At 44.6% G+C, this 135,174-nt stretch overlaps 9 protein-coding genes across 12 annotated transcripts; 5 read left to right on the forward strand and 4 right to left on the reverse strand.

The window, feature by feature from the left end:
- The first annotated feature begins 292 nt into the window (after window positions 1-292).
- LOC104580614 (uncharacterized) lies at window positions 293-9,389 on the forward strand. The gene is made up of 5 exons (XM_088526161.1): window positions 293-350; window positions 7,109-7,567; window positions 8,021-8,338; window positions 8,489-8,655; window positions 9,200-9,389. The coding sequence occupies exons 1-5, from the start codon at window positions 293-295 to the stop codon at window positions 9,242-9,244; spliced, it is 1,047 nt and encodes a 348-aa protein (XP_088382287.1). The 3' UTR covers window positions 9,245-9,389.
- A 7,044-nt stretch (window positions 9,390-16,433) lies between these two features.
- Window positions 16,434-24,609, reverse strand: LOC104580615 (uncharacterized). Its single transcript, XM_088526145.1, has 9 exons — window positions 24,232-24,609; window positions 23,496-23,577; window positions 22,869-23,046; window positions 22,713-22,783; window positions 22,203-22,279; window positions 21,126-21,226; window positions 18,584-18,675; window positions 17,968-18,102; window positions 16,434-16,645 (listed from the first exon to the last, which is right to left on the reverse strand). The coding sequence occupies exons 1-9, from the start codon at window positions 24,415-24,417 to the stop codon at window positions 16,503-16,505; spliced, it is 1,065 nt and encodes a 354-aa protein (XP_088382271.1). The 5' UTR covers window positions 24,418-24,609; the 3' UTR covers window positions 16,434-16,502.
- Window positions 24,610-25,348: 739 nt separating this feature from the next.
- Window positions 25,349-29,506, forward strand: MMACHC (metabolism of cobalamin associated C). The gene is made up of 4 exons (XM_088526146.1): window positions 25,349-25,459; window positions 27,864-28,058; window positions 28,435-28,587; window positions 29,139-29,506. Exons 1-4 carry the CDS (start codon window positions 25,388-25,390, stop codon window positions 29,448-29,450), a joined length of 732 nt encoding a protein of 243 aa, XP_088382272.1. The 5' UTR covers window positions 25,349-25,387; the 3' UTR covers window positions 29,451-29,506.
- Window positions 29,507-39,298: 9,792 nt separating this feature from the next.
- On the reverse strand, window positions 39,299-43,438 carry PRDX1 (peroxiredoxin 1). The gene is made up of 5 exons (XM_010228122.2): window positions 43,288-43,438; window positions 42,217-42,370; window positions 41,801-41,923; window positions 40,859-40,989; window positions 39,299-39,680 (listed from the first exon to the last, which is right to left on the reverse strand). Exons 1-5 carry the CDS (start codon window positions 43,391-43,393, stop codon window positions 39,595-39,597), a joined length of 600 nt encoding a protein of 199 aa, XP_010226424.2. The 5' UTR covers window positions 43,394-43,438; the 3' UTR covers window positions 39,299-39,594.
- Window positions 43,439-52,207: 8,769 nt separating this feature from the next.
- On the forward strand, window positions 52,208-67,507 carry AKR1A1 (aldo-keto reductase family 1 member A1). Its single transcript, XM_010228123.2, has 8 exons — window positions 52,208-52,322; window positions 58,005-58,124; window positions 58,782-58,933; window positions 60,996-61,191; window positions 61,694-61,893; window positions 62,367-62,439; window positions 63,914-64,000; window positions 67,213-67,507. The coding sequence occupies exons 1-8, from the start codon at window positions 52,233-52,235 to the stop codon at window positions 67,276-67,278; spliced, it is 984 nt and encodes a 327-aa protein (XP_010226425.2). The 5' UTR covers window positions 52,208-52,232; the 3' UTR covers window positions 67,279-67,507.
- Window positions 67,508-70,149: 2,642 nt separating this feature from the next.
- NASP (nuclear autoantigenic sperm protein) lies at window positions 70,150-82,005 on the forward strand. 3 transcript variants are annotated; one of them, XM_088526147.1, is made up of 15 exons: window positions 70,152-70,304; window positions 70,945-70,995; window positions 71,479-71,589; window positions 72,128-72,208; window positions 72,712-72,809; window positions 73,528-74,424; window positions 76,895-76,971; window positions 77,887-77,963; window positions 78,093-78,166; window positions 79,252-79,440; window positions 79,699-79,865; window positions 80,101-80,154; window positions 80,244-80,315; window positions 81,262-81,393; window positions 81,839-82,005. In XM_088526147.1, exons 1-15 carry the CDS (start codon window positions 70,240-70,242, stop codon window positions 81,890-81,892), a joined length of 2,199 nt encoding a protein of 732 aa, XP_088382273.1. In that variant the 5' UTR covers window positions 70,152-70,239; the 3' UTR covers window positions 81,893-82,005. The 3 variants fall into 3 exon arrangements, with proteins under 3 accessions (XP_088382275.1, XP_088382273.1, XP_088382274.1); XM_088526148.1 differs by having other exon boundaries at window positions 76,898-76,971; XM_088526149.1 differs by lacking the exon at window positions 81,262-81,393 and having other exon boundaries at window positions 70,150-70,304.
- Window positions 82,006-87,869: 5,864 nt separating this feature from the next.
- Window positions 87,870-120,619, reverse strand: GPBP1L1 (GC-rich promoter binding protein 1 like 1). 2 transcript variants are annotated; one of them, XM_088526160.1, is made up of 12 exons: window positions 120,535-120,619; window positions 104,243-105,128; window positions 103,381-103,495; window positions 102,278-102,407; window positions 101,679-101,962; window positions 98,943-99,015; window positions 97,611-97,804; window positions 95,004-95,144; window positions 91,110-91,268; window positions 89,971-90,095; window positions 89,017-89,119; window positions 87,870-88,785 (listed from the first exon to the last, which is right to left on the reverse strand). In XM_088526160.1, the coding sequence occupies exons 3-12, from the start codon at window positions 103,438-103,440 to the stop codon at window positions 88,639-88,641; spliced, it is 1,416 nt and encodes a 471-aa protein (XP_088382286.1). In that variant the 5' UTR covers window positions 103,441-103,495; window positions 104,243-105,128; window positions 120,535-120,619; the 3' UTR covers window positions 87,870-88,638. The 2 variants fall into 2 exon arrangements, with proteins under 2 accessions (XP_088382286.1, XP_088382285.1); XM_088526159.1 differs by lacking the exon at window positions 120,535-120,619 and having other exon boundaries at window positions 104,243-105,277.
- Window positions 120,620-120,926: 307 nt separating this feature from the next.
- Window positions 120,927-123,155, forward strand: TMEM69 (transmembrane protein 69). The gene is made up of 3 exons (XM_088526150.1): window positions 120,927-120,958; window positions 121,723-121,785; window positions 122,415-123,155. Exons 2-3 carry the CDS (start codon window positions 121,741-121,743, stop codon window positions 123,153-123,155), a joined length of 786 nt encoding a protein of 261 aa, XP_088382276.1. The 5' UTR covers window positions 120,927-120,958; window positions 121,723-121,740.
- Window positions 123,156-126,800: 3,645 nt separating this feature from the next.
- IPP (intracisternal A particle-promoted polypeptide) lies at window positions 126,801-132,621 on the reverse strand. Its single transcript, XM_010225344.2, has 8 exons — window positions 132,319-132,621; window positions 131,747-132,178; window positions 131,252-131,407; window positions 130,023-130,190; window positions 129,450-129,587; window positions 128,968-129,090; window positions 128,067-128,287; window positions 126,801-127,026 (listed from the first exon to the last, which is right to left on the reverse strand). Exons 1-8 carry the CDS (start codon window positions 132,608-132,610, stop codon window positions 126,802-126,804), a joined length of 1,755 nt encoding a protein of 584 aa, XP_010223646.2. The 5' UTR covers window positions 132,611-132,621; the 3' UTR covers window position 126,801.
- Window positions 132,622-135,174: the final 2,553 nt, after the last annotated feature.

Genomic DNA, 135,174 nt, shown 5'->3' on the forward strand with positions numbered 1-135,174 from the left:
GAGAGGAGGTGCCCGCGCTGGGCCGGGGGGTGCCAGGACAGCCAAGAAGCAGCCCACGGGGGTCCGGAGCGGAGCAGCCCCGGAGCGCGGGGCCAGCATCGAACCGCGGGGGCCGGGGACGGAGGTGCCGAGGGGGGAAGCGGAGCGGGGGGTCGGGCTGGGGGGGAGGGCAGGTCCGCCCCGCGCCTCCCCGCCCGGGGCCGGAGCACGCGGCGGCCGCCCCGCCCCGCCCGCCGTCCCGCCCCGCTCCCGCCCCGGCCCCGCCGGCGGAGCCAGCGCGGATCGGCCCAGCATGGAGGGGACCCTGCTCCGCCTCGCCGCCGCCTGCTGCCTGCTCTGCGCCCTGCCAGGTACCGGGGGGCCGGGGAGGGCTGCGGGGCGCCAGGCCGGGCCGGGCCGTCGGGGCCGGCCGCTCCTCCGCTTCTCGCCGCCGAAGCCCCGCGCGCCGGAGCGGGGCGGCTGCCCGGGACCCCCCAAACCCCCAAGCCCCCGGCTCGGCAGCCCGCGGCGGGCCCGGCGGCAAACGCGCCGCGGGCACCGGGGCGCCCCGTGCGCGCCCCGGAACGCGGCGGGGCCGGCGGCGGCCGCCGCGCGCTGCAGGCGGGAGATGCCCCGGGGATGCGCGCGGCCCCCGAGCACCGCGCCCCGCCGCGGCCTTGCCCGTGCGAGGCGCCCTGGGCTCCGCTCGTCCCCTCGGAGAGCCCTTTCCGTCGGAGAGCGGCTCCGGCCCCTTTCCGGTGGGCGGCATCACCGTCGCCTGCTCGAAGGGACGAGTTGGCGCCTGCTTTGCCCCCCGCCTCGTTCTTGCACCCTTGGATACCCGCGAATCCTCCGCGCTCCTGCTCTGAAGCTCCTCGTGCTTACGGGCACCCCCCAGGGCAAAGCACGGGTTGCGCATCCCACCTGCATCACCCAAAACTGCAGGAGAGGAGGCCCCGCTGGAGCCCGGCCCCTGGGACGAGCAGGGCCCCGACCCCAAGCCCCCGCAGTGGCCCCCAGTCTGTGTTTTGGCAGGTCCAGCAGGACTCTGCGAGTTCCCACGCAGGGGGACTCAGGCTGCACCACGGTGCTGACGGCCCATCCGCTGCCATCTCGCCTGCCCCAGGCACAGCGTAGGGCCCGAGCGCATGGTGATCACTGCCCTCCATCCCCCCAGGAGGCATGAGCTCGCATTTAGGGGTTTGGGAAGCAAAGGTGCTTGGCAGCTGAGAACCCCACCGCGGGAGATCACAGCAGCACCCATGGCAGTAAGGAACAGAGGGGTGACGCACGGAAACTGTCCCTCCTAACTAGCTGGGCTGCCAAAACCCCGGTGTAGACACCTCTGTGCTGGCACGCAGCACCAAGCGCCCCCCGGGAGCAGCCACGGGCTGAGATTTGAGGGAAGCAGCCACGGGAGAGCCCCTGTTACGTGGGCAAAGCCCCGTGTAGCGCCCGTGCCGGCGGCGCTCTCCTGGGTTGTTCCTGCTGCTGGCGGAGGACATTTACAGTGGGGTTTCCCTCAGACGAGGGGGAGTTGGCTGCTGCTGCTGGCCAAGGAGCACAACCCTTAAGCAGACACTGGAGAATCCAGGCAGGGCAATGCCACTGTGTAGGGAAGGCTTCAAGATAGGGCCCAAAGTCAACAGTCCCCAGCCAAACCAGGCTACTCACTAGCAGCTCCCAGCACCGCTCACATGGACATGGGCTCTCATGGACCCCTGGGGGACACCAGTGTCCCTCGGGGATGTGGCATTTCTTGCTTCTCCGTTGGCTGAAGCCAACTGGCTGACTTGGCTGACACAAGGCAAGAGTCCGAGCAGTTTTGGAGGGCTGTACACACACCTCCTTTCTTCAGGAGAGGAGCAAATTTTCCTACCAATCCCTTGGGCCCTGGTTTTGGTTGTCAGACCAGCTCTTGCCCCAAAGCTGCATCTTCCGGGAGGTCCCGTAGCTGATAAAGCTCAGAGCTGATGCGGTGGGTGCTGCAGGGAAGCCGAGGCTGCTGCCCAGGGTGCCAGTGAGGCAGGAACAGCTCTTCCAGGTGACTAGGAGGTGGATTTTGCAGGGATTAGACCCTCGTTTTGGTCAGGGAGTGCTGGGTCCCTGATCACTCAGGCTGCCACAGACCAGCCAGGAGGAGGCTAAACCACTTGCTCAAGCACATCCCATGTGCGAGTCATTTCTGAGGGCCTGGAGACCCCATAGCACCCCACGAGGTCCCGTGCGGGGCCCAGCATGCGCCTGCTGGAGAGCCGGGTGCTGTCCCGGTGCCGGGAGCTGCTTTGTGCTCGGCCGGCCCCGGCGCCGATCCCCCGCGCTCAGCCCGCCCCGACCTCTCAATGCAGCCTTTCTTCACCGCCGCGGAAATCCACTTCCTCCAGCGGCGCTAGCCTTAAAAATAAAACCCTGGAGTAATTTTGGGCTGGGCGTTTCGGTGTCTGCCGCCTCCCCGAGCGCCGGGGACGGCCCGGCGAGGGGCTGGGAGCGGCGTGGGCGCATAAAGCCCCATCTGTGGCGCCCGGGGCCACGCGCACAGGCGAGCAGTGTGCGCCGCGGCCGCGGGGACAGGCGCCGTCTCGCCCCCGCGGCGGCCGTCACTCGCGGTTCTGCCCTGCCGCCTACGTCCCTGGTGAGCCTGGGGCGCCCCTGCTCCGGCTGCCCTGTTTCGGTCTCCCAAACCTGCTCTCCACGTGGCATGTGAGTCCAGTCTTGATTTTGCTCCGTGTTGTGCAGGGAGGGATGTCACCTCCCTCTCAATAGGGGCGCAATGGGGACATCATGGGCACAGCCAGGCCCGCCTCCCAGCTGCAATGAACCACTTACCTCCTTCTGCCCCATCCATCTAGGCAAAGGGAGATCTAGGGGATGCAATGGAAGGAACTCCTCAGGTCTGGAGCTGCATCTCCAGCCCCATAGTCTGAGGGTCACCGGTGTCTGTGGCCACAAGGCTTGGCACAGAGACACTCACAATATACAGTCTCCCCCAGGCCACTCCATGCTGGAGGTGGCATAGGCACAGAGCTGCTATGAAGGCAACTGGCTAATTAATTTCCTCCTAACGAGGTGAGTGCTTCCTCTGTGGCAGCTGTGACTGCTGAGGTGTTTGAGGCAGGGCTGGCTGCTCCGCCATACGTGGCTTGTTGCTGTGTTTGCTGGGGTTGCAAAGCCCTGGTGAAGGATCGGCCTCCCGGGCCACCGGTGCTCCTGATAGCCTGGTACAAGAGCTCAGTCCCTCCATCGAGGCACAAAGCAGGCAGCGCTGGCCCTGTGTCACGCTCCAGGCTTCCCTTTTCCGCCCCTGCGGCATCAGGCCTGAGCCCTGGCACCTGCAGGTGCCCCAGGGCGGCCCCCCCACCAGCCCAGGCAGGCCGGGCACGGGCCTGTCCCTCCACGAGCCCTGTATCTAATCTGAGCCGAGTCCCGTGCTCGGCTCGTGGCCTGCGGGGCTGGAAAGGGCGCCCGGGTCAGGAGAGCTGCTTTGTCCTGCGGCCGCAGCCAGGGTGCTCGGCATGTGCAAGGGAGCGGGACGGGGGTGAGGGCAGCGCTGGCTGCGGCATCTGGAGACTGCTGCAGACATGGATGTCTCTTGCTAACGCTGCCTGGCTCATTAGGGCTTCGCCCGCCTCGCCGGCCTGCTCTTAATCGCCTTAAGCCCTTGCTGGCACGCAGATGCGACGCAGGGGCCGGCTGCCAGCCCCGGCCCTGCAGCTGCCGGGTGTCCCCCCACGCTGCGTTGACGGCCTCTTGCTGCACAGCTTGGGAGCCTCCGCTGGGCTCCCACGCGGGCGGTGGCGACCTGGCTGTCCCCGTGCCCCACGCGGGCGCTGCTGGGGATGGGGGCGGTGGTGGCAGCAAAGCTCAGCCCAGTGGAGTCCTGCCTGCAGCCGGGTGTCCCCCTGGTGCTGGGTCACACCGGGTCTGCGTCTCTGCATCCCACTTGGGCACTGGGATCTTCGTCTGCCCTTTGGGGCTCCTCACTCCCAAGTGCGTGAGACAAGGGCAGGCAGGGCTAGCAAGGAGTCGGCAGCTGCTCCGGGCTGTTTTCAAGGGAAACTGAGAGCCTGGGTTTGAAATCCCTCTGCACGGTGGTATTTGCATTTATACTTAAGCTCTTTTTCCTTGAAGAGGTTGTTTTAATTACTGTTGGTTGGTAACCATAATAACTGGCAACAAAAGATAATTTCTGCAGTTAATGGAGTACTTTGCTAAGGAAGAGGATATAATTGCTTGAATGCATACAGGTTACAGCTTATGCTCTTGCTCTTGAAACATTGTTGAATTTTGCATTTGCCTGGATTGATCATGACTTTTTTTTTTACACTTAAAAAGAAATGGGGTTCAATAAGTACACAAAAATAGCATTTAAGAGGGTTTTTCTTGCTTTTCTGAATGCATCAGTCCTGTGTGAAGCCGATTTAAATGAAGGGCTAACTAGAGACAGGGGCAGCCTGCAAGGGAGGACCTGCTAGCATGGGCTGATCTGCTCTCATGGGTCACTTCTTCTGAAATCCCAGCCCGTCTTTCCCACTTCCCCGCACTGGGCTCTCGCGGTCTCCGTGCTCCTCCTTGAGCGGTGCCTGCAACCTCCGGCTCGACAACCTGCTCTCCCTGGAGCCGGCCGCTCCGATGGGGCCCCGCTCCCTCTCACTGCCCTGTTCTCGTCAAGGAAACACCTGGACCGCGGGGTGTCTGCTGTGGCGGAGGGTGAGACCAGGCTGCGTGGAGGAGACCCCCCAGCTGCAGAGTCTTTGCACCCGGCCAAGCTGCTTGGAGAGGGTGGCCAGGGACGCGGCGTGCAGGCTGCAGGGAGATGGACACCAAAGCAGAGTGCTGGGCAGCATCTTTCCCCAGCTGAACATGCCCTGGCTTTGCCTCCATTCATGCAAAACTTCCTCATCTTCTTGCTTGGCTCCAGCTTATCCATTTGGACTATATTCATGTTGCTTTTGTACGGCGTGAGGGCAACGGGCGCCATCCTGCATCTTTCCTGCCTTGTGGAGGATGCCAGGGAGGGTGGCAGTGGAGGGGCTGCCCCAGCCCCTTCCCTCCCCGCTATTCCCATCGGAGCGGTGTGTGCCAGGGCGATGCCCGGGGCGGCACAGCCGCAGCCTCGCTGCCCCTGGCGCTGGGAGCAGAGCTCTTCCAGGAAACGCAACAGGCTCCGACCTGCGTCTATCGCAGTACCCGGCAAACAGCTGAAAACAGCAGTGCGCGGTGGTTGGAGCAGCCGGGACAGCACCGGCAGCTGGGGATTTTCCCACCTCTTGGACACTAAGGAGCCAGCACCGACCCCAGTGGCTGGATGCTGGGAGCCTCCCACGTCACGGGGTTTGTCTGGTCTCATCCTGCAGTGAGCCGTCCCACCGTGGTGCTGCAGGGTTTGCATGAGGTGGTGTGGGAGCGGGATGTAGTAGGTGCCTTGTTTGGTGATAAAGCTGTCAAAAATAACAACAGTGTAATCATAATTCAAAGCAAATCTCAGTCAAAGAGCTTGGGAGGGCAGTGTCTTTATTTTAACACCAAACTGAAGCTCCTGGGCGCTCCTGCTCTTGGCCCATGTGCTCCCAAGCTCCAAGGTGCTTGAAGTGAGTGTTTGCCCTGAGCCTGGCGTGGTGGCTGTGCTGGGACAGCAGGGTCTCAGGGGATGGTGATCTTTGGAGCCATCACTGTCCTTTGTCTCCTGCTCCAGTGCAGGCTCCTGCCTTGTTCTCTATCTTCCCACCATCACCTCTTAATGGCCGCAGTCTTTGTCTTGGCCTTTGGGCTCCCCTTTGTTCCCTGGGCTGAGATGTGCTGGGCTCGAGGACCCGCTAATGCAGGTGCCACCCTGCCCTGCTCAGAGGCTCCAACCTGCCCATGTCAACATGGCCCTGGCAGCTCTCTGCAGTGCCACCTCCCTGCATCCCTGCCCGGCCCAGGGCACCACAGCACGAGCCTTTCCGAAACGCTGCCATTACGTTGTTTCAGGATGCGGGACAACAGCAGGAAGAGATACGGAGCGGGAATATCGCTCCCCTCAGCAGGGCTTCTCGTGGGCTGGGCTGGCCATGCTGCAGGGACTCTCTGGAAAGCTTTTAAAAGCTGCTGAGATTTTCTCAACCCCCCCCGTCTGCTCTGTCAGCCAGTGAATGTTCCTCTTTCAGCATCTGCCTTGGATGCTTCTCCAGGACGGAGAGAGTGGCCATGCAGACGGATTTTCCTTCAGTACCTTTATTTTTTCCTGCAGTTGGTTTGTCATGCTTCAGTGGCTTGGGTAGCAACTTAGACAGAAATAGTAAAAATATTGACCATGTGATGTTTTTAAGTTGCATAAAGAGTCCATGCTGATGTAGCCACGCTGCTTTGTTTTTTTTCCTGTTTACACCTTCCAAAAGTCTCCGTTTCAAGCTCCGTGTTTGCTCCTGGCAGCGCAGGCGCCCTGTGGGTTCCCAGCTCCGGCCCAGGGGATCCCTGTGCCCGGCGCAGGGGCTGGAGGCTGCTGGAGGCCGAGTCGCTCCCCATTTCTGTGGCTCAGGAAAGCGGCTCCTGGCGGACAACGGCCGAGCGGCCGCTCCACAGGCTCCCTTAGCCCCAGGACTCCCTTACCACCCATTTCACCTTGCCCTCCAGCATCAAGGCTGTGCTGTGCAAGGTGGCCAGCAGTATCTGCTTTGCCCTTGCCAGCCCTGGACTTGTTAAACATCATTTTTCTAAAATTCATTGAGACCAGGGAGATAGAGGAACTACTTCCACTTTTTCCCCACTTTTTTGTTCATCCCCTGCCCCTTTTGCACCGCTTATGCCTCTTCTTCCCTTTCTCCATGAACCAAGGCAGACTAACCTACGTTTCCTGCAGAATCAGGTCTCAGGCAGTACTTAAAATGAAATCCTCTAAAATGTGCCCCTGGATAGAGTGTGTAGAGACATGGGCCATGGCGGGGCCTTGATGGGGAGGAGGGTAAAGCCCTTGCCCCGGTGGCTGGGAGGGCAGGGGCTGCCCGTGCCCCTTCCCCATGTTCTGCTTCCCGGCTGGGCCTGTGCTGTGTTTGGAGGAACAGGGATTGAGAGTCCTGGGCTTTCCCTCTGCCTCTCCCCACAGTGTGGGACCTCGGACAGTTTTACAGCCTTTCTTATCTCCCTTCCCTAGGAGAGGGGCAGAAGACAGGAGAAACATTGATGACGGTGTCACCTTTTCTCAGCACAATGCCAACCTCGCAGCCGCCCAGCGAAGCTGTCAGCCTCAGTCCAGAGACTGCCACCGCTTCCGAGATGAGCTCAGAGGAAAACGTGACTGCTGCGATGACCAACGGCACCGGCGCCAACGCCACAGAGAGGGACACCTCCGTCCCCAGCACCCCCTTTGCGGCCACCGAGGCAGAGAGACTGCAGGTTTCCCCCACCGCCAGCCCTGGGGACGGCACGGTCACACAGCGCGAGCAGCACAACACGAGCGGGGCGGCTAACAGCAGCACTGAAGCCCCTTCGCCTTCCCCGGCCGCCAGCACTCAGGCAGGAAACCCCCCTGGGGGCACAGCGGCCTCGAGCACAACGGCAGGAGCGGGGGCAGGCGGTGCTGCCTCGACGCCGCCGCCGAGCCGCGCGCCAGGTGAGCGCTGCCTCCCCGAGCGCGCAGAGCCGCGGCGCAGGGACGCGCGAGCTGAACGCGCGGCGCTTTGTGGCCTTGTGGTGGCCTGAGCGCCGCAGGGAAGGGCAGCTCGGACACCCCTCCTGTGAGGCGCGCACCGAGTGACCAGGGATGTGCACGAACACTGCACATCACTGCACTGCGTCCTTTACCCTGGCTGCTGTTGCAGGGTCCTGCTGCTCTGTGACACTCAGGCACAACCTTGGGGGATGCCAGTGCCTGGTCCTTGTGCTGCCATCCACAAGGAGACAGGAGACATCTCCCGGTCTTTCGCTCTGGGGTGGTCCCTAGCTCCCCATGTAGCTGTGTGGGGCTTCCCTGCTCGTCCTTCATCCCAGAGTGGGACACGATTTTTGGGCCCCATGCCATGCTTCGGGTTGATCCTTTGAAGTAACTTGTTGTCCCTATTTACAGCAATGGTCAACAGCTCTCAGCCAGGACCTTCTGACAGCCAGACCACGGGGTCTGTGACGATGAGATCTGGGACCACGGCAGGGACGAGTCCTGGGAGTGCCATAGAGGGCAACACGGAGCCACAAACTGCCTCTGCCCCCTTCACCAAAGGGAGCACATCCTCCACTACTGCCTCCAATGCTGCGACAGGGACAGTGACCCCAGTCGTGACCACCTCCACCACTGCCAGCACAGCTGCTGTCACCAGCAGCACATCTGCAGCAGAGCCTGTGCATGAGAAAGCTTCTGTGCTGGATATTGGGGATGATGAAAATCCAGGTAAATACTCTGCTTTTATCCCACTACCCCAGAGTTTAAGGTGTACCTCACATTCCTCTGGTGTGCTAAAGAAAGTCCAGAAGAGACAGGGCTCTGCTGCTCCAGCTCCATTTACTTTGGCCTCATTCCCTTGGTCTCTGTTCCTTGCAGAGCTGCCCAGCTCTCCTCTGGCTGAGACAACGAGGGCTGATCCCTTGGTCATCGCGGTGATTTCTGTCTTCATTGTCATGGTGGGCATCCTAGGCCTGGTGGGCTTCCTGAGGTACCGCCAGCACAACAGCCGCATGGAGTTTCGGCGCCTGCAGGACCTGCCTATGGTGAGTAGCTCCTTCGGGCCAGCCTGGCATGGCCTGACTTGCTACAGGCTCTTGACCGCTTTGCAGTTCCCATCCTGCTGCACTGGCAACATCTGGGGTAGCTGTAGCCGTGAAAACACTGATCAAAATCCCTGGTCCCTCTCCTTCCATCCAGTGTTTGCGTCAAGGCAGCATGTCTCAAGGTTGACTACCAAAATGGCTCCCCTCTGCAGGGGAGCACTAAAAGGTTAAATGCAGGGAAGAAGGGGAACATACTCCAAACTTCCCCTAAAATACCCCCTTCCTGTCTCCTCCTACGCTCAGCTTGCTGGGTGACTGCTACAAAGCAGATCCAGTGCTCTGTTCTATGGGGGTTTCCCCCAGCCGAGCTTCTCTGCATCCCTGTGGCAGGCAGGTTCTCCCTGCACAGGGCTCTCCTTCCCAAGAGCTGCAGCGGGAGGGCAGAGCAGCTGCCCAGAGACCCAGGAATTGCGCAGGGGGAGCGTTGGGGTGGCGGCTGGGCCAGGCGGGACAGCCCCTCACAGCGCGTCCCCTCTGCTTCCAGGACGACATGATGGAGGACACCCCCCTCTCGCTCTACAGCTACTAGGCAGCCTGGCTGCCTCCCGCCCGGCACGCTGAACTTCCCAGAGAAAAAGGCCTCGAGGACTTGGTTCCAGACGAGCTGCTGAGGAACGAGTGGCTGTGATTTGCACACGACTGAAAGATCTTTTTTTTTTTATCCGATGACTTTTGGTTTTAGATTTTTTAATATAGTTCAGTGTTGAGGTTTTTATGCTGGGAATCAGAGCCCAGGTCTGGCCTTTTCTCCAGGCTCTCCTCGAAACGGTGCCCCTGAGGCGCTCTCTCCTCCTCGCTCCGCGAGCTCTCGCGGGGCCCTCGACCCATCTTGGCAGCTGCTGCTTTCCAAGGAGGTGGGCAAGTGATCCCCACAAGAGCAAAGGAGACTCCTCAGGGACCTGAGGATGGGGAGATCAGTTCTCTTGGGCTCCCTCTTGTTTTGTATTTTTTTTCTTGCACTTTTTTTTTGTTGTTGTTGTTGTTCCTGTTTCAGCTTCAGTGCTGGTTTTGGCGCTGCCCATCCTAACAGGCCTGCCGGGAGGATGGCAGGTGCTCTGCTTCCTTCCTCCACACATACCTTTGCTCTTCAACTAGGGAGTTGTTTTGTGACCACTGGAGAAGTGCCCTTGCTACCTAATGTTGCTTTTAAGTTGCCAGGAGGGAATGAACATAATTTTAGCTTAACAGGGTTTGATAGACTCGGTCTGTTGCCAGTTAGACACAGTAATTTGGTCTTACCAGGATCAGGAGACCCTGTCTCTCATAGTTGATGCTTTCAGCCTATGCATAAACCCCTTACCCAACCTCGGTAAATGTTTTAGCCCATTTCCCTCTCTGGATTGACACCCACCTTTCCTCAGGTACCTCCCATTTTGCTGCTGGCATCTCCTTGCTAAAGTTGTTGTACAAAACCGGTACTGTACTGCCCCTCCTGTGAGTGCAAGATCAGAGTCCCTTTACTTTCTCATGTTAGTCTTTAAGGCCAGTCGGTGTCTTGTCACGAGGACAAATCCTAGATGCAGGTGCCTTCCTCCCCCTCCCTTTCTAGGTGTTAGGATGATTTAGATTCTGCCCTTTTTGCCTCAAAACATCACTGCTGTAAACTGCATCCAAGATGTTGCACCAAGGCTCCTGAGCTCCCTCAAGGAAAACCACGGGCCAGAGCCTCTGAGTGCAAATCTGAGGATCTTCATGTGTCTTGGCTCAGAAAGCCCAGAATTGTGCATGGCAGGATTCCAAGTGTTGTACAGAAGTTTAATGTAAGTAATATCTGTTCCTGTTTTCTAATTCACATTTTACAGTTTGTGAAGAGAAACACATGCTCATCTCCCCTTCTCTAGACGGATTTTTGATGAAGCCAGTTGCTCCCTCAGGATACAGCAAGGGCTAGAGATCTTCTATCACGTTGCTCTTACACACTGCAGTCCCTCCTCTCCCTTCCGTGGCAGCACTCGCTGACCCCCAGCCAAGGATGGAGACCAGGCACTTGCCTCACTAGCAAAAGTACCTTTTTTCCCCCCCAGTGCTGTTATTTATTGCTCGTATTAGCGCAGAGGGAAGGGAAAGGGGGATTTCCCCAAGGCTCAACTTAGTAACCTTTACAAACCCCAAAGATGAGTCTGCCTGTAGAGCAGAACTGGTCTGGGTCAAATAGATGAACTGGACAAGGCTTTAGTTCTCCCTTCCTGCATTACTACTCCCCAAGTGGCTGACAAATGACCAGAGGGCAGTTCTGGTTCAGCGTTGGCTTTGGGTTTGTGTGTTTACTGTAAGAATACCCGGCACAATAAGGAAGAAGGGTTGGTTCCCTCCTCCTGTTATTGCATGAAACTAAAGGGCAATTGTCACAGCTCCAAAGCTTTTGTATCAAGCCTTGTCTGCACAGAGCAATCTCCCTAGCTACAGACTTGTTTCCCCTGCCGCCGGGCAGGGTGCTGCTGGGTTTTGGCACAAAAGGAGGCAAGTTAGTGGTAGAAATTAGAACTCCATCCCGACTGAAACTGGTGTAGGCCGGTGTAGCTGGAAGGAGTCTCTGCGCAGAACCCAGAAGGCAGGGGCTGGTTGTTCTGGTTTCCCATGCGTCGCTGTCCAGGAAGGGGTGAGGACGAAAACTAGCCAAACACCAAAGTGCAACTTTCTTTGTAAAATATGTTAATAGTGGATTTTTTTTTTCTGCAATAAAGTTACAAATGCCAAAGGTTTCCCTGCTCCTTATATTTTCATTGCAGACGTCTAACCAAAGAGCTTCCAGAGACCATAGTGAATTTTTTGATAAACAGCAGTAGTTTGGGGTATGAAGACTCACTGTGAAAATGCCAGACAGCTTCAAACCACAGCTCTCGAGGGCTCAGGACACCAGCTTCCACCTGTGTTGCTTCTTGCCTCAGTCATTCCCTCTATCTCTGGATTTGATTGAGATTCATTCCTCTGCAGTCCAATTAGACAGAATCTCTCTTAAAGAATAGAGAGACTAGACCCAAAATTCCAAAATACACACCTTGAGATGCTCCTGCTTTGTTTCTGATTCAAGATTACTTTATTATTCTCATCTGTTGTCAACCATAACCCCAAATTCTATTTACAGAAACATCCTCAAAGCCAGCCTAATCCAAGCTTAAGTAACATCTGTCATGTTTCTTTCTACAGTACAGGGGAAAAAAAAAAAAGAAAGAAAAAAAAAAGCAGCTAACTGAAATAACACATTTTTACTTGGATTTAGAGCTGGCTTGAAGTGTTCCTCTTGGAGCTCACACCTACAGGGAGACAAACACTCACAGCTGGTTCTGAAGCTCACCTCTTACTATAGAGTTCCTTACATCTCTCCTAAACCAACAGTCTGTTAGAGTGATGTTAGAGCCCAATCATATTACGGACTCCGTGGTGTTACAAGACTTTCTCCTGCAAAAGCAAAACTACTTGGGCATTGGACTTACGCTTACTGAAAGCCTGAGTTGCTGAAAGAGTTTCCATGAGGACTCTAGAAAGGCAAATCCTTGGAGATCTACGGCACGGGCTGAGCCAGAAGACTTCTTTGCCAAGCAAAGTGCTTGCTGAGTAATCCAAACCGTTTCAGGAGTGAACTCTCAAACAGAGAGAGGTTTCCATCCTGCCCCAGAGATAGAGCCAAACAGAACAGTGAACTAAGAGAGGGAACAGGCGCACTACAGCTAAGCCAGGCTTCTCAGGTCCGAAGTCAGCATCATACTGGTTTATGGTGAGGTTTCCTCTTTCCTGCCCTGTCCTCTATTCCATCATGAATCCCCCTCAGAGCTGTTTTTTGCCGAGCTGTGGTGCTGAAGCTGACACCGAGCAGATCAGCGTTTGCAGGGGCAGCAGCCAGACAGGCTCCTGCAGCAGCCACCTTGGGGACACACAAGGCTGCTGCCCCTGCCCAGCCAAGCCCTGGCCTCCCAGCCTGGCTCCGCAATCCCTGAGGGTGCCAGGTTGGAAGGAGCATGGGACAGTGTGGCGAAAAGCAAACTTAGCCAGAAAGTAAAGTTTTGGCAGAGAGATGCAGTCTGAGAAGCACCTGCCTTGTCCACTCTCCTCCTCCCCTCTCCAGCTCGTTTGGAGCAGCTGAAGAGCAATGGTGCCGCGTGGTGCCGTACCAGGGCCCGAATACCCGCGCCATGCTCGGCTCTCTGCCACTCGAGCCACCTTCCGTGACTCCGCGTGTAGTTCAGCTTGGACCTTGAGCACCTTCTCTATCACATCACGCTGCAGGTCTGCACATGAGGCTGCAGGCTCATCACCTCCTAGGGCAGAAAGCAAGCGGCACTGCACCAACCAAGAGCAGGACTACAGAAGCCAGGGAGGCAGAGCAATAAAGTCAGTAATAAAGGCTATGAAATGAGGCATAACATGGGAAGCTTCTAGCCAGAAGCCAAGCAGAGTTCTTCTCATTCCCAGAGGAGAAGAGAAAATGCCTCCTGTCATTTCCCAGGAAGGAAACAGGAGGCTGCACGCCTACACATTATTTATACTTAATTTTCTATGACAATTTTCAATTTAGTATAAACGTGGATTTGTCACGGGGGCTAGGGGAGGGGTGCTCCTAAGTGCACCTCCTTAAGCCCTGCCAGAGATGCTGCCATCTAACCGCTACCTCTGCTTTGCTGCAGCAGCAGAAAGTGAGGGGGAACTTCTCTCGCATGCTCTGTTCCATCCCCTCCAAAGAAGAGAAGAACCATGTGCTTCCTGTCCATAGGACAGCCAAATCTGCAGCCATACTGACGTGTTAGTGAGCAATAAGCAAAGACCATGACTGCTTAACATCCATTGTGTCCATCAGTGCAAGCTGCATTCTGAACAAAACAGGTCTTCAGTACCAGCTGCTTGTGGCCTCTGAAGCCTGCCATCAAGCACTGCTTTCTAAACCTCTATAACACCACAAGAGCACCATGGCATTCAAAATTCCCATTCTATTACAATGAAATGAAGACTCTTTCCCAGTCTAGTGCTGCCAGGGACAAAAATCAACCTTTACCCAAGGCAAAACTTCAAGAGTCTCAGAGAGTAAAACCCTTAGACCTCCCCACAAGAAGATCTTTCAGCTGTGGCCAGGGTGGATCTTGCAAACCAGACCTCCTGCCACAGCTTCTCTTGCAACATTAATTAATTTTTACAAGCAATCAATAACTACTATAGGAAGGAAGTGCATCGCTGACCCAAGCCCAGATAGGGTGCCAGACCCTATGTAACTTGCTGGATCTGTGCGTGTTACAGACAAAAGGGATTAACACACTCATCTGCACGACAGCCTGCACGGCCTTCCCTGTGCTTGTTCCCGCTTCCTGCCTAATAAATACACTTGAAAGACACACTTAGCCCAGGTCTGCTTCATGTGCACCAGCAGCTTAACGATGGTTAGCCTCAGTTCCTCTGTAATCATTTTTCTTTTGAAAGACCCATCAGCCAAATAACTCCCTGAACCACAAAACCAGCATGATCTTGATCAGACAGGCAGGAGTCACAGCTGCAAGAAAGTGTGTGTTCATTCCTACTGTTCACCTCCCTCTCTATTTACAGGTAGACCCAATCCCCCCCTCGCAGTTCAAATAAAGAAAGAGCTAAGTTACCAAAAGCATCCTCCCAGTCATAAAACAGGTCTCCCTGTGATGAACTGCCCAGAATTAATATATCCCTGCAGCAGAAGCCTTTTGCCAATGCTCTTTGAACTATAATGGAACATCTGTTGACAATCTCCCGCAGGGTAACTTCTCCCCTCTCCTGTTTTAATCCTCTCTCCTTTAGAAGCACTTTTGTTCTGAAATTAGGCACATCAGTTGCCACAGGACGGCTCTCAGGCTTGAGAGTTGTTTCCTTTCACACTGATCTTTTGGGGGGCTGTAGAGAGGGATAACAGTCAGCTCCTTTTTTGTTGTTTTTTTGGTTGCTTGTTTTTGAAAGCTTGTTCTTATGTCAGAATCACAGAAGTTCTGGATTCTAAATTACAGCTTCTGCTTGGAACAAGACAAGGCTCATGGGTTCTCAAGCACGTCTTTCAGCCTTATTTAAACCATTCATCTGATTCTAAGAAGGACAATTTACTAGGGATAATTGCAGAATTAGCAAAGTTTTGTTCTGTGTGAATCCTGGCTACCATTTTCTATTCACAGAGGAAGAAGATCAAGCCACTAACCTGACCAGTGCTTACATTTTGCTACTGATAAGAGCGGGGGAAGTATAAGAATTGTCACCTACTCTAGACCCAAAGGTGGCAGGCAATCATGTAAAGTGCTCTTTGTGGCTGGCTGTTAGAAAGGAGACCTGTCTTTTCAAAAAGGGCTGTAGGAAGCACGGGGGAAACAGCCCCCTTTGTTTTACAGGACCAAACGATAAGAAAATCCTGGTGGCCCCCACTGAGCTACAGAGATTTCTTCACTCCCATCCTGCTCGTCTGCTTCTCGGATGCATCAAGTGACATTCCAGCCACCTTCCGTTAGGCTCCTCTCTGGGAAGCAGAGCTGAACCCTGCGGAACAGCTGGTCCTCCGAGAGGGGAAACTAACTGACCTCAGACTGATCTTCAAACAAAAGCTGCAGCTCATGCAGCTGGGCGAGATGCAGCTCACAGAACAGCCCCTGCCAATGCAGAGGCTTCATCTGTGCTCCGGCCCTGTTTGATGGCCCTGCTGCTACTCTCAGACGAGTTGCCCAGGCAATCTCTGCTTGCTTTACAAACCAGCCCTAGGCCAGCGCTTCCCTGCCCAGCCTGGGCCACATCCCAGGGTCCTTTATATGGACTGAGAAGCAGGCGAAGAAGGGAATGCCAGGGACTTATCTCCTGCACCATCCCATCTAATGGTACTGAAATCAGCACCATTCACTCACCTCTTCCTTCATCAGCCATGACTATAAAATGAAGTTGCTGTCAGAGAAAAGTGTTTAAGAAAAAGTCCAAACCATATCACAAAATTTCAAAAGTTTTTTTTTCTTTTTTTTCCCTGTACTATGGCCATTTTCTTCTTATACAAGAAATCACAAACCTGATAACCCTCCCCTTTATGGTGAACATGGGAGTCTCTGTTCAAAGAACAATACTTCTTAGCCTATTTTGTGTCCCAGAAAAGGGTATGAATTTATGAACACCTAGCAAGGCAGCTGCCTCATAGTGAGGGCAGACTTACGCATCACAGAGTTTTAGCTAATCAAGAATTTAAACAAGACCAACATAACTTCAAACTCCCAGTAGATTTTGAGAAAAAGAAAATCTGAAGTAATCCATAGACACAACAGACAACATTTGATCCGGTCCAGCGAGTGAGAGCTCATAAGCCAGGATCATTCATCCCACTGCAGCCCACGACAGGGTAGAGGGCTGAAGCAAAAGGCTGCAGCCAGGACGTCTGTGACCCTGGGGAACGCCCAGCTGCAGACAAGCTCCCCAGCACCCCTCGCTCTGCAAGCTGGCAGCAACTGCAAACGCTGATCAGGGCTGCACAAACCAGGCCCTGCACCAGCACCTATCATCTGGGATGGAGGAAGAGGATGCACAGAGCTGGGCTGTAAATGTGAAGGGTGGTAGCCTAAGCAAGACAGCAGAGGGTGGTAACCAACAGTTCAAGTCTTGGGCAGAGTGTGGGAGACTGAACAACTGATACCAAAAGGGATATTTCCCTTCCTGGAGTTGCCTCCCTCAGGCCAGCCCCACACCTTATAGCTCCCTGTTCTGGTGAGTCCAGGTAGCCAACCAAGTCCAGAAGAATTTGCCCGTGCAGTGAAATCAACATCCTTTCCACCGTTTATCTACTCCCTATGGTAAAGTGGGCTTCCTCTGGCTGAGCATTAAAGGTCACTCAGCTGGAGTTCAGGCAGACAGTCAGACAGGTCACTGCTGAGGTCATCGTCTACATCCAGCACATTGGCAGCCTCCTCTCCAGCATCGTTCTCCTCCAGCTCAAAGCACACTGCGGAGATATCTTTAGAATCTGCAGCAACAGAAAAAGGAATTAGGCATCTCCAGGCTCCTTACTCCATGTACTGGTCCAGAGAATGAACGGCAGCTTATGTGCAGCCCCTCCAGGACTGCTGATCCAGTGTGGACTGCAGTCCATGCCAGACTCCAAGAGCAAACACCCTCATTCATCTCCTGCTGAAGCAGACACACAGCAATGTCCTCACACACTGCAAATGCTCAAGTAGAAACAGGTGCCAGTATAAATGAACCATGGTTCCCACTGTCCTAGTAAACTGCCAAAGCAGCTCCTGGGTGTCCCTGTTCTAGTATCAGTCAGGGTTTCTGATGCTATTGTGGTATAAATATTTACTATTAACACTAACTAAAAGGTTACTAGGCTACTCTTATTAAACAAGGGATACTGCTTGATATAGAGCTTTGCCAAACAAGTGATAAGAGTCCATACCTGCCATATGCCTCAGAATAAATATGAAAGAGGAGAACTTAACCCCTTCGGGGATACAGAGGCTGCTTAGGCAATGTCCTGACAACAACTTGACATGTTACAACTGCATCCAGAAAGCAGTTAATTGTAGCAAGTTTGCTAGTAAAATCTGAATCAGCAGGATTAACAAACTGTAAAAACAGAATACAAGGCAGTCTAATATGCCTTACAGCCCCCATTCACAAGAATCTTAAGCATCTTACTAAAGTAGGACATGATTTCTTTTAAAGGAACATTAACTCCTCTGTTTCTGATTTTCCCCTTTGTTAATACCTACACAAGGGGATTTTATATCCTAAAAGCAGGGCACAAATCCAAAAGCATAGAGGCTGGGAGATGAACCTTCCTAAAGCCAGCAGTTTTCACCTTCCTAATCTCACTGGCTGTGTATCAGCTTCAAAACAGAAATGGATCCACATTAAAAAACGCTATCTTGCCACTGGCAGGGGAAGTGATAAGCATCATAATTGGCCCTTGCTTGCAGCTTTATATTACCCTGACACAAGATGGGGAGGGAGGATGAAAGACCAGACAGGCGAACACACGTTGCTCCCGTCCTTGGCATAGCAATAGTACTCTCATAGCAAAGTTTTAGCCACGGCCCAAGTGTTAGGCCATGACTCCAAATTGTTCTGCTTTCCCCACTCTAGATGTCTAGTATTCACCTCTCCTAGTAAACTGGGCATAAGAAGTACCTCTCGTCAGGTTTTCAGCATGATCTCCAGAGTGTCCTAAATGGTTCAAGTAAACAGGTTCCTTAGACCTCTATTATAATCTGCATTCCTGTGGAAAATCCAGCAAGGCTCTTCAGATCTTGAGGGCACAGGAAGCAGCCACACTCCACTCACCTTCAGGCACCTTGCTCTCTAGAGTGCTGGAAAGCTCATCAGAGCTCAAGTCTTTGAGGCTGAGCTCTGAGGTGGAATCTTCACCCGAGGATGGAGAAAAACCCTCTGCTTCTCTCAGCAAGTCCTTGCTTCTCTCTAGAACAGACGAAGCAAGCATTAGGGTAGGTTGAAGGGTCACAGATGAAGGTGCTGAACCTAAGCCTTCACTGTCTATGTTTTGTGATGCCTCTTACCACTTGGGGAAACTACTGCTATTCTGATTTAATGGCATTTTACTCTTTCCTGTGTGAGTATAAGCGACGGCAGAAAGCAGCAGACAACAGGTCCCAGGATAGGCAAACCTAGGCAGGAGAACACATTGGCAAAAAATGTTCAGGCACTGGATTTCACCTGTCCTTGGCACCAACTGCTCTACAGTCTACTCCAAATCAGCAGGATTATAACAGAGGCTGGACCAGCACATTTCTGCTCAAAGCCAGTCACCCTCAAGCCTTCTAAACAGAAGACAGTCTATTCTGGAAGGGAAAACAGGACACTGGACCAGATCGTGAGATCTCTAAAGCAGAGGGAGGCCAGCAGACCCTATCCAAAGCATTAGGAACATAGGAGCACTTACTCCAATGAACTCTGTCCTTCTCTACCAGTTCAGATGGCATCTCCTTCAACAACAGACTTTTCACTTGATCTTTTAGGTCAGCAACTGTAGATCTGATTGAAGCAAAAAGAGAACACTGACAGTTCTGTAATCTTAGCAGTGTGTGCTAGAACAGCCACAGTTAATGGGGAGAGGGGAGGGGGAATGAGGTGGGAACAACTTTGACAAGATTTCTGACAAATTCTTGCCACACAGCAACAGAAGGCAGCTCTGCTGAGTAACTCAGCTCTCTGTTCAGGATATGAAGTGTCTGGCAGCAGAATCTCTGCCTCCCCACCTCACCCTGCTCAAGTTGTTATCTCTGTTGTGCCAGCACAAGTCTTTTTACAGCAGAACTGTGAAACTCACCAGGGCTCTGATCCCACTTAAACAAAAAAACACAATAAAGTACTTGTTAGAACCAGCTCGGCTCCCTGATCAGATTTACAGCATAGTCACACGAACATCCGTGGTGGCAGAAGCTCTGAAGGCCGCGCACTGCGGGGCCAGTGCAGGACAGAACGGAGGGGAGGGAGTATTTTAAGCTGTTATTGACAGCACAGACCCATCTAATGAAATCACAGTTTGACAGCAGGTAGAGGAGTGATATAATAGGAGAAGGCCTGAGGCTTTTACAGAAAGGAATAGGGAATCGATATTTAATTACAGAATTGCAACAGTGTTCCATTATTGGAAATGTCTCACCTAGCTGATACAACAACCTTTATCAAACAAAACTTAATAACAGAGCTATGCTGTCCTCCACACTCAGCTTCCATCAATACTTACCCACTAATAAACAGAGACATTAATATGCTCATGGGCAAGAGGGAGAGGGAGATCAGAAGAGCAGACAGAAATAATTGAGATACTCTCTAACTCTGTTAATCTGTTTCAGACACTGATTGTCACAAGATTTCAAACAATTTGTGCGACCATTTCTATTACAGTCCTGCCTAATGTAAAGCAATAATCCCTTAAGATGACTTAACATGACCAGAGAAAAAAAAAAAAAAAAAGAGTTTTGGGCAGGAAGTAGAAGGAGAACCATTGTGCTATATTCAGAAGAACAGTGCCTTGGTGACACTCACTGTTCCGGAGAACACAGGGAATGAAAGGCCCTTTCTGTGCATGTACTTTAGGAACAGACCAAACCATGTCGTGGCACATGCGACAAACAGCAAGCACTAGCCTGAGGGAGGTGAAGGGGAGCGCTGTGGTTTTCCTAAAAGAAATACCTGGAACTCCACAAAGACTCATCTCTGCCTTCATCCAGAGGACTGACGCATATTCTTTGAATACTGCTTTACTGCAGCACAAGGTTGTATGGGAAAGAGCTGGGGACAGAGACATGAAACCCCAGCTAAGCCTATGACAGTTAGGGCATCTGGCAGCTATCCCAGGGCAACTGGGGTTGGATAGAAAATGATACAATCAAAACAGAGCCAAAAGTTCTAAAGCTCCTCAACAAGGAAGCTCAGACGTCACTCTCTCCTCTCCAGGGAATATGTCAGAGTCCTCAGTGGGGAAGCAAGGGCCAAACTCAGCAGAGGTTACGGGCACAAATGAAGATAGTTCCCACCAGCTGAGTGTGGTGAGAAAGAGAAGATAAGGGGGCTGGTCAAGCTGTAAAAAATTAGGAGTCCAGGCAATTCAAATGAGCGCCTCTTCTTTTGGAGAAGCCACAGGCAGAAATAAATCTCTGTTATTATTTCCTTCATTTCAGCAAGGAGAAAGCAAGCTGGTGCCCAACTAGCAAACAGGAGAGCACACAGAGTCTGCCAGTGCCCTGACAGAGGGCTTGGGAAGGAGACAGCAGCATTAATTAAACAAGGTAGATGAGAAGGCTCGGGGAAAGAGTGATGTAAGCGCAATCCTTCCAGCCTGGCTCCAAGGACAGCCCAGGGAGGAACAGCAGGTTCTCACTCCCAACGCCCACACGCAGTCAGCCCAAGGTGATAACTGCCAGGACACAAACAGCTCCATCAGTAACAGCTGCTGCCGTTTCACCCCTCCTGCAGCTGCCTTAGAGGACTTTGCCTGCACTTAGCAAGCAGTTCTCTCCAGAACAGGGTGAACACTTGAGCCCTACCTGCTTCAAGCTTTGCCAGTTCAGGCTTTAAACAGAAGACCTGACCTCACAAAACTGACATTCGACTGCCTTTGGCATTAGGAAAAACAACACCATCCTAGCCAAAATGAATTGCGCTCCACAACACTCCCAAAATATTCCATATTCAGGCAGGTACGAAGGGCAGCATATGGAAAGCTGGCAAACAAGAATGGTAAGATGAGACACGAGTGTCTAGCACCGCCGAGCTTGCCAATATGAGCACTGTGAGAGTTGGCTGCAAAAGTGACAGCCGTCCCCCTGGGGCCCTGCAAAGCAATCAGCCAGGGGCACCCTTCTGTGACCAACTATCCCCTGGGGGCCCATGAGTTGCATTTGCCCCTGCAGCAGCTCTCATGTGGTACATGTGAAACTAGGCACCCCCAAAAACTATCCAGAGGGGCTTCCCTCTACCTGAGGTGGCTGAGCTCCTGCTGGGTGCTCTGCAGGTCCATCCTGGGTTGGTCCAAACTGCAAGATTGTTTTTTGTGGTTGTTCAACAGATCTTCCAACACCTGTGAGAAAGAAGGGATGGTCACTTCCACAAATTCCCCAGAGGTGGCTTCTAATTGAACACAACACCATTAGACCCTGTAGAAAAGCCGTCTGGAAGAGGCTGGAACAACTAAGGAAAGTAGCAATATATACGTCCTCACTGCTGAACATACTTTTCCAGCAGCAAGGTTGTAGTCCTGTTTCTTTACAATCTTCTCGGTTTGGATCATGATGGCTACTTAGCAGCATCTATAATCTCTTCTTCAGCCTAGCCCCTCTCAACAGGAATTCAAGTTTTGCTGAAGATAGAGTGGCAGTGTTTTGCCCACAGTGCTCCTCTTACTCTACAGAGAATTTGAGAGCGTGTCTCCACCTTCCCTTGGGAAGCAGATTACAAGCTCTGGCTGTGCAAGTATGCTTGTGTAGCATGAGGTTTCCAAAAAGACCGTAACGTGCTGTTCATTGCAAAGAATCCAATCCAACTGTTAGCTCTGCTCTCATTTTAACCCCTACCTTGCAGTTCTATTCATTCTATACTTCTTTTTTCAAGTCTTTTCTGTCTCCCTTTTGCTAAAGATCATCCACTTCTGCAAAGACTGAAAAAAAAAATCTACTTAATTCCACGTACAGTAAACCTGTCATTATCAGCCTATATACACACTCTTATTTTCTTCTTATTTATACAAGCTTTAAAGATACCTTTCTAATTGCTCTCCATCACATGGCACTAGAACTGAAAAGCCTCTTCTTGCTCTTTCAGCAAGCCTGGGAAACACGCTGCTTCTGTCAGTCAAGGCCTTACGGTGATATTACCCTTTTACAGGCTGCAATAGCATTTTCAGCCTGGCTACTCTGCATAGGGAACTTTCCACACAGCAGCTTTAACACTCCCTTCCCCTCGGCTAGCAAGGCCTGCTCATTCTGATACCAGGTCTGCCACAGGCCACTGAACCCCCCAACACCAGGCAGAAGAGCTGCAGCGATAAAGCAGCCTACCGTGCAGTACCAACTCTGAGCTCTCTTGATTTCATCAGCTGCAGACATCTGGTTCAATAGCTCTTCCTCTTGTTGATCTATAGAGTAAAACAACTGGATGTCACAGAAAGAGAAAAACGGCTAAACTACATCCTACATCTGATTTTCCATCTCTATTACCAAGCAAAACCTTTCAGAAATATGTGCACGCACAGCTCTCCCAAAGCAAAGGATGGATTCAAGGTTGCAGGCAAGCCCATTGCATGCGCTCCTCCCACAGCAATCCCATGGCACAGCATGGAGTCACTGCTAGCCAGCCCTTTGTACCCATCTTTATTTCTGCTCCAGCACAACCCATTCACCAGTATCCCCAGTTTCATACTCCTGAACAGAGATCCTCAACTATAGCAAACGTCACAGTGCTTCCCACTGGGGTTGTTTCTGCTAGACCACGTGGGCAGTAACTTGCTGAGTAACTTGCTCAGAGGAGCATTCAGACCACTGCCAGGAGCAGAACACAACAACACTCACTGACTTTATGCTTCAGCTGCTCCAACTCTTTCTTCACGCAGACATAATCTTGCCACAGTAGTTTTTCACCGCTTAAAGAAAGGAAAAAAGTTAAAACTTCTTCCTGCTGTACTTCCCCTACCCCAGCCCTGAGCTTGCAAAGATCCTCACACTGACTTCTCTTTCATTTCTCCAGGTCTGTCAACACGGGGGTTTAGAGGAGCTCCACAGTCACCACGAGGCTGGTGAAACTCTTGCTGTTGCTGTTTATGGTGGTCACTTTTGAGCTCGTCTATCCTCCTTAGCAAGGTCTCCAAGTTACTGTAAGAACTGTTCTGCAGCCGTTGAACATCCGCTATGACAGCAAATGAGAAAAGGAGGTGAAAAGGTCTGAACTTCCAGTTGCTGGGACAGAAGTGGTAAGAATAGGATCAGATAACAACAGTTACAGCAAAGGACTTCTCACAAGGGTATCTTAATCTAGACCAAGCTTGGTCATGTCTTTCCAAGAACTCACTTCATTTCCTCCCTGTCCCTTTTCTTTCCTGTGAAGCAAACTAATTCTCAGATTTTTAATCTCTAAAGAAAAGGCAAAAGAATAAATGACAAATTCAAAAAGCTCTTTCTGACTTGTATCAAACAGCCTGTGTTCTCATTCAACAGGGAGGTGGAACTACACCATGTTTGATGGCTGCACTCACAACCTTTTGTTTCTTCAATAGGACCTAGACACAAGTGATCTGTGTAACAGGTTTCTGTGATCATCCCACAGGGCTTTAATTCTAGTCCTTTTATCTTCACTACCTTCCAGGTTATTGATCCGCTGCTGCTGGAATTCTTTCTCCTGCTTTAGTCGATGTACAGACTGAGTGAGAGATTCTATGATCTGAGGGGAAGGACAAGAATAGATTTTGTATGAGAATAATTTAGACCAGGTGAAAAAACACAGATAACAAGTCAACTGAACTTCAGAACCTGGAAGCATAGGAAAGCCTGGAAAGTAAAACAAAATCTGAATATGATAGATGGGATCCTTCTCTCCTCCTCTTATAGAGGCGATGGACACAGTAAAAAACAAGTCTTCCTGTTCTGATTCTAGAAGACAGGGGGGAAAACTCCTCAAAGAAGAGAGTAGGCATATATGAAGTAGTTCTGTCGTCAGGAGACGTGGTGTCAGCACTTCATAAAGCTGAGAACCAACAGTGGAGACAGATGCACAAAAAGTAGCTATAAAGATTATGCTAAGCAGATCCAAATCTGAGTCTCTATCACAGCAACTGTGCAGGCAGGGAGCAGGGAAGCTACCAAGAACACAAACTTTCAGTCTGGGAGGGAGAAAGGATCATCCACACAGAGGCCTTTCTAACTACTTTTGTGAGCTGTGTCCACCCACGCAGGAAGGTGTGGCTTTCCAACAATACACGATGAAAGAAAAATATGCACAATATAAAGTATTATAGGATGGATGGGCACATGACACAACTGTGCTAGGAAAATTCACTCCTATCTGAGAGGCAATCTTACCAAAAGCTTAAATTACCTTGGTTTGGGAGTGTAGCTGACTGGCGATGGCTGCTACCTTCTCTGCCGCCGCGTTGCAGCGCGGGAGACCCGCGCAGGTGGGACACCGCTGCTGGCCTCCAAGCAGACAATCATCAAACACAGCCTTCTCGGTGCTTATTCTGTCAAGCTGAAAATCCACTAAGAGATCAAAAGTAACAGACATTACCAGGGGCTGCAAAGAAAGAAGCCCACCTGGGCCAGCCACATGGTTAAACTTGCCTCAGCTAGCATATGAGGCAGGGAACTTGGAAAAAGGCCAAAGTGCAGGTTAAAAAGCAGAAGTGAGATTCTTCCATATCGCTCTTGAATGATACAATCACGCAGTCATTAGATAAAGCAGCTCTCTACATAGACTATTAATCTAATTACCAATAAGAACAGTTTGAAAGCACCATCAATATGCCACATGGGAACACTAGTAGCTTAGATGTCAAATCCTGGGCATCAACAGCTCTTGGAAATTACGAACAGAAAATTACCCACGCTAAGCAACCACATAAGGTTGTCTACGATCAAGAAAGGAGATTTGCCTTTATTCGTGAAACACTCCGCCTAAGAAAGCTGAACGTGCTGTTACCTTTAGAGGGAATATTGGCCATGCTGAGACGCTGCTGTAAGAAAAAGGAAAATAATTACTCGTTTGCTGAGAGATGGCAACCCAGCAAGGAGGAGCGGGCAGCTCATGTGGCTTTGAACTTGGGCCCACACGGCCACTAGGCTCAGTGACCCGGCGTGCACTCGCCTTGGCCCGCGCCACGCCGGAGTCGGTCTGGGCCAGCAGGGAGCTGAGCCGCCCTTCCCAGCTCATGGCGCCGGCGGGCCGAGCCCCGAGGCGGCAGCGCGGGGGCCCGCGGACGGCGGCCGTGTCGCAGACCCCGCGCGGTCCCGCTCTCCCCTGCGCGCGGGGCCCGCTGGGACACGGAGTCCTGGCTAGGCCGGCGCGCGCGGCCGCGGGAGAGGCGCGGACTACAAGTCCCATGGTGCCGCGCGCACCGCGCCGTCTCCTAGGAGACGCGGCGGGACGGCCGGCGTGTTGCCGGAGGGAAAGGGGGTCTCTCGCGCCTCCCGTGGTGCCCCGCGCGCGGGCGGGCGAGCAGAACTACGCGTCCCGTGAGGCCCCGCGCGGCAGCAGCATGGAGGCGCGCGTGGCGGAGCAACTCCGCGGCGCCCTGGGCCAGCTCGGCTTCGAGGTGCACGCCTTCAAGGTACTGACGTCACGCGGGGGCCGCCGTGACGTCGGCCGCCGTGACGTGACGTCACGTCACGCCGAGGCGGCGGCCGCGGGCGGCAGCCGTTACGGGGCGCGGCCCCTCCGCTCCGCCGCGCGCCCGTCTCCCGCCCTGCCCGCCGGAGGCCCCGTCTCCCGCGCTGCCCGGTGACCGCCGGAGCGGCACGTGGCGCCCGCGGCCGCGCCGGGCTCGTGGCGGCGGCAGGTGGCGCTGCCGCCCCGGGGACACGGGCAGCGGCAGCCCCTGAGGGCGCGCGGCGGGGGCCGCCTCCCCGCTCGGCCGTTCAGCCCTTTTATTGCCCGCACTCGCACAGACGCTCTAATCAAATAACCCTTTCCTTGATGCTTAACGGCCCTTCGAACCCCTTCCGTTATTCAACCAAACACCAGCTACCTCAGTCAGTCACGACAAGGATAGTTACAGGTCCCTGCATTGCTGTTGCCCTGAGAGGGAATGGCAGTAGTCAGATCTCCAGAATTTGCCTTCCCAAAACGTGGCAACAGAATCTGGTTTCCGTCTCTCTATTTTTTTTCTAATATCTCAATTTAGCATCTTAAACAAAAGCCACAAAACTGATTTAACTCTGGGGTTGATCTAAGAAGGTATGTTTGTAGATATGTAGATACATATATCAGTTATTTTTAACTCTGTTTCCATATGTTCAGGTCTGGCTGCTACTGCCTACTGTAAAGTCACTTTCAGATTTATTTTGCTGTTAGAGCCACCTGATACTTTGCAGTTTCAGGCTATTAGAGGCACATTACCTGACATATTTCCAAATATTAGACCTAATCTCTATGACATTTCAGGAGAGCAGAAGTTGTCAAGATCTTTTAAGACTGCTAATATTATGTAATATATTAGTAGTGGAGTGCCGGGGTTCTCAGACATTACTCCTGTTCTTCGTACTGCCCTGGCTTGGTCCCTCATTTCTGGCTGGTGTTAGGATACGTTCAGTCTTGAAAGGAAATTCTGAAATGTGGCTGTGGCCCAATCCAGCTGATGTTCTGCTGCAGGAGTCTGTCACTGCTGGGAACTTCAAATCCCTCTTTTTCACATGTAAACATTTACTGCTGTAGAAATAAGCCATGCAGTTCGTCATATGAGCAAAACAGAAGTTCCAGTTTCTTTCTGGCTGAAGCAGAACAACCTTGTCTTATTTAAGCAAAAAGAAAGAAAGAAAGAAAAAAACACAAAATGACTTTTCTTCTTCTTTTTTTTTTCTTTCAGCTAAAGAGGGGCATCATAAGAACATAAGGATCAATTACAGAGGAGGGGGGAAAAAAGGCAGAACGGGATTAGGGCTGAGGTTATTGGGGCTAAAAGTTCAGTTGCAGAACTCCAGAGAGCAGCACTGTGCCAGGAATGACTTGAGAGTCATGGGGTCTCCTAGAAAGTCTTTACGGAAGAAAAATTTCAGCTTTCTGCAGTGTTAGCAAGGCTGGGCATTGGATGCTCTTCTTGTACCTGACAAATCTGATTTTGACTTGTACCACTTCACTATAATAAACTAGTTTTAGGGAGAAAAGGACTTTGGATGTTTCAGCTCTCAACTTGAATTGATAATAAGCCATTCTCCTATGGTTCATTTTCTATGTGGAGTCCTGTAGTTAGAAGCTCTTTTGGAAAGTTGGCTATTCAGAGAGAAGTCTGCTTTTCTGGGCTATAGCTTCTGTGAGTTTTTTTTACCTTTTTCTTTTCCTTTTTCTTTTCCTTTTTCTTTTCCTTTTTCTTTTCCTTTTTCTTTTCCTTTTTCTTTTCCTTTTTCTTTTCCTTTTTCTTTTCCTTTTTCTTTTCCTTTTTCTTTTCCTTTTTCTTTTCCTTTTTCTTTTCCTTTTTCTTTTCTTTATAGGCAAGGGCATTTGTGTGCAAGATTTTAATTTGTAATGAGTGAGTTTGCATCTGCTGGTACAGGTATTTGCTGAGGAAGTAAGTTAAGTTAGAAATAGGGGATGGAGCCTTCAAGGGAAGAAGAAAGGGCTGCCTAAATCCTACTAAGACAAGCAGTAGGTGCCTTGTCTAAATAACAATCCAAGTGCGAATCAGGCACTCTAAACCAAAACATCTGATTTGCATTGGCAAGACTGGTTGCTGATATTTCCGTCTAAGGCTTCTGAACAGAGCTGGCTAAAGGGCAGTCTTCATCTGAATGCAGTTGATCACCCTTATCTCCCATATCAAGGTACAGCTTCCAGAAACTGTAAATCTCAGTATGCAAAGCTGCTCGGTTTGAATGGAATGAACTAGGTAGATTGCATATCTGGGTTGCAAATGAAGGTAGCTGCACTGCTTTCTACTTTCCTTTTTAAAGTCACTGCATCCCTGCTGGCAGAAGAGTGGCGAGCCTGTTTTAATGGAGATTTGTTTGTCTCTGCCAAAGGTCGGATGGTACAACGCTGTTCTCCAGCCTGCCTTCCACCTCCCTTACCCAGATGACACGCTGGCCTTCGTTGTCCTGAGCACGCCTTCAATGTTTGACAAAGCCCTTAAGCCTTTTGTGAACAAAGAACGGTTAAAAATAATCAGGGATCCCGTGGACCAGTGTGTTTCTCATCATTTATCATTTGTGAAGGAGGTAAGAGCCTTGAAATACTGTCTCCTTTTTCTATTGTGAAATATATCCAGGTGGTTTGAGCAGGAGACAGAGCCCTCCCAGTTCCTGCTCTTGCTCTTCAAAAGAGTAAAAACATTATTCATGGTGCTAAATTCTTACTAAGAGCATCAACAGGCTGCTGACCTGCATATTCTATCCCTTTGTCATTATAGCCTATATGTGTGTAAGGCACTTTACAGTCAGAGTTTGAAAAACCAAGGCCACAGGATTACTGGTAAAAGATTGTGGGAGCAGGATGTGGAAATCTGCAGGCTTACAGATAGCTAATATTCAGCACTTCTGTGGTGGCAAATCTTTTTTCCCTAAATCTGAGCTGATGTTTTTCTCCCCACTCCAGAAATTCCCTGACCAGAAGGTGGATATTATATATGATTACGAGATTCTGCCAAACCGAAAGCCCAAGTTTTTGGCACAGACAGCTGCCCATGTTGCGGGAGCAGCATATTACTACCAGAGGAAGGACGTGAAGCTTGATCCTTGGGGGAAAAAGGTGAGATGAAAACACAACCTGTGAATCATTGAAGAGCCATCAAATTGTAATCACTGAATTATGCAAATGTTGTTTATTCACTAGTCCTTCCTTCAGGGAAGTAAGAAGTCTCCATCACAAATAGCTATATAAAAGGTTTAGACAGAATTGAGAAGCTTCCAAGATACTTTAGGGTGGTAGAGAAAAGAGTGAATGGAGAAAAGTATCTCAATCTATTAACTTACTAGGTAAGGGAATAAACGTCAAAGGAAAAGAAGACCTGCTTACATATAGAACCCAGTCTCTGCTGTTGTTTATTTCTGTGTTGTATTTTCAGAGAAACTTTTCCCCACATTACAGCGTGGCCTGTGTATGGGCACAGGAGAATGAGAATCAAATGCAATGCTTTGAGCCACACAGTGAGGAAAGGACTTTCCTTCCTTGCCTCTAGAACTCTCCACTATGGACTATGGGTGTGAGAAATTGCATCAAAGCTCAGTGTAATGGTTTGATCTCTCAGCATTACCAAAGACAAAATGAGATGTCCAAGCCCCTGTGTTTTGTCCTTCCAGAAGATATATGGCGTATGTATCCATCCCAAGTATGGCGGCTGGTTTGCTATCCGGGCTCTCCTCCTGTTCCCAGATATTCAAGTACCACTCCTGGAACAATCTGCCCCTATTGACTGTGTGAGCACAGAAGAGAAAAGAATTGAATTGCTGGAGCGGTTCAATTTCCACTGGCAGGACTGGAGCTACAGGGACATCATTGAGGTGAAGGAAAGGTACTCGGAGGAGCAGAAGGCCTATTTTTCTACGCCCCCAGCAGAGCGATTCCAACTGCTAGGCCTGCCAGGAGGAGCGCAGAGAAGCGCATTTCACTGAGCGAGGCGGGTTCCTGACGGGACGAGGGGCGAGTGAAGTGGGAACTCCCCAGCCCTTCTTTTCGTGGTGCAAGTGCTGACACAGAGTAAATCTGGGCAGCTGTGTAAGCATCTCAATCCAAACATCAGCTTCACAGAAAATGAGGGGGCACTACATTGTAGCACTGCCGATCTGGAGGGCGGTGGGGGAGTCCCTTCCATGCTCTTGCTGATTCCGTGGGTGTTTTTCAAATCTGCTAAGATGCCCATTAGCCTTTGGCTGGGCAAAGTTCAGACATTTTTGCACTGGAAATCCCCTGCTGCTAATTAGTGTCACGTGTCTTCTTAGGAATTTTATTTCCAATTGTTTTGGATTTATTCTGTGTAAAAAAGTGTACTTTCTGTCATTGTACTCTGAAATATTCTTTTTTCGGTAGGAACTCAGGGCTGATATTTTTTAGATGTATTCAGCACTTTACTACCCTGTGTCATAAGTTTCCCTGGGAAACAAATGTTCAATCTTTTCAGTCTTGCCCCCTTAGGAAACAAACAAACAAACAAACAAAAGGTGTTCTGCATTCCTTCACCTTTAGCAAAGCTAGCTTAATATAATTAAGAGATATTTCAATGTCTCCCCTTAACATCCAAAAGAAAATTCTCCAAAGTGATTGTTTCAGTAAGTAGCATAGCCCTGTACATGGAGCAGAACTGAACAGAACATTGCTCAACAACAGCCTGCTTTTTCAGGATAGTTATGAAAGAGAAAGTGACGGTACAAAGGTCATGGACTAAGTCTCATCTATTTCCTTTACACCCAGTGTCAGCTTGGTAGAATAAGGTGAATTCTTTATGTCAGTTTTAAGAACTTAACACTTTATAGAGCAGCCTATGTCTGTGTCAGTAGAGTTTTGGTCATATTAAGCTGATCAAGTAAAAATTAAAATTTCTACAACCTTTTTCTAAGACAGATTTGAATGTAAATAATTTCCAATGTCGTGCCAGCTATACCCCATTTTTACTGTATTGGTTTCCTGTGTACTTTTTGGTTTTGTGTGAGGGAGACCATAAACTTGCACGCACACAAAACTATTACATGAAACATTCACACACACATACACAGTCAACAAAGCAGAGGATTTTTTTTTAAGAAAAGAAGGGAAAATATCCATGATTTTTATGTTACTCATACTGCTGGATAACACATTTTCAGCCAAAAATATAACTTTGTTTAGATTATTGTATCTTATTTGATTTTTTCAGAGCTCAAAATGGCACCGGGAATCATTAATTTATTTACCTTAGAGCACTTGGAGGCTCAGGCTTCATGAAAATAATACATTACACTAAATTACTAAAACTTTCACAAACTATTATTTTACTTGACTGTGATGCAAAGCTGCAGATTGCTAAGCACTTTCTTCCTTTCCTTGATATCAACATGATTTTGCAAAAACAGTCACTTTGCAGAACCAAACCCTTTGTTTTTATTTATTACTGTAGTCCTTCATACCTTTTGGAGAACAACACTAAGGTTATTCTCACACTACATCATTGATACATTTCTTTTTCCTAGTCTGTATTCTAAATCAGCAAAATCAAGGTTCAGCATAAGTTTATTTTTCTCTAAATGAGCGTGTGATTACTGCGCTTGTTCAGCCTAACAAAAAACGAATTTGTGTTACTTTCCATGCATTTGTCACCACATCTCACTAAGGCACCCACCTGATTTACTATGTGATAATGGTAATGTGATTTTTAATTTAAACAAAATAATTTAATATTTTAAAATCTGTTTTTATAGTATAGAATTACTTCTGGTTGAAAGGTTGGCTGGCCTTCCTAGAACTTTCTAGTTTAAATGTAATTTAACAAGGACTTGAATTCACGGTTTCATACATACAAAACAATGATTCTCCTAGAACCATACAGAATGGGATCAGATTTCTCTTTTTACATTACAATTTAAATGAAAATATTTTGATTTGGGGATTTTTTTTTTGTATAGATGTTTAGTATTTTGTTTTAGTTCATTCAATGAACAGATTGCCACTGCCATTTCATTTCAATGTATGTAATTTATCTTTACAATTTATTTTGGTTAATAAAATATACAGTGTTATAAGGAATCTTGAGCACTGAATATTTTTGTCTAAGCACTGCAATGAGTGAGAATTGATCATTGTTTTTAACGTACTGAAAACAGCTACAAAGATGCACAAAATGCAGCATCTGGAAACAGTAACAATGAAAGTTAGTGATTTTAGCAGAAGTCAGTAAATTATGATAATAGGCAAATCTGTGTTAGTGAAAAATGAAACACTTTTTATGAATAGATCTAATAAGTGTTTTTCTTTACCAGGTCATTTGAACAAGTTTATTTTACAAGCACACTTCATATTTTTTTTTATCTGTTTCAGCAATAACAAAAGAGAGTAGATCCAGCAATGTGTAACTGGTATTTGATCAGTGTTTTCCCTTGGTAACTTAAATGTAGTACTTGTAATTACTGGATTTTTTATTTGCTAAAACATATTTTTGAATATTTAAACAGAATCGGGGCAGACCTGTGTTCTTTGTGCTCCTGGCAGTAGAGGTATGTCAGAGCGTAATACAAATATTTCATAACATCTTTGGAAGGGACTGCATTGGTTCCTCATGCCCTTCTTCAGTTACAGCTGGTAATTTTCTTTTCTTACAAGTTGTAAATAGAGCCTATTGGATTTTGTCTTATAAAAGTAAAGTTTGAGAATCCGTTTCAGTAATCTCATCTCTTGGGACAAGACTAGACATGATGAGGAATGGATTGTTCTTGGATCATGAGGCATCATGAAGACATTCTTATTTTAGGTAGTTTCAAATGACAAATAAGTAAAAGCAAATACTTCAATGGATTTGTTAGTTCAAGTATCACATTTTAACGTGACCAAAATTACTGGTGTCCTTTGGTGCTACTATTAAACATGGTCTAAATTAGCGAAAATACACAGTAACATGAATTTGACTAAACTCTGACTGAAGGCTTCCATATTTCTAAAAAAAAAAAAAAATTAAAAAAAAAACAGTTCAAGCAATGAATATATTTTAAAAAGGTTGCTTTGAACACGGATTTCAGGGGCAACAGTTCCAAACTTCTTCCTTTAAAGGTAAAAGTAGGTAGCTATTGACTGCAGTGAAGAGTCACTTGCAACTTTGCAACTTTTACTTTTGCAAATTCATAAAACCTGACAAATTAGCTTCTTGTTATTTGTTAAGTTGGCTTTCTATCATATCATATATCCTGTGAGAGATCATGGATTGTTTGCTTCAGAAAGCAGAAAGAGACAAGAAATAGAAATGATCTTTTTTTCTTACTGCTTTGCTACACAAAAAACAGCTTTGGGGAAACAAACAAACAAAACAACTTCAGAGAAAAATGGGTGTGGTATTTTCAGTAACTGACAAAATAATTGAAAATATGGTGGAAAACTACTTTTTAAATTCTAATTTCATATCACAACCTTTTTTTTCTTTTTTTCCAAGTAATTGTTCTGACTATTTACCTGAATCATTCACTGTTGCTTCAATCCTTTTTAACAAGATCTTCTTCCAAAAAAAATCAAACAGTACAGAAATAAAACTAAAATCTACCTTGTGTTTTTGAAAAGTGTACAGAAATAAAGATGAATTTTCTTTGTATTTATGAAAAGTATATTTGATTAACTATTAACTTTACATTAACTTTTACTAAATGTAGATTTTTAGTAAAGACTTCTTTTTTGACAAAAGACAGACTTTTCTTTTTTGACAAAGGTTATCTAATCTCCTGTGTCAGTTCAGGTTCTTCAAAAATGTGTTTCTATAGAACATTAAACATTAACTTACTGGGCTTACAGTTCCTGAGGCAGTGTAGACATACCCTGAAAGTCTTCATACACACACACACGTATATATGTACACACGCACACTTAAACATATGCATACAAGGTGAAATAGCACCTTGCACAAGAACATTTTAAACTCAGATGCGAGCCACAGGTAACACACAGAGTGATTTACGTTTCGGATGAAAGACTGGGGCCTAACCTGCAGTCCTTAGGGGTGCTGAGCAGAGCCTAGGAAAGGCAGGGAGCGCGTGCAAGACTCCGCGCTGCGCGACAGCAACGCGCTCTCCCGCAGCCCTATCAAGGTGGGCATTGCAGATTAGCTGCGTCGGTTGCTCCATCTGCACACGCCTTGACCTGCAAAGCCTTGATTCTACAAACATACTCCTCAATATTTATCAATACATTTCTCTTCAGGCCTTGTCTGTATTCTAAAAAGGTGCTAGGAGAAATTCTGGTATGTATTCAAAGCTGAATTTTGTAGGCGTCTGTATTGTGTTCTTTACTAGCAGCGATGATACTCAGTAGTTTCTGTAATACTATACTTGTAGATTCTGTGAAATGCTAATTTATACCTATGTTGGAGGTGAAGACACAGACTACAACCCCAGATAAATTCAGACATGTCAAAGCAAGATCGGTTCTGACTGTACTATAAAGGCAAAATCATGTTTTTCCTCTTTGTAAGCTGCTAACACTAAAAATAGAAGCTAATGTATTCATGATGAAAAAAAACTAGTTATTTCTGTCATTTCCTAGTTCCTCTTTATGTACATATCATTAACTTGTAATAAAAAGAGAGCAAGTAAGAGTTTCAACACACTTCCTGACTGATGTCCAAATTTACTGCATTTCTGCATTGGCCACAGTTATATAACTCACCTATGGCCTCACAGCCCTCCTGCGCAGTTCCTTTCTTTCTGCCTTTGCTGAGCAAATGTGAGGTATCTGTTTTGTGAAAGTCCTCCATACTTTATCTGAGAAGCAAGATATATTAGTAGTAGTATTTACATAGACGGCCATTTGTTCAGACTGGTCAATACTGAACATCAGGCTCTTTGAAAAAATCATACAGAATATACATATATATATATATATATATACAGCATATATTTCAAACTACTAATATGATAAAACTCAAGTATTTTAACATATTCTCTACATGACTGTTGCTTTGATGTATAATATTTCTAAAAATAAGAGTCATGAGGCTGCCGTAAACATATTTCCTATCCAGAGTGCATCGTTTTGCAGTAGTTGTGGGATATAAACCTGACTTTGTTCTTTGAACTTCATTGATTTATTAGGCAATTTAGCAGATGAACTACTTATCCTAGAGATGTATTTAAAAAGCTGGGACACTAGTTAAGAAAATAGCATTTAAACATTTTAGTTATTTTTAGACTATTTTTCAAACACAGCAGGAAATGTTTTATAACAGAATGCTAAATTTAATTTTTAAAAATGCCAGCACACTGCTCCATGGTGTGAGGTGTTGCACAGGTAAGGAAAATAAAACACTCTAGGAGTTGCTTTGCCCTGTGGAAGTTAGAGCTGATGGGATTCTTTAGCACTCTGTTTAGCTGAGTATTAACAGCAGATTTCCTGGTGCTGTATTTTATTTCTGTTACCACTCTGGCCATGTTGCCCTGCGTGCACCACACAGGCCTGCAAAGCCCTGCCACACAAGTGCTCTCGTTTTCTCTCCTGAGTCTGGATCCATGCAAAGCATTGGCAGCATTTTCACAGTAAAGCCGCAACAGCACTACAAGGATATGATCTGCACAAAGAGATGACAATTTACTACCAAAAAACCCCTCTATCTCTGGGCCTGAATCCCAGCTTTTCAGTCCTCTCACTCCACAATTAACTTAAACATCTTGAGTGATGTCTACACTGAGAATTTGTAGTCATGCACTGCACACCACAAAGGTAACACTGACTTATGTATTTCTCTTCCTGTTTCTCCGAATGTCTCTTAATATTGAATATATACTGAAAATACACAAAGTCTACTAAATACTAAATATTTATTCTACTAATGCTAAATACGAAAAATGTTCATAGAATACTAAAAATTCTCATGTTTAAAATAAATAAGCAATCATCAATTTTGGAATAATATACACATACAACAGATGTATAAAACCTAGTAAAAATTGCTATATATCAAGTATTGGAAAATCAAATTCTATTATACATAATGAGAAATATAAAAATGAGCTTAATTACGGTGCACTGTTTTGCTATATGCACACCATATAGTAACTGAAGAATAGAAGTCATCAATAGAAGTTGATGTTTGGCACAAGCACTGTTATCTTACATAGCTCAATTGCAGATAACTCCAAACAAGCAAACAAAACTCTCTATTTTTAGGTGATATACAAAGAACACACCATGCAAATCATTTCCTTGTATATTCAGTCTTCAGTAGGATCAAACAAATCAGTACCTAAAGCCGTATTTACAGAATTGCAAGGAATTCTGCCATATATTTTAAGAGGACAAGATCACACTTCCAGAGAGACCATATCCAGGCTATTTCACCACAGCTGTTTGAGGCAAATCACAAAGACTGATATGAGCAATGATACTGGCATAAAGTTTGCTCTGGATAACTATACTGCTACATGAAATATTGCAGGGCTATCTAAAGAGTTCTAACAGTTCTCACAAAACCAGTAAAAATCCCGTCTACAGTGATATATCTACAACAGATGGTTACACCAGACTGTTGCAGTGTAGTTCATTTCTCAAAATCAAGAATATGAATCCATTAAAGAATAGCCATTTCATTATCATGTCATCACATGATTGCAAGCATGTTTGTTTCCTCTGGCATTCTGCTTTTGAGGGCAATGCAACATACGAACCTCTACAAAGTCTGTAAATGATAAACCCAGGTATCTAAATCGAACCAAACATTGACAGAATCTCCTGAGGAGCAGGGATGGGAGCTTGAAACAGAGGAAGCTCCAGGCTGCACCTGAATCAACACTGAGCTTAAGCAAACAGCCTCTGGCTCCTCTTGACTTGGCAACGCTCAGGTCTGACCGCCGGTTTTACGCCTCGTGTGCTCAGAGACAAGATGACAGCGCAGCAAATATCCCCTGAAAGCCTCACCCACTGAAGCAGTACTAGAAGGAAGGACTTAATTACCTCCATTCCCACAGGGAGCCTTGCAGCACAAACATAAGATACGGCTCCTATCCCACGGGTTTTCCTGTTTCTTGGCTGTTTTGAACTTCTGCAGCATCATCACTCACCACTGACTTACTGCAACTTTTAAATATATAATGTTTATAGCCAGCTGATGCATCGATTACAAATGAACAGCAATAGACTAATTACAACTGAAATGTCTTTCTTGAACATATAATTTTTTTCTTTTTAATTAATAGCCACTTAGGGAGCTAGCACAGTTAATTTGCTTTTCTGAACAGGAAAATCAGCACATGAAAACAAGCTCTGTTATTGGGCCATTTAAAAGCTGGGAGCTATTTATAAATATGTTAAAACATATTATTAAAAGATGCTCTTTAATGAGTAGAAGTGAAAATAAACCAAAACATGCCAACACCCTGATACCAGTGAGGGGAAGAGCAACGCTCAAATTTTCACTTTGGAGGGGAGTTTAAAGAGATGACGGCAGTGTTTCTTTGTAGAGTATTCCCTGATATTCCACATCACCAAGGCAGCTCAGCCCGGGCTTTCCCCAGCAGCACGAAGGGACGCAGTCACGCACTCCGCGCGCACGAGGCCTTCCGCGAGCGACGCCCTTCGCGCGGCTCCTCACACGGCCACCGCTCAACGGCCCCGGGGCGGGGCAAAGCCCGCGCCCGCCGCCGGCCGCCAATCGCCGGCCCCCGCGCGCCGCCGGCCGCCAATCGCCGGCCCCCGCGCGCCGCCGGCCGCCAATCGCCGGCCCCCGCGCGCCGCCGGCCGCCAATCGCCGGCTCCCGCGCGCCGCCGGCCGTGGGGAAGGCGCGGGCCCGAGCGGCGCGCGCCGCTGTGAGGGAAGAGGGTGACGCAGGTCCCGGGGGAGCCGTCGGGGCGGCAGCTCGGCCCCCTCACACCCTCCGCTTCCCGTAACAGGGAGGACACCCTCCCGCTGTTGCACTACACACGACATTAGGTATTTACCCTTTCCCTTCGTCTGGGTCCCTAATCCTGCTCTCTGTCACTACCAAGAGCTGGCAGCGCTTCCCACAGCAGCATGCAGTGCCCTCGTCTAGGCACAGCTGTGGGGAGCTGCCTGCCAAGTAAGAGCACAGGTCACTGCAACGGCAGCAGCAGGGTGAAGGACAGCCTGGATCATACAAACCAGGACTGTACTGCAGGCAAAGTGACCAGTGCAAAGGTGCTACAAAATGATACAATTGACTGCTCAAAGGCGAGCTCTCCCTTAGGCTAGCAGTCAGTAGTTCCTAGTGATTTACTACAACAAGCACATTTTAGATATCAGTAAAAAATAAGTACAGTACTGCATAGTACCATATTAGCATTTGTCCATGCATCTTTCTCCAAAGAAAGGGGTGCTCAATCCTGAAAACACTTTGACCCTCCTGCCACTTCTCCAGTCACCCTAGAATGCTAAACCCCGTTGTTACCCTGATAGAAAAATCCTTTGTGAAACTGATGCTCAAGACTAAGAGGGCCAGGAACATTTGTTACCATTAACAGATTTATTACTACATACTAAGTATTTAGCACTAAGGCTTCTGCAAAAAAAGTCCCCACCCCACTACACCGAGCACTGACATGTTGACTACCTCAGTTATGTTTCATATTCATGTCTGATTCTCATCTAAGTCATTCTTTTTGTTATTGTTCCCTCTGAGCATGATAGAACTTGTTCACTACTTGAACAGCAGAAATCTGAGGATAAGGGGGAGCTTTAAGAGTTTATCATTACAGGTACATAGAGATATGGCTGGACCTCATCTTGAACATATTTTCCAACTACACTGATTCTATGATTTTTATCACAAGGTTCCAACTTTCCTTTATAGGGGTAGGCAATAGCTGTTTCCTCAAATCCATGGCCTTAAGAGTTCAGCTTTTTATTTTATGGCACTTGTAAAGATGAAGCTATAGAGCAACTCAGCTGCAGTTTATCTTAAGGACAGTTACATGCATTGAGTTTAATATGTATATAATCATTCAGAATAAAAAGCAGAAACAAGGCTGAGCTGGAGTGCCAGAATACATACTGCTTGTGCATGCTGTATTAGTTCAACCTCCCTTTGATCTTACCCCTTAAAATTATTTTGCAGTCCTAAAATTAGTCAGCATCCTCTCACTTCCCCCAAAATTCCCACTCTGGAGTGGGAAGAGCTAGGGATTCATATATTGTATATCCAAGGAAGTTCACTTTTAAAAATCTCATCTTCCACTCCCATACCAGTATAGACAGTCTGCAAAATGGACATTACCACTGTAGCATATGCAGTCAGTTTTGACCAAGCTAGATACAGAAATGAGAAGTTTTGACTGAGGATGAATACATACATGGCTTCTGCTGAAATCTGACAGACTAGTATCACCAAAACATTTCTCTTCCAAAACTCTTCAAGGCTTCAGTTTTGTTCTTTGGATGCAGTCCGTGGAGCTTAATTTAAATTTTGAATTAAAATTTAAGCATTGTCTGAAAATAACTATCCTTTGCTTCTAATAAGCACTTCAGTACAGCAACACAAAGGCTATCAATATCTCCATTTTAAGGTAGCACTTGAAGAGCATTGTGAATGTAGTTGTCTAGACAGCTCAATGGACCAAGCTTTTAAATACTAGCCAAGATCACTAGTTGCTTTACTTTCAAGAGTTGCTTTACCAAATCATGCAACTACACCACAACCTGTATATTATGAAGCAATGTTGTCCCTGTTCCTCTACAGAGATTAGTTTCTGTAGGTTTATGTGCTACTGAATGATTGATGAGCAAGACCAAGGTATGGCCTACACTGTTCCTTTGGCTTTCTCAAGGACATAAGAACAGAAGACAGGATGCTCTTTCCACAAGTTTAATAGAGTTACAAAAGGATACTACTGCTCTATATGCAACACATGACTATCCACATACACTGCATTGTCACTGAAGTCAATGGGGATGATACACCGAAAGTGATCATTACGATTTTCTATGAAGGCATTGTCAACAGGACAAGCTTTCCTTCAAGTAAAAAAGTTACAGTTTATACCTACAGCATGATCCCTCCACTCAGATGCAACAATTTAGTCAGAGTTCAATAACTGCTGCTTGCTCTTTATGTAAGGCATACTAGTTTACACTTGGACTGAAGTTTACTTCTGCTTGGCAAAATACTCTTTGCTTTTCTCAACATCAGGCTTGATTGTGTCACTGCCAGGCTTCCAGCCAGCTGGGCACACTGAAACAATGAAAACATTCAAGTTTAGCTATTCTTGCAGAAAGTATTCTATACAATATTTAAGCATCTACCAACCAGAGAATTTTATATAATTTAAGTTATACAAGGTGCATTTACTCAGTGTTACTCAGAAAAACTTGCTGTCTCAGGATTATAGTGACCTTTAAAAAGTCTTTTTGCCAGTCCCAGCTTCTGAGTGCTGCTACAAACCTTACTCTAGTCTAGCCCAGTTTAGTACAGTACAGTCCTAGTTCTAGAGGAAAAACATTTGTCACATTTTTGACTATTTCAGGGCATAATAAATCCTAAGAGGCTCCATTTAAGAAATGACAGCCCTTAATCATCCCGTATTAGGGATATTTCCTTAAGTGAACTGCAGAATGGCACATGAGTTCAGAGACATCAACTCTTCGGGCTACAGAGACACAATGGCAGTTTTAATAAAATGGATTTACCAGCTCTGAAACAAGTTAAGCACAGCCAGTAACAACACTTGTCATTAATGGCTATATGGCAATTCTGATCAGTCTTTAGCTAGTTTCCATAAAGATTTTCAAAGCCACCTTGTGCAGTTTTGTTGGCATTTCCTGCAGAAAAGCTACCAGCCTCAAGCACCTTAATCTTGCTCTTGACCTCTGTGCAGATTCTCCCATCCATTTTCCTTTGTTTAGTATTGCTACACATGATGAGAAAGACCAGCAAGCTCTCTGGGCATGGCAATGCACTGTCCAACAGCAAAACTGCTAGTAAAATGCAGTCTAAGTACTGATAGCCTCAACCTACCAAAACTGCACAGAGTCTAAATTATGTTTGCCTTTGCAGGCAAAGCTATAGCATATGTTCTTTACCAGTCATATCTCAAGTATTGTCTCACTGAAGGAAATATACAACTCCCATGTGCTTAACAAGATGCCCAGTTTAAATTCAACTGAAGCCAGTTTAAGGGATATTTCAACATTAGCTTAGCACTCAGTGGACTATTAACTGGGACATGATTAATATAGCATTATGGTACCCTTCAAGTGACTACAGCTAAGCTTCACCTTAAAAGGCATATAAGGGATACATGGCAAGTAAATGCATGTCCTTAAAACCTTTCAAATCTAACTGCTATTTAACTTTTCTGGTTGAAACTACTATCTGGAAAAGCACTTAAGATTAGAAATACGAAATCTTACCTTCTCCATGCTTATCTGTAAACTGGAAAGCCTGCACAAGTCTAAGTGTTTCATCAACAGAACGACCAACGGGAAGATCATTGATTGTTATCTGCCTTAAGATCCCCTTCTCATCAATTATGAACAGACCCCTACAAAAAAAACAGAGCTTTTTAAAAAAATTACTTTAAACCTAATTGTTTCAATATGCGAGTTTAATATCGCATCATATCATGACCATGTTCTGTGGCCTCTCTGATCTAGCGCTATTGACAGCTCTCCCCCTCTTAATGCCTTCTGTGTATGCGGGGCATTGAACAAGGCTCCAAGCGATTGCTGTTTCAGCAGGAGCTGGGAGGGAGAAATCACAACATCCACACAGCAAAGTAACACTTCCTACTTAAGGAAAGATATTGGCAGAAGAACAAGGAGAAGAGAAGCCAAAGGAAAGGCAAACCAAAGAGCAGCTACACATTCAAAAAACCCACAAACATCACGACACACAATGGCTGACTGGCAGTATCCTCCAGTCAGTATTACATAAATAGTTAAAAGGTTCAGCTGCCTCAGCAACTTCAAGTCTGAAGAGCTGAACACAAGATAGGGCTTGTTTTAATTCCTCTCTACTTCAACCACGGGATTATACCAGTAATCACTTTTCATGACTTTGTAGGTCTTATGCATACAGAAGCTAGCCTGCTTACCTGATGTTCCTGTGATTATTAAGATAATATTGTTCTAAGTAACACTCTAATCAAGACAGTATTTACTGCTCAACTTACCAAAGGTGTGAAGTCTAAACAGTATTAAAAATATTTAGCATCTCTTGTAGGAGTCCAACAGCTTAAACTAGTAGATTGGACTTGCAGAAGACTTTCAATTACATGCAAGTTGCATTCATCTGATGTGTTTCATGTATTACAACACATACATAACAGGGCAAACTTAAAACATTGTCATTACCTGTATGCAATACCTTCATCCTCTTTAAGGACACCATATTCTTTGGCAATGACACGTTTTGTGTCAGAAACCAATGGAATTTTCATAGTACCCAAGCCACCTTGCTTCTTAGGAGTGTTGATCCTAAAAGGAAATTTCACTATTATGAAGACAGATGGTTCAGAGCAAGATATAAACTATCCTAACAGATGCTGATCCTTTCCCCAGTACCGCAATTCGTCAGCCATGAGGCAACAGAAGGACTAACGAGTACTCTCAGTTCTGTTGGAAAGAACCTGCACCACCAGTACTTCCTTGGTGCCTTTATTTGGTGTTTCAGTAGGCAGTGTTAGAATTGATCACGCTGAAGATTCACTTTTGGTAATAACCAAGCCTATCTTCTGATAGGCTTCTTAGGTTAAAGACATGGTTCTTACCAGGCAAGATGGCAAAAGTGAGAGTCAACAGAAGCTCCAATTACTTCACAGTTAATTTTCTTGAATTCATCAGCTCTGTCACTGTATGCAATAATTTCAGTTGGACAGACAAAAGTGAAGTCCAGAGGGTAGAAAAAGAACACAATATATTTTCCTAAAAAGAAAAAAAGAGTAGTATCACCAATTACTTTTTGATCATAGCCTTTAATAGTTGTCATAGTCAACAGCATAAACATTCAGATACTCAGAGAGTAAAATCAGCTAGATAATAAAAGTGCCTTTAAAGATTAAAGGGTGAACTGCAGGTGCTGTATAGGCAGTAAGCTCTGTAAAGCACACAGGGGATTTTCACTTTAACTAAATACCATTTGCAACATCATCCAAGGTCACCCTACAGCTAACAAACAACACAAAACCCTACTCACGGGAGGTCTGCTGCACTGGATGCTCAGATTGGACAACAACTCTTGGGTGTAATCCCTCAGGCAGGCTCAGAGTATACCTAGTACCTATACCAGGCAACCCTGCAGCTGATTACTTACAGCACATCATCTCATCTGGCCTGTTCTTTCAGAGAAGTTTCACTTATTTAAGCAACTATTCTACCCAATAACTGCCCTTAGCAAGCCTGAGAGCAAGGAGCTAGAGACACTGCTTTCCAAGTTTATCTGCATCAGGACTTGATTTTTTGAGCCTTTGACTTAGATTTAAATGAGCTTTTTGTAGAGCAGACATTTTAACAGTCCTCTAGAGAAAGGAACTTCACTGGTTAGAGAAGAAAATAAAAGAAAAAAAGTACACTTCCAGAAAAGCCCCAAGAGACGAGATGCTGCTGTTCCACACAACACTCTGGAGATATTGCATTTTTTTGCAGCATGATGAAACAAGCCAATTAAGCCTGATCCAACAATACAGTTTAGGTAAATTATGTTGATTGGCAGAAACTATATGTGGGACACTTGCCATGCTGTCACATCTTCCCCACAGCTTTCTAAGTCTTCTCCATCCATCATGGAACAGAATTACTGCACAAGTTGACTCTCTACTACCCACTATCACTCCAAAGCTTACCTTTGTAGTCAGAGAGCTTGATGTCTTTAAATTGCCCATCTGGCATTACCGCCGTGGCAGTGAAGTCAGGGGCTGGCTTTCCAATGAAGGCCTTTCCTGCAGACATCTTGATTTGATCTGGAAGAAAGCTAATAATGGCATAGTTAAAACAGCAGTATGTTTATACGTAAAAGCAAGTATTCAAAGCATCAGTTTGAACAAAGTAACATCAACAGGGACAGCATATCAGCAGCTGGTCAGACTAGTTTTGAGTTAGCCATCTGGGTAGTCCAATAAAATCAAGATGTTTTTAATCTCAAGAAATAAAAACAAATTCAGTAAAACACAATGTGGGTATCCAACCCAAGCCATTAGCTAGATTGCAACTGCTCAAGACTCAGGGATCATTGTATCCTAGAAGTAACAGTATTGCCATCTTTAACCAGGCAACAGCTCAGTTTGGAAAAGTTCTAGAGCATTTACTAAAACATCCAGAGATAGAAAAGTCTAAGTTTTCTAATTTAGAAGAGAGAAGACCCTTCAAGTTTACAAGAGAAGTTAACACCTTGAATTGCATCTTCCTGTTGCTTCTGGAAGAAAAGAACTGCTGCTAACCTCCCAATAACAATGCCCTATACAACCACACTTACTTCAGCCTTTTAAATAATTCAAATCTTGCTCTATTTGCAAGTCGAAAATTCACAATGCACTTTTTGTACCAAATCTTAAACTAGTAAGGCCAGGGTTTAGTTCTCTTCCCCCCTGCCTCCCCTTTTGCAGGTTTTAAGTCTTCTAAAAAGCAGTTAGAAGGTCAAAACCTGTACTTCAGGTTGCCTGGTTTAACACTGAACAAAAGTGCTGGAAGAGTGGATGGCATCAATCTGAGAATGCAGCATTCTTTTATCACCTTAAAATCCAGTTACTGATGAGGTGAAATATTTCCGAGAAGTAGCACTTCTGAACCTTATTTCTTCAGCACACACAGAAACACTCTGAATTCACCCGTAACACTAGTCAACATTATGAACACCTAGTAGACTTAGCCACAAGCCTCCAACAGCTTAATGAACCACATCTCAAGGGAAAGCAGGAAGTCATAGCAGCCACATTCCTTCTAAAAAAATCTGAGAAGTCATAAGGCTTTAGTTTTCAGCTAGAATTTAAGCTTGCTAATTTAGCCTTTTTACTTGGACCATTTTAACCTTTGAGGGGTTCTCTTGCTCATCCTCATAGCATAGTTATAAACAGTAATCAGCCTTCACTCTTTTAACTCCCTCTTGACAAACTCTTCAGCTACTTGTTCGTCTCAGCAGCACAACTGCAGCACAGAGCTAGCGTGAATGAAGGTGGCCAGAAATTCACACATGTTCATGGATCCTGTCGAGGAGGTCTAGCAGGGTGACAGTAATATTCCTGGTGCACATCTAATACAGCCAGGAATGAAGATGTAACTCTGAAGCTAGTTCTTTAAGTGGGGAGAGGCAGCCATTTGAGATGCTGCCAACTACTGAGTGTTATCTCATAAGCAATAGCTGCTTAGACTGCAGTGCACAACGCGGCATTTTATATCACCAAATTCCTTTTTCTTCACTTCTCATTACCCAAGCTCAAGGTCATCTGCTTGCTCAGGAATATAAAATTCCTCCTGTTTCTCTGTTTACCTCATCAGTAAGCCCCCAGAAGGTTTTACAAGGGATTCAACATCAAATAAAAGCTGTCAGATTTGCACTTTGATATTCCCCCTTTTCAAGCTACAAGATACTGTCCCTTTTCCTGCAAGGGGACAGTGCTGTGTTCAATGTCGGCTGCCCAAGAGCCCTCCGCTTCCCTGGGAGCGGCCTGCCAAGATCTCTGCTTTCCTGCGCGGGGTTAGGATGAGTCCTCACATGTTCTGCTGGGACTTTTAACCACAGCATTTCCTAACCCACAGCGTAAGAGAACACAGATTCTCACTTCCTTTCATCCTCAAGGACAGACACTACAAGTCGAGCACGGCTTAATGAGGTCAAAATATCTTTGTGTGTTCACGCCACGCTCAGCCTCAATTAGCTCCAAGCTGCAATTATAACAAACAGGCCGGGCACACTCCCCAGAAACCCATGGCTTGGGGCTACCCGAGCGTTAGCGAAAGGCCACCTCAAAGCACAGCGCCGAGCCTCCCCCTGCGCCACCGTCAGATTGTCACCGACGTGCGGTTAAGCCACGGCGCTGCGGTCAGAAGCTCGGAGCGACGTTGCCACAGAGCTACAGGCAGGTGCACAAGGGCGAGCAGCCACCGGCACAAGAGGCCACCAGACTCCAGCGACCAACCGCTGCCACCCCCGCGCAGCTCCGCGCCAGCCGCACGCGCCCTCTCCCCCTGCTGGAGCCTCAGCAGAGGCCTAAGGTATCACGACCGACCACGGAGCCCCGCGTTGCACCAGAAAGGGTTAACGGCCCCGCTCCCTCCCCACCCCCGCGAAACCAGCACGGGAGGAAGGGGGAGGAGGAAGAGAAGGAAGAGCGGGAGAGGCGCCCTCCTCGGGGGAAGGTGGAGGGGAGCGAGCGCATGCCCCTCCGAGACCCCATCCGCGCGGAGTGGGCAACACTTTAAATGTGTGTGTGTATATATATATATAATATATATATATATATAAATACAAGTACAGTGTCTATAAGCCCTGCCCCGCCCCCAAGCGCTTACACAAAGGCCACGCTCGCAGCTCCCTCTACGCCCGCAGGAAGCTCCGCACTGCCGCAAACCCCCCGCGCCGCCGCCCTTTTATAGCCGTCGTGTTCTCGCGAGGCCGCGCGAGACCCGCCCGCCCGCGCGAGGGCAGCGTGACTTGGCACATCGCGGGCGCGGCGCTTATCTGCGCGGGGGCCGCGGGGCGCGCGGGCCCGATAAGCGCGCGCGGAGCGGGCCGCGCCGAGCTGTTAACCGCGACATGGCTCGAAGGGATCCGCGCAAGGAGAGACGCCTTTTTGCCTTTGTTTTGTTATTGTGACTTAATAGGACCAAGCTAAAACTAGTTAAATGTCAGTACTCCCCCCCCAAAGGCAAAGATGGTTGATTTTGAACATTAAGCAAAATGAGTGATGAAAATGAGTTTTGCCACTGATGTTAATATCAATCAAATCAGAGCTATTAACAAAACAATGTGTATGCGCAGAGACTATTATATAGCAGGATCAAAACTTTTATTGCCTCCCTCTTCAACCTGGTGCTGATTCCTAAGGTTTTCATTGATCCATCAGTGCAAAGCCTGGTGCACGACACATAGGTCAGGCATAAAGACAAAAATCAAGTGTGATCTTTGAACTTGGGTGCGGGATGAAAACCCCCGAAAGATGCATTTACTCAGCTTGGAGAGCTCTGTACCCATCGTGTGCAGAGCACATCTACTCTGAGCCGTGCAGCTGCACGCTATGTGGATCTAAGGAACTGTGGACCTGAAATAGACCTTGCATTTTTGATCGAAGCACAAAAATTGAATTTTAGTATTAAAGTTTTATTACACATTTAGTGTTATTCTATGTTTTTAATATTTAGTGTTAGAGGCCTTAAAGGAGCTATCAACAACAAAAGGGTTTGTTTTAGTCCAAAGTGATAAACTTGTTTACCAACTGACTTTTACTCCTCGTCTGCTTCAGTTTCAAGTCATGTTCCTTAATACCTGTTAAAACACGATTACGAATTGTAACCACAAAGGATTAACAAACCTTATATGTTAATATCACCTGCACTACAGTGTGGTGCTGCCCAGTGACCATCCCCCATGGTGATTCACCCAGGCTGGTTTCAATACCAGATGAAATTGTTTTGCATACAAAAAGCAACATAACATATATATATATATATATATATATATATATATATAATAAGTGAATTCACCTTAATGTAATCTCACTGCAACTCTAGTGGATTTGCCAGTACACAAAGCAGTAGTGACTTTCTCATGATTTCAGGCTCCTTCCGTACTAGCTATCTCATTTCTCACACTTGCAGATGGATAGTGTAAATATTTTGCATTGCTAACACAGTGCTGTTTGTTCCAGGTTTGTGCCCTAAGCATTGCATTTCCATTTGTGTGTCCGTGACCTCCTTGTTTTTGATTAGTTTCTGAGCTTCTCTTTCCAAACACCTGTTTCTGGAGGCTTTGGCATGAGAAACTGTGGGAGCTGCTCCTTCTTCAGAGAGCAGATATGTTTCTGTAGCCTCTTTCAGTCTTCAGATATAAGATGTTATTTAGAAAACAAACTGAAGTTCAGGAACCTTTGCAGGTGCCAGAAGAGCGGAGCGCTCTCTCTATCTCCCCTCTCCGCACGTATCTCCCTGCACAGCAGATTAGCCCTGGTGTCAAGCTCTGCTAAAATAACTGCCAGGCAGGATCATTCTGTACCTGATTAACGTGGAGCATCAGCACACTAAGATTAGGTCTCTTTGCTCCCATGCATGCCCAACATAAATAATGTATGGATACAGAGAGAAGAGTGGGCTGGCCTGCTGTGGTGGGGCACTGAGACTGTTCTAGAATGTTCATATCAAAAACCCAGATGTTTCACACGCATCATTTTGATGACAGTATCTCCCTGGCACCTTGGTTGCCTGATGTGCCGAGGGCTGCACAAACAAATGCAAAGGCACGGGTCCAGTTTAAGGATGCTAAGGTGCGATTGTGCTTTGTTGAGGCAGAATTTGAGGATTTCATGTGTATCCAGGACTTCTGGAGCAATATGCGGCTGGTCAGAAGAGTTGCTTGAACCAGGCTCAGGCTATTGGATACGTGGAAGAGGCTTTCTGAGCACATCGGGTTTATGGCACGTGCCATGCAGAGATGATCCAAGCATGCCCACGAAATCCTGCTCACCATGTATGCTCTGGAGAGCTGGTCTCTGCACATGCAGAAAAGCTGCTGATTCCTGAGCATGTCGAATTTATTGGATATGTGCACTGCCATCAGGGGCATAGTAAGAATAAATGCTGACCTTTTGTGGACAGTGGCATATAATACAAGCAAAAAGTCTAATGACTGAAATGCCCCTGGGCACATATGCATAAGCAGTTGGGGCACACAAATTGTCTTAATGAAAACAATTACATATAATTAAATACACAAAACACATACTTGCTTTTCCTTCTTTGATTCAAATGAAGACGGTAGTTCTACATCTAAACGTCTGTGTTACCTTTCCCTACATACCTACTTTTTAATTAACAATTCTTATGGCTGTATGCTTGGATGATCACTATCTTTTGACGACAAAGGGATTTTGGCATGTTTTCTTTCTCTCTTTTACTCCCTATATATTACTGGAGGCTGAGGTTTGTTAAAGCTTTCATATTTAGCATTCTTATAACTCAAGCATCCTCTGCAGCGTTAAGACTGTTGTTTTCAAGTACTAGCAGTGCTTCCCTAAGAACAGCCAAATTCTTTCCCCTTTATTCTTTCCTCCACAGTTTTGTGTTTCGTCTGTTACTTCTTGTTGTCTTTTCCTTGCACTCTCCTCACACTTTCCTGTATTTTGCCTCAAAAGAAATGCACCACAGGCAAAATCTGCTCATATGAATGCCCAAGAGCATCATTAACCTTTGTACCTTTAAGTCTCTGGGATAGTTTCAGTCAGTGCAGCAATAAAAGATTCTGCAGAAGAATGATCTTTCTGAAAGGAAATAAAATTCCCTTCCAAGCTCTCTTAGGTAGGTATTTTACGTGCATTTCTGATAGGAGCTTATCTTACTTTTCAGATTCTAAAAGTTTATAAATTACTTATAAGAACAGAGGCCTGGAGTAAAAGTCGAAAACGGTCGTAATCCTCTGTAGTTGTGGTTAAGTGGAAGTACAGAGTCCAGTCCACTGAGGGATTGTACCTACTTGGTACTAATGATTCAATATTAAATGCAATCCTTTCTGATCTAGTCAAACCCTACTTTCAACTTCTTGCAGGAAAATGAAATGCATTCCTGTGCACCTGCAAGAAAGGGGCTCATATCCCCTTCACCCTCTAGGAACTACCTCTTCTTTCCCTTGAATGCAATTTTAAGCAAAAAAAAAAAAAAAAAAAAAAAAAAAAAAAAAGGTGAAAGCAAAATGGACATATCTGGCATTGTACATTCTGGGATTCCTAAAGATTAGGGCTGCACATTAAAAGAGAGGAAAATCCTGTCTCCCTACCAGATAAAGTACCGAATGCTGATGGTTATGGCCAGTTATTCATCCCCCTGTGGCCGCTGTGGATTATTGGATGCTGTGAACGGGAGAGGCAGCGCAGTTGGACCTACCCGCTAGGAACCAAACAGCGAGCAAAGGAAAAATGAGAGGAGCAAAGGCGGGAAGGATCCAAGCCTCGCAGCGCAGCACGTCGGTGGGCGCAGAGCACGTGCTGGGGGGCAATCCTGGGAGGGCAAATCCTCCCTTCCAGCAGAAACTCACATGGCTGCATTTAACAATAAATAATACGGGGGGGAGGGGTGCAGGGCCCCCCTTGCATTTTGGCCCGGGTGAGGGGCTCTGCACGGTGCCAGCACCCCCTTCCCGCCGCAAGTCCGGCAGCCTGGCCCGGCCCGGCCCGGCCCGGCACGGCGCGCCCGGAAACGGAAGCGCCGCGCGGCGGCAGCGAGGCGAGCGCGCGGCAGCGGTCCCGGTCCCGGTCCCGGTCGCGGCGGTGAGTGCGGAGCGGGCGCCCCGCGGCCCCGGGCTGCGCCGGTACCGGGGAGGCGGCTGCGCCCCGCTCTGCCGCGGGCAGCGGGGGGAGCGCGCGCCGGGAGCGGGGCGCGGGCTGCTGCGGCTGCTCTCCCTTGATTTATTTCATTTTATTTTATTTTATTTTATTTCTTTTTCTTTTTTTTTTTTTTTTGAGGTGGGAGGCTCGTTGCTTTGCATTAGAAATGAACTGCATCCATGATTTCCCCTGCTCTCACTATTGCTACTGACTCGCGCATTCAGGCCGCCTGCACGGGCTTTTGAATCGTGCTGTATGAGCGCGGGAGCAGGAGGGACGAGGGTTGTTCACCCAAACCCACTTTTCACTTGTCCACAATTTGCTTGGTTTTACAGCTGTTCTTGTTCCTAGTGTTAAAGAAAAAAAAAGCTAAAAAAAGCTTCCAATTTCTTAATGATCAAAGCAACGAAGATGAGTGACATTGTAGGTTCCTTACATCTGCTTGTTAGGAGACAAATCTGACTGGAAAGTATTAATTCGTGGGTCATCTAGAGTTTCTGTTCTGAACATTTCCATTCCTGCAGAGCCTCCTGTTGTCTCCGCTGTGTTAATGTACAACAGCGTTAAGGTGAAGGGAGATGGTCCTCTGCAAATGCACAGATGCCAGTTACTGATTAAACATGTGTACCTTGTCTTCTGGGCTGAAGGGCTCCGCTGAAGATGGTTGTGTAAGGGGTTGTGCTGTGTGAAGTGCTCTGGTTGCTGTTTGCGTTATGGGCCAAAACGAATCAAAAAGTCACTAGTTGCATTTTGTGATGTGAGAAGATGCTTCACTTTAGGTCACAAAAGTCTGTGATCCTGGCTGCCCAACTGCTACGCCAGTTCAGGGAAGGTTGTCACCAGTGTTGCATTCTGCTTCTCTGACTCCCTACCCCAAGTAACCCCTGTGCTCCCACAATCTGGTTTAATCAGTGACTGCCTTCAGCACCAACTTGATGCATCTCAGGGCAGATCCAAAACCATTAGTTAGTGTTTAACGACTCTGCTCTGTGCCTTGGTCAAACAAGTGAGCATTCATTGTCTGCACTGTGTAAATTGCGTAAAAAACACGCTCTGAGAGGCTAAGTGTGAAATTGAAAATACAAACTTTCCGTGTCACTAGATCTGTCAGTAGGGACTACCTGCATGAGGAAGCTGACCACAACGTTGTGGTGGACAAAGCAGAGCTATTTTGGCCTAGTGTGCTGGGTGAATACTTTGCTTTGAAAACGTTCCTCCTCCACCGATGGTTGGAAAACTGGCATTGCCTGCTTCCCCTCTTGTGAATGTTATGTGATTAAAAAAAATAAAAAAATAAATAAATAAAGCTAGTTTGGACATTGCTGAACTTGGGAAATAACTTCCTCAGCTTCTGCTGAAATCAGCTACCCAGCTCTGGAACACATCCTGAGGGTGGTTCCTTTTGAATAGTTCCACCAGAAAGATAGATTGTGAGGATGCTGGGACAGCCTGCAAAACCTTCCTTTTTGATTGAAAAGCTTTTCCACTGTAAGCAGATTGCTGTTTGCAGCAGCTGTAACACCAGCAGCTGATGCCAGAGCAAAGCTTGCAGTAGGATCCTCTCTTGAATTCCACGTAGGAAATGCTCAGCTATCACAGTGTTCAGCACGACAGAGAAGCCTGGGATCAAAGTGACTATTTGCTTTGCTTCGTTGTTCTTCCTTCTCTCCTTAGCGACAAAAGCATGCGACTGCTCTGTGAATTTGTATGAATCGGTGTATGACCCTTCCCACAATGGCATAATGTCTGTTCTGTCTGTGTTTGAAATGCATCTCACGCAATTCTGAGATCTACTAGTAGCTAGCTGGTAAAAGAGGAAGGTTTAGTGCTTTACTGGATGCAAAGTGCCAGCAAATAAACACCTTTTGCAGCCTTCTGCACCACCAAAGCTTGCAGCTGACTTCTTTAATTAAAAAGAAAAAGTTTCCATCTGAGCTTCTGTATTAAGTGTATCTTGTTGCACACAGCTTTGTGATATACGTCTCAGCTCTGAGAAATCTTAAACCTGTGCACTGTAGAGGGGAACAGAGAGTAAGAGCAGAGACAAAAAAGGCCTCTGTTCTAGTCTGTTCAGGTAGCTACTGATCTCCTTTACACCAAAGCTGTGGAGCACCTACTTTATTTTATTCTAGTGTAACAAAAAAAGCTTTATCAGGACCTTTAAGATTTTTTTTTTTTTTAGTATAGAAAAAAAGTATTTTTTTCAATGTACTAAATTGATGCAAATACTTCGTTTTTTTTTCTCCCTTGTTCTATAGGCAAAAATGTCTGCAGCATGCGAATTCCTCGCGCTCCACACTGGTCAGAAGATACCTCTCATAGGATTGGGAACTTGGAAAAGTGACCCTGGCCAAGTAAGCAGAGAACAAACTATAAATCAGTATCGTCTGCATTCAAGCTGCATTTGTATTTTGCATGTATCTGAAGATCCTAGATTTTGTTTTATTTTTTATAATTATTTCCAGACTGTAAATAGACCTTGGGCCTGGATCCTTCACTTGAGTGGATTTAATTTCAGGTTTGCTGGAGTCAGTGGAGCTTATGTATAAATCTGCAGAACTGAGGTTTTAGGACACAAAAGCAGAAGATCTCTCAAGACTTTTTAACCCAAGCCTTGGGCAGCCGTGCTGCTGGAGAGAGGTTCAGAAAGAGTCCTGTCATTGGGATGAGGAGCTCAGGCAGGGAGAAACCTGTAGCTTTGATGTGGTGCTTGACTTTTCCACTGGCGAGACCTCAGGTTACCGGATTGACCACGCATCCATCTAGTTTGAGCTGTGACTTAGTTGAGAGCCTTATTTTAGAAGGCAAGAACCCTCACTGATCTTGTAGTAGGTCCTGTTGCAGTGGTCAGCCGATATGTAGCAGGAAAACTAAGGACTTGCTTGGGTCCTTTCCTTTTAGAGTAGGGAGGTTAATACTACTAGATGATGCACTCTGCTTCCAAATGCAATGTGTTGGCAAGCACCAGACTTGGGAAGAATTCTGGGTGCTTTTGCACACTGTGTGAACATCTGTGGGCTGTGCAGTACTTCTCTCCCTTGTCTGTCTTTTTCTTTCTGTCTCATTTAGTTGAATGTAAATTCACGAGGGCAGAGACTGCCTTTCCCAGCGATTACGTGCAATGCCCAGCAGAAGGAGCGTCCTCTTGCTTGGTGGAACTCTTAGTTGGTATTGTTGGTTTAGCATCTTTCAGACTACATGTCTACCATTGCATGTCCATGCTGTAAGCATTGTGTATTTTGCAGCTGCTCTTCTGTTAGCTTCATGATGGTTTGATTTGAAACGATAGGACTACACCTAATAAAACTGTGCTTGAGAGAGTGAGTTAAAACACTTCTCAAAGGGACCCATTGCATGGCTCTTTCATGTCACTTGGAGGGAAAAGAAAACTATAAAAATTAATCTATTCAGAGCCATGTTACTGTTGGTCTTCCTCTCCAAACAACTGTCGGAACAGTAGATCTGTTGGGAATAGTGTACTGATGTGGAAGCTGGGTTGGTATGAGAGCTCAGTCAACCTCTTAAATGAGGACAGGGATGAATGCTCAGCTCTGTCACTTAACACAACAACTGCCAGCAGAATTAGGTTTACTAACATGCTGGAACTTAATGGATGAATTCATGTAGACTCAAAGCATTTGTGTGTGTGTGTATTCCACTAAAGCATATGCCTGGGACTGAACAAACAAAATATTATTGCATTTTTTACTTTATTCCCTATCTGTTCTGGGAGAAGTGCAGTCTTGTAAAATAACAAGGAAAGATCCTGTTTGTGCATAATTTAAGACTATTCCAGCTGGATTTTGCCAAAGTAGGCAGGATTTATAACACCTAAATCTGGAATGGTGTCTGCTACCACAGATCCCATTAGGGTCTTACTGAAGTCATTGGGAGCTACTTTTCTAGAATGTCTACTGTTTTCCAAGAAGTATTCCTAGCTTATATTAAAAACATGATCATGAGATTACAGTGAAAAGGGCCAGAGTTACAGAAGTTGCTGCTAGTCTTATAGATGCCTTATCATTCTTCAGAACTGTCTGCATCTGTCCTTCAGATTCAGAAGTGCAGCAGTAGTTTGGCAGAACGCCCAAATAGCTCCCTTCTAAAAGGACATGGCACAGTTCAGGAGAATAATTATGAATTAAAGACCATAAGAGTAGTTCCACTAAAGGCCAAAGACCTAGAGATGCACAAGAATAATTGCTGCTTCTCAAATAGAGGCTATTTATCAAAAGCTGTTCTGTACAAGAGCTACATTAGAAGCATGATATAGGAAATAGATGGCTTTTAAACTACTTGGTAAGAGGCCTCGACCTGGAGTATCAATTCCCACTGGACAAGTGCAACCTGTTGTGGCAGAGGCGAGTTCTGTGAGGAAACCATATGGGGCTGAGGGAGGTTGTTGAATGTCAGAGCTAAGCTTCAGGAAAGCTGGAGAAGGAAGTGTGCACCTCATAAAACCGGTTGGACTGGGTGGTTTATGGTAGGATTGCAACTACGTCTTTGAAATTGTTGGAAAATCTAGAGAATCTCAGTCATGCAAGCAAGAATTCACTGCAAGAATGCTATTAAGGGAAGAACTTGAATTAAACCTGAATAGGAGAAAAAATGAGTGTTTTAGGGTACATTGAATTAGAAGTTACTACTTACATCGTGTTCTGAATTCCTTGTTTTGCAGCAAGCAACGCAAGAACAGTGGGTAGGAACTGCAATACAGTAGTGCATTTGTGCTGGTCATCCCACATGTGAATGAGTATCATGTGGCTGGCCTGATGATCTGTTTTTCCTATTCCCCATGAGCAAATGTACTCAAACTGCCAGACTGTGACGGCCTCCCCTGGCTGTAAAGGAGACTGGCAAAGCTTCATGCTGGAGTTTTGGTTCCTTATGAAATATTATGGACTTGTTGCTGAGTGGTATCGTGGCAAAGTTTTGGAGAGCCTCTTTATAATGGCTTGGAGCACTACAGACGAGGCTCCCAGGACACCCAGACTCTGTGGTGCTTGGAAGTATAGGTACAGCTTGTTAATTTTGCACATTGTAGTGGGCAAATTGAGGATCTCTAAATCTATTAATGCATATGGTCATGCCCTGGGACTTAGAGGCTCTGTTGCTAAATCTGCCGCTGACAATGGCAGGTTTAGAGGATCCATGTTCCTCCACTTTTCAAAAACAAAAGGGGAGTTGGAAGGCAGACACTTTAATAAGCTGTATAAATGGGAATCTAGTTCATAAAACTTTGCTACAGTGGAGGAAGATAAGGCTTTCAGCTGTGATACCGTGTCCATCTGGAAGCAAACCACATCAAGAGATGTATGAACTAGGTGCCAAAGACAAGCTGGCCAGAATGATGCAAGGTCTGGGAAAGGTGACTCCTGAGGAAACATGGAAGCACCTACAGTCATTAGTCAAGAGAAGCCTCAAGGGAGGCCTGCTAACAATTTTCAAATGTGCTAAGCCTTGGCAAAGGGTAAGCCAATTAATTTCATGTCTGGGGAAGCAGATGAGATACCAGGGCCTTGTGTCTTGATTGGATGTCTATAAAGTCTTGAACGCAGAGATAGCTAAGCATTGGCACAGACTACCTGTCATTTATAAAAGTAGTTTTGACAAATGTTTGTGGGACTTTCTAGGCCCCACTGTAGGGCCTAAGAGTGGACTAGATGATTTTTCAAGATCCTTTCAGACTTACTGTCTTTATGCTTACTGTATTTATATGTTCACGAGTAAATTAAGCTGTCTGACTCAACTTGCCCAGTGCAAATTGAATTTAGTACTTGTTCCTTCCCTGACAGTACTGATAGACAACATTAAAAGATACATGGAAAGGTTTGAAAGATCCTTTAGTTACTACTGTTACTTCAGAGCACCGGGTATTCAGGGGCATTTGAACCTCCAACTGCTTCCCTTGGGCTTCCTGCCTGAACTTCATTTCAAAAATACAAAACTTTTTGTTAAAATACTCCTTGTGCTTACATTAACATTTATCTGTTATTAGATTTTTTTTCACCTCCAGTATATACTAATTTGCACATCTACCCTTGATTGCTTTCCTTTTGCATGGAGCTCTTAGTTAAAAATAGAATGTCTTAGTAGGCTGAGAACAGTTTACATGAGTAAAAAAATTGCAAAAATCCACAGGCCAGATTAAATAATCAGTCTCAGTTGCTCAGTGCTAGGAATTTATTTAAACACACTGATAAAGAAATATGGCCTCCTGTTTATCACCTTGCAGAGACATGTTTGGAGTGATGTATTCTTGTTTTTCTGTAAGCAGTACCTACTTCATTTTTATGGCAAGTTCTGTGTTCTTTTGAGTAAGAATTAGGTAAAAATATTGTGGGCTAATAAGAATGCTACAGATGAATAATACTCTGGTTTTCCTTTCCAAAAAGTCCTTAACATGTCCTTTTTTTTTTTTTTTTTTTTTTTGTGAAAGTATATCTGGAACTTTTATTTTTCTCTGTCAAAGCACATGCTCTTTACCTTCCTAGAGTGTGGATACTCACCCTAAAATAGCCTTTAATGTGTTGCAAGTTATATTTAATGTGTCTCAGTTACTATGACCTTGATTACATAGTGACCGCAGGAGAAATGTCTTTGTCACAGTGAAGTCAGGATTGTACAAACCATCCTGCTAAAGAAAGGAAGAACTTCCTTCACTGTTCTGCTAAAAGTGCTTTGTCATTCTGGCTAAGGAGAACTGCTTATAGTCCATGTTTCCTCTCAAAATGCCAAAGAATGCAGTCAGAATATCCTGTGTTTGCTCTTATGCAGTTCTTGGAAAGAAAAAGAAATAATTTGATTTCCCTCTCATTTTTTCTGAGTAGCATCTGAAAACTAGACTGTTAATATCTTTGATTGGAATTAATTATTTTATTAGCTTTAAAATTGAACATGCAGGTTCTTTGATGAATAAGTTGAAAAAAATCAATCTCTTCAGTAGTGCCTCTAATCTTTGTGGACATTTATTTCTTGACAAGACTAATCTGTGCATCAAGCCTCCCTCATACAGTAGTGTACAATCTCCCACAGCCTCGAGAGAGAAGCTGGTAAGGAGCAGTAAACAGAAATCACTACAGATAAGATGTACTCTTACTGTAGCACTGAGGAGATGGACAGATTTTAGAGAACATTTGCTCACTGTTCACTGGAAACTTGAATAAATGTGGTTTTACATTCTTGGTCCATAGACTTGCAACATATCTGAGGGCCACAAGCAAATGCATGTTGTGTTGAGAGCTTGTGCTTCCTCAGAGTTTTCAAAAGCAGAAACTGAAGCAGAGTGGGTTCCTTCCCAGCCATTCTGGTCCGCAGGCAACAGTGCAGAGCAAGGGGTGCCCTGTCAGCAACACCTGCTTTGCCAGGCACAGGGAGAGCAGGATGCAGAACCATGAGCACCAGTGGGAGCCCTCGTGTTGCCTGCAGCCATGGGCTAACATCCAGCAGTATAGTGACTTTCAATGTTGTGCAGTCAGTGAGAATGAAGTATGAAGAAAAATGTGCCATAAAGTCACTTTATATCTTAAAAATAAGGTGCGAGCAGTTGAATCAAACCTGCAGTCTGGTTCCTCTGAAACCTGACTTCCTCTGCTGGGAGAAAGGCTCTACCTTCCAAGCTTGGCTGATGTTGACTGATGGCCAGTTAGTTTGCTTCCCTAAAGCATGATTTATTTGAAAAAAATGCTTCTTAGAGCTCATTTGATACTTGGGGAAAATGTGACAAGAATATTTAAGAATGAATCTCTTTTCTATCTAATGAGTTCTTGCATGCTTGGCCTGAGTGCATGACCTGTTTCCTTGTTTCCTTTGGAGTATCTACTAGTGCTTAGCTCTCCACTTGCAAGCACTGTGCTACAGAGGACCATATCCTACTCAGTGTGGGTGTCTGTGAAACAGCATGATCTTATGTAGCTCTCTATTTATGCTTTAAGGGTATTTTTTATTCTTCTCATTGAGTCCTTAACAGCTTTTTCTGCTTCGCAGTCGTATTCTGTTTTCATTGACCATGTTGGGTAACCTGTTTCTGATTGCAGGTGAAAGAAGCAGTGAAATATGCCCTAAGCATGGGTTATCGCCACATTGACTGTGCCGCAGCTTACAGCAATGAAGCCGAGATAGGTGAGGCTTTCCAGGAATGCATTGGGCCCAACAAGGTAAAAAAACACAAAAGCACCACCCTGACTATACACTTTATCAAGATTGACAGCTGCAACCTGAAAACAGACTACAAAGTTAGCATTTGGAGGCTTTTTCTCTCAGTCAATCCCAGCTGTTTGGGTTTACTTCTTGGGAAGAATCTCAAATTTGGCCCCTTGCTTTTGTTGATAAAAGAAGTCGGGAACCTTACATATATAGTTTCTGGAAAATAAATCTTTCTTATCTCTGCTTTCCTCTTTTCTTTCCTGTGCTTTAAGGAAATCTCTGTTATGTGATTAGCTACAGAGAGGCTGTTTTCAGCTTGGCCCAGGAATTCCTTCCCACTCTCTAGATAGTGGTGACTCTGCAGGGAAGCATAGGATTTTTTTTTCAGTTCATAAATTGCAAAATTTGCATAAGAATAAACTGAATAGTTCTTTTCTTTTGATCAGATACTGCTTAGTAGTGTCCTTTACCCTTTAACTGGAGAGTTTGGAGAAGTATGTGCTTGGTTGTTTGTTTCTTTTTTTTGTTTGCTTGTTTGCTTAGCGAAACTTTGTGGGTTATATTTTTTTATTAAACTATTTTCTTTGTTTTAAAGCTAATGAAGAAATCACTGCAGTTCTTTTCCTGAACTTGTTCCAGTAAATTGCACCCTCTTCCCTTTCTCAAAGGTTATGAAAAGAGAGGACTTATTTGTAACATCAAAGCTCTGGAATACGAAGCACCACCCTGAAGATGTGGAGCCAGCACTAAGGAAAACCCTTGGGGATTTGAAGCTGGCTTACCTGGACCTGTACCTCATGCACTGGCCTCATGCCTTTGAGTAAGTTCACCCTGGAAACAGCACAGAATTAAAAAATAATAAAAAAAAAAACCCTCCCCAGTTGTACATTTACATCTTTCTGAGCTGAGTATTTCTTTCTGTAGATACTGCCTGCAATGTGTCTTTAGGTGTAGCTAATAGCGTAAACCTATGGAGTGTTGTGTAAGATCCTTCTCTTCACTTTTCCATAATCTGTGCATTTATTCATCTTAGATGAATTCACATTCACAGAAGCAACTGTTTCCATCTTATTTCTGTTCTTCAGTTTTGAATTGGATTAGCATTAGATTTGTTGCTGGTCTGAAAACACAGAGGAGAGGACAGATTCCTGTTACTGTACAGAGAGACTGTAAATAGAAAAGGGATAATTGTTCTCCATATTTAGCAGTTACGAATCCACAAAAATGAGTATTAAGTTTTTGTTTAAAATCCTTCAGCTCTTATTAAAAATTGCATTTCACAGTGAGAAAACTGGGCACTGGAATTACAGTCACTAAGTGACTGTCAGTTTGGCACAGGTGCTAAAGGTGGGTGATCAAAAGTACTCCCAGCTGTGAATACGTAATTCGGTTTTATGGGACACTATTCTCCATCATTAATAGGAGCGGAGTTTATTTTCTTGTAACTTTGGAAGCAGTAATATTTTCTTTTATATAAAAGGTTAAAAAAACCCCACCTCTGCCTCACAGGCTGTTTGCAGTGAGAACTTCACTCAGTTGAGCAGACCCTGTCATACTCAAAGGAGCTTCAGTCTTTTTTTTTTTTTTTTAATTTCCAGGACAAAGTTGTTTCCAGTCATCAAGTGAACTGAATTTTCCAATGTGTACCACACCAGCAATAGGAGGAAAAAACTCTTACATTTAAATGTATTCCTCAGCATAACAGAATGAGGAAGTGTTTTAAACTAAAGCTGGTTTGCAGGAACAATGTCTGTTGAAAAATTACCGGCTTTTGAAATAGGTTTGTTTTCAGTCAATTCAAAAACCTTCAAACCATTGTTTGTTCAGGTGATAACATCTTGTAATATAAATAATGATGTGTATTTAGTTACTCTACATAAAAATTACTTAAATGGCTCAGGGAAACAAAAAAAAAAGAAGCTTGACGAGACTGGTATTTTCATAAAGCAGTTTCACGTTTTCTCATTCAAAAGCATTCACTCTGTTTTCCATTAGCTCTGCTTCAGCCTACCTCAATGCCTGACTGGCTATAAAGCCTGCTCTGTGGAGAAGCTGAGCCAGAGAACAGGAATTTTAAACAGACTTTCATATTAAGATCACGATGCCTCTAGGTCTAGAAAAGCAACCTCGGAGGTTCCGCAGCGGCACTTTCCCAGCAGAGTGGCAACCCTGCAAGGACAGACTGCTCCGAGACCAGTCATAGCCCCTTTACAGTGCAGTGTTGTCACACCTGGCAAATCCAAGTTCTTTGTTATTTTTATGGGCCAGTGTGACTAAGTGGAAACACACCTAACCTCCAGGCAGCACGGACGAGCCAAGACTTCCGTGGGAATCTGCACTGGAGTCCAGTGCTGACACTGCTGCAGAGTGCACAGGGAATGTAAAGTCAGACCTGCATAGGTAGGTTCTCCTTGCTAACCCTTAAACCAACATGCTTTTGGTAGCAGCTTCAAATAGACTGTGACTAGCAGCGATCCCACAAAATGAACTGAAAAGCAAAAGCTGCTCTGAGTTGCTCCTGTCTAAATCAAATATTTTGCTAGGATCAAAGTGTGTGATGAGCTGTTGCTTGTATACAGGGACTGACGGGTGTTAAGGAGTCACTGCCCTACAGGTAAGTACTTTTGACAACTCCAAAAAGTTTGAATAGGCAAAGCAGTGTCTAAACCAATTTCCTGTAGGTTAAGTCAGCACACTGGCATTCAAAGGAAAAGTTTGCTCATTTTTTTTTATGCTACCTTGCAAACTCCGTAGACCTTTAAGAATATTTTAAATAAAGTGGATTTTTGTTTGTTCTTTTTGGATTGATTTATATATTTTCAGTGAACAATGAATAAAATCGAAATCATCATGCAATATGCACTTTTTCTTTGATGCTGTAGACGAGGGGACAATCCCTTCCCAAAGAATCCCGATGGCACAATGCGTTATGATTATACTGACTACAAGGATACCTGGAAGGCCATGGAGAAGCTGGTAGAAAAAGGTCTTGTGAAAGCCATAGGGCTGTCAAACTTTAACAGCCGTCAGATTGATGATGTTCTCAGCGTGGCCACCATCAAACCAGCTGTGCTGCAGGTAAGAGGACTAAAGGGGAGGGTTGGTGGTTTCTGATGCAATGTGCAGCTCTGGGTGTACGGGTACAGCTGCCTCCACAATGAGCAAGCATGGCAAGTTGGACCCATTCCTTGGACAGAAGGTCTATATCCGTGTCCTGTGGCCATTTATGCCTGCTTAGTTGAATAGCAGAGTTTGTGGCCTTCCATGTGAGGAATGATCAGGAATTATTTAGTCTGGAAGAAAAGAATGACAGCCACTAACAACTCCGTCCTTCCTTGCTTGGATGTATCAGATACCCAGCACTCTACAAACTGTACAGTAGAGTTATGCTCCTTTTGCTGTAGTCTTAGCCTCCAAGAGAGTTTTTCACCCTCCATGTGCTAAGTTGGAGGCATGAGGTTTTTTAGGAACTGGAATGAACTGCTCTACTGACTGATGCTTATGCCTTTGACCTCCTGTTAGTTTAGAGCTCTGTGCTGATACCTTCTTGCCAGGCACTCACTGTGGGTTGCTTTGACAGGTGGAATGTCACCCCTATCTAGCCCAGAATGAGCTGATAGCTCACTGCCAAAAACGAGGCCTGGTTGTCACTGCCTACAGTCCACTTGGCTCTCCCGATCGAATGTGGAAACATCCAGATGAGCCTGTGCTTCTAGAAGAACCTGGGATCAAAAAACTGGCAGAAAAATACAGCAAGTCACCTGCCCAGATCATCCTCAGGTACCCTCAGTTGAGAGAGGGTAGAATTGGGCCCAGCCTTAATAGAGCAAAAAACAGAGGATAGAAGGGAGCTGCCTGTGGTGCCTGCTTTTTCCTCACCACTGGTGGTGATGTAAAACCTTAGCACCAGAAGCAACCTTTGTGCAGTGCTTATTCTGCAGAATTGATGGAGTAGATCCTGCCTTATGGCAGGAATATGGACTAGATTAAAGGGATCTGTTCCTGGGACTCACTACCTTTGTTGTGGAACTGCAGTGGGACAGGAGGCAGGAGTGCTGTTAAGGCAGCAGTGCACCACGTTTGGTACCTCGTGCTATATTTGCACGTGACCGGTTGCTTGATCTTCTGAGCTCCTGCTGCTCTGTTCAAATGGGCTTTCAGGAAGAGTGTCTGAAAAAGGTCCCTGTACCGAAGAACTGTTTAGTGTTTTGTTTTAATATTCTATGCACAGAAGGTCTGTCTCCTCTTAACAGGTGGCAAGTGCAGCGCAAAGTTGTTGCCATTCCCAAGAGTGTCACTCCTGCTCGCATTCTGCAGAACCTCCAGGTAAGCAACTTGATTCCCTTCACTATAAAGCAGCAATTTAGATGAAAGACAAGAGATTCTGCAGTGCTCTTTTATGAATAATATGTATGAATAATATAGTGTCTTAACACCTGCATAACAACCTGAGGCACTTGGCCCCTGCTTGTTCCTAAGTGCATGCACTCAGAAGGGAGAGTAAAGATATTTAGCAACAAACTAGTCAAGTTCCAAGCAACTAAGCATGTATGTGGGCGCGTTCACACATGAACAGTCTTCTTTTGTTGTAAAAAGTCTTAAGTGAAAAATCTTTATCATTTACCAAAGACAATCTTTACTGATATTTGAGAGTTTAAAATTGCATCGAAGACTTCCTTGTTCAGTGGTTCTTATTTATAAGTAACAGTTTTGCTGGGAGAACTGGTGACTTTCTGCAGCAAACTGCCATTCTAATGCTGCTAAATGTATAGGATTAGGGTGATTCCTTTCTACTCTAAAGACAATTCATTTTACTTCAGGAGTTACTTGAAAACTCTCACTGTGAGTAATTTGGAGGGAAGTCTCTGAATCACCTCTTATGATCTTTATTAAGCCCTTAATCATGCAGGTTGGACAGTTACATATATGTCTTTAAGTTAGGATTTGTTTGTGAAACTGTTACTCCTGCTAAACCAAATTCCATCATGTAGTATGCAGCTAAAATTTTGGAAAAGTGCCAGCAAATGCAGTGCAGTTTTTTACTCTAGGCTTAAGGTTACATGGGAGCAGAACATTGATTTCAAAAGGCAGCACTTACTCTGAGTAAGGAGTTCCACCTTTGTGCAAGAGCGCTGGGCAGTATCAGTGAAGGCTTTAGAACTGGTCAGTGAATGCAGACCTCAGGCTTTAAGCCTTTGTTTTACTGTTGTTATAAAATGGATTAAAGTACAACTGCATATTTATAAACAAAAGATGAAACCTTCCCTGGAGCCAAGATTTTTTAAGATAGATCCGTAACTCCATTGCTCGCAGTTGTATGGAAATTCCCTCTATTTGAAAGCTGCAGCTTCTGAAGATGTTTAAAATATTATAACAAGTAGCATCATGTTTAGTTTATTTTTATTTGGGTTTTAACACTAGGATTTAGAAACTCTGGTATAGCATTGAGTTTTTCTTTTTGAAAGTCTAGAGAGTTAGTATGTAACTATGACTTAATAAATTATTCTGGTTTCTTTTGTGTCTGTGTGTTTGCATCAGTTACAAACACTAATTAAATGCTGAATTAGTCATATCTGAAGTCACTACTGCTTCTTTCATTCTGTCATGGTTTACTGAGATCGGCCTTTAAGTCAATCTTACCACCTGTGGATCCGTGGGGAAATACAGGGCACAAGGAGATGATTGTGATTTACAAAATAAACAAAACCAGGAAGCAAAATTCAGCAGAAACTGAACGTGAAAAACTTATGATTATTAAATGGAGACTGGTTAGGGTGTTTGTTTGTTTCCCCTTCCACAGGTTTTTGATTTCAGTCTCACAGAAGAGGAGATGAGCCACATCGGGAGCCTGAATAAAAACTGGCGTTACATCGTGCCGATGGTTACGGTAAATTTCTCTTGTGTTTCTAGTAGTTTTAATTCATTTGGCCACAACTCGGAGTTTTGCAGTTTTCTTTTTTTCTTTTGCTGTCTCCTGTCAGAACCACTTATAAGTAAGAGTCCTACATATTTGTAAGGTATCCAAGCGGGAAGAATTGTTATTTCTTTTTTGCCCAGAAGCTGTCCTTTTTTGTATCTCTTTCCCTTCTCTGTTATTTTTAATGAACAGTCCAGGTGCAATTAGTTCCATGCAAAAGAGAATTTGTCCCCTCAATTGGATGTACCAGCTTCACCATTCTTGTTGTCAAAAGTCCTCCTCCAAATTATGGTGTTTGGCTTTGGCTGTGTTATTTTCCTTTCTGAATCCTTTGGCAGCAGTATCCTTTAGCATCATCACCATTTCCCCTATCACCCAAACCCTTACTTCATGTGCTATCAGCACGTTTCACTAGGCACACCCATGTGTGTGTCTTTTTAGTGTCCAAGCCCTTTTGTTATTTCTTCTCTTATATTGAAGAACCAGCCTCTTTCCTTTTCTCCTCATTACAAAAATCTTCCTTTTCGTTTCCGGCCTTTATAGTTGTGTTCATTTCTTAGGCATGTATTGTCCTGTTTCTACCCATACAAAAGTGGCTGTTGCCACTCCCTGAGGTGTCACTGGGTAAAAAATGCCCTATAGTCTTAAGTGATGTGTCCCTTAGGTGATGATACAGTGCACTGCAGATCTTTGTGCAAATTTGGAAGCTGTCAGTCAAGCCCTTGGCTCTCAAGCAGCATGTCTGCCTTGCTGGACGTTCCCTTTGGATAGTCAGGCCAGGTTACATGTTCTGGGAGTTCTTTGGAATAGGCATTCCTCCAAAATTTATCAGCAAGTTTTTTGAGTGCTTGAGAGCATATCAACAACTGGCACACCAGTTTGAGAAGAGAAGCTATAAATGTGTGTGGAACGATTGTCTTCATTCAGGGTAGATATCTGTTTTCAGCGTTCACTGGTTACAAAACCTTCAAGGCCACGAAGCAACCATGTAGGATTGCTTCAATATGTGCACGTATAGATGCCCCCCTCTTGTCCCCATCCCTGCAACCAAGATTCTTTGTGCCTGTGGCCTGGGTCTGTACCCCACACTGCCACTTAGCTGTCCGCACATGTGAGTGTGGGGGCACATGCACCTCTGGTGTAGACAGCACAGTTTTTTCAAGCGTTTTGCTAGTCATTCTGCCAACAAAGTTGTTTTGTAAATGAAGCTGCAAAATGCGTTTCAAAATGTAAGCTGGGCTTGGGCTAGCCAGGGATAATTCATGTACTTTTGTTTCCTGGGAGACTTTATCATCTCTCAATGATTCACAAAGAGGAGATGAAATACAGTTCAAAGTGTTGGTCCATCCGCATAGAAAAAGGGTGAATGTGATACAGCTGGGCTTCAAAGATATTGCCATATTGTCAGATAACAAGACAGGAAAAAAAGAAAGATGAAGAGAATTAAAATGTGAGTCTGTAGCTCTAAGATCTCCACCAGAACATTTTGTCTCCTGCCTGCCCCTCTGGGCTTATCAGAAAGGATTTTCATCATGTCTGAAATAAAATTAAAATTCCTGTCTAACCTTTTATGGCCATCTCCTCTATGAGTCTAATTTATAGTGTCTGAATTTCAAAGTGTGTTATGTCAGTGACATCGAAGCCCCTGCTATCATAACTGACAAGACAGGTTTTCCTTGTGTAACCACATTGATACATAACTACAGGGTCTTACAGATGTGCCTTTTTTCTCCATATTGTTGTTTTTGTTGTTGTTGTTGTTTTGAGGTTACATTTGCTTGTAGGTGCTTAAATAATGTTGCTGGGTATTTGAAAAGATCCTCATTTGGATAGAGATGGAGAATTGTTTAGCCACACCTGAAACCCAAGCTTTGGAAACATAACAGGCCAAGGAATTTATTTAAGCAAAACTTGAATAACCAGCAAGCAAGAGAGGAGGAGTGACCATGTTCTTGTGCAAAGGATGACTGTGTTTTGCCAGCTACTGCTGATCTACAGTGTGTTCATTTTTCCCCCTTGCCTCCTCTTTCCATTTGCTGTGGTAGATTGAGAAAGCCATGTGCAACATCCCCTCTGGCAGCTGCTGTTCTGGGATGCTGCTGACAAGAATGTTTGCTTGAAGAGCTATTCAGTATAGTGAAACATGGGGGGAAGAAATGGGCAAAAATGGGGAATATAAATTCTGAGAATATGAGGAAGTTGGTGACTTTCAGTAGAGTATAAGAAAACCTGAAGATACTGTGACCGTTTTGCCCACAAAGTTTTACTGTTGGCAGTTTGTTGTCAGTTGATAGTTACTGAGTATCAGTAAATATTAAACTTTAATGTCTTAGTTTTCTGCTCTGTAGTGCCCTCAAGTGCCTAATTTCAGGATGCAGCCAGTTGCTCTAGGGAGGTGGGTTTGTGTTCCTCACTGATACCACACTTCAATTCCTTCAAATGCACGGACTAGGAGCAAGGTTTTACCCCAGCTCCTAGTAAGTGGGAATGTTGCATAAGACTGAATTCATCTTGGATGGCAACCTGTGCATCCAAATGTTAAAAAATGGGATGTGGGACCTGGGACTTCTGTTTGAGGAGCTCTGCTTTTGGGCCAGCCCGAACCTCTGCTTCCCTATTCTGAACATTAGTTTTCAAAACTCCCATTTCACAGCTGGAGAAGCTGGTCTACCTTGGAAATACTTTTAATCTCTCACATGAAATGTGCTGTGAAAGAGTCCAGTGACACTGTTAGCGCTTCAGTGTATGACATTGAGCAAGCTACTTGTTTCTTCATGTCTATCAGTAAAACTAACATCCCAGCATCTCTCTGTCTTGGAAAGATAGTCAAATGCTCTGATTTTTATAAAGTGTTTTGAAGTGCGTGTATTACAACACTTACTCAATAATGCTACAAGGCAAAAAGTTTAACTAGTCTTAATCCAATTCTTCAAGCGTCGGCAGCTGGAAGAAAGCCTGGCTTGAGGCCACAGAAATCTTCCATCTTTTTTCTCTCTCTCTTTCAAGAAGTGCTACAGGACTTGGAGGAGAGAGAATAGCTCTTGCTAAAGTGAAAAAGATGCTTGTACATGGTTGAGATGTGAAGAATTTCAAATGCTGCACCGTTTAAATTTGTAACTAAGAACAAGAGGGTTTTTTTTTTTTTAAGTTTTCTGACTTGAGTTTGTCTGCTTGTTTCACAGATGAATGGAAAGCTAGTAGCAAGAGATGCTGGACACCCCCACTACCCCTTCAATGACCCCTATTAACTACAGAAAATAAGATGTTAGAATAACATGCTCCTCTGCATGCTCTTCCACAAGTAATTCTTGCCATAGTTTATCAAAAAGCCTTTCCAAATAAAACCTTCCTCTGCAAATAGGAGGCCTGAGAAGGTCTACTTTTAATTACTTTTGATTGATCTCCTTTCTGCAGATACTGTAGCTTCCACATCAGAGTTTGTGGGATTTTGTTATAATGACTGCAAACTTGCTCCTGGAAGTGCCAAATGTTTGGGAGATTAGATAAGATTGGGGGAGTCAAAATCAAGCTTCAATCACTTCATAATTGGGCTGGGGAATTAGTTTGGATTTACTGCCTGTAAAAGGCTTTGAATTCTTTAGTTATTACCATGCAGGGAAAAAAAAAGAGTGGAGAAGGCAGTTAGCATGACAGCATTTTCCAGCTAAACAACTAAACAACCACTCAGTCATTTTGATATCTTTAATAGTGTTTTTATATAGGGAACAAAGAGAAAGTGCTATGGTTGCACTATGCAAAAAGTATTTCATTACAGCCCAAATAAGTAGCCACATCCAGTGCATTTTGTTCCCTTTAGAGTACTTGCAGGATTTGAGATCTCCAATTTATTTTTCTTTAATGTTTGGATTGATTTGGAAGAAAATGCATATCCTGGAGCAGGCCTTCAGGGCGCTCCTCTCTGTTGCCTGTGTTACAGATTAGTTTTAGCTCCAGCAATGACTCTATGCCATCAAAAAAGCGCCAATAACTTTGTTAGGAAGTCTTAGATAAATTCATCCTACCTTGCCAATAATGTCCAGTGTGTCTTTACCACAGATGTCCAGTCAGAGTGCTGGAAGATCACAGCATTTGTTCCTGAGTACAAATAAAAGCAAAGACCTGTCAGAGGGACCCTTCTCTTTTAACATCCCCTTTTCAGTTGCTGCCTAAACTGGCACTTGGGAGGGCTGGTCCTGCCCCTACATTGTCCCCTGCTGGGGACACTGGCCAAGCCATCAGCCGTCTGCCTTTTCCGTGTCTCTGTTTTCCCACTTGCCTCTGTGTTACTCTGAAGCAGGGACTAACCTGCTGAGTGCTGAGGTACTACTGAGCACAACTGGAGTGCTAGCGCTGACAATATTTTGTGCTTAGCCTCTCATTAATGACTTGTCCAGCCATCTGACTATAAAAGGACATAAGGTGTTAATACCTAACAGTGCTCTGATAGTAATATCATTTGTGGCCTTACCAGTGTTTTGTACCTGTAAAATACGTTTAATGCTTATTGGCTTCCATATAGACAATACAGAGCCCAGTTTCTATGGTCTTATCAGAATTAAACAAAGGGATTCTTCTAGATCTATTGATGCCATATGGAATGTTATAGGCAAGAGTACCAGTTAACTGGTGGAAAAGTAAGCTCAACTGTCTTAAGCTTAAGAGAAATAAAGAGTGCTTTTTTTCTCCCCATAGTAACAACCCTTTTTATTCAAGTAATTCAAATACCTGTGTTAAAACCCTTATATTCACCTCAAGCATAATGCAGACCAAAGTCTCAAGTATTTTCTGCAGTGAGCTGCAGAGCATGCAGCTGAACTAGGACAAATCTCTTTAAATAAAGATTTAAGAAGTGATAAAGAATTTACCTGTCCCTCTGCAAAGTGTTTTCCAGTGCAGTCTGCTGGTGAACTTAAACTTGAGTGCAGAAAACAATAGCAATTTGGTTGGGATTCTTTACTAGACTGGATGTTTAAAAAAAATCCATGTTGTTCTTTATTATTCTAATCAAAAGTAGATGACTTTTGAGTATGGTTCCTGCTGCAAATCAATAATGAAGCAGTTCTGCTGTGAAGGTGCCACGCAGAATGCCAACAGCATTCATCTCAGCAGGAGAGGGCTTTTGTCGCTTGCATTTTCACTTGTCTGTTTGCACGCTTTAAATAAATACTGTATTCAGGGTATGACTTGGAGGTTTTTTTCCCCCCTTCCTCTAATGGCTGGATACCGATTAGCTTTTCTCTCGTTACTTTGCTAAGCAAGAGGACATGGATCAGGAAGGCGGCACTCAGCTCTGTCACTGCTGGAGCGGCACACGCGGCCCGTGCTGGTGCTCTCATTTTGAAGCTGGGCTGGGGCACATGGGCCCCGGGTCGCCCATGGCTTCGCCTCGCTGCCACCGTCTGGGTTTCTGGAGGTCTCTGCCGTTGCAGCCACCACGTCGGCACTGCCACCCGCGCTGCGAGGCGGCAAAGCGGCCGTGCGAGCCTCAGGGAGCCGCTGCCCATGCGCCTCGAGGGGAGGCGGGGGTGCCCAGGTCCTCCTGGAACGAAGGGAGGACAACGGGCTCCCCGCAGTGATGCTGCCCCGTGGGGCTGGGGCCTCCTAGCGTGGGCGGCGGGTGATAGTTCAGCCACCGCCGCCCATGCCCTGGGCCTGCTTCGGGGGGGGGGGGAACAGGGACCTGTGCCCTCCGTGAGACGCCCTGTGAGGCACCAAGGCGGGCGGCTCCCCGGGGCTGGCACCGTCATTTGCCGCCTCGAGTGCGAGGTGCCCTGGCCGGGCACAGGCCGCGGCTGCGGCGGCCTCGCTCAAGCGCCGCCACACGGCGCCGCCCCGCCCCCCTCGCACGGACTCCATTTCCCAGCGCGCCCCGCGCGGCGGGCCCGCGGGACTCCATTTCCCAGCGCGCCCCGCGCGCCGCCTTCCGCGGCCGCTCCGGGCGCGCCCCCTCCGCCGCCGCCCGCACTACGTTTCCCACCTGGCCGCGCGCCCCCCCCCCCCGCTAGGACTACGCTTCCCGGCCTGCCCCGCGCGGCGGCGCCCGGGGTGGCCGGCGGCGGCTCTGCCGCGGGGCACGCTGGGTGCCGTAGTCCGGCGGCGGCGTGCGCGCGCCGCCGGGCGGGCCGGGGCGTGTCCTGGGGGGTATATAGCCCGCCGGAGGGGTAGGGGTCTGCACTCTGCCGCCGCCGCCCCTGTCTCCAGCAGCTTCTATGCAATCTCCGGCCGCCACCGCTGCTCCGCCCTGCGTCGAGCCCGCGCCGGCCTCCCGAATTAGGTAGGCCCGGGGCCGGGCGCGGCGTGTGCGTGTCCGGAGAGGAAGAGGGGGAGGGGGCCGCCCTCGCGCCGCGAGGGGAAGGAGACGTGGTGGGGGGAGGGGGATGGGTTCGTTTTGTGGGGACGGGAGGGAGGTGCGGCCGAGGGCTCTGCCTGGGCCCGCGCGCCCCCTGCGCCCCCCTCCCTGTGCCGTGGTACGCGCCGCTCGCGCCCCCGTAGCGCCAGCTGGGCCCGCTCGGCTCGCGCAGGGGCACCACGTGACCCCCGCGGGGCCGCTGCCATCTTTGTTGGGGGCAGGCGAAGCCGCGGAACCTGCCCGCGGGGGAGGGGGCGGGGAGCGGAGGGAGGGGGGGGGTGTGTTGGGTGGGGGGTGGGAGCGTGTTGTGCCGCGTCACGTGACGGCGGCCGCCGGCCTGTGAGGAGCCGCCGCCGGAGCTTGGCGCCAAAGGCGGGGGGCGGGGCCGGCGGGGAAAGGCGGGAAAGCTCCCATTGTCTGCGCGAGGCGGGGCGGGGGCTGCCGGCGCGCGCGCCCTTTGTCCCGGGGGGCCCCCCCCCCCCCGGCAGCGACCGGTCCCCAAGCAGGGGCCGGGGCCGCTCGGTGGGAGCCCGTCCCGAGCCCGCGTTGCCTCCTTGCCTTGCAGGATGGAAGAGGAACTGGCTGCCCCATCCACCTCTGCAGAGAAAACAGACAGGTAGGTGCAGGCTGGAGCTGCTCCCAAAGCCCCTGGCTTCAGGGCTGTGTCGGCTCCAAGGATCAACGTAACAAATCCTTTATTCCCTAAGAACGAAACAAAGTCCTGGAGCTAGGACTCAAATCCACTGTTTTTTTTCTCAGCAGCCATTGTCACAGCCTGGCTTTGCTCTGTGCCTCTCAGTATTTGCAGAATCACTTCAGCATTGTGTCATGTGGCTCTTAATGCACGTTGTGTTTAAGTTCTTGCTGTCGTCTCCCCTTCTGTCGCTTGCTTCTTGCAGCAACTGGTTGCCTGTCCTTAGTCACCAAAGCCAAAGGCTGGTCCACGTAAAACTGCTGGTAGCACCAAGTGTCATGCACGTGGCTTGCTCTCATATATAAAACTGACTTGGCTTCAGAGGCAGAAGGCAAATTTTTCTGTCATCTCACTCTTGTAATTATGTGGAAACTAATGGAATCTGGTATTCTGTTTTTTTTCCAGTATGGATGTGGATGGAGAATCTAAGAAGCTATTGGGCTTAGGACAGAAACACTTGGTAATGGGAAATATTCCAGCTGCTGTCAATGCATTCCAGGAAGCTGCTAGTTTGTTGTAAGTAATAAGATGCCCTCTGTGTTTTTGTAGGTCTTGGGTTTTGGCTTGAGCATATGGATGGGCTTAAATGGTTTAGTTTCCTGCCTTGTGTAGGTTGCTGCTTTTATAGTAGTGCTGGGGATGGGTACAAATTACTTAAAAGTAGCAAAATAAACTTAGGTGTCTGTAAATACTGTAGCTGATGTGTCAATTCAGACAGCTCTGTAATAGTCATTGTTGGTGTTTCTGGGAGGCAAAAACATCTGATGCTTTATTTTGCAGTATATGGTTCTGGTGTAGACTGTTAATCTGAAAGTAGTGGTATCATGGTGCTTGACCATTCTCTGATGATATGGGTCAATCTTTGAGTGTGATAATTGCTGGGGCTCCTCAGTTAAATTTTTGTTGGATGGTCATGAAAACCAGCTCTAGATTAGCGAGAAGAATGTTCAGTACTTGCTTGAAAGTGGGAGGTAAACTAAGGAACTGATTCTTCCTGTTCAATAGTTCTGAAGTACAATATCAAGCCCAGAATAATGCTTTGTTACTTTTGTAGGGGTAAAAAATATGGTGAAACAGCGGATGAGTGTGCAGAAGCTTTTTTTTACTATGGAAAATCTCTTCTGGAGTTGGCCAGGTATGCTAATGGTTTCTCATTTATAGTGCATCCATAGATGCATCGTGTGCTTCCTCTGGTTGATTTATACCTGAATGTCCCAGGGAAATGGGGGAAGGAATGGCTGTTTTAAGAGGCTGTTGAGTTTGATCACAGAGTGAGAAGTGGTATTGGAAACAACAGGATGTTTTTCAGTAGAAAACCAGCCACTCTGTAGTAGAGTGTTCCTATTTTTGAGTCCGATGCTACTTTGTAGCAGAAGCACTTTCTTTTTAAGGAAACATTTGGCAAATATCCATGTTTCTCTGGAGGGGGAAGTGTTACCTAACCAGTATCCAGATATTTTTCAGAGCACAACCACCCTGGCAATTGCTGTTCACCTGACAGAGCTTTGTGATCAAGAGTCTGGCTGGGGTAGTGGGACTCTGTGCTCCTGTAGGAAGGATTGCACTGGAAGGATTGTGCTGCAGTTAAGGCAGTATGCATATAAGTGCCAAGGCATGACAAACTCTTATTCTCCATAGAATGGAAAATGGTGTATTGGGAAATGCATTGGAAGGGGTGCAGGTTGAAGAGGAAGGAGAAAAAGCTGAAGATGAATCTGTGTCACCAACTGTTGATGGTATGTAAAGCTGTCTGCTGTGTCATGGAAATACCAATTTTTTTTTGTCTTAATGATCTGAGCTCAGTTCATTACTTTCCCTAGATAGTCTGAATCATTGTTTAGAAACTCTTGGCCTTAGTGGATGACTTTTGTTCAATCTTTACACAAGTTTAGAGGAACAAAACCTCCAAAACTTCTGTGAGGAATTGATCATTTAAAGCACATGTGAAGGATCACCAGATGCCTGTGTCCTGAAACGCTGCATTCAGACTTCCTTTCTTAAGTTTCGCAATCCATTAGAACTGCTTTGTAAGCTTGCAGCAGTGCAATGTTTGTGGTAGAACAGGTCAGTCTCTGTTTTGGGGAAAAGCTCAAGAACAATAACTATTCTATACTACCTGCAGCTGGTGGTAATACAGGAATTCCTGTCAGTCCAGGCTATTAAGAAAAACTTGGTGCCTCTTGCTTAGCTGTGACTAAAAATGCTACTGCACAGAAATGCACACTGCTTGAACAGCCGCTTGCCATAATGCAGTCTGGGGGAGGGATTGCTTAGCTTGTGTTGCACTGTTGGTTATGTCCTAATATGTTATGTTTCAAAAACTTTTTTTAAGGAAAGTTACTTAACTTGATGGCAAACCAACACTAGAGGGTCTGAGGGGTGGTATTTTCAGTGCCCATTGAATGCTTTTATCACTAAACTTGAAGACATGTTTATGCTTCCTCAATCATGTAGAAGAAGCAAGGGAGGAGTTGAGAGAGCAGGTATATAACGCCATGGGGGAAAAAGAAGAGTCCAAAAAACCTACAGAGGAGTCTCCAGTCCTAACTGAAAAGGAAAACAAAGGAGATGTTGAAATGGAAGAGGTGTCAGAAGGAAAAACAAGAGGAGAAGAAGCAACTGCTGACAGGGAAGTAAAACTTGAAGAGGCTGGAGAGAAGACAGAGACTTCTGTGGAAAAAGTAATTCCAGAAGAGTGTGAGCAGGAAATAGCTGTGGAAAAGGAGACTACAAAAGGAGAGAAAGTTGTGGAAGAGAAAACTGTGGAGAAAGAGCGAAAGATGGCACCTGAAGAGGTGAAGGAAGCAACTGAGGAGAAAGAAAAACTGAAGGATGTGTTGGATGAGGAGGCCAAGGCAGCTGTGGAAGAGACTGAAACTGCAGAAAAAGCAGCGGCAGCTGTGGAAGAGAAAGGAATGGCAGGAGAGCAAGCAGCAGAAAAGGAGACAGAGACCCCTGTGAAAAAGGGAAAGGCTGTGGAAGGGGAGGCCGAGGCAGCTATGGAAGAGGACACAACAGCACAGGAAGTGACAGCAGAGGCACAGGCAGATGCTGTGGAGCAGAAAGAAGCTGCAGAAGGGCAGGCAGAGGCAGCTGAGCAGAAGAAGGTGGAAGAGGAAGAAGAGCAGGTAGAAACAGCTGCAGAAGGAAAAACAGATGAACCCAAAGAGGCAGAGTCCTCAAAGGCCCCAGTGTCTGCAGAGAGTAAAGAGCTGTCTAAGGACATGGAAGAAAAGGCTGAAGTAGCTGCTGAGGTAGAAAAAGAGGAAACAAAAGATGACCTGATGGAAGAGGGTGATGGTGCTAAGGTAGAAAAAGAAGAAAAAGATGACCAGATGGAAGAGGGAGAAGGTAACAGTGAGGAGAAAAGTACTTTTGGATGGATGACTTGATGGATTTGACTGGCTAACACTGGGTAAAAAGTGTTCCATTCAGAATTTTCTGTTTGCCTTAGAATAAGGAAAAGGCATGGTGAAGAAAGGGGCTGTTGAAGGATATTTACATCCAAGTAACTGGTTTCAGTTAAATTTCAAGGAACAGTGAATAGTTTCAGCTTCTTTAGACTAATGCTTAACTAACTGCAAAGCAAACCTTTTAAAGCAAACTTACACATTTCACAATGCTGTAAGTAACAGCTAGGCTGGTGGAGAATACTGAATGGATGATCACTTGCATGCATCTGGGTTCATTGCACTAACCTTTAAATAATTTGAAGCATAAGTTGCCTCTGGTTATAACCCCATTATTTAAATCAGTAGAGCAGAAAAGGCACAGCTGAACACATAATGAAATAGTAAATCCTTTCTTATAAAACAAAGGAACTCTGCGTGAGCCTTTATAGTGATTAAACATGAGAACTTAGTTGGCAAATCTATACTTAACTAGGCTGGAATCTGGTGGCTTAGTGCTTCTGTTTAGCAGTCCCCTGGTTATTGAGCTCTTTCTGCCATTCTGCATCCCTGCTTCATTATAGCTGTATTTCAGGATTATGTTAAGTAATCTAGCAAGACTTTTACACTTTCTGTTGTCTCAAGAGTTTTTTCTTACACAAGTTACTTGATAAGCAGAAAGCACCAGTTACCAGCTTGTCAGTAGCTCAGCTGCCTGGGAGAAGCCTTACTTAGATGTGGCAGACTTGGTAGTTCTGGACACTAGCAGACCTTGTATTGCTGAACACAGAACACCTTCAAAGTGGTGAAGCAGCTTCCTACTATAAACTAGGAGAATAGCTATAGAATTGTTAAGGTTGGAAGGGTTCTTTAGAGATCTAGTCCAACCCCTTTGCATGCACAGGGTCACCTAGAGCATGCGGCACAGGATTGTGTCCAAGTGGGTTTTGGTCTCCAGAGAAAGATTCCACAACCTCTCTTGGCAACCTGTTCCAGTGCTCTGTCACCCTCACTGTTAAGAATTTTTTTTCCTTAAGTTCCTGTAGAACTTTGGTGCTTCCGTTTGTTGCTGTTTCTTCTTGTCCTATCTGTGGCCACCACTGAAAAGAGGTCGCCTCATCCTCCTCACTCTTTCCCTTGAGGTATTTACAGACACTGATCAGGTCCCCTCTCAGCCTTCTCTTCAGGCTGAACAGGCCCAGCTCTCAGCCTTTCCTCATAGGGCAGATGCTCCAGGCCTCTGGTCATCCTTATAACCCTGCACTGTACTCTCTCCAGTAGCTCCACATTTCTCTCTGCTGTTAATTCTGTGAAAGGCTGTTTATGGGAACACAGTTCTTCCTTTTCACAGAATGGTTGAGGTTGGAAGGGAGCTCTAGAGATCATTTAGTCCAACCCTGCCCTGCTCCAGCAGGGTCACCTAGAGCATGTGGCACAGGTGGCCTCCAAGCAGGTTTGAAGATCTCCAAAGAAGGAGACTCCACAACCTCTCTGGGCAGCCTGTTCCAGGGCTCTGACCCTCACAGTAAAGAGGCTCTTCATATGCAAATGACTATTAGTGTGTAGCAAATCTTGGTCTGGTGCCTTGTCATCCCAGATTCTCACTACTTAAAATGGACCTTAACTTCCTACCATCTCCTCTGTTTTACCTTTGAAGTTGTCCTCTTAAATATAGTTTGGGCCTTGTCTGGTATATGTGCCTATTTTGGGTGGAGGGGGAGTTGGATTGATTTGCAAATTCTCTAATCTTCCTAAGAGTAAACTTTCTATTACTCTCAAATTAGTCTCTTGTCATGATTCTATAGGGGATTCCTTGTCATAGTGTGTCTTTTCTGGCACGCAAGTCAACTGATACTTCAAAGCAATTAGCCAGACACCTTCACTACCTGTTCTGCCACAGTCCTTCCTACTGGTAAAGCACTTCATGCAACACAGATTCACAGTTTCATAAGTTAGATCCATCCTGCACAATGGCAAGTTTGTTAATAACATTGTGACCTAAATGTCTGAAATGGGAAACACTAATGAGTTCAGAAACAGGTTTTTGTTTGTATGCAGCTTGGCAGCTATCTTGCTGAAAATGCTGCTTGTTCATAGCATGAAGGTCCTTCAGCTGATGGCTGCCTTCAGGGCTGCTCAGGATCCCATGGCTCCGGTGGGAGTTAACAAGGCATTTGTGAGAACGTGGTTCTAGGTAAGGTAGCACTCCAAAAAGGATGAAGCTTAAACAGCCACTAAGGCAACCTGGAACTACCTTTGTCTGCAGCAGCTAAGGTTTTCAGCAAGATGGCTGCTGCTGACTGATAAGAGGATTTAATGTTATCTGTGTTCTTGCACCACACTTTTAACTTTTCACTGAAGGATATGGACTGTCTGGCTCCATGTAACGCATGTTGGTAACAAGCATTCTCATCCATCTCCTTTCCTTGTAGAAGCAGAAGAATCAGAAGAGGAAGATAAAGAAAATGACAAAGCTGAAGATAAGGAGAATGAATTGACAGAAGACAAGGTGAGATTGCTCATCAGCCACTGTTGGCTGGTCTGTCCAAAAGCCCTGGTAATGACTTAAAGTTCAGATAAATAAAGGTGAGCATATTTCCTCATTTGAGATGGGGGAAGCAGGGATAGTGGAGAAGTAATACTTGTCTGACTCTATCTGTTGGACTACTCAGACTTTATTCTGGTAACACTTAAAATTTGAGTGTTTTTATAGTTTTATGTAAGAAGTGATTTTTGTAAAGTAGTGTTGCATAAAGGAAGGAATGATATTAGGGACAGTTTGCCTTATAGGACCTTGTTCACCCTTGCAAGGTTGTAGCTTATCTAGCAACAGTGATCCATAGACTGCAAGCATTTGTTTCAATAATATGGCCTGACGAGTGTGGGGGCAGGCCACCTTCTGCAGGTAAAGCTGCTCTAGCTTGTCCCTGAAGCTGTCTGTCTGTAGCAGATCCTTCTCTACTTGGTTTGCTGTGTTTTGAAGGTACTTGGTCTAATAAACCCTGATTAGATGGGAATTAAGTGGAAAGTCTAATGCTGCTTAAACCTGAGAAGTTCTCTGCCACTGCAGCAGACTATTTTACTGGAGTTCAAATAGTTTATTTTAAAACATGGAACAAACTCCTCTTAACTTTTGGCTTATAAAAGCCAGTCTTGTTCTAATAACAAGGCACCAGGGACCTCCATTTCTAAAAATTAAGGGCATATCAACTAGCTACACATGCTTCTATTCAATTCCAAAATCTTTACTGCAAGCAGAATTCCAGTTGATGTAATTAACTTCTTGTGTATGCTTTTTTTTTGTATCAAATGTAAACAGTTTAATGCAAGCAGTATCCTTCAGGATTAGAAACTTAGTGTTGTTATTTAGTGATGTAATATGTAAGTCAAATATTTATTTTTAATGCATTTCTATGCTTTACAGGAAAGTGAGGAAGATGAAGTTGGAAATCTTGAGTTAGCCTGGGACATGCTGGAGTTAGCAAAAGTAATCTACAAAAGGTAAAAGTTAATCCCAATTTGCATCTCTGAAGAAACTCAAAATAAATTGTTTGGGAGGTGGCATAAGTAGCTAATAAAAGTTATATCATGATTTCAAAATTTGAAAATGACCCTTTTTGTTTCTTTTAGGCAAGAAACAAAAGAAGCTCAGCTCCATGCAGCTCAGGCTCATCTAAAACTAGGAGAAGTTAGCATCGAATCTGGTAAAAACAATATTAATTCTTATGTATAAAGTGCTGAGTTAAGCTTTCTGCTGATCTATTCCATCCTTTAAAATGATCAGATTTAGGTTATGATTTAAAAAAAAATCTTATTATGCTAGTGTAGCCATGTGAGAAGCTTTGCTATGAGTAGACAAACAAGCCAGTACCTTAAAGTGGATATATATGTATTCCAGAACAGTAGAAAACCTTGAGCTCAAAACTCATTGCATTACAAGATTGAAAACGGCCTGGTCTTCTGCTTTGTGGGAAGGTCTGTTAAGCTTCAAAAAGTAGCAAAGACCCTGTATTGAAATGCCAAATCACTGAGCATATTGGAAAGTGTCTGGGACCAAGGGGCTTTCAGATCCTAAAGCCTGCAAATCAAAAAAGGCTGGCTCTCCTGGACTCTCCAAAATCCTGGAGAACAGCCGGGGAGGACCCTTCAGTCTTATCCTTCAGAGAAAGGGAGTGGGGAGCATGCCTCAGGTTTGTCTTGTAAGGTGTCTACCTGCTCGTTATTTGAAAACCTACAGATTTTTTTTTTAAATTCACCCTTTCTCCTGTTTTGTGAAATCCAAGAAGAGTGTCATCTTTCTCTGAAAAGCACAGAAATAATGTGGCAGGCTTCTGGTCTAGGGCTACAACATGAGAGTTGTTCTGTGTCACTGTCATGCTCTGAATGAGGAGAGCATGGCTGGAAAGTGGCCTGTGACTATACTTTATGAAACTACAGCTTGAATCTAAAGGTGGTAATGCAATTCATAGCAGCAAGTAAAATAACAAAATTGATGTGTCTGCTTTTGACTTAGCTGCTCAGCTTACTGTATCAGTGAATGGATGAACTATTCTATTGAAATAAGTAGAGGAACTCTAAACTGTCCTTTGAGTGGGAGGCAGAGTTGGACAAAGTGTTGTCACTTGGTAATCTGAATCAAGGCTGTTCCTGAACTCAAGGATTTCCTTCAGTAGTAGTTCCATTCTCAGGATATATTAAAAACTACAGTACCACATGTAGTAGTTGAATAGGGAGGCAGATCTCTTTTGCATGAATGTGTGTGTCTAAAGACTTGGTCTTTCTCCTATAGAAAACTATACACAGGCTATAGAAGAGTTTCAGGCCTGCCTGGCCCTACAGCAGAAGTACCTGGAGGCTCATGACCGCTTGCTAGCTGAAAGTCACTACCAGTTGGCGTTGGCCTACCACTACAACAGCCAGTTTGATGAGGCAGTGCTGCAGTTTGGTAAATCCATAGAAGTCATTGACAAGAGAATGGGTAAGTGGATGTATAGAACTACCTAGCAAGTGGAATAACTTGTATAAGTCTAAGAAGAATTTGTTTAAATTCTTTGCCATGCAGTTTTGTAACATTTAGCCTGTTATCAGCTGCAGATCAGCTATATTAGGCTGTAGTAATGTCAGTTGTCTAAGCAGCCTTTCTTAGTGGACCCTTGCTGTTGTATATGTAGATAACTGGACAGCTAGATGGTGGAATTTTGGTTTTGCTCTTTTTGCCATAACTGTGTCATCCTAGCTATGCTTACTGAGCGAATAAAGACAACGGAAAGCGGGTCTCCTGAAGATGAGAAGGAGATTGAAGAACTGAAGGGACTGCTTCCTGAAATTAAAGAAAAGATAGAGGATTCAAAGGAGTCTCAAAAGAGTGCAAGAGTAGCTGAGCTGGCACTGAAAGCAACTCTGGTTAGTATGTCCTGTTTCATTGTAACAATCTTTCAGCAAAACTCGAACTAAAATAGTGATTAGACTATATCATAGTTACAGCTAGTAGTTACTCACAAATAAGGGCTATGAAGGAGAAATGGAAAGACTGCTGATGTTAAAGGGCTGCCGTTTTTTCCTTTTCTAAAGTACTATATGTGCTCTTGTGTGAATTAAAAGTCAATACTTGTTTACTCACTATTTCCTTTTTCTTAAGGTTGGAACTACATCTGGCTTTGCACCAAAAGAAGATAGTGGTTCTGCTTCCACGGTAAGTTAAGATAAATGTCTAAGGATTCCTATTGCCTTTAAGGATTTCTGTTTGCTGGTACTTATGTTGCAACTTCTGTCTTGTAATAGATTCCAGTAAGAAAACCAGCTGATGGAGCATCTCAGTGCGTTACAGACATCTCTCACCTAGTCAGGAAAAAGGTGTGTCCTGAAATGACTAGTTGAGCAGTTTATTTTGGAATACTACTGGCTTGCTTTGTGTAGTTGGGTTAGAGGTTATTCTTAACTCACTACTATAATGCTCAGAAAAATCTAAAAAGTAAAACCAGAAAAGGTGTGTGAATCTCCTTTCCACTGGGAACTATCCAGCCTTGGAAACTACTTCTTGATGGTTCAGCACTGCCTGACCCCACTGCTCTAACTTTGGAACTGTGTGTTGCTTCTGCTGGGGTTCTCTGAACAAGAGCCCTGCTCTGCTGAGGTCTGTCAAGAAAAGCAGGGCCCTACAAAACTTGAGAAGGTCAAGCAACCAGGCTGGGCTGGGTTCCCTCACTTCCAAGTGGAAACAGAGGATTGGACTTTGTAAATGGCAAAGCCAGTGCAATGTGTAGCAGTGCTAGTGTTTCCTACTGAGATAACAAAATGTACTGAACATAACCTTCCTTCTGTCAGAACTGTTTATTAGTATAACTATCCCATATGGACTCTTCTTGACTTTGCTGTTGTGGCACAGCATGGCTGTCTGCCTGTGTTAAATTAGCCTCTTGCAGTCTAGATTTGCTTGGAGCATCTTTTGAAGCTCCTGATTTGCTTTACACTGGTGACTGCAGATGCCCAGATACCTCAAATCCATGCACTTTAATAGTTGTGCAGCTCAGCAGTAGCATGCTTTGCTAAACTAGAACTGAGGATAACGTGACACTACAGGTATTTGTATCTAAATAATACCTTCCTGGAAACCCTTTGTAACTGAGAACTTCATACCAGAGCTTCAGAGCTTTAGTTCAATCCTAACAATTAAACTACCTGTCTTGAATCTATCAAGTAGAAGTTGAATGGATAAAGTATGGTGAGATCTAGATGCTAATGTTCTACAAGTTTAAGCTTGCATTTGTGCATAGTGAAGACTAAACAATTTTGTCCCCAGAGGAAACCAGAGGAAGAACCTCAACAGGGAGACAAGGAAGCTAAGAAATCTAAACCAGAACCGGCTGTCAATGGTGGTGGTGCTGATGCTGCCCCCAGTGGAAATGAGGTTGCAGAAAAAATGGAAGAGGAGGTGGGCAGCTGAGTCAGGAGGCTGAGATGTGTATTTCCTTCTCTCTTCAGGCATGCTTTTGTGCCTGGTAAATGGATTGGTTGTTTCCTGCTGGTCTTCATGAGGCTTCCCTGATAACTTGGGGAATAATCCCCAGTTGGCAAGGTGCATGTTGTACCAAGATGTCTGATACTGGAGACCTTTGGGGTGGGACAGAAACATGCACTGGGCATCTGGGTGGCTGAGTCAATGCTGAAGTATTTTTACAAAACAATACTCCTGGATTTTAATAACCTCCTTGTTGGGCTATAATTGTTAGCATTGGTATTTAAGATTAGCTTTTGGGCCTTGAAGACCAGCAAAGCATGTGTAGTTGGTTAAATCTTCAAATTACAGTGCATGAATTGACACTGTCCTAAGGTGTTTGGGGTTTTAAAAATAAATATGTCTTCTCTTCTTTCTTCAGACAGAGAAAAGGCCACAAGTGGAATCAGGGCCTGCAGTTGAAAGCACAGTATGATAATTCTTTAACCTGGGACACTCTTCTCCTTACAAGGAAATTGGTTTTGTATATAGTGTATTTTTTCACTTTTTGGCAACTTTTGTATGACTTCAATAAAGATTGTAAGCAAATCCTCATGGTCTTGACCTTCTTTCTGGTGCAAGCTACCCTTGCTGGTTTGTAAAAGCTACTTGGCTAAACTTAATGCTATGTTAGCCTTAACATTTCTGCTCCTGGCAAAACATTCAACTTTTCTCTCACCTCTTGAATATAATATTCCCTTTACCCTGGACCCTGCTCTGTGCTCTTAGGGCTAAGGAGATGTATTCTTAAGTCACCTCTGCTTAATGCCTGAGTGTATGCTAAAGGATGTTGAACTAAATAAATACTTTGGGAAAGGGAAGTCTTCACTTCCCGCAAGCTTAAGGCTGAGCACGTAGCTGTTAAGCTTGACTTTCAGTGTTTTGGTAAAGCTGAAGTGCAGCTGCTAGATTTCAGCAGCTTGCAGTGGAGCCCTTCTGGGGGTAAGGGAAGGCTGTAGTAGGTAGCTGTGAGTTCACTTACCTTTCACCTCCATCAGCTTTCTCCAAGAAAGACTTGTGTGACTAAAAAATAGTTGGAGAAGTGAACAGCTGGGGCTTGGAGCCATTTATTAAATACACACATATACAAAGCTGTAGACATTGCCCTCTAACAGAGAGGGGCTGTGTTAAACTTCACCTAGAAAGAGATCATGTCCAAGGGGAAGAAAAGCAGGAGAGAAGGAGGGGAAGGGGTGGGGCGGGGGGGGGGGGGGAAAGAGTTTACCTTCTTGTCTGCCCTAGGGCTGGATGAAAAAGCTCCCTAGGACCAAGGAGTGTGGTTGGGGAGAGGTAGGGGTTTGCTTCCAAAGTACTAGTGCAGCCCACTACCCAGCTGATGCAGCTCTTTGCACCTTGCTCCTGCAGGGCCCTGCTCAGGTGAGTGCTAGATCTGGTCTCAAGCCCAAACCTTCAGCTTTTATGTTTTTCCATTGCTTTTATGAAGCTGGTGCTTAATAAGGCCCCTTTTCCATTTTGGAGTGCACTGTGAGGTGCTGTGGGGGCATGGCTCCAACCTGGCTCACCTGTGGGAAGGTCCAGGCTGGTCCAGTGACTCCTGTGCTGGAGGGGGATCCTCAAGGATTGTATATGGGAGAAGGGGGAAGCCAGGAGCCAGTGGGCGGCTGGGAGCCTGATGGGGTGCCTGGGAAAGGGGGGAAAAGTGGCATAGAATGGGGGACCCCATTCTCCTCAGGGATGGGATAGGCGCAGCGGAAAAAAACTCCCAAGACCCCCAGAAAGGGGAAGAAGCACAAGTGCTGGAGCCCAGGCTCCAGGAAAGGAGGGTTGTGCTGCAGGACGTGGCCGCAGGGGCCTCTTACCGTGGCCGCTGCTGCTGGCAGAGGCAGGGGTGGTGGGAGGCGGGGAGGCCCCACGCGGCGCCGCAGTGTCTCCACCTCCACCTGCAGCCGGGCCAGCTCTGCCGCCTGCTGCTGCTGCCGGGAGCCTGGGGGACAGCTGCTCTCTCAATGGGGGCCAGGGGACATCTGCCCCATGACGGCCCATGGGGAGCGGGCACCTACCAGCACCAGCCTTCCTCTCCCTCCTGGCCTTCAGCTTCAGCAGCTCGGCCTCCAGCCGCCGGTTCTCCAGCTCCACTGCCAGCAGCTCCGTGTCGAGGGCACCTGCGCCAGCTGCCGGCAGCTCTGCAGCGCCCACGGAGAGGCCTCAGCCACGGGGACATGATGTCCAGAGCTACCCGCCGCCCTGCCCAGACTTACTGGCCCTGCGCAGGCGCTCCAGCGCCGTGGCCTCCACCTGGAGCTCCAGGAGCTGGGCCAGCACCGCCGGCTGGCGCCCACCACCCTGCACATAGGCCTGTCGCAGCGCCCTGCCAAGCGCCCGTGTCAGCCCGGGCCGGGGCACCGCAGCGCCCGCATCGCCCCGCACTCGCCTCACCGGATCTCGGTGGCCAGCGGCCCTGCGGGAGGCAGCAGGGTGTCCAGTCCAAAGGGGACCCCAACCCCGCGGCCACCTGGTGTCCTGGAGGCACCGCTGTCGCGTCCCGCCGGCTCCCACACTGCAGCCTTCGGGCTCAGCAGCTCCTCAAGGTGCCGACAGAGCCCTGTGTGGGCCAGATGCCATTGGGATAAGGGCACCAGCCAGCTCCCATCCCATGGATGGGTCCCCCAGCCCTTCACTGGCACCTACCCTCCCGCTGCTGCTCCAGCTCCCGGCTCCTGGCCCGGATTTCGGCCATGCGGCGCTCGTGGGTCTCCGCCAGCTCCTGCTGCCGGGGTGCCACACAGCCAGGCGCCTGCTGGGGCTGCCCAGGGCGGGTGGTTGGTGCCAGCTCAGGTCCCTGAGCCCCCTGTGCGGCCAGGCCCCTGCATACCTGTGCCTGCTCCGCCGGCCTCCTCGCCGCCGGCGCCCCGGGGCCGGGCTGGGCACCCCGCAGCAGCGCTCGCTCGTGCCCCGTGAGCACCCGGCCCAGCGGCGCGTCCCGCAGCCCCCTCGCGTCCCGCGGCCGGCCACGCTCACCCTGTGTGAGGGGACAGCCTCGCTCAGCACAGTCTAAACGTTCCTGGCACAGCCAGACCAAGCCGTGGCATGGGATGGGACAGGCACTGCTAGGCTTGGTGCAATACCTTGTTCCCTGCAACACCAGCCCCATGGCCCTCCTGTGCCCACCGCTGGTTCCACACGACTGAGGCATCCTCCTTGCGCGGGGCCTCCCTGGGCGCCGTCAGGGCCCCGATGCAAAACCTCTCCACGTGCTTGTGCAGCAGTGGCTGGGAGCTGAAGCGCATGTGGCAGCCAGGGCATGGGAGAGCCCCGGCGCCCGCCATGCGGCCCGGGAGCGCGTGGGGCCGCGCGCTGTTGCTAAGCGGGGAGGGAGGCACCACACGCCAGGCCCTGTTTGCCTTGAGGGCTGGGCAGCAGCAGTGCCTGAGGGAGGGACAGGGCCAGCACTGCAAGGAGCCTGCGCAGAGAAAAGGGACCCTGCTTTGGCCTCCTAAAACCCCCTGGGGGGGGGGGGGTGGGTTATAATGTTTACTCTCACATTGGCCCTGAAATCAGGTACCCCTGGGCCTACACCTTTGCCAGAGCCCCCTCCCAGGGAGGCACTCTACCCTCACTGTTGGCCACCTCGAGCCTGCGGTGTCCTTCTGTGCTGCAGCCTCTTACCTATGTGGAGACCTGAATCCCACCCCAGAGTTGGTCTCAGGCTTTGCTAATTCCCCTTCCCTAGTCTCACCCGTCTCTCACCTCCCTCAGCTCGGGATGAGGCCATGCGGGTCCCTGCAGCAGCAGCCCTGGTGGCGGGAGCAGCCAGGCCTCCCTGCCTCAGCTGAGGACGGTGTTACACAGAGCGGCGCCGCTGCAGGAGGTCACCGGCCCCCCGCAAGCCTCGTGGAAACACAGGCTTGGGTTTTTATGATACCAGAATGGCTGCACGCAAGGGTCTGAATGTGCCGCTCACTCTCCTGGGGGCTGGGGCAGCCACGCGTTGTCCTGCTGCTGTCTGGCTAGCGCAGCTACCCGGTTCTACCTCTGAGGTACGGGAGCAACCTGCAACGGGTAATCTGGGGTAGGGGAACAGTGTGTGAACAGCAAAACTGCCCCCAAGGCCTGTCAGGAGGATTTACCTGACCTACATGTTCAAATGGTGACAGGAGGGACGCACTGAGATAAAACTCTCTTTTGTGTGATGCCTGATACTTCCACTTCTCCCTACACACCAGCGAGAATGAGGAACTGGAACTGGCAGCCTCTGTGCTGCAGTGCCCATGGAGAGGGAAAGCAACGGGCTCTGGCTGTGGAAGCCAATGCCCTCTGCTTCTGTCGGGTAGGCTAAACATGAAGCCTGACAGGCCAACGACAATCACGTTCCACTCATGGACAAGCACAGTCGCCTTCGCAGTCCGGCTGGACACCTAGATCACTGCAGCTCTTCAGGACGTTGTCTTTTGAGCCATCCCTTCACAGCACTGAAACCGTGTAAATCCTGAGCTGGGGAACTGCTTGGTCTTTGAGGCTGTTATGGCCTTTTGAATTCCCACCCCTTCTGCAGCTCCTCTGCCAGCTGTTGAGCTGCTCCAGGCTCCCCTCTCATGCTGTACCAGGGCACTGCTGCTCCCTGGGTGCTACACCCGCTCCATCGCACCCAGCTCCCTCTCCTCACACCCAGCTCTTCCCATGCTGAGACTGCTGAGGGATTCAGCCTCCACCTCCACAATTTGTTAGCCCTAAGGCACATGCTGGGCTCCTGGGCTGCAGTGCCCATTTTCCCCTTCCATGGTTACACCATGTGTTCTTCAACCAAGCGAGCAATCTCAGCCCAAGGGCAAACAGCTCTTTCAGCAACTGTCAGCTTGTTTTGCAGTGCTGTGCCTTGTCCCAGGCTGCTAGAGCTGCTCCTTGGATTAGCTTTTTCTACTCCTACCTCCCTCGTTTCTCAGATTGCTGTTTTTATGAATAGTACATGTGAAGGAGCACCTGCAAGTTCTTCTCAAGGAGATGGAGCTCTCTTCCCTTCTTGCTGCTCGTTACAGCAATTAGCCTCTTTGAACTAAGCTAATTTGCTCACTCAGCTGCTCTCTGGAGGCCATCTAACTCATTACTGTTTCTTCACCATTTAAACCACACCAAGACTAGTTGGAGGGTAAGGAGGGAGAAGCTGAAGCAAGTAAAGCATTTATAGTTGAGAGGTAAGGAGCTCATAACATCAATACAAGGTCATTCTTTCTCATCTTCAATGAGATAGACACCATCTTCTGGACAAGACTATTTTAGCAGTACCATGATGTTTTAAAGCATTTAGTTACCCCACTACAGCTAGACATAGGAATTTGCTCTGAAAAATTTCTTTCCACTTAGCCTATTTCTTGACAATAATGCAAATACAATTGCATGAATTTTCACATCACCTTTTACATGCCTTTATCCATTTTAAAGCCTTCCCCTATTAAACTGAACTGATGCAACTTTCTCATACAAAAGGCAAGTTTATGGGAACCCAAGAGGTACAACCTCCAGAAGGAGCTAGAAGCTCAGAGAAGCATCCTAGGGTCTCCGTGCATTTCACAGAACAGTCCCAGGCAGAGTTGGCAGCCAGGAGCTACTTGCAGGTTAGTAGTGATAAAGAAATACCCGTTAGCCCTTAGTATATTAATTTTGTGTTACAGTGTCCAACTGATAGCATAAAACTAAAAGCACAGTTATAACGGGAACATAGCTGGAAGCATTTCCCTTGAGTCCAAATGCCAAGATGCATGGCAAGGACATTTTATTTATTACATATCCATTTATTTCTCCCCCAATAGGAGACAGATTAAAAACAAGTAAAACCTAGCATGAAATCCTGCCCACACTAAGGTCAGCAGGTGCCTCAATTTCAATGAGACCTGAATTTCAGAGCCAATCTGCATTTCCACCCACAGACTTGCACAACCATGCCAATACTTCCCAATCAAAAATGTTTGCGTACAAGCTGAGCTTACACAGACACTGAAATAGCTTAGGCCACAAAGGAGTTGTTTGTAAAATCCTTTTTAATCTAATAGAAATGTTTTCATGAATTTTTAAAAAAGATTTCAATGAAAACAGCTTTGGATTCAGACATTCCCTTGCCACGTTGTGAACATAAACAGCAGCATTGCACTAGGAACAGGAAGTGACACCAACCAATCGAGCTTCACTATTTTGTATGAAGCAGAAAAAAACAGTGAACTGCTTTAGAAGAAGATAATTCAAACTGTTATTTTTTAAAACAAACATGGGCTATCATCTCACCATTGCTCTCCCTCTTTAAAGGGAGAGTCTAGCTTCTGCAATCTGAGCACTACAGCAATGTTTGCCAAGTGGGAAAATACAGCGGGAGAAGAAAGTATTAATCCTCAGTGTTATTAAAACCCCAAAGTTGCAAGTCTCTTTAAAGGAAAGCTTTTCTTACATAAGAAAGACAATTAGAATTGGCAAACTGATGCAAAATATTTATTCCAAGTTAGTTATTTTTGATGCAGTAGTTTTTCCCCTCATACAGACTCAATGTGATAGTCACTTTTTTAAATCTGTAAATAATGTTATCAAAATAATCTTAATCTTTGAAATCTCACAAAAATTTATATTTTACAATCCACCCTGAATATCAAGGCTGCAAGAAGAACACAAACAATTCCTATATCCAAATATTTTACAGCTGTACCCAAAAAAAGAAAACCACAAACGCCTGGTTAAGTGATGAAGCTCCCCGAGCCGCCAAAAAAAATAAAATAAAAAGTTTGTTATTAGCATTAATTTAACACAATTAGAACTTCAATAGCCATTTTGTCATTGACAATGATTGTTTTAGCACATTGTTACCGCACAGCATTGTGTAATGCAGGCGGCACTGTTAGAAGCTTGTTGTTGCAAAGATCAGTCACTCACTCGCATCCTGCTTACAAGACTGAACTTGTGCACTGCCCCGCAAGGGATTTTTCTCAAAATTCACTAGCTGCACAAACTTCTATTAAGCATTAGGGCAAAACCAAAAGAAAAAGCTAAAGAAGCCAATTTCTCTCTTCTTTGGGATACAATTATTTCCCTTGTGCATGAAGTATCAACAACAAAAGAAAAAAAACTGAACAGACCGGAGACAGAATAAACTCTGTTTAGTTTATACAACCCCAAACACATGTTGAACTATGAACTGAGTTTATTGGGTTGATTTTATTTATTTTAATTTTCTTGTGCCCACTTTCAGGCATCGTCATCTGAAGTTTCACTGCTACTAGTTTCTGTGTCTGAGTCCTCAATCTTTGTCTTAAAAGTGCTTCTCCAGTGGAACAACAGGCTGGAGCTGCGGCCCTGAAGAAATCCGTTCTTCCCAAATCCATTTCTTCTTCGCTGTAGGAATGAAAGTAAGTTTTTAAACTGGCCAAAGTACACAGAATAATTATCACTGACCATCTATGATGACAGATCATATATATTTTTGTTGTATATACACTCAGTACGGATAATGCAGTCATCTTTGCACTCTCTTCTGAAGCATCCTAAAAATGACACTGCAGAAGACAAGATATGAAAAGGGAGAGAAGAGAAGGGCAGCCCCTGTGGCAAGAACTGTAAACATACCTGCTCTGATTTAATTTGGAACTCTTTGAGCTCATCCTCCGTGAGGGGAAGGTAGTTCTCATCATTTTCAGGATATTCCTGCCATCCCATTTCTTTCAATAACCTGATTTATGGGGAAAGGGAACAGCAATTAAAGCAAGAGAACAGAGGCAAAGGAAAAAACAGTCCATCCATAAAGCATAAAATTTTGTATTAACTGCTCCAAATTCACCAGGGAATCTTCTTCTATACTAGAGATCACCCTAACATTTTACTTAACAATGCCTGGTGTTTATCCAGCATTGTCATACACAATGCATATTACGAACACTTAATCCTCAGAGCTCTGTACATAACTACTCTGGCAGCAGGAAAGCAAGGCAGAAATTTGAAATTCTACCCAGGGATACTGAAGGAGACCTCCTTCAAACCATCAGACCAGTATCTCAGGATCTTCTAAAACTTACTATCCACTTACATCAGATGCCCACACACTACTTACACAAGCAAGATACAAGTCAAAGTTACAAACGTATTTTCCTTTCCCCTTCAATCTTTAGAGCATTTAAAAGCAGCAGAGAAACAATGTTAGCCCAGAGAGAAATTAATTATGTGTGTGGGGTCTATCTTCAGCCTCCAGACCCTCACATTTAGGGCAACCACCTGTAAATTAACCAGAATGACACCAGACTCAGCTGCCTCCAGGGTGGGCAGGTAAAGATGTAGGCAGCATTACCACACAGGGATGTGGCGCTAAAGTAGTAAAGGAATTTAATTATAGGCCTTGGGAAAATCTTGGCTCAGCTGTCAGTGCCTTGTTTTACTTTGAGCAAGCCTCCTCCTAGATCCCTGCTAGCAATGAAGCCCACACACCTCCAGGTCCATGCACAGATAGCTAGTGCTACTTCCCAGACAGAGAGTTTTCTGTGGAGAAACAAGTCACCCTGCTTTATTCCACATACTCCCTTTCCTCACCTGTGTTCTGCTTCCAATGAATGAGAGAGGTTTTCCCCCTCTTCTGGCAAGGGGAGGGAAAGGCCATTCTGATGGCAATTCTCTTCCCAGTTCTCCTTTGGTTCTGGTGTGCTGTTGCTCTCCATCTAAAGAAAAATGAGAATGTCAGGATGTGCTTGCACAGAGCTGAAGAACAGTCCCAAGTTCCAACATCTGCTCTTGAAGCAAATTAAAACCTTTTACCTTGAATTAATGCTTTCAACAAAGCTGGGACTGACAAATGCTTGAAAGCAACTTCTACCTGGTCATGATGGGCAGGCAAGACGTGAACAACATTTGGCAGACTGCAGTTGATGTCAAGGGAGTAAGTGCTGGCATTACAATGCCATCATTAGTGGCTTTAGAGTCTTAAGGATGCCTATTATATAAACATTAAACTGCAAGACATGTGCATTTAAGGGTCTAGTCCAAGTCTGAGGCTTGAGCCACTACCTGCACCTTTCACCAGCAATGAATCCAACTTCCCTGTGAAGGTAGCTTGACAAGAGGCATGAAAAGAAATTAAAAACTTAAAACATGCTTCACTTTTCAGAAAATCCTTGCAAAAGATCTGGATTGCTTTCACCAACCCTCACCCTCCTTTCCACCTTATTTATTACTTATCCTTTGGCATTTCATTATGTTGTGCATCTCCTGATCACATCGCTGTGTGCTTTGGACACAGAGTGCTTCTTTGCTCATGTGCTTTGGACACACAAAACCTCTACAGACCTACCATGCATAAGACAAACTCTGTTTTCAACTAGCTTCCACTAAAAACTGACCTTGATCTCATCTGTGTGAGAACTGCCAGCTTTCACACAGAAGAATATTGAAACAACATTGTGAATTTTTGTTTGGACTTGTGTATTGTTACACATTCGTATCTGCATACATGAAGTACTGAGTTTCCAAGAGTTTCCCTTTGCTGCTCTTTGCCTCAGTGCAGGCATGGCAGAAAGCTACTGCTGGCAGGATTTCAGCAAGCAGCTCACTATCAGTACAGGCTAGTATGCTAGAGCAGTCAGTGCTGTTCTCTTCCAAAGTCAGAAATGCACACAGTGCTTTTTTCAGTACCGCAAAATCCAAGAAAACGAATACCATGAGGACAGTGATCTTACATCATCTAGCTTGTCACATTCTCTATTCTCCGTGATTTCCCCATTCCTATCATCTTTCAGTGTCTTCAGGAACTCGCTCTTCTTATCGGTGGTTCGACGCATCAGCTTCGTTAGGCGTGAAGAGCAGATCTCAATGGGAGGGGTGGTGCTGGAAGGACTCTGGACAAGAAAGGCAGAATAAGGAGACTTTTCAACAATGCTGCTGCTCAGATGGGCGCTTCATCAGTGTCTGCGCTTATACCCGTTAAGCACATGCCTGAGTTTCCTGGTGGTCTCCCAAACCCTCAAAAATCTAATGTCAAATTCCCATCAAAATACAGACTAGTGTTACAAATCCATTTCTTCCCTTATCCACACCTCTCCCACCTACCACTACCAAAAGTTAGCTATCAACTAACTTTCTGCAAGTGTTTTCTCATGCAGTCGTAAATAAATGTATTTTGTTCCTTGGCAGTGCAACTGTCTCAGGTAATACAAGAAACTACAAAACATTGGTGTAGAGAAATTCATGCAGCACTCAGCCTACCAGGGTTAAAATAAACAAATAAAAATCAAGGAAACCAGGTACATCAAGGAAACCAGGTTCATTTCAAACTTGTGGCTTAAGTTACGTGGGCCAATCCTGCTCGGAAGCTGAGCCATGGGGCAGTGATCTCCTTGCAGGAGGGGCTGCATCCTTAACCACATGTGAAACGAGTGGCCTCAGCTCTGGCACCCTCCCCTGGGGAGCACCACGGGCACTCGCAGCCCAGGGGGTTCTCTGCGAAGAACTGACACAGACATTCCTGGACTCCGTGGGAGTCCGTTCAGCTCAATTTACAAACCCAGAGTAACCTCCCATGGTCTTCAACAGCATTTCTCACGGTGTTTGGCTTTCTTAATTATCTTAATACTGTAAACTAGGCATAAGGCACAGCACTTGGCACAGTATTAGTGCCCCAGCCACAGCAGTACGATTAAAACACTGCTAACTAAGAGCAGCTTCAGTTTAAACTGTTTCATCACTTTGACTGGACATGCAAAAGAGAAAACTAAAAACGTGTTGGCCCAGTCTCTTAACCTCCTGCTCACATATGAGCTCATCCCCGGCTACTCCGAGAAGATGAAGAATTTACTCATTAACATGGAGAAACGACGCACAGTTCAAAATAATAAACTAGAAGCTCACTTTTCCCCAAGTGCTTTGATTTTCTCTTTTCCAATTCCCCCCTCTCTCTCTCCCTCGCCCTATATATATATATATATATATATATAAATAACATCCTAAAAAGTTTCCTGAAGCTGGTAGTGTTCTTCCTGTCTTTAACTAGACAGGAAAGCTTGAAAAACTTAGCGTCATCAAAATAAACCTGCTTTACTCAGATCTCTGTGCAAAGATCAAGGAAACTAAAATACTTAGCAAAAGAACAAGGCAGCAACTGCTGCTTATACTCCTGCTGGCTACGGAACACACATTGGTGTGTGACATGACTCTGACAGAGAAACATGTAACATTTATCAGGTTGCTTTCTCAGACTTTGCCCTATTCAACACTATAGGAAAGAATCAGTCAATTGTAAGAGACATAATAAATGTTGCTGAATGTTAAGATAAAAAGCTGCTGTAGCACTTTAATTAGAGCTCTCAACATGGTAATTAATTTGACTGCAAGTGACAGAAGGTAACAATGAACAAAGACTAAAAATTAAAAGCCTTCTCGTAGTTTGGGATATTCCAATGCTGCACTTAAGAAGTCTACATAGCAAAGAGCTCAATAGCGCTGCACAGAACTGCTAATGCACCAAGACTTAATTTCTACAAATCAAGGAAATGGTGGAAAACAGCAGTGCTTAATAACAACAGATTCCTGAAAAGGGATTGAATTTAAACTCAGTTTTGATGTTACTCAGAACCTATTGCAGAAATATTTAAAAAATTATTAAGATAAGGTTATGTAAATGGGTTCAAAAAGTCACTTTCGCATCTCTTCTAAAGGGAGGTTTAGCCCTTTGACTGAAACAAAAAATCTCAGATTTCTTACAAGAAAGCTGTGCATTATCTCAGATTTGCTCAGATCTCAGTCTATAAAAGCAATGGCTACTCTTACAGAAGTGCCATTCTGTGTGATTTTAAGAGTTCAGGCTATAGAGCTAATGCTTATCTTAGATTGGCTTGTGATAGTTGGTCTCAGGGACACTGATAGGTGGTATCTTCCTAGTTTTCAGGGCACTGTCCTCTTATGGTGCTATTTTCAATGCTTCTGCAGGAGAGGCATTTCCGCATTTTAGAAATGAAAAGGCAGAGGTTACATGCGATAGACCATGGGAGCTACGACTAAAGTAATATTTACTGGCCATGATCCTGTTCATACATTGTTTGAATCTTTTGGAGGAATGCAGTATTTCAAGCATTTAATCTTAGCTGGATAAGATTTTAAAGATCTTTTTGCTTATTTGATTGATACTACCAATACAAAAAGCACTAAGGAAAGTTCTGCTCTTTCTCCGGTGGGAAAAAAAAAGACTGCCTCGTTCTGCTGCCAGATTAGCACTTACAACCTTGCTGACTGAAGTTTCAGGCAATAATTTTGTTCAAGAAAAAAAGCCAGGGATTACTTGCATTACTACTGTGCAACAGAAAGTGTAGATTTCCTCTTGGTATTTACCTGGAAGTGAAAGCTTATTTTACTTACACATTTATGCTGAAAAGGTATGCATACTATGCTGCTGCACAGGAAACTGTACAGAATTGTACAGATTTTGTCTTTTGGTACAGGTGGTGCACAAGCACAAAGGACTTGGTCTATGGAAGTACAAGCACATGCTTGCCAACTACTGCTCTGGTGACTACTTTTACGCTCACAGTGATTAAAACAGAAAAGTACAGGTCACTTCAAAGTAAATCCTACAAAGTAGAGAACCATAAAGACAACAGATTTTGCTTTAGAAGTAGGATCTGTAAAGGACCAAGACAAATACTCTGAAAATTATATCACTGTTACACATAAAATGTCAAGAATGCTCACTTCAAATGTTGTGAACAAGTCACTCGCAATAGTAAGCAATATTATTAAACATATGATCACAAACCTATTGAGCTTTGATTACCAAGAGTGGAGGGGGAAAATAAACAATGGTACTTTTCTATTAAGCTTTGCGGAGTTTCAAGATTCAAAAGAACATTTTGTACATGAATTACTTGACAAAAATCCTTTTATTACCCCATCTATATAAATGCAAGTATAAAAAATATAAAAGTGCTGGTCTAAATGCATCACAAGCACTGCTGAAACATTAAAGACATATTCCAAAGGTCTGCTTCAGACCAAAAAAGAGAGGTAAGTCAGTTTTAAACTTCAGCAGATTACACCCTTCTAACACTAACAGTAAGAATGGGCATCGTAGCTGAAGAGTGCAAGTGTCCACATGCTGAATCCCTTAAACCTTTTGGGCTATTCAAAGCTCACTGTGCAGGACCCTGCTCTCCTGGAGAAGGAAAGGAGGTTGATCACTCTCCTTCCCCTCCTCTCATATTACAGAACAGCATAGGAACCATCTTACCTTCCAGTTCATGCCCGTTCTTGGTATCTGCACTCTGATAACACAGCAGACTGCAGACTGATTCTATGCACGTCCAGTTATTAATGTGGCATTATACAGAGCACCTGTCCCTTCTTATATTGGAGGGAAACTCTAATACCTTTGTACAAACACCCATGGCAGTGCTTCACATCCAGATAAGCTACATTTTTGTTTCTTTAAGCATATTAGGAACGTGGCACAATTTGCTAAGAATGTGCAAGTGAGTCATTCAAGGGTGCAAACCCAGATAGTGCATGCACAGGACTATAGTGTTCAAGCTACACTATGTGACAGAGGTAGAGTTTGCCCTTAGTCCCAGAACCCAAGTTCTTACCTCTTTGGGAGAAGTGAGGACTGAGCCACTCGCCAGGACCGCTGGTTTGGTTACAGACACTGGACTGGTAAAGGCAGACTCACGGCTGGAGGAGAGTGAGCCTGGCTTGTGTTCACTTCTGTTTGCTTTCCAAGGACTTGGCTATTTTAAGAGAACACAAAATACTAGACAGTAAATGGTACGGCACAAGAATGGGTTGATTAAAAACAGTGAAATAAATTAACAAACATGATATTTGTTTAAACTGTCTGCTTAAATGGGAGAGGGGGGAGATTTTTTCCTCTCCCTCTCAGAGGACAGTCTCAAGCTTAATCCTAAAAACATTATTCCCTCCATCAGCACCATCTTCTATTTTCCCCAGACGACATCAAAATTCTGCTTTGTGGGCACCACCCTCTAGTAAACCCGGGAAGGAAAAAGGAAAAGCCCTTAGAATTTGTTACTGAAAAGCCAGATCATTAAAGAGCAAAACCAGCTACTGTTTTGTTCTAGATACTCTATGCAGCATTCATTCAGATAACCGGCAGTTAGTTTGAGTGAAAAACAAGGACTTTGAGATAAGTCTTTGCTACTTGAAATGTTGTTTTGGGGACTCTCTTATTAACCAAGGACAAATCTGGTACAGCAACAGCCTTTACTACAAAGATCCTAACAAGAGACATGTTTCAAGTAGTACAATACACCTGTTGGAGCATGAATACATATTGTTCCTTTGAATGGTTAGACTTCTGAGGCCAAGTCACTAGCAAAATAATCAGTGCATAGTGGGATTAGACTGAGCCTGACGTGAAACAATTCTTTCTTTCTGCAAAAGATGAGAGCAAGAGTCATTACTTCAGGATGCTCTTTCTACTGGGTGTTTGCCTTCCTTCAGGAGAGACCATCAGCACATTGACATCACTAATCTCCCACTCCAACTTGAAAACCAAAAAGAGTCCACATTATTAAATGAGTTATTTGGCACTCACACTACAGACTCCAAATATTCCCTTGAAACCAACAAAAGAGCCTAAACTGCACAATATTGCCAGCTGCTAAAATCAGGGGTGGAGAATTACTTTAACAAAATTCCTCTTTTCCCCTGAGGGTACTTTTTCAGATGCCTTGGTTGCCAATTCAGATACCTCCTGGCTGCTAATTGTTATCCTTCCAGCTTCCACAAAGGGGCAGCTCACACAAATTCAAAGACAGATCCCCTCAGTATTTTAGGGAGGCCACTGGAGTTGAGCAAGGCACAAAAGGTAAAGCTGAACATCAGAAGGGGCTGCCTACAGATTATTACCTGTATATACATCATCTAACATTGAGCAATTTGCTTTCTTGGAAGAAACAATGTACTTGTTTCCACAGGAGAGTTCTTCTCTTTTCTTCTCAATACTACGCACGAAAACATTTATCATCTAGTTCGACTGTGACAGATTTCTAATACTGTTGACAGGTAGGAATGTTTCAATCCCTTTATTACTTTAGGCACTACAATTTCCATACAACTTGCTGGAGTCCTCAGAGGAATGAATCCTACCATAGCTGCCTTTTTCTTGTACGATGTCACACTTCTGGCTATGCTGCCATATCATCCAGCTTAAAGATAAATATAAACTCAGAATGCAAACATAGCTATGTAATGCACAAAACCATGTTAACAAAAAACCCCCACAAGCAGTATTTTGATATAAGCTTCCATTCCACAATGCTGTCTCAATAAAACCAAAACATTTTAAAATTATAAAAAAATCAAAGGGTCTATTCCAACTGAAAGCAGAGAGTAACATACCTCTGGACTCCACTGAAAATCAAAATTTAAAGATCCTAATTTGAGAGTACGGAAAGAAACTGCTTCCAAAAGTGGTTTGACTAGACTGAATTAATGAAAAGCTTACCACTAAATGCTTTAGAAGCAGCCAAAACAAATGCAATGGGGACTGCACAGCAAGAAATAATAGCTAACTAAACAGATTCTGATTTCCAATTTCTACAATTCCAAGCAATAAGATACAGCAGGAGCAGCAGTATCATTAGGCACTTCTACACAATTTTCCAAAGTGCATTTCTTTCTCTCAAGGACTACAGTTTGCAAAACACTAACTTCCAGACCTCACAGCGTATATTAGTACGCAACAGCAATCGCAACAGCTAAGACTGAAAAGCTGTACTTGTTTTTTCTTTGAATACAATACAACTTTTAGTGAACAATCAAGGGGACAAACTAAAGGTTTGGACAGAAACTGTATCACTAACTTCCTGCTTCAAGAACACTGAAAATAACTTAGACTTAAAATAGGTAAGACTATATACGCAGACATACATTACCAAAGCTGCCCAAGAAAACTTAAAAAACACAAGGAACTCAGTGACTATCAGAAACTGCACCTTGTTTAACTTCTAAATTCTAAACAGTATGTGTATGGACTTAATGGCCTGATTCAATAAATAGTTTTTCTATTATTAATAGCCTAGAAAAACAATTTTAATAAAAGACAAGTCTTGACTGTAAGGGATACTACAAAATTCAATCTTATGGATTTGTTTGGGGGGCACAATTCCCATGTCAAGGGAGAAAGTTCTCCCTTGACTTGAGTTTAACAACTTATCTGGAAACCTCTGTACCTTGGAAGGAGGAGCTGCAGGTTTAGGAACCAGGTTTTTGTAGACACTTGGGACAATAGTGGTGGCTTTGTTGCCGTTTGCCAGGTGAGAAACGGGTGATGTAAATGCAGCTGAGAAGGCAGCAGCAGGATCTTCTTTTGAAACCTTTTTGATGACCAGCATCTTGGTAGGTTGCTTGGCACTAGGAGGGTTTTCTATTAAAAAAAAAAAAGAAAAAAAATCAGAAACATGCTGAAATATAAAACTTTAGTTTCATAACAGCTTCAAAATGCTGTTCCAATTTCTCTCTTCTAAATCTTAGATGCTACACATGCCCGAGTCTGGGATTGCTATCAGCTGTTCTTTTGTTTATCTTCAAAAAAGATATTGGGCAAAAATGTCAAAGCCCTGTCTCTTTTCATTTAAAGCATAACAGCTCCCTTGAGCTGAAGGGGGAAAAAAAAAAAAAAAACCTATAGTGACATGAACTAACAGCCTTCTTTCAAGCTGCAAGAATAAGAACAGATATTAGCATTTTTCTGAGGACCTGTGAATCAGCAGAGTTCATTTACTAACACAGCAAAAATATTTAGCTTAGCTTACACCCCAAAAGGTACAGCACTCTTGCAACTAAGCACAACTAGTATTTCTTAACTCAAACCAACATATCTGCAGAGCCAGAAGAATTTAGAGAACAGTAATAATTTAATCAAAAACAAATATAAAAAATAAACATTATTGTTGAGTAGAATAGTAAATACCTGACATGGAAGGAGAGTATAGCCTGGTATTACAGCAAGAACCCTCTTTTTTGTACTTTTACTCTTTAGAATACCCCTAAGCAAATTAACCCAGTTGCCTTCTAGAGATTAACACACACATATTTAGTTTCTAGTAGTGTTACCTTGTTTCAGACTAGTTTCTTGTGCAAGAATCTGTATCTTTTAAATCACAGAAGTCTGATCCAGTTCAAGAAGAAAAGCAAACAAACCCAAACCACAGAACTACGACAGAGTCGCTGTATTTCTGGAAGACCTATGAAGATCACACACATCTGCCCTATCTTTCCAGGGATGTCTGCATGAAATTATGATTGCAGTAAAATAGTAAGTAAACAGAGCTGTGACATTACTGCCACTCACAGTATTCTATGACAAGAACAGTTTTAACTAGGCAAAAAGACCAAGAGATTAGTCATGATAATGGGAGAAAAACAACAAAGAGTAAACTGCAACTGTTTCCTCCACTCAGGTCCTCAAGATCTGTATGTAAAATGAGTGTGTTTAAATATCAATTGAAACTTTCTGCTTGAGCATCAGCATTCCATAAATCGAGGTAAATACCTCTACCTACCCCATACTCCAGAAGGCGTCCCCAAAGGTTTGTTCTGGTTGTTCTGTCTTCCAGCTTCCGGATTCAAAGATGGCTGTAAAAAGATAATCCAAATGAGTACATCATTATATTGTAACAAAAGAGAGCCTGTATTGACACAGTATCACACTTCTAGGAACCCAAAACACAAAACGGATTTCAACAACTACAAAGTCTACCAACAGACAGATTTCTCCAAATAGCACCTGAATTAGAAGCTAGTGCTCTGTTGCAAAATACCTAAAATCATTTTTTTTTTTCCCTCTCCTTGGCTTCTGCTCCATTTCCAACACACTTATCGAGGCATTCAGAATATGGTCTTATTCTTCTACTGTATAAATAGCTTGTGCCAACTAATATAGAATGAATGCCAACTAATACTAATGAATTATTTATTCAACAGCATAAAGTGGAACCGATATCATCAGTATATGATATTTCTATTCTCACTTCAGAGATATTTTTATACAAGGCTCACATTTAGAGTTCAGCCAACAAAGCAACCATTCTAGGCTTCCTGGTCTACAGGAAGAACAAAGTTCTATGTTTACGGATAAAAAAGCTACATGCAAATTATTTATATTAAGCTTCACTCTTCTGAAAAATACTGCATGTAAACTGTGTTCTCTGCAGACTTACCTTTGATTTAGTATCAGTAGTACCAGTGGAACAAATGTCATATCCAAGTTCAAAGCAAGAGTACAGAAAATCCAAGTACTTGATGACAAATGTTCCTCATTAGCTATTACGCTTTCCTCAGTCCAAACAGCTTCAAAATACTATTTTTTCCTCTTTTTAATAAATTCTTCATATATCAGTTACTAAGACTACAGCATAAGCTAGTAATAATGAGTTTCTGAAATATTAGACATCCCTATTCTATACAAGGTGGGAAAAAATAAACAATATTGTAAACTACTGCCTCAGACTTTACAAATTGAAAAAGAAAACTGTAGTGGTGCTCACAATGCAGGGGATCTTCAGGCTCGCAGCCAGTTTTACAGATCTTTCAGGAAAAGCATAACCATTTTCTTGGCTGCACAGCCCTACCGGCTACATAATTAGCTACAGCCTACATTAGTTTCACCACAATGGTAAAACCATATGAGTTATTTAGCAAAGCCTGCTACTACACAGTAAGTGTTTGGCATTACGAGAGAGAGAATGTGGAAGCCATTACAGAAGGAACAGACATGAATTTCGGAAAAGATGCTCATCAAGGCACTGAAGAGAATGAAGAGGTACACAAAAGAGCCCCAGATAGAATCTCACAGTGTCTAACTAATTACCATAATGTTATACATTTCAGCAAGTTTTTGATAATCTAAAGAACATGCTTATAAAATTCTTAATCACAATATTTTTAAGAAACCGGATTAACAGAAGTCACCAAGACTACCCTCTGAGCAGGCTACCACTCACCACGGCAACACAGATCATACAATCACTCCCTGGGCACCAGACTGAAAAACCTTGCAGCTTAATTCGGACTGGCTCATGTGGCAATTTAAGTGGAGTTTCTAGATTCAAGCCTGAAGCAGCCACATGGCATTCACATATTTCACTTCAACTCCTCACCTCCCAGAAGTAGCAAACTGCTGCAAAAGCTTTAGCTGTAGCCAGCTTTCCCATGTCAATGTTGAATAAAAGAAAGAGTAGGCAAAAAGCTCAAAGCTACAAAACAAGCAGCTGTGCCTACCATCAGTGGGCTCTCTCACTGCTTAAAGCAATGGCTTTAGCACCACGAGACAAAGTCAGGGCAATCACATTAAGTGGAGGGACCCTGCTCCTGGAATTTTGGATATGATGGCCTCACTACACTGGTCAAGAAGAGTCTAGAGAGAGCAGAGACTACCTACAGAAAACAAAATGTTTGGTCTAAAATAATATTAATAAAATCCTTATGAGAAGACAAGAGAAACAAATAATTAAATTGGAAGGAAAAAAATAGAAGGCACACATTAGTGTTAAGGAACACATGGTAAGAATTAAGCAACAAGTCCACTCAGTAGAGTTTAGAAAACAAAAGATATTTTAGTAAAAATGGAGTCTAGATATAAGAACTATGTACTGCTAATAATCCAAATGAATCAGAAAGTTAGAATAAAAAGGAAGCTGATGAGCTGGAGATGCTGATGAAAGACGTGGCTGAGAAGAAACACTGATCCTTAAATTAACAGTGATAAGTTACCAGATGAGTGTCCCGTAGAAAATTACTAATCTAGAAAATCCAAGACAGATGGTTACAAAGGTCTGAGCACATGTCATGAATAACCTTGGGAAGGATGTCACACAAAGTAACATGTACCAGAATACAGGGGACAGGAACAGCAGGCAGGCTGAGGATAGGCTGAATCAATATACTAAGGAGCAAAAATGGCTCTGCAAGCAAAGTCACAAAGCAATAGAGCTCCTAGTCTTGTGGCAGAACAAAATGTCAACTCTTGAGTTTCACCAAGATGTGGCTTGTGTGTTACAATGCTGTCTTCAGTCCACAGTAACCTCTTGGCAAAATATAATAACATGCCCATAATTCAACAGGTCATCAAGTCCTTGGACTCTGGATACTATTTAACCTGTAAGCACTGAAATAATTGTGTTAAATCTGTAGTGATCTCAAGTACAGAATGGAATGCAAGTCTGATAAAACTAATAAATACAAAAATTGAAAAGCCACTTCTCACAACTGCCAATTCTAGTAAGCAGCTACACACTTACAAAGTCTTCTTCCTCAAACTGTAGCTTCTCTTTATCTTCCTTTTTATCTTCCCTGGCTTCAACAGGCAGCTTTTCTTGAAAGGCTGAACTTTTCCGAGAATGGAAGTTGCCATTCCAGTGGCGATGAACTCCGGGTCCTCCTCCACCACGCTGGTTGACGCCATCATGGCCCCGTGAGGAGCCATGCCAGCCAGGCTGACTGCCAGAAAGGCCAACATGAGCTCCTTTAGAAACACCGGAATCTACAGAATCGTGGCGGAGAAGGGATGGCTGATGCCAGCAGTCTAAACAAGAGGAGATAAGTACACAAATAAGTCAACATAGTGTGCAGAAATCTAGAAATATCAGGATGTTTTTCTTGCCAAGTCAGTGCTATAATGTGATTATTTAAAAAAGAAAAAAAAATCAAGCTCAACAACACAGAGACAGCTACCACAGAACCCCCTTGAAGTCTAAACACATGGTACAGGAGAAAAGAACAGTGCAAGTTTCTTATAGGGCAGTTTGAAAAATATTGCTTACATTCCACAGAATTCTGCATTCTGTAGAATATGCCAGGAAGTTGACTTTCAGACTGTGTCCCGATCCCTTTTACTCACCTCCCGTAGTTCTGAGGGGCCCATTATTGAAAAATCCATCCGAAGAATTATGTCTCCTACGGCTCACCCCAAAGCGGCCCTCTCCCCGTGAAAGATGCTCTCCATGTTTCTCAAAGCTGGCTGCAGGAGACTGCAGAAAAAAAACGGGTGATGGAATGAAACGTTAGGGCATCCCAGAAGCCTGTCAGACCCAGCAGGACAGTTTAGGGAAAAACAAAACAAAACAAACAAAAAAAAAACCCCACCCAACCACACACACACCCTCCCATATTCTACTACTAGAATACAGCATCTGTATTGCTTAGCTGACAACGTCAAAACATTCAGGTTAACACCATCAAAATGGCATACAACTCCATAATACACGAAATCAAGAACTTAACTCTTCTGGTAAGTGCAGCATGTTTTCATAAACACATAGTTCTTGCAGAGTTTAAGAGATCTTGCGAATCATACACACATTAATTTGCTGATGCCCTCCATCCCCCCCACCCCAGGCAGAAAAACTGGAAGCAACAGAGGATGTGGACAGTCTGACAAAAATTCAGAGATGCTTAAGTGAAGACAACTCTTGGGCTAAAAGTAGTATGATGCTGTGGAAAATACTAATCTATTAGTTACTCTTTGCCTTGTTTTCATTTATAAAAATTGCAGAGGTTAGTTTTAAGTGGATCAAACATCCTAGGTTTATTACTAAAAGCTATCCAGCAAGAGCCAGATTATTTCTATAAATCAAAACCAAAGAGTTATATGCTAATTTGTAAATAAACAGCAGGCCGAGTTTTGACACACCCTCCCACAGTTTTATAGCCTTTTCCTTAATTCTTTTCCACACGAGATTTCACTCAAAACCCAAGGAAAAGACATTGAATTACTTCCACATCTGAATGCAAAGGACTCTTCCTCCTCTGAAATAGAAGCATTGAAACAAAAAAACATGATTTTTACCTTAAATTTCTCCAAAGCTTCCCCCCACCTCGGATATTTAGAAAGACAAAAAATTAAAAATCAAGCAGTTCAAGTTCAGCAAAACAGTGGAGCACTTTTTGAATCTTTCTTATTTTCAGAGTTGTAACTAGCAATTGATCTGCATTAAAGTTTACCTTGGCTGACTGTGGCGTTGAGAAGTTAAGCCAGGCAGGAACAAAGTCATGCTGCGCCATTTAGGTCCAGTGTCTCCTTTCAATAAAATGAGGCATCAAACCTCATGGCCAAGATCTGTCAGTGAAAAAAACATCCCCTGTCATCTTCCCCCAAACTAGAATAACCACATAATTCTACTTTCCAAAGCCTATATTAAAATAAGGGAAAAGTGCTAAAGTTTTTCCAGTTACAGTTAAACACAGCTTTTATTGTTGACTTTATCTTTCTGATCAAGCTAGATAAGAACTTAAACATTCCCAATTACTATTTCCTAATAATTCCATTCTAATGGAAATTCATTTTAAGATGAACTTCAGAGATAAGAAGTATACACAAACCATTCAAGATATAGATGTACAAAAAAAAGATATGCCAGATTAAGGATCCATTCCTTCATTGCTTGTTGTCTACAAAAGGATGATCACTGCTTATTTTACTCCAGAGGTGGTAAAATACAGATAAACAGATAAAAATGATAGAAACATTGAGGGCAGTTCAGAGACCTGAACCCACAATTCAAAATTCTATCCAGATTCTCCAAATTCCACATACCAGAGCTTAAAACACTTTCTAGGTAAGGAACCAAGTGGTTAGGAACACAACAGAAGGTGGCCAAAGAATCTGTATTTTAATGAAAGTTCATCTGAAGACCAGCAGATGGATTCCTTGTGGAGGAATCAAACTGAATTGTTCTTTCCAACATGTCATAGCAGATTCCACTGCTCAAAACCCTAAAAATTCTTATTTTAGTGTTACTCTGTTTTGGGCCATGAACAAGTCAAAACTGTAAGGTCAAGGACAAAAGTACATATGATCACTTACGCAGAGTTTTGCCTCCGCAGTCCAATGTCCTCACTCTTTTCTGTGCTTCACTCAGACCTCCTGGTTCCTTCTTTCTCCAGAGTGCTGTAAGGCCAGCCTTGAGGCAACAGTGCGTCTCAAAGCAGAGCACGAGAGGCCGCACTTCGTGCCAACTGTGCCCTTCACCCCCTCAGCTGCTCATTTTAATCTCTCTTTGCACTCACACTACAAAAAATACCTCAGAAGGCAATTTATATTTAAAAAAAAAGAACCACGACCACATTCACCTCATTAAATTTCCTCTGGTCGTGGTACTACAGAAGTCAGCCTTTACATTACAAAAACGTTTGTCAAGGCTGCATGACAACATTCAGAGCAACCCCATGGTTAATACTGAACAGATGCACCCAAGTCTGCTGGATAATTCATGGTCTGTAGCAGATGGAGCTGAACACTCTGGAAAAAAAAACTATGTTATATAAAAATGTTTGCCTGAAACGCTGAAATCTAAACAAGCATCTACCCAAATGCTCTTAAAATATAAACTTCATTTTTATCACATACAGTTGCTAAAAAAAGTATAATATCTTAAAAATGAATGTTTGGATATACTCTGGACTTCACGTAATTTAGTAAATGCTCCACAGAACTAAGCACTAGTTGATGCAAAGCTCAAAAGCAGGCACAAATGTTGCTCTCTGTTGTTCACCATTTACATGCTGAAACATAGGTCACATGAACAGAAAAATGCCAGGTCCAAAAATGATCTCTCCTACTCTACTTTTTGTAGATTGGGTGCTGCTTTAAAAGGGAGACAAATTATTCAAGAGCTTCTTGTTCTACAATGGAGAGTTCACTTCTGGGTCATAGTCCTCTTCCATCAGAGGTGAAACAGAAACTGTAGTCACTATGAAGAAAAAAACAAAAAGCAAAACACAAATCATCAATACAAATAGCAGCAACGTGACATAAAGCATGCCTAGAGAGAAGAACAGAAGGAGAAAGAGAACAAATATAGTGCAAGTGCCAAAAGTAATTTGATCTCTGATCACAAACAAAACTGGAATGATCTAATTAAAAAAAACCTTCTCCCTGAAAAGGGCATTATGCTTTTTAAAGATCGCTGTCCAGATTTAGTTTAGAATATAGCAATTCAAATAGCTGATTTAGCATAAGGGAAAATGGGAAACTACCTGCAGTTGATGAAGGGGATCCCCACATTTCATAGGAACTTTTAAACTTGCTGCTAAAATAATATCATGAGACCCTTGGCAGCAAGCAGGCTTTGCCACATGCCCTATCTTTATGCTCCCGCTGCATTCCTCATTTGCTTCAATATAGCCAGATTCCCTTATCAAGAGACTTACTCATGATAGTAATTTTCTCCTTCCTTTGATACAACCAGCACATGTTTAAGCGCTCCAAAATGTACCACCTTTCTCTCTGTCTTCCTCTGGAATTATCGCATTATTCTAGTATTTTATTTTTATATGAAATACAAAGATGTCCTATGATTACCAGGGCCTTTGAAAGCTGTTCCTCCAGGGAACACTGCGTTGAGATACTTTAGTCCACTGCAAAACTGTCGATTTCTTCAATAAAATCCCCCATATTATTTATAAGAGTGCTTACTAGGAACTCTAAAAAAGCTACAACAATTTTTTGTGAGGAAGGTAAAGAGAAGATGTGGGTAAGACTGGACAGGACTAGAAATCCATATAGCGTCCCCTCAAACAGCAGAACTAAAGAGAATATTCCTGCCCTATTCATACTCTCCATGTCATTCATGACATTATATCCCCTGCCAGTCACTTCTTGTCTCCAAGCTGAAAAGTTCATCTGCTCTTACTTCTTGTAAGAATGTTATTCCGTAGCTTTGCTCATCCTTGCCACCCTTCCTCATACCTTTGAACTCAACCCCTTTGGCGAGACTAGGCTTTTATGCAACGTTCAAGATGTGGGCACACCACAGCTTTCTGCAACAGAAAGCAATGTATCACTAGTTTCTTCTTTCCATAGTGATTTTTAACACTGTTCAGTCAGAACTGAACCATGATGCTGCTCTTCTATCCACAACGGTCCCAAGCCCCAACTAACAAAACAGCTCATTTTAAGGCTGTATGGCTGGACCCCAGTTTCTGAAATCAGGTATCATTTGCAACATATCCTATTTCTCTGCTACCAAAACTGACCTAAGTGAATACACCACTGTCAGGTCCACAATTTTTATATTTGAGTTCCTTTAGTGTTCTCTGACAAATGCCATCTGTGCTAGCAATTTTGTACTGATTTATTTTACTGATTGTTCTAAAATCTCTAAGCATCAGTTTGAGGCATTTCCTCCAACTACTCTTGTTATGAGAGCCCCCATGTTAGGGAATTCCATAAACTCCTTCACAGAAAAACAAACAAAAACACATACATAAAAAATATTTTAGTTTTTCTGGTATGGCCTTCAATCATCTTACTTAACCAGATTCAGGTCCTCCAACAGGTTTTCTGCTCCTGAAAGGTTTTACTATTGTTTTTATGTTCTTCAGGATGCCTTCAAGCATGCCTTATTATGTCTTTTTGACTAGTCAGAGTTTCTTCTCCTTGTTTGGATGAGGTTCCACTCTGAACAACTTTGGTTTCAGTTGCAATTGTTCTTTCTGTTCATTCTTTCTGTTAAGCATGCTGGTTTGTGTTTTTAAAGTCTTTAAGATAGAGGCTCAAAATAACACATATAAGATCCTAAGAACTGCCACCTTTTTACCCTCTGCATCAGTCCTTTTAATATGCTCTCTCATTCCCATACCATTTTTCTTCCTCGAATTAGATGTTACTGTTGTGCAAAGGAGCTTATAAGGGGAGGTATTTCTGCCCCAAAGACGTGAGCCACGGTCAGATTTCTGCAGGTGCAGCACCAAGAAGTCTCCTGACCAAGGCAAAGAACAAATAGAGGGGATTTGGCCACAACAAATACTGACCCAGCAATTGCCTGAACATCTCACCTGGTATGACAAGCTAGAAAATGTCACACACTGCTAACAAGAAAAGTGTTAGCTTCCAAACAACTATTATTAAAAAGGTTTTTCCCCCCTGGAGATTTAGGGATGTGCTGAGGTGCAGCAGTAACCGCTGCAGACCAAACAGCTTCCCCAACATGCTGAACTCTGCACAGGGACAAAACCACTTTAGGTGTGACCTTCTGAGTCTAATATCAAATGTTTGAGAAGTAAATGGGAGAAGAAACAGGGACAAAGTCAATACACAGTTGAATGTTTAAACAGGATTCATTACTCTCTGAATAAATACACTTTTCAGAACAAGTTCTATAGCAATTAAGCCATTCCAAACTATTGACAAAAGCAAAACGCTTGCACTAAGAAGTTGATTTAATGAATCTCAAGAATTATTCACAATGAGCTGAAAAATGGATCTATGCAGACAAAAAAAAAGCCCAAACACCCCAACAACAACAAAACACACACAGTAATGGATTTAAGGGTGTCTAAGTAAAAACCTCAATCTGTGGTATTCATTTGTGTAAGAAATAGGTCTGGGTACATAACAAAAGCACCATAAAAATATAGGATCCATGTTGAACCAAGTTTTTTTTTTTTAAACACTGTTCATAAATAGGAAAGGGAAGGTAATAAAACATCTTTTAATATCAGATCAAAAAGACAAAATCAAAAAAAAAAACCCAAAAAACAAAAAATCTCATTCCAACCATCAATTTATATCTTGCAGAAGATTCAGGTCTCATAAGCTCTTCTTTTGGTATCATTGATAAGATCAGTGATTTGGGCAGTTCATTGAAGTCTGACATGTAGCTGAACAGTCCAGTGCAATTTAGAGAAACATTTGAGACCAATGTCTTCCTAAGCCTTGCAAACCACGGTTTCACAGTTAGAACAAATTATGCACTGACAAACCCCAAAGCTTCATACTTGTTAGGAGAATGACTATGCGCTCATCATTTCAAACCTTTCACCATTTATTTTGATACTTGTGTAACTCTAATTCTGAAACCATGTCCCTTGTAGGTCTCTCGCTGGGAGATTTAGAAACCTCTGCACAGAAGCTACAGTAAATTTAAGTGGTGCTTAAATTAATCTCCACCCACCTGCTCCTGTGCAGGTAGGGCACAGAAGACACTTCAGGTAGGAAATTCCAAGTTCACGAGCCCTTCCCAAAGTCAATAGTTTGGTCATCCCCAAAAGGAAAAAGCTCTATGCCATGCAGTCTGCAGCTGGTCTTACACCATTAATGTACTCACTCGTACACAAGCACTCCCTTGGAATGTAGCAAGTTGCACAAAAAGACTGAAACGTGACATTAACATTCAATGCTCTCTTTTTGCTAAAGCAAAAAAACTTGCTGTTAGATGAATTTTGTAAATAAGTAACACCAAAAACCTTCAGCATGCATTCTCCAAAATCAACCTCTTCTCTCACAATCATGTTATACCTTCAGTCCACCCACAGACCACTTCTGCACCCTACCATTCTACTACCATCAATATCATAGAAATCAAAATAGGTCAGACCAAAGTAAGTCAAGTGCAACCTCAATCTATAACAAATTAATATGGATAGCAGTAGGGATCACAGCAAACTCTCTCAGTTCTGCAGACTTTTAAGTCAGAGCCTGTATTAAAGTTTATTACCACCTCAAGCTTGTACGTAAATGTGTTCAAAGAATTTGAACACATTTATATACTTTTGGCTCCCAAATTAAATGAGGCAGTTTGAGTTTACTTGTGTTTTGTGTAAATGCCAATTTTTGGTCATAAAACTGCCAGTTTCAGTTCATTTAGATGTTTTCTTATGTTTCCAAAGTGACCGATCCACTTTTTCATGCAACTTATGGTTTTATAGGTGATATGCATAATGAGTCATCTCTCTTCCAACCTAACTTGGACTATTTAGTCCAACCAATTACAGAAGCTTTCTGAACACTTCTATTATCCCTGCTAAATTTTATTGTATCTTCTAGATACAGGGTAACCAGAGCCGCATCAAATATTCAAGATCTGGAAGTATGACAGATTCAGAGCAGGAAATGCTGTGTTTTTGTAGCCTCTTCCTGTTACCTAACATTCAGTTTCTCTTTTGATTGCTACACAGAACTGAAACGACCTTTGCCAGCTACTCAGTAATGAATAAAGAAAGCAATTCCTCGGAGTACACGCGTGACCTGCTTTGCTTTGATGACACACGTGCACATGTGTGCGGGACATTCAGACATATCCTGAAAGCAAAGTTCCCACATCTCCCCATACAACATCTGCAGTTCAGCCAAACTGGTCTCTCTAACTGCTTCTCTGTGTAAAACACCAAGGACAAAGATTAGGCCCAAAAGACACTCCCAGTTCCTGGAAACAGGAGTACTAAGGTACTTGTCAGTACAAAGTTAATTCTCTCTTTTTTTTTTTTTTTTTCTTCTTTAAATGAATTCAAGTCTGAATTACCTCTGGAAATACAAATCAGAAATTGAGAATATACTCACTATATGAGGCATATGCATCAGACATATTAATATATATCAAAAGATCAACTTAATAAAATTTTGACTTATTAAGTTTTGATCTTTTTTAAAGATCACTTAATTTATCTGTTTTTACAAGTTAGGTAAAATATTTTTACTGTTATTTCTCCACTCAGTTTTTGCAATTATATAAAAATAATTTAACTTTTATTTCTCTTCTTAGAAGCTTGTTATAAAACTATACTTTCTTTCCTTTGAATGATACTTAGACATGAAGCCTAAACACCTGCCATTTACTCCGCAAGTGAAAGAAACCAGATCTATCACCAAGTCAGATAAACCAGTGAAATTGGTCAAATGCTTATTTTATTACCAAATTTTCCTATGCATTTGTCTAAATAAATTTAAAAGGCTTAATGGGAAAATGACAGGAACATACAAGCATTTTAAATTAAAAGAGGCACAGACTAAGATAAGGAAGCAAGCAGGGCTCAGGTGAAAAGGCCCATTCACAAAGCGTTCCCACCATGTTACAGTTGAATATAGCTGTACAGTTGTTTTAATCTTTTTGTTAATGACTTTCTGCTAACACAGGCTTGGCCAGAGGTCGTTTCTGTAACAGAGTGTTTCTACAGCTTAGAGTCTCAAGCAGAGCTTCCTATATATACCCAATATTAGAACAAGGTACAGAAGCCAAGATCTGTGCTGACCAGAAAGCAAGGCTTGACACAAGCTAAAAATTACCAAGGCATGTGAGCTATTGAGATGAAAAATTACTCACTGGAAAGGGATCATGATGTTTCAAACGTTCTAAGAAAGTGCAGATATTAGCCAGGGCACCAGCACACTGTGCCTATTTCCTCCCCTTCCTCTGCCTTCCCAGGCTTATAGCGCTGCAAAAGCGCACCCAAAAGCGAGATCTGCCCCACCACTTAACAGGCACAAAACTGCCTGCTAGGCAATGCCATTCCAACACACAGCTACTTAACGGGAGTAACTAGAATCAGTGCTCCTCATCTTTATTCATTCTACAAATTCCAGTGCAAACTTCTGAAGGAGACGTGTTCACTGATGTTCCCCTACTGCCTCCAAGTTCTTTGCAAACCTCCCCAGGTCTCATCAGCTCCAGTGTCTACACAGACTCCTTTTAATTAGAGCCACTAACTCCCTTTCTCCTCTCTTGCATTAAGAAGCCATAAAGTCACGGAACTTCTACTGGGAACCTAGCGTAAAAGTCAGCTTTTACTGCCTATTATACCCACAACACCTACCTATCCCTGCCACAGTTTTATTTCACTTCATTTCTGTATTTTCACTGTATTTCTATATTTTTTCTCTAAATAGAATGCTTATTTAAAAAGTAAAGATTGTTTTTCTAACTGTCAATCCTTACAAACTCAAATGCGGTTTCTGTAATATTCTTAAAGATCACATGTCAGCTGGTTTGCAAAGGCATTCACAAAAAAATAGCAAACAGCTTAATGGATGCATAGGGCAGAAGAGAATTTACTTCCTCATCAGTTTTCTTTTTGTGCAGCTCTTCTAAAGTTACTTAAACAGATATGCCTAAACATACATAACAGATCTTTTTACCTAGCTACTCTTCAGAGCAGAGTGTCATTTTAGCAGGCCTATGTTAGTTTATAAGCAGAAATTAACCTCCTACGTATTTACCAGAATATGATCTCTTCCTAACATTTTAAAATTTATCAAACACATACACAGACATAATGAATTACAGTCAGAGTATAACCTTGGAGAAGTCAGGGGTGTTACTGATTTCCTTGAGGATATCAAAAGGCTACACACGAAATTTCATTCTCTGGTTCTGCGAGAAACAGATCATGCCTTTGTATGACTATCATTATAAATATTTTATTAAGATAATCATATTTGAGCATACACATTCATAACACCTTTAAAATAATGTAATTATGAATATAGCTTCAACCTCGCATGTGTTATTAGACCTGACTAGAAGAGACGAGCCTGTAGCACTGCTAGTTCAATAGTTGTCATAACAACTGCTGAGCTAAGTCCTCAAGTTAAATTACGTATTTGCAGATAATGGCAAGTTCATTCGCATGAAGTACCTACAAAACAAACTTACTTTCGTTCTGCTTTCAGCTTCCATTAACACTATTCCCGAGCTGCACCTTCAATCTGTCTCCACTACCGAAACAGTTTTGAAGGGACAAATGTAGATGTTCCCAAACGACACGTACAACTAATAGTGCTTGCTAGCCCGAGCTATTATGTGCCAAAATAACTGTAATATACATCTGCCAGCGTTACTTGGCTTTTTCTAGTGTATCACTTAACTAAGTACACAAAAATGCTACCTGAATATAAAGGACGAGGGTATTAAATAGAAACACAACCTGAGCAACATTTTTCACGCCACCTAGTAGCCAAAAAACATCTAAAAATGCCAAGCATCACCTGCACCATATTTTGTAGAGCTATGGGTAGTCATCAAAATAATGAATGGGGAATTAAAGTGCTAATCATACACCAGAATGGAATCTTCCCACATATATTGAAAGCTCTTATAAAAAATAGCTGTTATTGAGATTAAAATCTTGTTTGCAAAGCTTAAAGCAAATTAATTTATTTTACAGAATCAGAATTGTTTTGCATTCAAAAACAACATGGTGGTCTAATTATTCCAAGATCAAAATATGCCAGAAGCTTCCCTATGCAAAAGTTTTTCCGGAGTAACAGACAGGCTTAGAGTGTATACGTTACATTCTGTATCTGACTATTTCTGCAAATCAGTAGTCCCAATTCATTGAAATATCTCAAGAAAAGTTTGTTTGAACACATTCATACACTAAAGATCTTTTCTGAAAGTCCTCCCACAGGAATCTCATTCACTGCGTGCAGACCTGCCCACTTAGCAGCTTTCCTGCCACTTCCCTTAAGGTGATAGTGAATCCTACAGGAAACACACACACATCTGTCCAGCCACGTGCCCTTGCAAAGCTTTAACAGCCAGGTCTTGTGCGTGTCCTCAAACATGCTGAATGTAACAAGGGGCAGGGGAAGAAGATAGTTTATTTTTTTTTTTAACAATAGCTGGAGACACAGGGCCATACAACAGTAGCATAACGAGAGAAGAGTAACTTCTAGGAACGCAAGGAAGGAAAGTTTCTCCAGCAAATAAATAAGAAAACACTGATAACAAGAGACATACTTTTTAGCAACACTGCTGCTGTTTGTCCCTTTTAGCCTCAACTGATCCAAATGTCCCCAATCAACAATATCACTGCGCAACTACTGTGTCAAAAGCACCAGATGCACTGAGGAGACCATAACCTCAAAGCCAGCCAGCTTATCTTCAACAGCAAGTTGCATTTTGCATATTTTGGAAAGTTCGAGGAACCCGTACAGAAGCCTGTGTAACAAGACAACACTCGGAACCTCAGCTAGTGTGATAAACAAGAATGGTTCAATTGCAAGATTTTTATTTTTAAGAGTTTACTTGAAGCACCAAGATAGCACCATCCTGGACAAGTAAGACCCTGAACTTCTTTAACTTCTGGCAAGCACAGAATGGGGACAGCACAGAGGTCCCGTATATTAGGCCTTTCGAAGATTATTCCTGGATGTTTTATACCCTACAGCCATTGACAATACCATCATGCCTCACACCTCTAATATCCCACTTTTTACTCATCTGTACCAGTCCTTTAACAGTCTGCAGCACTGTTTATACTGGAGAACTGTAGTATTTATCCGAAATAACAGAATTTGCTCCTTGCTCTCCTCTGCAGGAGGGAAGGGGGGCCCCATGGATTACATATACCTGTGCTGAGTGTGTTAATTGACACCACTGATGCAAAATAAGAAAACATAGTTTAAATAGTATCAGGTTTTAAATGTGAACAATGCTCTGAACTTTTAACCTCTTTTAGTATTTTATACTTTAAAACCCAGAGAAGGTGCTCTGACAGTTTTAGTTCAAGTCCAAAGGTCTTTTAAGCCCTTGAAGGGAATGAAATCAAACATCTATTTTGCAGTGCACTTTGATTTACAGACCTTTTACCATGAACATTACAAGGCATGAGAGCCTTCTCAGCATTGCCTTTAAAGACAACACTGTTCTCCCCAAAACCTCATGACAACAGAGGAGGAGAAATAGCAACGAACAGCATATCTATACTGTTTGCTCAAAGCCTTATATGAATAAAGTCTTCTCTCTTAATAGCCAACACCAAGATAATATTCCTCATCATAAAGAAGGAATTGCAAATATGTAATTAGCAGCTCATCCCTGCTGCATAATAGATACCTCCTGCCTACCTGGCTTGCAAGGATGCAGAGATCCTAAGCAGAAGCAAAGTAAGAAGTTCTCCAGTCACTCCCCCTCTAGCCCCCTCCCCAAAATGATATCGGAAAGGTGTTTCCCCACCCAGGGTGACTGAATAAAGTACACAGTATTTTGCCAATGTGACTATCACTACTACAGCACACTTGTATTTAAATATTTTTGGTATGGGGATAAGAAAAGCATTTTCCCTTGGAAAAGAGCATCAAATGTGACCAGACTATTTACCAAAACCAAAGTCTTTGGGATGAGGCAAGAGAGATATAAAGAGATTTAATTAAGGCAGTTCTCTTGCAAAGAAGACAGCGCACAGAAAATCAACATAATGAACAAAGGAGGACCTTAAGAAATAGGACACCATTCTCTTAAAAATATTGTAGTAGTTCTTCAACTCAGTACCATCACCCTAGTCCAACGAGACCAGGGACACCTAGGAAAAGCAAGAAAACAACTCACGAATGACGGAAAGCAAGCAGATTGTCAAGAGCAGCACAACATGCAAAAAGTCCACATTTATTTGCATTTGCAACTAGGAGATGATAGATACGTTCAGGCAGCACTTTTTAGTAAGCATATGATAACAGTATAAACTTTACTAACTGTAATACATGTAAGTATTCCATTCTACTAATTTAAAATGTTCAACACTTTCTTTAATAAAGTATGCATACCAAAAAGTCACTGAAGACAATTCCATTTAAAAGAAGGGCTATACATGTAAAGCACAATGAACAGGGAATAAATATTCTGTTAGTTTGGCCTTAGACTTGAAATAAATGAGGAACAAGTGATCCCTAACCATACAGCATCTTTTTCTCCCTAACTATAGATTGCATTTGCTGCAGCTGGAATATATCCTCTCTGGATGTTCACTGTGATGTGCTGGAGCTTTCTTTCTGACCTAGTCAGTGCAACTTTTAGATACTGAATAAAATAAAGCAAGCAGTTCTGTGCCAGGTGTTATCTGTCTGATTCATGTTTGGTCTCTGTATCTTCCAAAGGCACATTACACTGTTATTCTGCAGGCATACTGCACAGGCCAGAAGCTAATGCCATCCTTCTATCCTAGTGTCCTACTCTAAACTAGGGAACAGTAGAAAAACATGTGGGGAAAAAATATTATAATAAACATATTATAATATTATAAAATATATTATAAAATATAAACCCATCTAGTTCATCCCCATTTCCTGAGGCTTAAAAGACTTTAGCTTTATGTTCTCTCATCAGATGTCTTTGAAAATAAATTAAGCAATCCTCCAAAAAAAAGAATTTGCGCCATGATCTTCAGCCTGCAGAGCTCCAGGGGTCCACAAATTATTCCTAAGATGTCTCAAAGTATCAGAAAAACAAGTTTGTTATCAGTGGACTGGAATTCATTATGCAGGTATTCATACTGCCACTGGAACATTTTGGGGGAGCTGTAAATCAAAAGAATATTAGCATATCAGAGTTCTCCAGCATATCTTACAATCTGCTTGCATTATCTTTATACCTTGAAAGTGTCCCTGCATCTAATGCATAACCCAAATATCTGTTGTCGTAATTTCAGCCTATAACTACTCGCCCTTGTCACAATGACTACTGGAAAATTGACTAACTTCTCTTTGCAGCTACGATTTAGGATATCTTTTCTCCAGGCCAGAACTTCAGTGTTTTCTTACTGAAATTCAATCCTAATAGTTTTTTTGAGGGGGAGAGGGGGAAAAGCCCACAGGCCATCTGTATCACAACACTGCTTGGCAGCAGAAAAAAAAGATGTGTCTGGGATCAGACACAAGTGTCCTTTTTTTTTTTCCCCCCCTCCCTCAAAACAGGCCAAAAAAAAAAAAAAAAAAAAAACCAAACAATCCCCAACTCCCTAATTTCATTGCCAAAACTACAGGCTTTTAAGTTCAAAGTATTGATGATGATAAAAATTAGCCTGATCCACCTACCAAACATGCTAGCTTGCAGGCAGTGGCAGTATTTCAGAGCTGGTCCCCAGTTATACTTGCAGATAGCTACTTTCCAGATCACCGCCTGATGAACCACAAGCTGAATAATAGTAATAATAAAATTATTTAGCTGTGAATTTCTTATTTCAATCATCACTCAAGGGTCTATCTTTTTGGAGACCTTGCCATCCTTGGCAATTCAGCCATATCTTTCTCAAAGTGTAACAGTTTCAAAAACTCAGCAAAACACTTTTAGCCACAGACCTACCAACCCTCAGGAGAATGGAAAGATTCCCTCCTTAGCTCCTTTAGGATGCCTTCTTTTGCATATGTTTTCTGGTATGACAAGACCTTTTTTTCACAACGGCACTGCTGCTGACTCATGACAACTCAGGAGCCACCACAACCCCTGGATTCTCTCCCACGGAGCTGCTGCCGAGCCAGCTGTTGCTTTGCTGTGTAATGTAATATTCCTTAACCTCATAACTCAAATTTGTCTATGCTAAAATAAACTAAAGAAATGGTCTGAAATCAACACAGTGTATCAAGATCATATCATCTGTGTATTTAAGACAAATATTGTTGGTGGGGCTCCACCATCAAGTTTTTAAAGATTATAATCAATGGTCTTTTCAAAGCACCTCCTGCTAACACTGATTAATCCTTCAATGACAGGTGACTGTCATTCCTTTCTGCTGAAAGGCTGCGGACCTGTTATAACACTCACCATAAAAATTCATCAGTAACTTCCTGTGTACTCAGAATCTTTGTGCCCATAGCTCTAGGGCAGCCCTGGCCCTTTATTTACAAGATAACTGTTCCGAACAAGTTGGGGATTACAAGGGTCCAAAGAGTGATGGTCACTGCCACACACTCTGTATGTTGCAACTATGCTATAAGGGTCACACAAATATGCAGGAAAACAGCCTCTGTCACATGAAAACTCTTGATCTCACTGGCAGTTATTCTCAGCCACACTATTATCCTTCCCAAATACTTACTATATATGAGGACTTCGAAGAGAAACTGAAGGCAAGGTTACTCTAAAATTCCTTTAATGTGTTTATTTCTTCTTCTGGAAAAAAAGGGGATTCTCGAAAACAAGAATGTGCATTTGGACAACAATATAAACTCACAGCTTTGCCTATTAAAAGCCATGATCGTTGCACTATAATCTTAATACTCCTTCTACAATGGAAGGAAACACTACAAAAACACCAAACCAGAAGACATAACAAGATGCCAGGGGGAAAAAAAAAAAATCACAAACAAACAAAACATCACCACACTGGCATTTTTGCTGCAATGACCCCAAGCCCTAGAACTTTGGTAGCTTCTGGTGTTCTCCATTTTCAAAAGTGATTGGCACCACTTCTTTTCTGAACATAAGTTACTATAGAAAACTTTAGTTACATTTGGACTCATTGGTTCAAAGGTATTAAAAAAAAAAAAAAAAAAAAGATGATGGGAATATCACTATTTCAGATAAGTCATTTTGTAAAACCGCATGCACCAAGGCTCTGCAAAGTCTTTTTGCTATTTAATTACAGCCAAGTCTAAAAAGCCTAAAGTGTTAATTCTCCTCTGTGCTAGTGATTTTAGAAATCAAATAAGTCAGGAAGTAAAAAAGGGAAAAATATTTGATTTAATCAAAAAAATCCAATTTAGAGTGATAAAGCCTGACCACTAATCTATATGATTAATATGCTCTCTCATTTATTGCCATGCTAATGTCTCAACCCAGCCTTAACTTTCAGGCATGAGCAGTATCTGCACACATACATATGGGCCAATTGGGACTTAGGCGCTATCAATCTTCATATATACTCCCCAAAATACACATTTATCTTTTGACCATACAGTAACTGGTGCATTTTCGCAGGAACATTAACTTATGGAGCACAAGTTAAACAACACCCCGGCATTCAGGAAGGAGTCTAGGGAGAGCCCTGTTTCTACCAGCCTCGCAGCCTTTCATCAAACCTGACAAGTAAAGAGAACACGCACTTTATTACTCTAACCAAAACAGAAGACACACACTCTTTAGCTGGTATCCTGGTCCCTGCAAGAGTGACACTAGAACTACTGACATTCTTGTTAGCTAAACGAAATCTAAATGGCTCCTGCCTCCAGGACAAGGCAGCAAAACAAGTTAGCAAAAAATTTAAGAAACTAAAACTTGGTGGGAGATACTGAATTTTGCAACTGGTGAAGCAACGTAAGTCTGAACTTACCCCATATAAGTTAAAGGAACAACTACCTCACGTTTCAGTGAGTTTTGTTTTCAAAACCAAGGAAAAAAAGCTATGCCCATGCAAGAACAGCCAGAAATTTACTGAACAGGTGTGCTCATGTTTTAGCTCTACTTCATATTACTACACCTTTTCCAATCTGCTCATTCCAACAAATGAGTGAAGCAACTCTGAAGTACATACACCTCACAGACTGAGCCAATCCAACAATTATACAACTCCAAACACCTTGTAACACTGAAGCTAAATTGAAAAAAGCATTTTCTAACCCTTTAGACAAACAAAACTCCACTTTCTTTACTTACTGAAGAATTGCCACTCAACATTCCCGAAATCTGCAGATCAAAAAATGGTATTTTCCAATACTAAGAAAACTAGTGTTCATCAGCTCTTCAAATATTTTAACATGTAATGAAAGTGTTAGTGATTACTATAAAATAGGGGTTTTTTTCCTATAAAAGACTACTTTTCTGTAGTGTCTTCATTACCTAGTGTAAAAGAGGAGTTTCAAGAGTTGCACTAATAGCACCTTCTAAGCAGCCAAATCTATGAGACAAGGTGACAACATCCTGCAACAATGTTCTCAAAGTAAAGTCTTTTTCATCCATCAGAAACCAGAAAGCTTGTGCTGGTCTATTATATAGCACATCTGCATTCCCCTCATCTCTCTCATTATTAATACATCCACAGGAAAAAAAAAAAGACAAAAAAAGAACTTTTTTTTTCCCCAAATGCCATCTGTTCCATGCATATTTTTCACTTCAAGTCCTACTGTGGGATCTGCAATGGAAACTTCCATGTCATATAGAATCAACACTACGAGCCAGAGGAAGTAAAAAGGCAGAGACTGGGCTTTGATGGAAACTCCTGTAATAATAATTGCAATAATAAATAAATAAATGAATAAATAACTTGAAGTTTCTCTATTCCAAACAGGAAAAAAAAAATCTTCTTGAGGCATGTCTCAAGAAAGAGCCGAAAGAGCAAGGGAGCAAAGACAGCTTTCCATAAAACTGGGAATTTTACTTCCTCTTTCTCCCCTACACCTGTTTCTGTCCTGATTTGGCCACTGGAAGCTGGAAATCCCGGTCTCCAGTCAGATGAGCACACGAGCACAGAGCACCTTTCACTGTGATACTGGCCAAATTCACTCGCTAAGTAGCATTTCCACAAGCTTTTCTCCTAACCAGCCACCGTTTCACAGAGGCAACGTCAGCCCTGGAGCAGATGCGTCTCCGAGGGCCTGGCGACCGTCACCTCCGCTGTTTTCCCATCGCCTTTTGCAACTTCCGCACTCTCCTCCAGCGCTTCCGAATACTCCTGGCATTACGAAGCCGGTGTCACCCGGGCCTAGGGGCGGGGCTGGCCAGGGTGACTTACCTGGCTGCATTCATCTAAAAACATCTTTAAGCCGAGCTCTTAAAAGAGCACCCTCCCCGCCCCGTCGCCTACAACGATTTTAGTAACGACCGTTCACCTAAAGCTGCTTAACAACTTGCAGCTTCTACAAACACCCACTGAACTGCTCTAAAATTGTCCCGGGCTGACTCGTTTTTACACGGAAAGTCTCAAATACTTCTCGGGAATGGGAGGTGCGAGCAGAGCTGCTCCCACCGAGCCCGCGGGAGAGCCCGCAGTGCTCACGAGGCAGCGCGGTAACTTTTTCCGGGGGGAACGCGGAGGAGCCGCTTCCCGGGGCTGCCGCGCGGGCAGGGCGGGAGCGCGCGGCACCGGGGCAGCTTCCCGGCCACGTCTGCGCCGCCGAGGACGGCCCGGGCTGCCCGGCGCCGCACACGTGTCAGCGCCGCCACCCCGAGGGGGCCGGAAAAACCGCCCGTGATCCCTCTGGCAGCGAGGCCGAGCGGCCCGCGGAAGCCCCGGCGCAGCGCCCGGTTCCGCTTCCAGCTCGCGGTCACCCCGGGAGGCGGCCGCGCCGCCCGGCCGGCCGGGCCGCGAGCAGGAAGCCCCGCGCCCGGCTCCCCCCCGGCCTGGACTTTACCCCGGCGGCCGCGGCCCCTCTCGGCCGCGCCGCTCAGTGACAGGGCGGCGCGGGCCGCAGGCCGTGACAAGCGCCACAAACTTTGGGGCCAAACAGGAAACAACCAACGAGGCGCCGCGGCCCCGACCCCCCCGGCCCGGCGCGGCCGCCGAGGGCCCCTCCTTAACCACCCCCCCTCCCCCGCCCCGGGCCGAGGGATCCCCCGCGGCGGCCGCCCCGCCGCCTCCGGAGGGGTCCCGGCCCGGCGGGGGGTCCCGGCAGGGCCGCTCCGGGGCGGCGGGGCCGGCGCGGCGGGAGGAGGGGGTGGGAGCCACACTCACCGGCCAGGCCCCTCGCGCTGCCTCCCGCGGCCCCACAACCATAACAAAGCTCTGCCCAAAATGGCTGCCCGGCCCTGCCCGGCCGGGGGCCGGAGGGGGCGGGGCCTGCGCGCGCGGTGGGCGGGGCCGTCGAGGCGGAAGGGACACGCCCACCTAGTGGCGCGCTCGGGCGGCGGCCACGCGGAGCCCCTCCCCCCCTCCCTCGGGAGAGGGGCGCGCGCTTGAGCCGGCGGGAGCGCGCGCGGCGGCCCCCCCCAATCGGAAGGGCGGCGCCACCGGGGACTACGAGCCCCACGAGGCCTTGCGGCTATCCCGCCGCGCCGGGCGCCCTCGCGCCGCAGTGCAGACTGGGACTAGTAGTCCAGCCCGAGCCCGCCCGCCTTGTCGTGTGAGCGACGTTCTCCCGCGGCGAAGATCCCGAGAGGTAAAGGGGGGCAGCGGGCGCTAGGCCCCTTTACAGGGACAGCAACCCCGGGAGAAGCGGGGGCCCCGGGAGCAACTCTGCCGGCCGCAGGCTCCTCCTCGCATGAAGAGCTTCCCCGCACGACGAGGCCTGTTCTTCGCCAGCCGAGCTGCGGCAGTGGCAAGGGGCGCGAGTACCAGCCTGCCTCCTCCTGCAGGGGATCCTATCTTTGACCCTGTGATCCCGCTTTTTAAGCACTCTGTATGCCGGGATCTCGGGTCGAGGCCCGGCTTTGAGGGGGACACGTCAGGCATGACGGAATGCGATCACTAGCGCTTGTTTCCGCCCGGACCTTCCTCCCGCCACGCGGGAGCCGCCTCGCGCGGGCCGGGAGCTGCGGAGGCCGCGCGGGGCGGGAGGGGGCGGGTGCCCTTGCCCGGCAGGTTTGGCCCAGCCCGCGGCACCGGCTCCTGGATCGGGTGAGCGGGGCCCTCCACCCCCGTCAGCCCCTTGTACCGTGTGACGGAGCGGGGCCGTACGTGGGGATCGAGCGCCTGGGTGGGTTCCTTAGCTGGAAACCGCTCTGCTAACCGTCTGCACGCTTGGGACTTCAGTTCCCAGGGCAAAACGTCCTGCAGCTGGTAAATAAAAATAGAATACATGAAGTATTTATTTTAAGGTTTATAAGGAATGTTACAGAATGCTTAAGCATACAAAGTCTTACCACTGGTAAAGAAATCAGAACTATTCATCACCTTCACATGGTCTCCTGATTTTTTTTTTAGAGCCTTGATAAAGCAAGTATGTTCCGACTTGTACAACGGTGCTGCTTCCAGACACCTTTCAGAGTAAGTTCCTGAAGCATTTTTGCTTTTTCTTTAAAATAGACAGTAAAAGATATAATTGAAGCATTGAAAAAAAAAAAAAAAAAGGATGACTTGCAGGTTAGAGTAGGCATGCTTTTATCACAGTAAGCTTTTCTGAGAGAACTCCTGATTTTTCGGCAGCATTTAGCCAAAGCTAAGACATTTGTTTTATAAAAGTCAAGTTTTAGTAACCAAGGGGCATTCCTCAGCTCCGGTTATCTCTGGTTTTGTTTAGTGGTGAAAGGATAGTAGCTAGTTTTTGGGTTGACACTTGTCCTATTTCTATAATTATTTCGTACTCTTCTGTCAAAAGGGTTTCTGAAAAAGATCGGTACTTCTAACTTGAAGTCTAGAGAATGTTTAGGTGGAAAAATAGGTGGCTATACCTATCTTTCAGATTTCCTTATTCACTACAAAGACCTTAGCTGCTCTTCATCAGATTACTTATGAAAGCCAAGCCAGTTAACTGGTTAAAAAGATCTGAAAACTGAGGAGAAGGGCAACTGTGGAGGAACTTTTCCCTGGAAAACTATTTGGTACACATTTTCCTGTGTGAGGTAACTGTAGGATAAAACGCTTTAATTGCAAAGTGTTCAGAACAAGTTTTATAGTTGCAGCTCCAGAAGTTAACTGGTTCCAGACTGCTGCACTTCGGGAAGAATAAGACAAGTTGCTCTTTTCCTCTCATCTTCCATCTGCACAGAGATGTTTCTCTTCTTTCAAGATCTCTAAGCTTCAACCGAACATCGATATACGCAGCCAAGCTCCAGGCATTTCACACTTCGATCCCCCTCTTAAAGAAAAAAAAACCCAAAGAGCCCGAGAACGAAGAGCTGGATCCCCAGAAGTACCGCCTGGCGTCGATAAAGGATTCTCCAAAGCCAGCCCTTTACTTGAGCCTTGCAGGACTGTTTCCATTTGTTTCTGTGCCGCTGGCAATGGCTGTCCAAGGGACCTACTACCCCGAGCTGGCATTTGCTCAGATTACATACGGTGCTATGGTTGTCTCCTTCCTAGGAGGAATCAAGTGGGGATTTGCTATCCCGGAGAACAGTCCAGCCAAGCCCGACTGGCGGAACCTGGGTAACAGTGTCGTGCCTCCTTTATTTGCTTGGCAGGTCTTCCTTTATGAAAACCTCACCTGCGGTGCCCTGCTGCTTGTAATGGGTTTAGGGATAGCGCTGCATTATGATCTGGGCCTTCTTCCTACTTACCCTGCTTGGTTTAAGGCACTCAGGATAGTGACAACTCTGGTGGCAGTAGTGTCACTACTAACCACTGCGACGCTGAAGATGCTTGCTTCAGAGAACCTGCTCAAAACCAGCACAGTGGGATGGAAAAATACAAAATAAGGTGATGAGAGGAAAGAGATATTTATTTGTTAAATAATTTGTATTGAGATTTTTTTTGGGGGGGGGGCACAAAGAAAGAACTGTTTGTTCTAAAAAGTCATAAGAGAGCAATGTGCAAGATGCTTGTACAGGAAGTAAGCAGCTTAGCAAGTTTAGCATGGAAGGAGTGTAAATAATGGTCATTTTTTCAAGGCAAGCACGACCCTGCCCTTACCTGTAGCATCCATTCACTCTTGACTGAGATGTCACTGCCCTAGGAATTTAAAAGGGAGGTTTGTCCAACAAGAGTAGAAATTGCTTTATTAAAGTATCTGTCTTAACTGTAGTAAGTAGTGCTCTGCGAGGGGTAGAACAAGCCTGGAGTCATAAAAATGATGGAGTGAGCAGGTAACCTTTAGCACAAGCTCGAAAGGAAGGCAAAAGCAATGGGCAGCACCTCTTGTTCCCTGAGAAGACATGTCTGACTCCAGTATAGTTTATTATTTAGAGAAATGGAAGAAATGTAGATACACATTCAGCTGCTATGTTGTAGAAAGGATGCAGTGAAGCAGTAGTCAGGTAACAGGGCAGGCAAGGCAGGACAATGCTTGTTTCCAGCAACAAGCCAAAAGCAAAGAGGGGGTGCAGTGACAAGCAAACGTCACCACTTACCTTGGGTAGTTCATCCAGCAGTTGTGATCAAGTATAAAAGGTGGAAGAGAAAACTTAACTTTGTATCTTATGTAAGGTAGAATCAAAGTGATTAGTGATTAAAAAAGTGATTAAATAAAAATAAAGTATGATCCAGCTCTTCATAGATTCTGTTTAGACTTAGGGTTACCTAGCCAAGAAGGCCGCATACAAAGCCACATTTATATATGGCTGCATAGCTCTAAAGAACCATTGCATTCCTGAATGAGACCACTATCCAATGATGCCTGATATGTAACACAAGGACTCAGTCTCTGGCAATAAGGGACCAGAAAGTGGGACATAAAAGTAGTTTGCACCCTCTCCTTCCTCAACACAGGAGGGACATATAGAAAGAGGCTTTGTGTCCTGAAAACATCATGGGGGGGCAACTCCTAAAAACACTGGGGGCAGGAGAGGGAAGGTAATCTCTTCACATTTATGTGGTAGCTTCTTCCCTGGCATACTGTGAAAGGAAGAGCAAGTCGTCTTTTTTTCCTTTTTTTTTTCCCCTCCCCTTTCCTTCCCTTAGCTGCCTCAAGAAACTTAAGAAGGTCCCCGTGTTTATATTTACCATAGGCTTTTCATCTTAAGTATGCTTAAGGACTTTGAGCTTCAAGGAGGAAGCCAAAACATTACATTCAGACACATACTTAGTACCAATTTAGCTAATCCTCACACTTCTCTTGAGAAGTACTATTCTCCAGGTTTTCAATAAAGAACAAAGCACCTACTTAAACTTGTTATCTGTTCATTCTGGAACACTCAGGAGTTAAGAAGCAACCCCCCAAAATGCCTCTTCCTTTGTGAGGAAACATATATATGTATGCATAATCCTCAAACTTTAAAATTGACCTGTTAACAATATCCTATTCCTGAAGGTGGTGCATTTCTGTACTCTCTGAATACAAAGGAAGTGAAAAGGGGTTTGTAAATTAAAGAGCTTATTCTTTCTTACTCAGCCTTGGCAATTGTTAGAATGGGTCCAGAGAAGAACCTTCTTTGGCCCAAAATTCAAAGGAAGAGGTGATGAGTATCAGAGACCATTGTCGTGTTTGGAAAATAAGCTCACTGCCTGATCACAAAAACTGGAGAAGGTAACTGCGCCCAACTACTGATTCCCTCCAGCTACTCTAAACCAGGAAGTTTATCGGATTAGATGAAAAGTGTACCAGTAATTCCCAAACAAATAAAATGAACTGATTGAGAAATATTAATTTAACTGCAAGAGGGGTCATAAAATGTGAAGAAAGCTGAAGAAGTACGTATCACATGAGCCGAGAGAACTACCAATACCGTTAGCAAAGCATCCACACTTCCAGGAAACCTGAGTGTTTTTATATTGGGAAAACAAACATACAGATGTTTCACTAGGGTAGTGTGTAACCTTCAGTCCAAAAATAGTAAACGCATTTATTAACCAGCTTTCACAGTAAAACAAGAGCTGTTATATAACAGCAGCAGTGATACAGCTTACTACAGTCAGAAAGGACCCTGTACAAGAGCATTTCACCATTAGTAGGAATATGCATTTCATTATGAACATTTGTTTAAAGCAGCTAGCTTCAAGTTTGGTTGAGGGGTAGAGAATACACAAAAAATGGTTTTTGAATTGCACATACAAGATTATAGAGAGATCAGAGAAACAAATGCTCACAAATGCTCCATCCTAGAGCATGGTATAGCGCAGTAGTCTTCCCAACCCAATGCTGGAATGCCAACCTAGATTCTTAAGGTACTTACAACACTAACCTTGGAGGCTTTTATTCATGCGTTAATTTGTTAATATTACACAGAGGATGTGGACCTACACAGTGTGAATGCTCCTTTGTCTACAGAGCACAGGCTTCCTGTTTTGTGACATTCCAGTTGTGGTTTTGTGTTCTAGGATAACGCTGTCTGACAAAGTTCAAGCAGCCTGATTGCGGCTCTGTCCGAGTCCTACCTCACTCATTCATAGCTGTGCAGACAATGCAATGGTCCTGTGCAAAAGGCCGCTTCAAGGAAAATGTTAATTAGATGAATTTAAAAAATAGGTATTGCTATTTTGCAATTGCTAGAAACATTGTTCTATGAAGTGTCCAAGCAAAACAAAATCCTTTAGAAAACACATGGTAATGGCATTACTAATGCAAAATATAACTAATTTTAATCACAAAAAAGCTATGTCCACTTGACCTTGGAAGAGGCAGGATACAAGATGTGGTAAACATCAACACGTGTACCTCACAGAACAGCCTCTGTTCCAATGCCCAGTCTCAGCATGTGTCACACAGAATAAAAATGCATTCAAGTAAGGAAGGAATGTGGGCAAGAGCCTTTGTTCTTAATACAAAAAAATTAGGAAATCCTAAACAAAATAATTCATCTAATGAATACCATTTCCATTTAAAATTGTGCAGAGCCTAATGAACAAGAGCTCTACTGTCATCACTGAAATAATTTGATACCAAAAGCAAAAGCTGCACTAAAATGGAATGACAACAACTGTGAAAATAACCTTTCAGAACATAAAATTCTCAGTCAGTTATCACTGAAGTCTAGCGTGGTAGCAGGAAAGTAATTATCCTATTCATACTTAATGCCTATGCCCAGTAGCAGGGCCAGTACCAAGCCCTCTCCATCCTTCATTCTTTCTACATTGTTTTCTCTAAAAAAAAGGACAACCAATACTAACCAGGTAGCTAGTCTGCTGTTATCAAGTTAACTTCGGGGCTAATTTGCCATTTTTTTTCCGGTGAGCTTAATACAGTGATAAAGAGAACTCCTACTCTTTGCAGAGCACTTCTGAAACAGACTTTGCCCAAGTCAATTTACTTTCAGGGCCAAGAGTTTTAATATTTCTATTTGCTCTGGAGGAGCCCTCTAATTTACTTTACCTGCTGATGGAAGGTTTCTGGCAAATGAGACTGGAATTCCAAGGAGGTAGAAGCTCACTTTTTCCTTAGGGAAGTTTTTCTTTTTTTTTTTCCCCCCTCTACAGCACAGCTACACCTCCTTCACAGCGGCTGGTGATCATGTTGGGGATTTCAGTCCAACTGTCCATATGAGGGTTATACACTTCAACAGAGTCAGAGGTTACTGGAGCAGCAAAATCATGACTAGGAGCACGGCCTCCTGAGGCGTACAGAAATCCATTTACTGCCACAACACAGACACCAGCTCTTCGTATCTTCATTGATGCAACTTCAACCCATTTTTCCTAATGAGAAAGTGGAAGAGTCAAGAAGCAGTTTTAGGCTAAGGCCCTAATTCTGATAAGAGTAACTTTTTAAGCTTAAATACTAAAACATATACAAAGACAACTAAGCAAGGATCTTACAGGCTCAAATACTGCTACACTAATACAGTGTATATATATATATATGGTATTGAGAGGATTATTAGGATTAAAATGACAGCACAAGCTCTTAAACACTTTCTCAAGAAGTCCAAATGCCACAAGTCTGACTAAAGAACAGATCACATACTATTTACACATACACTCTTCCCTTCCTCCAGCTACTGCAAGATACAGTCTGCCTCCAAGACATAGAATGGCACAGTTTGGTGAGAAATGAGAACTAAGTTCAGTTCCAAATGCAAAACAGAATGGAACACTGGAACATGCGCCACTTTAACACTGTTGTGCATGATGTTCTGAACAGCATCATGCATTACAACAGCATAGCATCGTGCATTATAGCCAGGACAAGTTTCACATCTTTTTGAAGTATGAGTGTTCAAAGTGATTTTTCTAGTCATGCTTGCAACTACATTTTGATGCAGAAGACACCACCAGTTTTCACAGCAAAGGGCAGCTCTTATTACTTCCCCTTCCCTCTAGTTGGAACATGACCATTCTGTTGCAGAAAAGGAATCTCCTCCCTGGTATCCTAACTCTGAATATTTAGCAGACTAGAATACATCTATGCATCATTCCTATCAGCTAGCTTTTAAGTTCCTCAAAAGAATAGTCTTTATAAAAACTATACTCAGAATAAGACTAGCAAAATTCAAACTGGTTAGGACATAGACAGATCCTAAGGTCACTAAAGCTTGCTTTTCAGTCTGATTATCAGCTAATAGTGAAGAGGAAATGGAATTTGCTTTAAATTGCTTCTAGCAAACTGAGTTTTCCCTGCTGTGCAGCAACTTTTATTTTTTTTTCCCTTTTTAAAGAAGGGAAATGGGCTAACCCTCTAGCATTTTACAAAATGTTCATGCAACTGAAATTTCTGAAAGAAAGGGACTCTACCATACCTCTTCAAATGAGTATCTTTCTACAGAGGCAAGTGCATCCTGAGATTCATTCCAGCCTCCCACAGCATAAATACAATTGTTGAGAGCAGCTACACCAAGATATGCTCTTCGGGTTTCCATGGGAGGAAGCTCAGACCAACGTTTCGATATTGGATCATAGACTTCAACAGAACGTAACTCTACTCCTTCATTGCTGATACCGCCAACAACATAAATCAAACCTGCAGAAATAGTTTTCCGTATGTTAGATTTCGTAAGGGATGGGTCTGAAAAAACAAAAGTGTTTGTCACAATGCCCATTTCAGTCTGGTATTTATCTGGGATTCTTAAACCATCTTAAGTCACCAGTTTGTCCAGAAAAATATATAGATAATATTAAGTAAATAAGACTCAAAACACTAGAAGTGCTGATGAAAGCAATCATAAATTTAACCAAATGCAGGGTAAAGAATTTGGAAGCCTGCAACTGCTGGGCAGGCCTGAATTGAAGGCTTAAGAAATATTTATACATAAAGACTTCAGATGAATTTGTTTTGAAGTGAGCTGTGTCAACTCTTCAGATACCCACAGACAACGATACAAGAGAAATAAAAGCATGGCCAGGAAGAACAGTCAAATGCTAATGTGTTAGTTGGATAACCATAGCAAAGCCTTGTAGAAACCTCTTTCTAGGAGTCAAAGGCAGAAGAATTAAAGGGTACTTCATAGCCTTTGTGTTCTGTATAAGTAAAAATGGTAAGAAGAAAGGCAAATAAACAAGACACGAGTGCAATACATCAGCTTGTGCAACTGACAGCATAGTACAAGAGGACAGTAAGAATTTAAAAATAACAGAGTTTCAGCATCCAACACAAATCAATCACTTAGACCTCTTTCTGGATCTGAGCCTCCCAACACATACCTTGCATTTCACAACACCCAAAGCAGTAGCGGGGCACAGCCATGCTTCCTACCACTTCCCAACTATTCTCTTCAGGATCGAATCTTTCAATTGTGTTGCCAATCTCTGCACCAACCCAACCTCCTGCAAATGAGAGCAAACATAGGAAAAAAATGTGCCCAGAGCTATGTGTTAACTGAGTTTTAGACACATTGAACACTGTTCCAGGGCACATTAATTTTGAAACCAGCATAGAATCTGCAAAGGCACATTAATTTTGAAACCAGCATGGAATCTGCAAAGGAAATAAGTTATAACTGAACAATAATCAATCCACAAAGATTTGTTAAACTATTGTTAATGTGAGCAGCTGTTTTTCAAAACTTAGATTTGCAACACAAAGTGTAAATATTGATTGTAAATATTATAAATCAATCAGCTTAAAAAATCCATTAACTGACATCTTTGCAATTAGTTTCAGACAGGGGAAACAAAACACTTACCTAAAGCATAGATAGCACCATAACATGTGCACACTCCCAATCCGCAGCGGGGATGGTTCATGGAAGCCACAGCAGTCCACTGCTTTGTAACAGGATCATAACATTCAGTACAGTCAAAAATCATTGAATCTTTTTCACCTGGATAATAAGAACAAAAATAAAGACGAGTAATGACAATGTTTTGCACTGCTGATAACAACTATTCTCCAGCGTCTTCCAGAACAGACAACATCTGAATACAAGATCTTTCTTTTAGCAAACGAATCACCACTAGAAACAGCTCTCAGCAAAAGTTCTCTGAGACTTTACTGAAAGCATCAGAGAGGTGAACAGTGTTACACACTTTGCAGTACAACTGACAGAATTTTCAAATTCCCAGGTAAACATTCCTAGAACATAGAAACTATTTAACACTCCAAAAATCAAGTCACAGGCCAGGTGACAATGCCTCTGATAGAAATTCCATGAAGCATTGACCTGTGTGCTCGTAAAAAGAAGAGTCTGCCCTTACAAATGCTTTACATAGCAAAGTAGAGCCCTGTCCTGCATTGTGAGCACTGTTTCAGCTGTTACCTCCAATGGCATAGACCATCCCTCCCACGACAGCTACACCCAGCCCGCTCCGGGCCTGATGGAGAGAGGACACTGTGGTCCAGTAGTGGCTGAAGGTGTCAAATCGCTCCACACAGCTGAGGGCTCTGCTGTCACTCCAGCGTCCTCCTTGCAGTCGGGTGTATCCGCCTAGAAACCATATAGAAAGGTCAGAGTAAGAGCCTCCTACTCATCCTCTTGATCCTCTATAGGAACCATAAATAAATATATTTGTTAAAATATAAAAAAAATGCTTCTTTTATAAATGCTCTGTGTCACATATTTGGCAATTGGAAAAAAATCTTCTGAGGTTATTAAAAACTAAAATATACTAACTGCAAATCCAGGAGAAAAGACTTCCTTTCAAATATCACAGTATAAGCCTGAGTAGATCAGGCAGTTTTATAACTAAAGCAGAATATTGTTCTTCTGTGATACAAGTCTAGTCCCTGTTCTACTGCAGTTTCATAGCGGATCTTAACAAGTCCATTTGGGTCAGCTTCATTTGAAAGATGCAGGCATCAGCCTCCCATTCTCTTCAGTGACTCTTCGAAAGAGGAACTAATTCTATAGTTTCTCACAGATCCCTCAATAAAACACTGAGTAGGAGAAAGGAAGCAATCAAGCCTCTGAATGTAATCATGCGATTATGCTTTTGGAAATGTTAAAAATGCTTAGAGTCACTTTTTTTTTTTTTTTTTATAAAAAGCATGTGTGTGTTAATATTATCTTCACTTGATGCATTTCCTGTCTAGAACAATTATCATAGTCAAATACAACTAGTATAATCCAGAACTGAAGAGACCTGAATGTTCTTTGTCCATACTTTGCATTTATACAGCTATTGTTGCTTTTGCACAGTTTTACTTTAAAAAGGGGAGAAATATAACCTTTAGAAGAACAAAGACTGTAGCAAGTTTTCATACTACTAGTGAATCACGGACAAAACTCCTGCTGATTTGAATCTTTCTACCCAAGGCAAATAACTTCTTAAGAGCAAATTTAGGCTTTGAATACCATGTTACAATGAAACCAAGTGTGAATTCTCCCCTTTTCTGCAATAGTAAACTGAAAGGAACTAACAGATTAGGCATTTTGATATTTTGGTATCTTCTAATCAAACGAAGAAAGAAAAGTATCTCTTTCAATATTGTAATATGAGATACCACTACATCATTTGTTTTACAAAGTTCAAACAGCCACATTCTAACCTACTGCATAAAGGTACTTCCTGGCTTTCCTCCGGGGACGAGCTTTAGAAGCTTGCAGAAAACTGCTGACCTTGTTCTCTTTGGGAGATTTACAGACTTCACAGTATTCTTTCAACAGAGTTTGCAGGGCCACCCGAAGGCTGAAATCTGGAACACCTTGAGATGCAGAAAATCAAAAGATGCATAATGAAAAAAGAAACAATAATGAGTAGCTGATCTATGAGAAAGCTGCTAGCTTCTGCTAAAGCAGCAGGCAAATTAAGATCGCATACTTTTATAACTACTTTTCAAGAGCTTATTTTTAAAATATGTGTGTGTCAAGAAATGTGCTGATTTGTTAAGAAATGTAACTTAAGGTAATTCTTTCCACTCGTACTCATCTAAGAAAAAAAATCCACTCATTTAAGAAAAAAATAAGTAAAATCCCAGTAACCCTGAACAACACTTAGTCCACACAAACACAGTTATTTGATAGTATTTCCTTCCTTCATTTACCTTCTATGTATTTCAAGAGTCTTTGTGCTGGTAACAGAGGAAATCGAACAGGTTCCAGTACTTCCACTACATGTTTCTTTCTTTTTCCCAGATCCTTCAGGATCCACTGCATTGCAGCTATAAAAACCTGGTACTCATCCTCTATACTTAGGTCCTCGCTTCGCAGGATCTTAATCAGCTGCTCTTTCCTTAGTGCTAGGAATTCCTCGCTGCTCTGCACCTCCAGGAAGTGAGCGTGGATGTAGCTCTCAGTGAACTCCAACAAGTCGTGGCAGGCAATTTGCTCGGAGAACTGGAAGAGGCCGATGCAGTTGAAGGGGTCGATCTGGCCCTTGAGGAACTCGCAGCAGAGCTCCACCACCTCGGTGAGCTGCAGCATGTCGGCGGCGACTATCAGCTCCTGCACGTTGTGCTCCCCGATGCTCACCACGCCTGCGGGCACGCACACGACAGCCGGGGGCCCCGGTGTCGGCTGCGGGGGCCACGGCACCGCTCCTCCGCCCCGGCGGCCGTTGGGCGACCGTTACGCGGACGGCCGCCCCCTGCCCCGCCGCGCGGGGCCCCACCGTTACCTGTGTAGATGAAGTCGAGGAGCGTGTGGAAAGTGCCCGCCTCGACGCCCGCGATGCGCACCACGTCGCGGCCGGCCTCCTTCATGCCGCCCGCGAAGAGCGCCGCGAAGTAGGGGCTGCTAGCTGCCAGCACCAAGCGGTGCACGGCGAACGCCTCCGGGCCCACCTCGAGCCGCACGTCGCAGAAGCTCTGCCCGCCCCGCAGCCGGTTGATCTGCGCCAGGAGGAGGCGGGCGTGCCGGTCCGAGGAGAAAGAGCTCCCGCTGCCCCGCACCGCCGCCGCGCACGCCATGTTGCTCGCCCCTGCGGCGCGCCCTGCAGGACTGCGCATGCGCACCCACCTCCAACCGTGGCCTGCCGCGAGCGGGCGGGGAAAGGTGGGGGGCGATGGCGCATGCGCAGAGGGTGGCGGCGAGTGGCCGCGCTCCGCTCCGCGCGCTGAGGCGGCCGGGGCGCGGGGATGGCGGAGCGCGTCAGAACGGGGCCGCCGCTCCTGCGGGCTGCCCTCGCGCCGCCGCTCCTGCGGCCTGGCCTCGCGCCGCCGCCGTGGTGGCAGTGCCGCTGCCTGGCCCCCTCTGTCTGCTCGGCGAGGTGGCGCCTTCTTATGTGTGGTTGAGCTGGTCTCCTGCTAGGCTCCTCCAGTGACCCTGATCCTGGTGCTGAGGGAAGAGGTGGCAAGGGGGTGTAGCTTCATTTTACTGTTGCCTTCACGATCACTGTTCCTCAGCCTTAAATGAGGTCTGTAGCCCCCTTAGTCTGACTTTGTGAGGGGGGAATGAGGTAGCATTTTAGAATTAGTATAATACTTCGCTGGAAACAACAACAACAACAACAACAACAAGAGTGTGATATTCAGGGCTTGCACCGACTGCACGGGGAGGCAGCCCGCACACCTTTCCCTGTAGCATCAATCTGAAAACGAGCTCTCTTCACCCCAACGCTGGTGTCGCCCGCAGAGGCTGTAGTCCCATAGCGAGTCTGGGTGGCAGTGCTGATCTGAGGTACAGTGTATTTCCATTTTAGCACCTCAATTCACCGAGTCACTGCATGTCTGAGCACCGAATGAAGGAAGAGCACCTCATACTTAGTCATTCTCCAGGTCTGGCAAAGCTACCAGTAATTCTGAAGGGGAGGGAGGGGGGAAGAATAATTCGTGAGTTTTCCACAACCATTCCAGCAATGTGACATGCAAGCAAAGCAGAATTTAATCAGAGAGCCTCTTGGAATGATTCCATATCTATTTACTGGGAGAATGAAAAAGAAAAATATGTCTGCTTATAGTTACAATGGTCTTCGGCCTCCAGGCTTTTCTCATGATTCTGTGTTTCATTGTAACAACTTCCAAAAGTGCTTCCAGAAGAAATCTGAATCATGATACTCTCTGGATTTCCCCATTCAGCATTTCATTCTTGACAGAAGAATGTTAAAATTACCTTTCAAGCTGATGTTAAAAAAATACCCATAGAAAATACAGATCTAGATAGATAAATAAGGTTTCTGCAAGCACACATGGTTGGATTCATGCTAATATAGCTCAGTATAAATTTTAAGCCAGGCTGATAAATGCTTTGAGATTTTATTCATTGATGAATCTGTAAAAGAAACCAGACCTCTCTTGTGCTGACATTTTATTCATCGGAAGTGGCCTGTGAGTAAAAGGCTTAGAATTCTCCTAAATGCCAGAGCTCAATCAAAGGCTGATGTCAGCTGTTAGACACTCAGCCAGTATTAGGATTTCACACCATAGTGCCAAATTTACAGACACAGAATGGTGTTGCTGAGACTGCTGAATTTGCCCTGAAGGCCTGTGGTGAATGTATTAATGGGGGCTGAATGGTTCTGTTTCCAGAAGAGGGCACTGCTTCAGCATTTTTCCTTGAAAACCGGGCAGCAGCTGTGCAAGATGGAGTTGGGGCTCCTGTATGCTATTGTGTTGTGCAGCTTCCAAAACAAGGTGCCGATTTCCAAGAATAAGTCTGAAATTATTTGGCACTGTGAAATTGCACTGTGAAATGAGGAGCATTTCAGTTAGCTAAGACCAAGTATGACAAGTCATTGCAGTGAAGGAATTAAAATGTCTTCTCTTTTAATTTAATAAGTTCCTACCACGACATTTGCCAGTAATCCAGCTGAGTGTTGCCCAACATGTGGGACAGGTGACAAAGAAGTCCTGCCCTACACTGCTCTATTTGTCCCATCACCCATGCCTGCACAAAAGTGTTGCTATTACAATACTCAGAGATAATAATTTGACAAACAAGCTATTCAGGCTTTCTCTTGAAGAATCCCTGCGATGTGTCAGAGCCCCAGGAAGCATCTCAGTCCTCCCTGTGTTATACCAGAAAGACCCATGGCTGGGATTTCCTTGGCAGAAGGCATCTTTTGGAAATCTTTCCAGCTGCCTGGGGAACATCCTTCTGAGCTAAGACATCTGTGCTCCCTGTCTCATATCCTGCAGATGGTGCTATCTCTACAGAATGGTGCTTCATGAATGCGCAACAAGAACACACACACACGCACAAAAAAAAAAAAAAAGTAGCTAAAAAGTATCCTGCAGTGTGTGGATGTTAAGCTTCTGCTCTGTCATCATGGAAAGATTTTTGCTAGATAAGATTTTTTTTTTCCCTCTTCATAAAGACAGAGTGTTTTTAGTCTCAAGGAACCTATAGAAATCAATTTGAAAATGCAGTTTTGTTTTTCTGCTTCTGATTGGGCCTCTCCATATACAGGACAACCACAATGCCCTGTGACTTGCACTGAGAAGAGAGTTATGACTTGTGGAAGCATGTCCCTTGCACCTGATTTTGGGGATCCATCTGACTTCCTAGTCAAGCCCCAGGTGATCCGTGAGATGCT

The sequence above is a fragment of the Tinamus guttatus genome, unplaced genomic scaffold (genome assembly GCF_059628265.1).
Source record: "Tinamus guttatus ecotype Peru unplaced genomic scaffold, ASM5962826v1 Tinamus_guttatus_pri_ptg000242l, whole genome shotgun sequence".
NCBI lineage: Eukaryota > Metazoa > Chordata > Aves > Tinamiformes > Tinamidae > Tinamus > Tinamus guttatus.

Excerpts from the sequence above, each read along its gene's own strand:
- GPBP1L1 (XM_088526160.1), bottom strand. The coding sequence starts at position 103,440 with ATGGCGCAGCATGACTTTGTTCCTGCCTGGCTTAACTTCTCAACGCCA. Across the intron at positions 99,016-101,678 it reads AGTTTGAGGAAGAAGACTTT|CCATCTTTGAATCCGGAAGC; the intron begins GTAAGTGTGTAG and ends ATCTTTTTACAG. Across the intron at positions 95,145-97,610 it reads CTGCAGCTCCTCCTTCCAAG|CCAAGTCCTTGGAAAGCAAA; the intron begins GTACAGAGGTTT and ends CTCTTAAAATAG.
- PRDX1 (XM_010228122.2), bottom strand. The coding sequence starts at position 43,393 with ATGTCTGCAGGAAAGGCCTTCATTGGAAAGCCAGCCCCTGACTTCACT. Across the intron at positions 40,990-41,800 it reads GATGAAGGTATTGCATACAG|GGGTCTGTTCATAATTGATG; the intron begins GTAATGACAATG and ends TTTTTTTTGTAG. Across the intron at positions 39,681-40,858 it reads TACAGATAAGCATGGAGAAG|TGTGCCCAGCTGGCTGGAAG; the intron begins GTAAGATTTCGT and ends TCATTGTTTCAG.
- AKR1A1 (XM_010228123.2), top strand. The coding sequence starts at position 52,233 with ATGTCTGCAGCATGCGAATTCCTCGCGCTCCACACTGGTCAGAAGATA. Across the intron at positions 52,323-58,004 it reads GGAAAAGTGACCCTGGCCAA|GTGAAAGAAGCAGTGAAATA; the intron begins GTAAGCAGAGAA and ends TTCTGATTGCAG. Across the intron at positions 58,934-60,995 it reads CACTGGCCTCATGCCTTTGA|ACGAGGGGACAATCCCTTCC; the intron begins GTAAGTTCACCC and ends TTGATGCTGTAG.
- TMEM69 (XM_088526150.1), top strand. The coding sequence starts at position 121,741 with ATGTTCCGACTTGTACAACGGTGCTGCTTCCAGACACCTTTCAGA. Across the intron at positions 121,786-122,414 it reads GCTTCCAGACACCTTTCAGA|TTGCAGCTCCAGAAGTTAAC; the intron begins GTAAGTTCCTGA and ends CAAGTTTTATAG.
- LOC104580614 (XM_088526161.1), top strand. The coding sequence starts at position 293 with ATGGAGGGGACCCTGCTCCGCCTCGCCGCCGCCTGCTGCCTGCTCTGC. Across the intron at positions 351-7,108 it reads CCTGCTCTGCGCCCTGCCAG|GAGAGGGGCAGAAGACAGGA; the intron begins GTACCGGGGGGC and ends TCCCTTCCCTAG. Across the intron at positions 8,339-8,488 it reads TGGGGATGATGAAAATCCAG|AGCTGCCCAGCTCTCCTCTG; the intron begins GTAAATACTCTG and ends TGTTCCTTGCAG.
- LOC104580615 (XM_088526145.1), bottom strand. The coding sequence starts at position 24,417 with ATGTCTGTTACTTTTGATCTCTTAGTGGATTTTCAGCTTGACAGAATA. Across the intron at positions 22,784-22,868 it reads CCTGGAGAAATGAAAGAGAA|CGGTGAAAAACTACTGTGGC; the intron begins GTCAGTGTGAGG and ends CCTTTCTTTAAG. Across the intron at positions 18,103-18,583 it reads GAAGGACAGAGTTCATTGGA|AGAGAAGCAAGGACTTGCTG; the intron begins GTAAGTGCTCCT and ends CGTCTGTTCTAG.
- MMACHC (XM_088526146.1), top strand. The coding sequence starts at position 25,388 with ATGGAGGCGCGCGTGGCGGAGCAACTCCGCGGCGCCCTGGGCCAGCTC. Across the intron at positions 28,059-28,434 it reads ATTTATCATTTGTGAAGGAG|AAATTCCCTGACCAGAAGGT; the intron begins GTAAGAGCCTTG and ends TCCCCACTCCAG. Across the intron at positions 28,588-29,138 it reads TTGATCCTTGGGGGAAAAAG|AAGATATATGGCGTATGTAT; the intron begins GTGAGATGAAAA and ends TTGTCCTTCCAG.
- IPP (XM_010225344.2), bottom strand. The coding sequence starts at position 132,610 with ATGGCGTGCGCGGCGGCGGTGCGGGGCAGCGGGAGCTCTTTCTCCTCG. Across the intron at positions 130,191-131,251 it reads GAAGTACCTTTATGCAGTAG|GCGGATACACCCGACTGCAA; the intron begins GTTAGAATGTGG and ends TATGGTTTCTAG. Across the intron at positions 129,091-129,449 it reads TGGTGCTATCTATGCTTTAG|GAGGTTGGGTTGGTGCAGAG; the intron begins GTAAGTGTTTTG and ends TCTCATTTGCAG.
- NASP (XM_088526147.1), top strand. The coding sequence starts at position 70,240 with ATGCAATCTCCGGCCGCCACCGCTGCTCCGCCCTGCGTCGAGCCCGCG. Across the intron at positions 70,305-70,944 it reads GCGCCGGCCTCCCGAATTAG|GATGGAAGAGGAACTGGCTG; the intron begins GTAGGCCCGGGG and ends CTTGCCTTGCAG. Across the intron at positions 74,425-76,894 it reads CCAGATGGAAGAGGGAGAAG|AAGCAGAAGAATCAGAAGAG; the intron begins GTAACAGTGAGG and ends CTTTCCTTGTAG.